Raw genomic sequence first — 117,535 nt, forward strand, 5'->3', positions numbered from 1 at the left:
TGTGGACAGAGCTACTAGATGACACTAAATGACCTGCTGGAGGCACTAGTCGTTGGCAAACAGAGTCATTTCTTCAGTCTTGTGCCAACTGATCTTTCCAATATCTACTTCTGCTTTGCCATATCCTGATTAATCTTTAGTGTGACGAGACTTCAGCTCCTTTTTTATTGCTGCAGGGGCGTACACCACAAGCTCTAGCTGTTACGAGGCTTGAGGAGTAGAAGGGCAGGACGGATGAACGGTGCTGCTGGTCTTTCTCAAACAGGAGACAGGAGATGTAGTGGAGAACCAGGCTGCAGGAGGAGGAGGAGGAGGAGGGGGTGGGGTGGTCCCTGTAAGTGTCTGTGCACTGTTTATGGGTCACATCGGGTACATCTCTTTAAAAACCAAAAACATTATCTTTTTCTTTATCATCAAGGTTTGTTTTTTTTGTTTTTTGTTTTTCGCAAAAACTAGAAACTACAAAAAAAAGGTCTGTTTCAGCTGTGCACTTTGAGGCTGACATGTCTGTGTTCTGTGTCTCTGCGAGCTGCCGCCTTCTCACCCCGTCGGGCCTCGTTCTCTGGGCCCGCACGTGGGGAAGCTGTATCCAGGAGGTCGCTGTTGGACCTCCAACCCGAAGGTTGCGCGAGCCGAAATATATAAAAACAGGTCTTTTTTTTTCTGCACATCTGGCTTTTTTTGGGGAGGGGAGGGGGGTCGGGGTCCAAGCAGGAACCCAACGTATCAGCAGAAAAACAGGGACACACCTCAAGTTCGGTACCAAGTCTTAAAAACGCAGGGGATTCGCCCTCTTCCAGAGTTGCTTAAGACTCATGTCATTCAACAAAACAATCACTATTGCCTGTGTTGTTTGTGTGTTTGTTCGTTTGTTTGTTCGTTCCTGAAAACCTGCATTTACTCCACACTGGACTTGAATCAAGGAACTGCCGTTTGAAGTGGGGAGTCGACTGGGACGGGGGAGGGGGATGGGTGACTGGGATGGAGGTCGAGTCTCAGATGTGCCCTGGATTTCTTGGCGCAGCACCAGCACTGAGAGTCCCGCCCCCTCCCACGCCCACCGCCTGCACCCTCATCTACCTGTCTAGTGTTGGAAATCGGATGCTCTCCCTTTTTACTAAAAGAAAAAAAAGAAAAAACTCAAAGGCAACTGGAGCTCGAGCAAAAGTTTTGCTTCTCAGTCTTGGATCAGACGAAGGGGTTCTGGGGCAGGGGCCTCGAAAAGGTTTGAATTAGAAAATCTCTTTAAAAACAAAACAAAAAAAGACAAAAAAACAAAGGCCTGGGTTGAATATGCACATGCTAGTTCATATACGACATACAACCAAGAGTATATAATGGGTGTATGTGTGGATATGGCTAGATTTCTCTGTTTTCCACTTAGCCCAAGCCCGTCCCCCTCCCCTGCCCTGGCTTCAGCCCTCACCCTGTGTATCCTCCTCAACATTGTATTTTCCCAGAAAACAAGATCATAAACATATCAGAGTAATACAAAATAATGAAAACAAATACTTGAATCAAAAGAAGCGCCAATAATGTAATGTGAACACTTTTTGTAGTGGTTTTTTTTTTTTTTCTTTTTTTGTCTCATTCATACACTTCAGAGATTTTTGATAACATCGGTTCAGAGTGAATTAAATTTGAAATACGAGTGTTGTTGAAAACAAAGATCGATATAAAGGCAAAATTTTACATCTGTTGTATTTGAGTGTTTGCACAAGGCTGCTTGTACTGTATGTTGTATGAATGTTTTAGTGCGTGAGGTGAAAAATATGAATGAGAGCTCGTGATTACAGCGGAGGAATTTCCGCCTCGTGTTTCTTTTCAATTCAGTATACTTATGTTGTTGATTTTATTTTGTTTTGTTTTTTTTTTTCTTTTTGCTTGTCAAAAATATATTCTGATGTTAATTGTTACTAGCCTCTAGCGTTGCACTGAGTGTCGGCCTCACCCCTCATCCAGCTAAATGAACAACATGATACAAGTACTGAGGGGAGACGGGGACAGTTCATGTGTAAATGTTTACTCAAGGACTAAAATAAGTGTGTTTTTAAAATGTAATGTTTATCTACCTTAGTGGCTTTCATTGTGGAATAATCCAAGAAAGTATGGATCATAATTGAGTATTGCACCATTTTTTCGGACTATAAACCTAAAAAAGAAAAAAAAAGAAAAAAGAAAACTGAAAAAAAAATCACATATGTATAAAAAAAATGCAGCAAAAAAAGTATTTTGCAGACCTGTGGCCATAGATTGGGGGTAGACGGACTTCAGCTCTCCTGAATCTGAGCAACGGAGAGAGTGAAGGACAAGACATCAGACTGAGCCTTGGCTTCTAGGGCTCACTTCAGAGGTGCCTACCTTTTTGGTTTGTTAGCTTTCGTTCTGTTTTCACTTATGTTCATTTCACTCATGTTGTCATTTTGTTTTCCTGCAAGGCCACTGACAGTTTACAAACACTTTGTTTCTTTCTGGAGTTCAAAAAAAAAAAAAAGATATCTGCAACAAAAAGGAATTTAATCATGGGAATGTTGGAAAAAACAGAAAAAAGGACACATGCTTCCATTTTTGTAAAAGACAAAAAAAAGTGCAACACAGAATGAAGATTTATTGTGCTACTTTCAGAACTCTGGGATTGAACAGTGTTGTCTTGTTCTGTTTAACCTTCTTTGTTCTGTGTTAATGTTGATTTCATGGACTATCTCAAGCCTGTATGTTAAGTTTTATGTTGATTATATATATTTTTTTCCTTTATAGAAAAGAAAAGAAAAGAAAAAAAGACATAATTGCTCACTATCTTGCACACACGAAAAAGTGGATCTTGTCTCAGGAAGGCCAGGGTTCCAGAGTACCAACTCCACGCCATTTTAATGTACATTTTTATGACGAGTAAAAAGAAAAGGATGATTTAAAAGAAACAATTTTAAGCACTGAGAGTTATGGATTTCAGAAGAAGAGCAAATACCTTTTGTTTCTAAATCCGTAGCAGTTACATAATAACCAAATAATGGACTTTAAATGAAAATGGAGTGCTTTATATATAAATCTATATATAAAAATTGCTTTACATTTAAAAACAAAAAAAAAGGTCAATGATTTTGATTGTTAAAAAAAGAAAGACGGTGAATAACATGCAAAATGCTGTATGTTTGAATCTTTATTGTGTTTTCTTAATGAGGTCCCGTCCTGACTGAATCAGGAACATTGTGCATTAATCTTTCTTTCCTCTTTCTCTCTCTCTCTCTTTCTCTCTATCTTTCTCTCTCTCTCTCTCTCTCTCCCTTTCATTCTCCCACAGCGGGTATTATTATTACTATTATTATTATTGAGAATAGATAAATCAGACTTTTTGTGGAACTTTTCACATTTTGGAGGATGTTTGTAAAACATGAGCTGGTTGTAAAGGATCATGAAACTATGCACAAGTGTTGTGGGTGTGGGGGGGGGGGGGGGGGGGGGTGGAAGATGGGGACTTTTTTATGGCCTACTTCTTCTCAAGCGGCTGATCTATTGCAGGGGTTTTTGGGATCCAATGTGTTTCTTTTTTTGTTTTGTTTTGTTTTTTTGAGGGGGTGGAGGGAGAGGGGGTGGAGAGATGAGAGACGTCGAGCCCTCTGCCTCCAGCTTCCTTCCCCTGATTCAGATTGACCTAGCGCTACATCGCCATGCTGTGTATTCCTAAAACCAATGAGCGTCTCACTCTTTAGCACTGTGGGATTCTAGCCTATCACCCTCAAGGGTTTTTTTTCTCAGTTGTTAATGTTTATCTTTGGAGGGTGGGGTGGGGGAATGGGATTAGGGATTTTTTTTTTTTTTGCCTTTTTTGTTTTTGAAATATTAATTAAAAATGTCTGTACTGAGATTTAATGAGAAGTCAGTGGCTTGTAATGTTTTATTTTTTTCTCTCTGTATATCTCTTTCTCCTCATAGAATGTGATTGTTAAATGACATGCACCGAAACAAATGTTTTCATGAACTATGGAGCTTCTTTCAAATATTAATAAAATAGCATTTTTTTTCTTGGCTGTTAAAAATGTGCCCTTTGATCATTTGCTACTCGTCTCTCTCGCTCCACCGCTCTTCAGATCTGTCTTGTTTCCTGGACAAATGTTCACCGTCAGTGCAGCGTGTGTGCTGCTCTCTGCAGCTCTCTGATCATACAGTATTTTTGCAGCAGAGCCCGTGTCACTTCCTGTGTGTGTTTCCCCGCACCATTAGTTCGATGCCAAAAGTCACGTCAGGCCCTGAGGGCGAGCTGCCTGGGACAGGCGTAGTAGTTGTCCTGTGGTTGTCGGATGTTGGGGTTAGCATACACAGGGAAGTCTTCCTCCAGGTCTGAAGGGGCCTCATGGTTATTTTGGGTTATTCCGACGCTCTGCTGCTTCCTGGTCATTTCCTCGTAGATAGGAGCAGAAGTTTGTGGTCTTTGAAGAGGCCTCACACTCACCTACAACACATTACGTGATCTTTTCAGACATCTTCAGTTATTTCTGTTCTGTGTGAACTATTACCAAACATCAACATCTAATATTTGTCTAAGCTTTAAACTCAATTTGTCAAGTGCTGATTTTGAAATTAATCAGAGCGTCTCTTCTGGTGGGCACGGCTTGTCACCCAGGCAGGAAAAAAATAATTTTAAGAATAGTTTCAAGTATCAGTTAATCTACGCAGCCATTTTTTGGTCTATATAGTGCTGAAAATTGTGAAAAATGGCCATCACATATATCACATATTTTTCTTACTTGATTTCTCTTCAACCACAAGGTATTCAGTTTACAGTTATGGCAAAGTAAGAATATCAGCACCTATTTACAATTTATGTGACTGGAACCAAAGATTTTTCTTTTAAAAATTGTTGAATTGATCATCCAAATTGCTATTATATAATAATAATAAATAATTATTACATTTAATTGATGCTACTTGAGATGTTATTTCTAATGAAGAAGAAACTTTTGCCTTAATATGAAAAAAGAAGTAAATACTTTTTTTATATTAAGGCAGGTCGACCTGACATCAACATTTTGATGTCAGTATGAGTTGCACAATTGCTGGATGTTAAATGTATAACAGAGAAACTGTTTTTATTCTTCAAATGAGCAGCCCTGCTAAACATCATCATGCTAGTGTAAAATCAAAATGAAAAAAATACATTTTCAGCAAGTTGAAACTAAATTGAAACACCTCTGTGAGCATAAACTATGAAATGTGAACATAAACAACACTATAAACTGAACAGATGTCTTATGGCTGAACACAGGAAAAGTGTGCCTCACTAACCTCAGTGAAATGAAGTGTAAATACTCACACATTTCTTCGCAGCCAGCCAGCTGAGCGTGAGCACAGCAAGTCCTGCTGCTGCAAAGACGCTAAAGAGCAGAGGGGGGTAACTGGAGGAGCACTGGCATGGCCTCCCTGCACCACAAACACAAACCAATACAGGTTCAGATCTGCACGGCCGTCATTACATCACATTAACTCTCCTCAGCTACTACTACACACCTGCTCCGTCGACCAGCAGGAAAACCTTTTGAGCACCGAGGACGAGGCCAGAGCTGCGTTCCTCTCTGTAGCTCAGCTCCCACATGTACAGGCCCGTGTCACTGTGCTCCAGCTGGGACAAGGTCACGTTAACCTGCGGCGAGTCCAGTCCTCCACTGAGCTGCAGACGCCCCCTGTGCTCTGGGTCCACCCTGAGCACGCCGCCCTCTGCCATGGACAGCAGCGTGGTCTGGCCGCGGGCGCTGCCGTGGTACAGGTGGAGGCCCGTCAGGCAGCCGAGGCTCTGCTGAAGGGAGCAGGAGAGCTCCAGTGACTGGTCCTTCATCAGATGCCTGAATATCAAGTCTGCCTGGGCTGGAGGAGAGAAAAAAATAGTGTGAAGTAAAAATCCTCCTTTGTTGATCCACTGCCTCCACTTTAAACTCTCTAGTGAGACAGTTTGACAGTGTTGGCCGTCAGACAAGCGTTGTTGTTGATATCGATAGATGGAGGTCAGTAGGTTAAACTTTCCACTCCTCCTCAGCAACTTGATGGATTGACACAAAATTCAGTAAAAACCTTCATGGTCCCAAAAGGATGAATCATAATATTTGTGTTGTTGACCTACTGTAACTGTAGTGCTATCATCAGCTCAGGGTTTTTGTTCAATACTCTGATTTATCTTTGTATCTTAAAGTCAAACCCCAGCATCTGAACTTAGTATCAGTGCAGGAAGGTTTACAACTACGCAGCTTCACGCTGATCACTGGGCTGTAACCAAACCTACACAACCATGGTCTGGTGATCATCTTGCAGTAGATAAACCTATTGTGTTAAGATATGAATATATAAGATGTAAATGTCTCTTACCTCCCAAGATCTGAATGAAAACGAAGATGTTTGCTAAATTCATCTCAGATTTCTTTCTTTTTTTCCCCGTCAGTTACAGTGAGACGCAGCACTGCGAAGTCATAACGTCCTCCTGTTTCCTTCAGCTTCTTGTGAGACTTTGTGGGGGCAGCCTCGCTCAACCTATTGTTCTTCACCTCAAAGCAGGAAGACAACCTCAAAGCTACAGTACAACAATTACTGTGGTCGATCCTGCACACACTCAACTTCTCTTGGAGTCAGGATGTGGAGCTTCAGAATGAAAATCCCTCAGTCGCTGAAAACACAGTGCTACATCTTCATTTACACTGAGGGCTTTGTTGCACAGCCATGACCAAGCCAAGCAGCCAGGTTATGATTTTATTATGACTAAGAATAGAAGCATAATACTTTCATTGTGTATCACCGGATGTCTCACAGACAGTCAGGTGGACACCAGCAGACTGTTGTGTATTGTGTCATTGTCTCTTAGTGAACCTTAGGTACATGCAGCGTTTACAAGCAGAGCACTGAAAATCTGAAATTATATTCACAAATTGATACAGTAGAATAATTCTGAAGAATAAAGAATAGAAGATAAAGAATTATGACTTTTCTAATTAAGATAAATTGAGACACATACTTTTTCAACTGCAAAATATTACATATAGTCATTGTGTTGTAGGTGTATTTTTGATTTAGGTGATAAACTGTGGGTTTTGCTGCTTAATTTGCTATAGTGAAATGGTTTGTTTTGTTTTAATGGTTTTATATTAAGTATGTGGATTATTGTGTATGTTGAACACATGTTGATGCAGCATGACATGTAGGTTTTAAATTATATATATATATGTATCGCCATTAAATAAATCAAATTATAAACCTCACTGATATAGCACCTCTACATAGAAGAGTTTACAAAGTGCTTTACCAAACAGTAGAGACTCACAGGAAGGAGGGAAGAAACATGACACAGGTGAATTATAAAAGTCATAAAAGTCCCAATCAACACAGGGAATGTGACAGCCACTGTAGCTGAACCAGTTGAATAAAGGAATCCATATTAATATTTTAGTGAAATCTCCTACATTCACTTGAGCCTTTTCAGATGACGGAGGCTCTGGGCGCAGGTGTGAGCTGATTGGTTGATTGGCTGGTAAGTGGACACAGGTGTGCTGTGTTGCACTAATGAAGCTGTTTGTTTGCATAAAGTCTCTCACACACACTCTGCTCACAGTGCTTGTTGCTGCCTTGTGGGTCAGAGAAGAGCTTCTGCAGCCTGAGCCTGTTTTGCTGCTTTCAGTGTCAATGATGGCGACCTTTAGTCTCGAGGTCAACCTCCTCGTCGGACTCTTTTTGTCAGGAATCTGCCTCAGATCGTCCTCTGCGTTTCCTCCAGCACATTACACGCAGCATGCTTCGTTTGAAAGGCCTCAGCTCCCGCACACAGAGGCCTCCAAACACGCCGCCCCTGAGCAGCCGAAGACCCCCGCCGAGGAGCCGCAGCGGGTGAACACGGTGGCGGTGACCTGCCACCCAGACTCCATGGAGATCGTGATAAAAGCTGACATGTTTGAAGTTGGAGCTCCTGTCAATAGTGACGAGTTGCGCCTTGGGGTCGACCACGATGATTACTGCAGAGCTACAGCGTCTTCAGGAGACGAGTACAGAATCATTGTTGGACTCGTGGACTGTGGCACCAAACACTGGGTAATGATGATGGCTTTGATACATTTCAGATAATACTGTGACTGTGCATCAGTTTCTCCTTCTAAAAACAAGACCACCTCTCCGCAGATTACTGAAGACTCCCTGGTCTACACAAACCTGCTCATATACTCTCCTGTGGCCTCTCCTGATGGACTGATCCGAATGGACGAAGCTGTGGTTCCCATTGAGTGTTATTATGAAAGGTCAGTAAAAATCTTTACAGATCAGCTGGAAATTACTTTACGTTTAAAACAACAACCCTTTTTTGTTTTTTTTCTTTCAGGAGGTACAGTTTGTCCAGTTCTTCACTCGCACCAACCTGGATCCCCTTCATGTCCACTCAGGCTGCAGTGGAGACCTTGCAGTTTAACCTGAGAATCATGACGAGTGAGTTTCAGTCACTTGGTATGTCATGTATTGCCCCCCCGCCCCCCCCCCCTGCCCCCCCCCCTATTTATCTCTACTCGGTTTTGTGCAGATGACTGGCTGTATGAAAGAAGCTCTAACGTCTATCACCTTGGGGAGCCCATCAGCATCGAGGCCTCTGTCAGGGTTGGACACCACATGCCGCTCCGGGTGTTTGTGAGCAGCTGTGTGGCTACGCTTGAGCCGGACATATACTCTGTGCCCAGATATGTCTTTGTTGAAGATGGGTAAGCACTGCTTAGAGCTGCATCGTCATGTTAAATGAAGGAACACGGTATCTACTGCCCTCCCCTTGAACTAATTTGGTGTCGTCCAAAATTACACTTCAAATGGGTTACTCAGACATTGGCGCATTAAAATGTATATTCATTGCATGGGGGCATTGATGAAATCGGTTTCATATTTGGTTAAAATTGTTGCATAAAGCCAATCTCAATCCTGAGATATTGGCAGTTGTGGGTGATGGGCAGTATTTGGGGGTGAAATGCATTGCACATCTGTCTTCTATTTGAAGTTTTCTTTTTTCATGTGCTGTGGTCTTTCCCTTTTCCTGTGTTTCATAGGTGCTTGGTTGACTCCCAACTTCCTGGTTCAAAATCCCACTTCTTACCCAGGACACAGGATGACAAGCTCCAGTTGGTCATTGATGCCTTTAGGTTTCATAATGAGGACAGAGGAGAGGTGAGATTGATTAAAATTGGCTTAAGTCATAACTGCAGCTTTTGGGCTTTTCGCTTAACTTATTTTATTTTTTCTGTAGCTCTACATCACCTGCCACCTGAATGCCGTACCATTAAATGATGCCGAGGCACCAAATAAGGCCTGCACTCACATAAGTGGAAGGTAATTGCTTTCCACTGATGTGTCTAATAATTATACTAGAGCACAAATGCTGAACGATGACCATGCATTTCAGGTGGCGGTCAGCTGATGGTAACGACTACATGTGTGGATACTGTCAAAGCCAAAATGAAATTGGGTCAACCCACACCAAGCAGCCCAGCAGCCCTGCCAAGTTTGCACCTCGTGGGTTTGGAAAGCCAAGTGAACCTGAGGCCTTATGGAGGAGTGGACTCAGGGATACAGGTGAGACTGGTGATGTCTCAATCCCAGATGTCCTGACTGCATCTTGAAACACACCTGCCAGTTTCAGAAGAGCAGCTCTGTGCAGATTTTCACCACTAGATGTCAGACTTTACTTAAGGCTTGGCCTCCCAGTAACTGTAATGATGTATCTGTCCTCTTGTTAGTGTGGGAACAGGAGGCAAGTGTGGGTCCAATGCTGGTCCTGCCAGGTAAACAGAAGAGTGGGCCTCTGCCTGTGGAAGATCTCCCAGCTGTCCTCAACAAAATCAGCAGACCTTCCCTGTACGGCAGCCAGTGGAGAAGTGGAGTGAATAACCCGAGACTCGGTAAAGAACTTAAAAATTATAAAACCAACCCACTATTTCCGAGCCATTATCCACCCCTACAGTTTTTAACCAAGATGACTTTCTTAAATCCTAGATGAGAAGAGTCTGCTTCGTGAGCCATCTACACCTTACCTGGAGGAGGATGAAGGTAAGATGGATCTAGAAGGTTGTGTATAAAGACTTGAGACATCCTGAGGTAAAAAAGAAAATCTGATGTGTTTTTCTTATTTACAGAGGGAGATACAGACGAAGTGGCTGCACCTCTAGAAAAGGTTTCTCCTGAAGCCACACTGAGATTAAAGTCTGCAGAACTGGACGACAGAAACGCCACAGCTCCCTATGATGTCGGCTACACTGCTCACGTGGAGCTGGACAAGACTTTACAGTCAAATGTAACAGCTGCAGAATATGACTTTTCAGAAGAAAATAGCCCAAAGAGATAATAAAAATGATCTAAAAACTAAACTTGTGTTTTGACTTGACTGAACAGAAGTGTTGCATCAACTTGTTGCTTCTCTGGCAGGTGAAGTTACTAGACCATATGTAGCTACTGTATATTGGTCAGGACAGGGTGCTTGGATAAAGTCTTTACACAACCTGTATGGTGGGTAAAGGTCCAAATAAACTCAAAAGGAGTTTTCCAAACGATAACTTTTATTGCTGATCAAAGTTGCACTTAAACACCTGACATCACCAGTACTTTAACATTTCCTGGTTTATTAACTGCTAAAATGGAACCCAAAAAAACCCTAACTACTCAACTTGTGAGACTTTTTTTTAATCATTTATTTAATGGAAATGGGCAGAAAATCATCAGAGACTTAAAGGTAGTAAAACACTGATGGAGCATCAGCTCTCAGTTGCTTTAGATGTATTATACCAAAATCTACATGCACGTAAAACAATGATTGAATCCATGGCCACGCAGTACTCATTTTTGTGACATTTCTATATGTTCTCTAAAAAACATGAACTGAAGATGCAAAGAATCAAACTTTCTGATATCATGTATCGTATGCAGTCCAGAGTAGTTGGTTTGAATCAGGAACACTGATGTTTTATGGGACAGGGATGATATTAACAAATACACCAAAAGGTGCTGCTACAGAATTATTACATGAATTGAATTAAAAAGGCATCAAAGTTTGGGTAAATATTGGTTCAGAGATCATAGATCCTGCAAGTATGGTACAGTATATTTTTTACTTAGTTAATTTTTAATTCTTGTACCTGTAACAGTAAATAATATAAAGGTTTCCTTGCTGCTGTACACAAACTTTTTTTTTTCTTTTTTAATACTACAATCTTTGAGGTAAAGCTTTTATAACAGACAATGACAGAGCAATCAGTGACAAATGAGCATTAGCTGGTGTGTCGGAGCCTCACCAGCTAATGAGTAACTGCTTCCAGCTGAGCTCTCCAGGTGACCTGATTGGGCTGAACTGGGAGGATCATGTGGAGCTTTTTAATCTTCTGCATCTTTTTTATTATTACTCGACTTCCTGAGAGGTTTGGAGCAGAAACGTGTTTCTACACAATTTCCAAAAAGTCTCCTGCTGTTATGAGAAAAAAAACACAATGGTGATTTTAAGTCACTTGGTGCTGCTGTTGTCATTCGCTGCTGGTCTCACAGATGCCATTCGAGTTTTAAAAGATGGAGCCATGGTTGATGCTGAGGGGAGGGAATATAAAACTGCTGCAGGGAGAACTGATGCAGAAAACATCAGCAGACCACAGTCCAGTGGCGGCTCCACCGTTCACATGCAATGCACAGAGGTGTCCATGATCATTGTGGTAAATGCTGACCTGTATGGAAAGGGACGTCGTGTTTCTGCTGGAGACCTTTTTCTGGGAGGGACCGAGCACTCAGGGAGCAGAGAGTGTCGAGCTGTTGAACTTACTGACGCTGAATACGTCATTGAAGCTAAACTGCAAAACTGTGGCTCCACATTAACTGTAAGTTGTTCATGCTTGTTGGGAACATACTTGTCTGTGGTTGCTTTGGTGGAAATTTTGATTTTATGCTATACACTTTCCTTCTTTAAAAAAAAAAAATTCATCTATAGGTAACTGAAGACTCTGTGATCTACACAAACAAGCTGATTATCTCTCCGGCAGCCAGTTACTATGGCATCACAAGGACGGCCATTGCTGAAATCCCTGTCTCCTGTCATTATAAAAGGTAATATTTAATTGTGGGGGGTGAGGACATATTTTATTGTTTAGAATGTGTGACTTCTTAATCTTTTGGAACAGGGCCCACCTTGTGAGCAGTCGCCAGCAGCAGCAGCAACAGCCACAGCAGCAGCAGCAACAGCCACAGCAGCAGCAACAGCCACAGCAGCAGCAACAGCAGCAGCAACCACAGCAGCAGCAGCAGTCTCCAACCCTCTCCACCTCTGCTCAGTATTCAACCCAACAGTCTGCTTTCTCCTTAAAGCTGATGACTGGTACGTGTAGACCCTTGTGGTTTGTTGTGATAAATCCATATAGTGATGATGTTGTCTCTAAGCAGATGACTGGACAAGTGAGAAGCTCACTCATGTCTTCTACTTTGGCGACCTCCTGCACATTGAGGCTTCTTACACCAGTCCTGATGCAAGACAAAGACGACTCTTCGTCGACAGTTGTGTGGCCACGCTGACCCCTGACCCAACATCTGACCCCACATACTACTTCATTGAAAACCATGGGTAACAGCAGCACAGTGTACCTACTTTTATGGATGTGAAAGTATAAAATATCTATCTATATAATACATGTGTGGCCCTGTATTTCTGGCACATACCTGGAAGTGAACCACAGGCCTTTCTCTTTCTCTGCCAGGTGTGTCACTGACGCCAAAGAGAAAGGATCAAACGCACTGTTCAAACCCAGAAAGACGGCCAATTCACTCCAACTGCAGCTTGATGCCATCCTGTTTCACCATGATCCAAGGAACACAGTGAGGCATTTATTGTTTACCCTTCACAGTTTAGGTTTGATAACGCTTCATCGATTTGACATTTCAATGATGTTTTTATTTTTAGATATTTATCACTTGCCAACTGAAAGCTGCCTCAGTATGGAAGAGCAGCCCCATCAACAAGGCCTGCAATTACAGACATTCAAGGTGATTTCTTTTTTTTCTTTTGTAATGTAATGGAGGAAACAGCTCCTTTACCTTAGCATTTCACAGGTATAGTAAGAATTTTGTCAGAATTTTAGTCCATATAAAGATGCATCATCAAAAATCCAAGGACAGAGATAGATGAATAAGTTCAATCCATTAGATTATATAATATGATATTGATGAATGAGGAAATAATGTAAATTCCTGGTTGCGAACAGTTTACACAAATTCATTCTGCTCATGTTTTATCAGTGAGACCCAATGTTTTTCTCTTCAGATGGGAAAGTGTGGACGGGAGAGTGGGGGTGTGTCAGTGTTGCAACAGCATCTGTCACCAAAGATCAGTCCAAGGTGAGTTGTGCTCTCTGAGAACAAAGCCTTACATTAGAAATATGACAACATACCTTGATGACCTGTTGGGTTTATGTGGTGTTTAAAAAAAAAAACTTTCATCTGTTTCAGACATGACCGTCACTGGCACTGTGACTCTCGGCCCTTTGATGATTTTCCCCAGCAAGTGAACAACAACACATTATTTCACTTAACATGATGATAAATCATTCAGATTTGACTGAAAGATATGACACTGAGTTAAAGAAGCGAATCTGTCACACAAAAAAAAGATTTGACTCAGTTGTCAAAAGGTTAAAGATTTGAGCTGCAGCAAAAATATTTCTACTTGCAAAGTGTACTTAATAAAGGGTTGTTTTGATTTAATTAATCACATTTCTCTATGTCTTGGCTTCTTCCTGCAGGGTGTTGTTTTTATTGTTGTTGTTGTTGTTGTGTTCGTTATTCATTTTGTGCGCACTTCTTGCTAAGTTTTTATTTCCACTGAGAGAGTGTCAGGCGTGTTGGTTTATTCGAGAAAGGACAAACAACAACGTTCCAGTTAACTATTTATTAAATTGGATCATTAAAAAGAATCTTGTACAAGGATCGTCTCTGATTAGGAAATCACAGTCTGCAAGCAGTTATCTGCAACCACCAGCACAGAGAGAATGACGATGCACAAAACCATTACATATATTTTGCACTATGTGTGTGTAATTAATTCTATTGGTCAAAACAGTTGGGGAGGAACTATGGTTTAGCTCTCCCATCGTTGGTGCACAGGCTGGTCCCAGCCTCCTTAAGCACACGATCCATCCAATCCTCTGAGACAGCACCCTGAAAAGAGAAACCTCCCTACTCTGTTTCCGACCCTTCCATATTCGGGTAAGACGTTCAAGGACACTTGCATCGTTCTTCTCCCTATCCTCCCTGGTTTGTATCAACTTTGGGCCTCTTTGGTCATAAAACTGTTAGAAAAGAATGTCTTCTTCTCACAAACAAGGTGTCCGATGTTTCCCTTTAGTCTCCCTTTAACACATAACAGAAGGGACAAATATAAATTTGGATGTTAACCCATATTGTGCTTTACAAGTGTTGTACTGTATAATCGTGTTTGTGATTGAACTTCTTTTCACCTTGTGATATGTGGTACTTGATCCCTTTGACGACAGCACTGTGAGGTACACCAGAGAGTCCAGAGCCAGAGAGGCTCCCATAAAAGAGTAAGATAAGATTACACTTTATAGTGTCCTGTGGAAATTTACACATGTGTGACTCTGTTCATGAATGTTTATTAAAACTCAAGAAAGACAGCCGATGTGTGAAACCTTTCTTTTTAATTCTTCACAAAGAGAACTAATTTTTGCCACCACAAAAGAATGTCTTCTTCTCACAAACAAGGTGTCCAGTGTCTCCCTATAACACATAACAAAGTGCAGCATACATTCCTGTAGATGTAGAACTAAACCAAATCGTACCTAAACTTATCTAGACAAATGATCAAATAGCCTACATAAAAGACTGTTTCGAGTAGAAAGTAATAAATCACAGACAAAAATTATGTAACTGTTTTTCAGTTTAAGCTGAATCTTACAGGGAGATTGTTTGTGTGGAACTGAGCCTGTGGTTCAAAAGTATCAAACCTCTGTCATGCTGGGACTATATGTGGAACCAGATAAACCCTACTCAGGAAGAGACATAACCAGGTGAAATGTATGATTTATAAAAGACGATTGCACAGGTCTTTTTTTCTTTTTAATGTTTTTTTATTCTATTTTAGCAGCAGATATTTATCAAGAACCGCAAATGAGTCCAAAGAAACTGATGATTCAGGAAGAGACACACCCAGTTAAAAAGGTTTGGCTGAAAGGAACGGCTACAGAGTGCAGGGTGTAGTCAAAGTGTTAACAAGAATGGAATCACAGGAAGGTATTTATTCATGGTTCCTGGTTCAAGTTCTGGCAAATCTAAATTACATGTTATTTTTTTGTTATTAATATTTGATTATTACACTTTGCTCAATTTTTTCTATTATATCAATTTACATATAAAAATGAGTCTCTTTTCGTCTGCATGACAAACAAAAGACTTGGTGTATGTAAGACATTCTTTGTCCAGATTATGAAAACACAAGCTTTGAATCCTGTTTCTGCTGTTATCGTTTTACACATTATTGAAATGGAATCATTTTCTGTTTTCAGTGTTTAACTCCTTTGTGAATTAGCTTGTGTTTAATTAAAGTCAGACAAACTCATCAAAAATCATTATTTTAGTGAATGTAAGATTTATACAGTTGTTTTGCAGAACAGCTGTCACATTCTTGATGCAAACAGCATTTTAATACTGCATTTTGTCATGGTCATGGTCGTATCATGTGTGTATAATGAACACTCTCTCCTACACACAGGGATGCATATTGTTACTTCAGTATTTTACAACATTTGACCGACTCATAGTACTTTACAGTTTTTAAATACATAACATAGTGCGGGGAGAATTACCACACATTTGAGACATTTGAGTTTAGGAAATGCTTTATTAAAACAGAGAAAACAAACATTAGATACCAAAATGAAAATGCACAATTAAAACAGTTTTAAGTCAACACTTACACCTTTCCCCAGCCAATTCATAATTATATTTATAGACACATTATAAAAAAAGAAAGAAAGAAAATGTGACTTCTTTTCATAAAACTGTTCTTCAGCAGGTTCAGGCTGATATGCAGGAAACTACAGTATAGACCATACTTACCAATTAATTTGTATGATGTAAACATATGTAAAATATTCACAGTTGCACCAAAGTATGTTGAGATACTGCTGCTCATATTTGATAGAAGCTGAAAAATTGCATTGCACATGAAGGTAGTAACTATGATTTTTTTTCTGTAATTCTAGAGGATCATAATGAAAGATTGGCTGCCATCAATGTACAGTGCTTTTGAAGTGTTAAAGGCTTATTTTGTGTTATTCAATCAAAATCTTGCTTTAATGTATACAAGAAACTGAAACAGGCGGGCGGAAATGAAAAGTATAGCAGTGGTACTTACAGCTTTAACTAACCTGTTAATGCCAGAGATTCTCCTTCATGTAAGTAGTTAAATTCAAATGATCAAGTGAGGAAAGCTGATGAAACAAATGGAATTAGGTGGTGAAGCCATTTTGCAAGCATCTTTTTCATCACAAATCTCCCAACACACATTTGATGTACATATGGCTGAAGGTGACAGACTGCAAACACATGTGGCAGTCTAACAAACACTTTTTTGACCAAGCCATCATTATGAATCGGTTAACTGCAGTGGACTGTAGGACTAGTTAATATCAAAAGCTTTGAGGAATTGAGTTTCATTTAAAAGCTCTATACTTTCAGTGGAGAGCTGATAAATGAAAACAGAGCTTCCTGATGCTCTTACCAGTAAATAATAGAAGATACAGTTTCAATGGCACATAAAAGCTTAACAAGTGAGAATTAAATCCACATGAGCTAACATGCCTGAAGGAAATGTTGCCTAAACGCAAGAGCACAAACAAGGGCCTTCACCAAACTTGCTACAAGTTTGGGGACATAAAGATCCAACAGCATGAAAGCTGTGAGGGCCCCTGGTAATGAATGAGAAGACAGAAAATGGTGAGACTTGCCTCGGGCTGAAACAGGGCTACACTGAGACAGGGCCTCAGCCAGTCCCCCATGGCATTGCTACAGGGAGAAGAGAAATCTGGGTTTTAACACTGCAGCCACCAGCAACCCCGAAGTTATGCAGCTGTACAGTGCACTCAGTGTGTCAAAGGCCAGTCTGCCAGTGCCATGTACAGAGCATCCATGAAAGAAATTCAACATAAGTCATGAAAAACATTTCACATTTTCATTTCAACTAATTTAAAGCATTTCTGTTATTGGTTGTCAGTGTTTACCTTAGAGACAATAAACAGTCAACAGTTTATTACTGTAGTACAAACCTGCTGTGACGTCTCTTTTCCCACTAATGTCCCGCAAAGAAGAGTCCTCAATTTTTGCCACATTTTATTACAGTACAGTTTTACAACAATACATATACCATTTCATCTATTTATGGTTTAAGGGGTTTTTCTTCATTAAATTATTAACACAAAATACAATAAACAATAACTTGAAGCCCTCACCAAACAAAGTTGGGGACATGAAGTCCAACAGCACTATGTGCTGTGAAGGCCTCACTGTTTAGCTTAGAACAGAAATGTATTTACAAAACTTGCCTTTATCAAGGGTGGGTACTGCCCATGTAACTCCAGCGCCTTCACAACACTACGAACCATATCTATTACACTTCTATACACCTAAATGAAACATGAGAAGGAAAAAAAGCCACAGGACAGAAATGGTTTGAGACAACAGTAGATAGTCTTGGTTAGGTACATTGTAAATATTTCCCATGCGTTCTGTGATGCATTTATAGCTCTTTTTTTTCTTTTTCTTTTTTACTGTTTATTCAGTGTCTCTTTCCTCATAGCTCAGTAGTAGAATAAACAGTGCATCCTGGTACTATAATACTGGTTTGTCTACTAGCAGCTGAGGACATTAGAAAAGGGTTGAGTGTCCAAACCTATAGAAGACAGGAAGGCAGGCTTCAGTAGCGGCCTCCAGGAGACATGACAGGGGGGCGCATACCCATGGACGGCCGCGGAGGGGCCCCCTGGTAGCCTGGGGGAACCACATGAGGGGCCTGTCCATACGGAGGCATCCCTCCTGGTATATAGCCTGGCATCCCCTGTGGCGGACTACCATACTGGCCTGCAACAACATGCATTTGTTGGCTTTTTAAGCAGCATTTGCAATATACATATGGCTACTGTTTCATTACAAGGTTAAGGTCGCTTTCACACCAGAGCAAACAAGCCTGAAAACGTGGGTCTCGGTTTGTATGTAGTGTGACCAAATGTAGAAAGTGTTGTAATATACAGTGAATCTATACACAGTGTGTCTGTGTAACGTTAGCAACACAAACACCTCGTAGTCCGTCATTGACCACATTTTCATCCGGTGCCGTTTTTCTTTCATTTTCTCATTGTAAGAGTGAAATGCTCTCCGTCTCGTAAGTAAAAAACAAACAAACGCAATCCTCAAATATAATTACGAAGGTAACTATGAATGACGGTTAACACGCCACATATGGTGGCGTGTTGCGTATATTAAATAAAACAGTTAATTTAACGTGCTGCTTCATGTTTGCTGTTTGTTTCTGCTGGTCAGAATGGAGGGATTTTCCCTGCAAATTTGCCCAACCGACGAGCGCCCTTTTCAACTGTGAGACATTATTTGGAAAGTTTGGTGCGCTTCAGAAATGGCAGTGTGGAAGCAGAACCGAACCAAGTGATAAATGCAACAATGTTACGACTTTCAGCTCCCCAATCGAGTCCTCTTGGTCAGGTGTGAAAACGACCTAAGAGTCTTTAGCCAAACAAGCAGCTCTCTGAGGCTGTACTAGTTCAGTGTTCATGTCAAACAACATAATAAACAGTCATATTCCTGACAAACTAACTTCAAGCCTTAAAATGTAAAGATGTTTTCTGGTGTATATACCTGGTAAAGGATGCCTCATGTTTGGCTGAGGAGCCATCATGCCACCTACAGGGCCCACTGATGGGTCTGCAGCGGTGGCTTGGCCTTGGCGGGACATAGTGCGCTGGTACCTGGGCAACTGCGCCCGCAACTCCTCCTACAGGACACAGAGAGCAGAAACAGAGGGAAAACGATTTGAGAATGAAATTCTATAATTCAACCTGGAGTAAGAGGTTAATTAAAAAAAAGATTAATCCATCAATTTTCATGTCAGAAAACTCTATTTTTGAAGTTGTGACTTCCTATGATTAACACTCAAGCTCTGTAACTACTTACTGTAAAAAAAAAAAAAAAAAAAAGTATATAAAGAGGCAGTTCCAGCAGGGCTACTTACCAGTGAGATATCCTCATCAGGATGGATCAACTTACTGGTTGCACTGGAGGTGGTGAGGGTGGCAGGCTTACTGGTCACAGTAGAGGGAGGTCTGGAGACTGTACTGCTGCCACCATTGGGGCTGGCTACAGCTGCAGTGGCCTGAGTGTAGGCCGGGAATGTGGGCTTGGAGAGGTCAGAGGAGGTAGAGGGGGGAGGGTGGGGGGACCCTGACACCGTCTGCTGACTCTGAGGGGGGGAGAAAAGGAAAACACATCACACTCTGCTGAAAGGCATTTGCATTTTCACCTGGGGATTAATTTAGTCATACTTTGAGGTTACTCTGAATGAAGTTGATATTTGGCTCTATTTAGGATTGAATAATAATAGCATCAAATTTGGCATCTTCAATATTTGAACACAGGGTTAAGATACTCCTTTTTGTTTCTATGTGCTGAGAGTTTACCACAATATTCAGTAAATTTCTACATTCATGGGGCTCAAAGAACTCAAGTACACTTGAGCAATATATCTTTCAAGACCTTTACTGGAGAAACAGAGACATTGGGATCATTGGGTTATTTAACCTGTATCTACATCATTTTCCAATGGCTTTACTTAAATTACTTTTTTTTTTTTCATTTTCCACTGTGCACTCAGTTTTTGTTAGTGAATCAATCAACATGAGAGGAATTTTACAGCTCTCTCATATCTGTTTCTTTACCAGGCTATCATCACTTCACCTTTGCATATGTTGATGCCAAGTTGTTGACGAGCCTGTTGTTGCAGGAGAGTAACCCGGTAATGCATGACCAAAGTAAAACCAATTTCTTCAAACCTGCGAGAAAACAAATCCAAAAGAGCATGCGGTGCTACAAAAAGCCCATTTTACAAATCTGCATAACTTAGTAGGTTTTTTATTCTTTTGCACTGACCAAGCTAAATTTCAAATAGCATTTTATAAATGCAGATTTGTAGCAAAAAAGCAAATAAATGTCACTAAAATTACAAAGCAAGTTGTATTTTCTATCAACACAAATAATCAATCTCTTGCTAAAAATGCTTTGGCAAATAAAAGAGAATGAATCTGCCCAAATACACCACAGATGCAAATTATACACAACTGTGTGCATGTCAATTGTAAAGCTGCAGGGTGTAGAGCAGGCAGACAGCTGCGTACTTGTGATGTGATAGAGAACAGAGCTTTAGGGGAGGCGGACTCTGAGTCTGCACTTGACGACCCTGCACTTGTACTTGAAACCCGACTGCCCATCTGTAGCACAGGAAAAAAAGTAAAGATAGGAAATGTAAATAAAAAAATAAAATAAATAACTTTCTGGATAAAGTCTCCTTTACTTCAACCTATGTGAGGAAAGACAGCTACTCAAACATCCCATACTCATCAGGAGAAGATAATGTTCTGCTCCGTCAAAGTGCTGAGGGAGATGGACATTGTGCAGGGGTAAATGATGTCATTAACACTCTACCTGTCCGGCGCTGGGGAACAGCGGTTTGGTGACATCGGGTTGTGCTGAGGGGACAGTGGCAGCAGGAACAACAGGTCTGGTCAGCATGTTTACAGAAGGGGGGACCTGAGCCAAGTGAGCGATGCCCGGGCGGTGGCCCACTGGAGGGGGCATGCCTAACACCAGCAGAACAAATCCATTATACAAAGTGAAACACAGAGACGAAGTGTCACAGCAGCAATGACACAACATATTTTTAAACTTTAATAGAATAATAATTACACGCACCGACATTGAGGGAATAACCAAAGTCCTTCGTCTCTGGAATAACACAGAGTTGTAAGTGCTACAATGCTATTGATTACCTGGTGGCACGCCTGGCATCATTGGAGGCATCCCTGGGCCTGGAGGCATCATCCCACCCATTGGGATCATCCTAAATATGAGAGAAAAGATGTGCTTTAAAAACACAATTAAAGGAACTTGGGTCAGGATTTGTGGAAAAAATACAAGTGCATTTTAATGTTGCTCCGACATTTTTGGAGAAGTGCAGAGCCATCTGTGGGAGCAGCAGTCTGCTGAGCTCATGGGCTGGTCAACCTGCGTCGTCATCCCGGGGAGGAAACAAGCTGAGTAACTTATCCACATGTCTTTAGAGGTTTACCGACAGCTGGTCAAGTTCTTTTTAGAAGATAAATGTTGGTCTCATTGATGAAATATAACAACTGTGGCAGCCACATTAGTTTGTTTGAATGTAACGTGAAGCTTCAGGTGTATTGGACAGAAGAGCAGAGATCGGGGCTCTGTACACAACGGCCGTCGTGTCACTAATGAGTCTTATTTCTTGATCCTGCCCAAGTTCCTATGAGTGGATATAGGATTGATTTTTAAAAAGATAGTCTTGAACAATGACATTTACCCTGGAGGCATTCCCGGCATTATAGGAGGCATTCCTGGCATCAGTGGTGGCACACCTGGCATCATTGGGGGAATTCCTAAAACGAGAAAATTCATTTTTAAGGCAAACCCGTACAACAGTATTTGTTTCTACCTTCACAGAACTAAAAAAGGCCAGTGCAGTGTTATTTCAGATTAATTCAACAGCTGTTTTTTTTTGTTGTAATGTAAGATGCATCAGTGTTTAGTACCTGAGTAGCTGCCTGGTGGTATCCCAGGAGCACCAGAGCCGGGAGGCATTCCCGGCTGTGTGATAGGGGGGATGTAGCCAGCCTGGGGTTGACCTGCAGCCGGCTGCTGGAAGGAGGGTCCTGGCTCATCATCATCATCATACTCATCGGAGTCATCTTGGTTCTGCTTTTTCTTCTGAGTTTCTGAACATTGAGTATTACAATCAGTCTCTAGAACAAGCAAAATCAAGACGGTACGTACGCTACTGTACTTCATTGCTGATACCTTGATTCTTTTGTTCGAGCACTCTTCTTCTCTCTTCCATGTCTTTCTCTGGAATACCTTCCATGCCATATATCTCTAGTTCAATATCTGTCCTCCCAGGTATTGCATTAGGAACTCCATCAATCGTCTCTTTATGTACCTACAAGAGAAGTGATTCAGAATTAGATGTTATAATGGTTTGTAAAAAATCAGTCCAGTTGATTTAATAAATCTGATTTGCATCATATGTTTCCTCACCTGCATGCAGTGGATTGCGAGCCCGGGTCCAGTGTACAGCTTTTTATGACAGATGTGACACTTGAAATGTTTGGCCTTCTGATGCTGAATGAGAATCTTTTCATCATCAAAGTCTCTGTTACAGTACCTGAGATTATGGTTTAGGAAACTGTTTTAGTCCCATCAGTACCATGCAGACCATGTGTGGATTTGTTTTGCTTTTTTCAGGATGTGCCATTTGTGTACAAGAGACACCTGGCTAAGACAGCAGACATGCAAACCCACATCGTGTCAAAATAAAGCATAAAACACAAAATATCACATACATGACAGCAACTGTTAACACTCACTGTAATGTGTCGTGCAGCTGCTCACACAAAAACAATTTGCTAACACAGGAGCATCACAGCACAGGATTTCAAGGAGCAACGCCACCTGCTCCCCTGTAACTATGACGGTACAGTATTTAAAAGAGACTGGTCGTTCAACTTCGGCTCAACTAAACCCACAGTAAGTTATACATCGGCCATGTTGGCTATATTTCGAGCTTGCATACACACATTATTTTTTAATATTGTTGGAGCCTCAAATTAGCTTACAGCCGATGCTATCTTAGTAAACAACAGATAACGATGTCGAAAGCATAAACATGAAGAACAAGGCAGCGTTATAGTAGCAGGTGTAACACGAGAACACAAGGAAAAGGATACCAACACCATGGTTTCATTTGCTTTTTCTTCTTTCTTCCCATGGTTAGTGATATTTCAGCTCAACGCCTGATGATCCCGACAAACAACAGTTAACGACGGCGGAGGAAATAACAAGGGCTGCCCGGAAGGAAGATGGCGGCGGTCCTGGTTCTCCAAAAGCCAAGAGTAGTCCAGTATCTTTGTAAAAAAAAAAAAACCTGCTAAGCATTAAGCCCCAGTGCGTCCTCTAGTGGTTAGTGTAAATTACTTCTGTAAGCTTTTATTTTTGATTTTAGATGCCAGGCAGGCACATAGACATATATACATAGACGCCGCATTGACTGCTGCCTTCCACTAGAGCGACGTGCCTACAGGGCGGCCATCTTGGAACAGGACTACTCACTCCTACAGTGCATTACTTCCATAGAGGTATGATGTAAAAGTGATCATAATTCGCTCAACTGTCAAGCTATTTTCACGGGATTTGTTTGTAACAAATGTCAGACATGATAAATATGTAGATCCGGTCTTTATTTAAGGAGTTTTTTTTAAGGATATATTATTATATTATAGGCTATTATTATTAGTGTCCTGTGCTGGGCAGCCAGCCAGCCTCCCCTCCAGAGCTCTGACGACACACAAAACACACTTTGCTCGGCACCAGCAACGATGATTGTACCGGTACCGATACTGACGACAGCAACAAATTCACGTGGGCTGCTCTCGGGACACAACACACAACACAGGCAGCAGACAGCTGCCCCTCATCAACCGGAGCACCAGCACCACGTAACCGGGCCGTTGCTAGGGACGCCGCTTGTTAAACCGTGCCGGTAGTTTTCTTTTTCAGAGGTAGGCCTAATTTATAGATTAATAACGTCGCATTTTAACCAACATTTTGTCTCTAATGAGTTATTTCAGCAGTAAGCAGCTGTGTAACAGGCAGGATGATGTAGTGAGCTGGTTATATTATGAATGGAACCTGGACTCAGAGCTGAGGGGTTCTGTCCGTCCTGGATTTATTTCACTATATAACAACCTGCTCACAATATATTATCCTTAACTTACATCTGACCTCTGAAAAGTGATTCTACAAGATCTGTTTTTTATGTTCCCCTTATTAACACATCCATATGCGGCACCGAAGTCTGGTATATTTTCCGAAGCTTGTCTGCTGATAACATAGAATTTGTAAAACAAGCATTTTCAAAATATCCAAGCATCCTGTAACATACCTACATGTCTGACGTTTTTAACAAATCAAACCGTTTGGAAATCGGTCCAAAATTCAGCGAATTTGAGGTTGAGGAGTTCCTCTTTTCCCCATAGCTGCATGCACTGCTGCGTCTGTGAGTCCTGTTCCAATATGGCGGCGCGTAGGCACGTCGCTCCACAGCCAATGCGGCGTCTATGTATATATGTCTATGGGCAGGCACACCACCTGACATTGATATTAGACTGTTGGGTCTTTTATTTTTAAACCTTGTTGTCATGACAGCGAGTTAACGTTAAGTGTCGTCAAGGTGCTCCAGAGAAAGCAGTTTGCTGCTTGATAGAGCTTGTTAAACCACTTTCTTCAAGACTATTCATTGTACAGATCTATATCCACCCAGCCCGTGGTTTATAAATATCTGTCTCTTTCGTGAAATCTCTTTAGTTCAGGTCAGGAGGACACCCGTGGGATGTCACGTTTGTCCCGGAACGGGAGTCAGAAATCCCATGTCACAGTCGGACATATTTCCACAGGCTCACAGCGGACATGCGCAGTCGGCACCTAAACGAGATAACAGCCAGACTCCCAGCAGTTCTCCATATACGAGTTTATCCATTTTAATTATAACAAACGTAGATCCTAACCTCGGTCATCCTCATCTACCAGCATAACAAAGACAGACAGTTAAAACTACAGCTCGTCTTGTGTTAGTGTTTCCGGCTGTGAGCTCTCTCCGTGCAGCAGCGGGACCATGTTTACCTCCCAGACCTCGTCCTTCCAGGATTCAATTGACGTGGAGGAGAAAGATGACTTTGACAGCGAAGAAATTACTGGATACAGCCAGAAAGTCCAGCTCAACTGCTACTACACCATATATCTTTATCAAGGGACAAGGTAATGGGCGATATTACTCACCCTTGTTGTTTCTGTTTTGGTCAGCTGTTCTTGCCCTATGATACAATTTAAAATGATGGGACATTTGTATTGTATTTAACTTGCTAATTATAACCATTTATTGCAGGATTATTTACCTTTATAAGAAGTTTTAACCCTTTTTTTTTTTTTTTTTTTTGCAACTTGGAAAAGTAATCCTTGGGGTGTGAGCATTGATCAGTGTGTGAATTATTATGCAGTTCAAGTCACCTGTTCTTGAGCCTGATGACAGTGACGCTCAAGCAGGTAAAAAACCAGACATGTCCATTAAACTAACCAGGTGATAAGTGAAACTGTTAATTGTCTTAGATCTGAGGCTTCTGGGGAAAATGTGGCATGGAACCAGAGAAGAGCAGACTCCACAACCAGTCACGATGACTTTAGGTAACGAAGGAGCCATCCATCTACCCTCTCCTTGCTTTCAGTGGTCGTCTCTCTCTCTTTGGCTTTCTCCTGTTGTGCATTGGTGTATCCACGCGCCACCACCGGAAATTCAATCAACATGGAATCAATTCTGTTTTCATTTGTGACTGCGTTCTGATCGATCATCGCTGTACTGCTGAGTTACATTGCCTTTAGGTCTCTCCTAGTCTCAATCACATGGTGTTGAGTCGACAAAATGCAAATGAATTCTTCTGCACAGTATTGTAGAGCAATGGATAAACACGTTCTTTGGAAAAGGCACAGTTACAGCCATGTGACTCAGATGTGTGTTGTGTTGGATGTGGCTTATGGTCATCAGCTTTCTCCATCTCTTCACCATTGACTTGAGTGGCTTCCAAATTTCTCATCGCCCACACTGGCAGCTTGTGCCCCATACTGACTTCTCTGCCTTTGCCCACAGCCTGACATTGATTGACAGCAGCCTGCCATCAGAGGCGGAGCCCGAGCTGCGAACCTACATTTCGAGGAGGCTGAGTAAAGGAGCCCTGCTCGGAGGAATGGGCAACATCGCCACTGTGGAACTCAGGTTATCATTTGACATATTCCCCAACAACTTTTTATCCAAATACAAACAGAGTAAGTTGAAAAAACATAAAATGTGTTGCTGATTTATTCTTTGTAGTATTCCAGAGGAGGCGGTTGGCTGCTACTGCTGCCTCCTGGAGCAGGAAAGGTCTCCTGAACAGCCTGATGCTGATGGCAATGGATATGTCATCTGCTTCATGGGTGGCTCTGAAAAAGGACTGAATTTATATCCTTTGCAAAATGTTGTTAGCTGCAGTTATACACACCATCCAAAGCCCTCTGGCATTCATTTTATACGTCTTTCCTGCATTGTCCTAGTGCTTCCACATAATTGAATCTATGCACAGAGAAGCAACTAACAGTTCTAATGCCTTAACGCAACATACATTTAGATTAGAGCTTGATAAATACGTCCAAGGCCTACACAGCAGCCTGCAAACCCCAGAGGTAAGCAAATATAATATATAACAGTGCAATGAAGTTGTAGCTTCGTTTTGACATTACTAATGCAAAATTGCTTTTTCCTTTGTGGGTGTGTCAGCTGCAAAACCTTGAGACAGAGGTGCGTCCCTATCTGAGCCGGTGGTATGAGGAGTCTGTGATGCACATTTACAGAGTGGTGCAGCTGGTCCAGGGCAACATCAGCTTCTTGTTGCACGCTGTGAGTCATGTTTTACCACTAGAGTTTTTCCTAAAAAGAAAAAGCTTTTTGAAGATAATGAAATTTAGATACATTAAATAATGACTGGAAAAGCACCCGCACATCTCAATCTGTGCAATATTCACTTCATAATGTATAAATCAATAAATGGATATTACATAAATTGGAGTGCGCATTCATATCAGGTGACATCAAGAGTCTGCCATTATAACCATAACCACAAACCCTTCCCTTCTGCCAGCTCATGTAGAGAAACAATTGTGTAAATTGTCATTGTTGACTGTGAATGTCAGTTCCTCTGTAATAGGACTATTTAATTATGTAGGAGGATCTTGGTTAGACAAAATCTTATGTATGAAAAAAATAAAGGTGGGACAGAGGGCAATCCATATTTTAATGTAGTCATTACAAAACTGCAGCCCTATTGATATATATTGTTATTACTTTGTCCATGACAATGCATTTAATCTGAACTTTTGCATACAGGCTCTGAGTCACACACACGTGGACGTCACAAATTCAGATGAGAGGACGAAGGCCGATGTGTCCAGGTGAGTCAGGTGCCATTGTCTGTAATTACACAACTGTATGTGTTATTTCCAGCTGTTAAATGTTTCTTGTTTTCTGCACCAGGTTCATTAAAGCAGCCAGTTTGCAAGGTCTGTCTCAGCAGGACACCACAACAGCTTCACTGTGCAAGGCGATCTCAGAGGACACACAGTCTGACCTGATTATAGACTGCTCCACCAGCCCGCCCACACTCTCTAACACTGGTAAGCCGTGCTCCTTGACACGCACTTGCTGAAGAAAAAAAAATGTTTCTCTCTATTGTGCTTGAAGTCTAATAACGATGTTTTCTCACTCCAGTCAGTAATCGTTTCTGTGATGACTGGATACAGGCGTTTCTAAATGGTGCAGAGCGTTGTAATCCCTTCCTGCTCAGGCAGATTCTGGAGAACTTCAAACTTAAGGTAGCAAAACCTACACTCATCGATTAAGCTTATGGTATTGCTATTATTGATTGAATGATTAATCAATAAAAGGCTATAAAACAAAAAAAAGAAAGAAAAGTGCAGAAGATATTTTCTTACAACTTCAGCTTCACTTGTGCCGGGTCATACACCCCTCTCTCTGTCCTTGTTTCCTCTCTCTCTCCCTCTACAGTGTAAAGTCTACACTGTCAACAATCAATTTAATGCAAAAACAGCTCTTATTTCCTCCTGCCAGATAACAACATGTAACATGTCTATTTCATCTCAGTCGCTTCCTTTTTTTTTAACATGATGTTTTCTCCATGTCAACCACAACTCGCCCTCCGTAGGCCATCCAGGACATGAACAGCCTGAAGCGCTTTGTGCGGCAGGCAGAGATGAGTCACTACGCCCTCTTTCGCTGCTGCCAGTTCCTACAGGGCTGCGGAAATGGGGATGTGTTGCTGCAGAACGCCAGGGCGGAGCACAGCGACATGCCCGAAGCCTGCAGCATCATCACTGTCCTGGAGGAGTTCCTCAGGGAACAATCCCAAGCCCAGGCTTGATTCCTGATACTCTTAACACTTAACTCGTATCATTCTAAAACTAAGCACTACATCCCATTTCCAACATCAGACTGCCAGATATAATTTGGCAGAGGGACATAGTTTAATTTGCCAGCTGTAATGGCTTCTGTCACTGCTGCAGCTTCATGACCAGAAGTGGAGTGGTGGTCAGATCTGGAATATGTACTGTAAAACACTGACAACTTACACTCAGCTTTTCTCAGCAAAGGTGTCTTTTTGGGGCTAATCATGGGTAGTGAATCAGTAACACAATTGCATTGGTCTTAATAATTATAGTTAGTTGTTAATAGAACTGTAAGGAAAAGAGTTCAGTTAAGGTGAATTACAGTTTAACGAGTCAGCAGGAAGATCAGTTTAGATCTACTTGTATAGAGGCACTTTCTCAGTCTTTTCCTTTTTTGTGTCACAATACTATGAACCAAATATAATTACAAATGTTTTGCTAACTGACAATGATCACAACACAGAATTGATCCAAACTAAAGCTTCAGCTCATTGGAGTGTATTTATCTTTTGTTAATTCGTGGTTCATATATTCTTGTATAATTGTTTTGCATTTTTTTGTAATTGTACTGATTTTCTTCAGTGAAAAAACATATTGAGAATGCACAAATCACTTTTATGCATTGCTTGTTACAAAGGCCTGGTTTCTGCTTACAATTCGACCCAGTAATTGCACTACTATATATATTTGTCGAATGAATACTGCTACTTTATGTAGCCTACTGTGCGTGCTATATGTATATCAAGTGATATTAGATATCTGTTTAATTCTTCTCTGGGAATGCAGTATTGTAGATGTAGTGTAATGTTTGGATATAATGTGTACATTAGAGCAAATTATTTTTTGTTTACAAACATCTTCACAACCTTCACCAGCTCAAGAGTTCATAAGAAATTAACGGGCACTATGTGACCAGTCACTCACTTCACTGACTTAATATCTGTGTAGTTTAAAAGGTTCTGAAATATTAATACCCGCAGAAAAATCTTCTAAATAGAAGAAATTAAAATAAATAGAACAATAATTTTTTTTAAAAGAAGATGATATATGAGAGTGCCCAGAATGATATTAGCATGCCTAAGTTTTATTTTGGTCTCATCGTGTACCTGCAACAAACAATGATTTTGTATTCCATTAAACCCATCAAGGGTTAAACCAACTCAAACCATTCCCATTAAAACCAGTGCAAAGAGTGGTATATAGCAATATCAGTGTTGATGGTGTATAACTTTAAACTGTGAACTAGGTCGGTGACATGTATATGAGTCATTTTACTTGTGTGAACCATAGTGTAGCTAACCCACGGTGTGTATCGCTAGACCTTTCTCAACCATGTGTTTGCCACAGTTATAAATATAACAGTGTGGTTCTCGGTCTTGTGTAGACAGAGGTGAAATAAATATCACAGTTAAACCCCTGTTGTGGTTGTATGTTTGTCTCGCATTCAAAAGGGTAAAAAGTGACCAACATAATTTATAGCTATATCTGTTGCATAAATACTGTTCATGTCTCTTGAGCTTAAAACACAAAGATGGGCTGTACACTCCTGCCCACCACCAGCTGTCCTCAAACAGGACATTAGATCTTCCAGTAGAGCTCCTCCTCATGCTGCTCCTCTGCAACCAGAGAGGAGACTTTGAGAGACTTTAAGAGAGAAAATGTTTGCAGCTGTTGCACATTAGTGAACATTTCAGCAACACGTGAAGCAGGATTTACCTGTCGTGCCATCAGGCAAGTTCCGCAAAACAGAGCTTGGTACATCATAGATGCTCTCTTCTGGATCTGAAATGGATTACAAACAAAACAAAATATATGTAGATACTTATATACATAAATATGTTTATTAATGTATATGACAATGTTTATATATGATATCTCACCTTGCTCAGCAGACCTATAAGAGAGGGGAACGTCGTATACATCCTCGTCCATCTCTGTTGAAACGCTGATATCACATACTAGGAGGAAACATAACATTATACATCATCAGACCAATTTAACAACCATTATATGACATATAGATAGTAAATTATAAAAAGCATTTTCATACTCTTTCTAGCTGGTAAAACATCATAGTCGCCTTCTGGTTGTGTCTCTGCATTGCTCAACCCACTGGGCCACTGAGGATCGTTTGGACTGTCAACTAAAAACAAGAGTTCAGCACCATATAACTGACCAAACAACAACTCAATTCAAGACTTATGTAGGACTTAACAGGGAGGAAATGACTGAAATTTAAAAATGTGCAGATCAGTTGGAAGTTTACCATTTTGAGGATCAAGGTTGCAGGTTAACAGGCTAATGTTTTGGTAGGTGGAGTCCTCACTGTCCAGCTCCTCAGACAGAGGCATAGGGGAGGCCTCGCTCCTGGTTTCACAGTGGATTCGGGGTAAAGGAACCGGGACCGAGAGGGGCCGCGCAGGCAGGGACTCCATCACACTCTCGCTCTCTGAGCAAATGGGTTCGCTGCTGTTTAATATGTCTTGCTGCGGCTCAAACTCTTCAAGGCTAAAGGAAGAGTAAAGAGTGCAAGGTCAGTGTCTGACAACAAGGCAACCACAGTAAAAAGAAAAATCCTCCAAAGGCACATTAATGTCAAAGGTTCAAGTCTAGCTGAATTAAAATGATATTTTGAACATGAAGTGTTAGTCCTTCCTCTTACTTACTCTGTGTCTTTAGACTCTGAAACTGGAGAGGTAGAGAGATGCATGGCTCGCCACAGGTGCTCTACCCACTCCTGTCTAAGAGCTGCCGTCTGTGCTGCCTGCACACATGTAAATAACACACAATGGTTTGGAAGCAGATTTACCAGTGTAATAACACTTACTGAGAAAACAGTCAGAGCACAGAAGTGACTTACCAACATTTTCCTCTTCCCATTTGTCATGCTAATCTCAAACATAAAGCGTTTGCCACTAGCTCTGTGGACCTCTCGCACTGACTGCACCTAGACCAGCAGATGGGTGCATACAAACTGTATCAGTCAGGTGTCACAACAAGAGGCAGTGGAGTAAATGTAGAGTCTATTACTACATAAATAAAAAGAAGCAAAATATACCAAATGCAATGAGTAATTAATTGTCAGATATGTAATGCATTAATGTGTAAGCAGTACTTAAATAATGCAGCTGATACAGGTATGGCAAAATGTGACAACTTAGTGATGGATACTTGAATCTAGAAAAATACATTATAATGTTTTGTTCTACTAATCTTAAGGATCTGCAAGTAACTTGTCAAAAACAGATATTACAGTTTTTCTTTAACACATTTTGTCACATGTATGAAGTAAAAGTATAAAGTAGCATGAAACAGAATTACAGAAATGTAAAAAAAAAAAAAAAAAAAAAAAAAAAAAAAGCTCTTTCACATGCAAAGCAATTTCTCATATATGTCCTGTAATCAATGAACTTACTGTGTAAATGTAGTAATAGCCTTTCAAGTGCGACTGTAAGGAGAGTAATGTCAACATGATGTTTGAGTCTTAAAAGGACGAACACATGAACACACAGACCGTTCTTTCGTTAAATGGTATATGAGAGGTATTAAACAGGATCTCAATAAGAAATGTGATAAACTGAGCCTAAATCCTGATCACTTATAAGGAATTCAATGCAAATATCTACTCACAGCGCTGCCATTCTCCTTGGTGTAGAAGAACAAGGTTGTATTTTGAAGCCTAAACCAATAGGTCACCCACCTTATTTTCTAAAGACATAAACAGAGTGACTGATTTACTGTAAAATGAACAAAAAGTTGCTAACATACGCTCATACAAAAGTCAAAGATATGTTCTCACTTACCAAAGTATCTTTTCTTTTCTGCAGGAAGCCTTCAAATAAAATCTTGGTCGCATCAACGGACATGTTGATCCTGTGGTAGAGGTGACACTAGTCATTTTATTTCTACCTGTGTGTGGTGTGACTTCCTCCTCTCACTAGCTGAGAACAGTATCGTTCACAGCCCCGTCATGTATCTACTTCTCTATTCTTCTTCTCATAAGTCCCAGTGGTTATTGAAAACAGCTGATCTTGCATCAATTTCACCCACACACATTTGTGAAATGATTGATTCTGATTATATTATTGAACACAAAAGCAAAGACATCAATGGGTGTAAATGTCATTTATTACAGGTATTTAAAACCATTTTATTTTTGCCTCTTTGTGAAATTAGCTTTCGGTTCATTCAGAAACACACATACAGATGCGTCAGATCATAATGTTCTTCATTGTAAATGCTGGAAAAGGAAAGAATGAGAAGAAACACTTTTATCATTTTTAAGGTGGGAGAGGTGCGCTGAATGCCTGTTAATAGCATAATCCCTTACTCTATAGTGCCTCTAGCTTCATAAAAATATAGGATGAGGGGCAAAGCTCTATTTGAAAACCAGAAAAATAAAAACAGAAGCAGATAGTCAGAAAAGATACACCATGAGGACAGCTTCCGTAATACTAAATACAAAAAAATACATGGGAAATGTAAATCCCTCCATCTGTTTCATGCGGTGCACTCAAAACAGACAAGAAAACAAAGAAACAGGTTAATAAATTAACACACAAAATAAACAAGTGCATGACATCCATGACCGCTCTAGTGTTAGATGTAGCGCTGTTTGTCCCAACACCTCAGGCGTTAGGTGTTGCTTCTGGCATGTGATGCTGTCTACAGGTCCGATCCTAAAATTGATGAGGAATACATACATGTTATACTGCATATACACATCTATAAACAGATTCAAGTCCCTTTGTGGTGTTTCTGTGTATGGCTGCCTCTCTCTGGTCTCCAACCATTTAACTAATAATACTGACCCGGGGGGGGGGGGGGGAAAAAAAGAGACTGGATCAGGTGAAACCATCCAGTGACTACCAGGGTCTGGAGTGGACTAGACCAGCAGATCACAGAGTGTCAGCAGTTACAAACCCAGTGACGGACAGGTGATATTTCAAATTGAATCGTCCCCTTATCTCCAACATAATCTAAAAACTAAACCGCACTCTTCATTTTTAAAACGTAACAATGATTTTGCTCATTTGCTTCTTGCATTGTGGAAAGAGGACGAGGTGGTGTCTGGGTCTGAGGCAATGGGCCCGGTTCGTTGATCGGTTGGTTGGCCAGTCTTTGAGTCTCTCGGGTAGGAGGGGAGGGGCAGAGTCAACAGAGGTACCGGGGGGGAGAGGAAGTATCTGTTGTCATGCTGTCTGATCACCGCTGTTTGAGCAGTGCTCTGTACATGGCGAAGCCTAGCACGGCAAACACGGTGGCGCCGACGCTCGCCCTCAGCCAGAAGGTGGAGTTCTTCAGGTCCGCCTGGGCCATGTGTCTGCGAGAGGAAGACCAAGACAGAGAGCCAATGAGCGGGAAAAATGTAGTGAGCAAAACAGGAAGCAGCATGGACATTTACTGTATGGTTGTAAGTGAAATGATTTGCCAGATGACAAAACAAAGTCATGTGCTCGCTCTCTCTGGCGTGGAAACTCCCTGACTCAGAATCAGTGCCCCCTGTGTGATGCCAGCTTGAAACAGGAACACATGCTTTCTTTTGACATTTGGTTTGGTTTTGATTTGGATTTGGGGAAATGCGACCAAAGCAGTTGAGTGAAAAGAAGAGAGGCAGGTTCTAATATTCGCACTGAGAGGTAGACAAAAAACAAAACAAAAACACAAGGAAAAATATAACTAAGGGAGGACTGTAGTTGTACGAGGCCCTGAAGGTGTCACAGGATTTTTTTCTGTTTTGTATCGTATTATTTGTTTTGCCTCCACCCCTCTTGTAGAGGGAAGCAAGCACCACTGACACAGCGATATTCACTAAGCAGGAAGTTTTAAGACCACAATAACACATTAGATTTAAGGAACCTCACAACTAATACAATGTGTTACACATTCAAAATGTGAACTAAACCCAGATTATGTCAAAGTGATCCATGATGAGATAAGAGAGTATGAAAGGACAAGACACTGACGGCATGAACCTGAGAGAACAAATTCATAATTCACAACAGCAAATTGTTTAATTGTGGGCACAAATTTTGACACCTGCAGGGCACCGTAGATAAGAGTTGACCCACCAAACACATCTCCAGCTGACCTGGCAAGAATCGTAAACATAGGGGAACTACTGCACTCAAGGTAAACTGAACAAAGCATCAAAGGAAACAGCAAAGCAGAAAAAGAAAAATGAAAAGTTTTGTATACTGTTGCATGGCTTCAACTGTGACTTTAACCTGCTCAAACACAAAATTGTCATTGGCAATACACAATATGCTCCAACAGGTTGTTTCTTTTTGTGCTCCCTTCTGCAGCCATTCAACTTCAGACCCATAAATCTCGCTAGTCGCTACAACCGTTCAGGACAGAAAAACCAAAATCACTAAACACTGTTAACATTAGGGATGTGGGATTGTAACTTTTTGATGTGAAGCATATCTGCCGTCCATCCACATGTATAACACACAGTATACATCATCCATCTCTGTGGATGTGGTTACCGCCTTTACCTGTCCGAGGGAGCTGGCTGCTCGGCAGAGGCCTCCATAAAGATGGACCCCTCCACGCTGGAGACGGGTGAAACCTGCTGCGTCAGGATGAAATCCTCCTCTGACAGCAGCCAGCCCCCCACAGCCTCCACCCAGCCCAGCAGCCTTTCACACACACACACACACACACACACACACAAACAAACACACAACCAGTCACACAGTGGCCCTGGGTGAACTCGCATGCACACAGACACACAAATATAGTCGGTAGAAGTGGGTGATACCTCAATGCAATACTGACGACTATATAAATATAAACTGACTGATCAATATTGTTCTTATTGGCTACTTACAGGAAATAAAAGAAAAAATGGAAATGTTCACTTTAAGTTTGAGAAGTAGAAACCAGACAACTGCATATGTGTCTGCACATTGAATAAGCAGGTACTTCTAATACTGATATGGTTCAGACACTAGATATCACATGAGATTTAGGTGTCATAACATTTAACAAAGCATAACTGTTGTCTTAGCCTTATCATATCTTTTTTTTTTTTTTTTTACCAAAGTGGCCTCTCATTGATATTACTAACAAATGGTTTAACTTTTCTCTGATGATCTTATTTGATCAGCATCACCCAGCTCTACCCAACCTGAAGAGAAGGAATTACAATCACCACCCGAACCCTCAAAGCTCAAGCTCAACTGGAAGTGCAACCACACACCTGGTCAACGTCACCGCACACTTCAAACAATGAAAAGCTACACACGCACACACAAACACACCACATATCCAATTTGTACAAGACCAAGTGGTAGACGAGGTAGAAATGTTGGAAATCTCTTTGTCGCCAAATAAAATAAAGTCATTCTCCTGAGCGGTGGGAGAATCTATTACTCATTAAATGCAAACAAACACAAGTTACCAGGCTCAGTTAATTTCCAGGATGCCAAGTAGCCTACTAATTTTAATGTAACAATTGCCGATGAGAACCAGTGTCAAAAAAGAAAAAGGAAAAAAAAAAAAAAAAAAAAAAAAACGATCACGGACTTCATGACCGATTACCATGGCAACGAACAAAGCTTCGAATTTTTTGGGTCAGCCCTATCAAATACACAATCCAACAACTGCAAAACGCTCTCATGGACAAGTTGTGACCTGCACATTCACCACGCTATGAGATAATAACAGAACGTTACGAGACAGAGTTGTTTTCGAGGTAAGCTCATGCAAAACTGCTGATACGCATTCCTGTTGGGGGCAGTTTTTCAGCAAGCAGTCTCTGCATTTGCCTCAAAAACAACTCGTAACGTTCCGTTATTATCTCATAGCTTGGAGAATGTGCAGGTCACAACTTGCCCACGACGGTGTTTTGGAGTTGTTAGATTGTGTATTTGATGAGTTTGATGAGGGAAACCAAGAAATCCCATTAGCCTCCGTAGCGTAGCTCTTAGCAGCTTGCGGCTCTGCTCCGCCGTTCTAAAAATAGCTTGCACCGACAATTAAAGGTAACAAACCTACTGCTATGACTATAGGGATTATGGCAATAGGCCAATTCGCCAAAATGTTGAACTATCCCTTTAAGATAAAATAATCTCAGGCAACCAACCCACTTTTCAGCAAACACTTTAAGCATTCAGTGTGGTGTGTTGGCCCCTTGCACTGCCAGGGGTGGCCTGTTTAGTGCCATGCTAATAATAGTGTCGGAGATTAATAGACATCAACAGAGGGGGTTAGTGCTGAATGCAACACTACAGGGCGCAGCTCTGCCTGACGTTCAGGCCATTTTAGGGTTATCTTTTGACAAATTCAAACACATGACACACTACAGCCACTACCAACACCATAACCAGCCACTCAAACACACAATTTAAAAATAAAAAAAAATAAACCCCAATACTTTAACAAAACGAAACACCAAGCTCTCTTTACTGTAGAGATGGACCGATGAAAGAAAACTATTCCCAGCTGCCAGTAGATGGCAATATAATACTGAAGACTGAGGCATGCCATTAGTTATGCAGAGAGAGAAAGTAGAGAACAGGTGAGCCATGCAACATGAGCAGCAGGCAGATTAACAGAGAGATAGCACATGCAGGAGGAAGAGGAAGAGGGGCAGCCAAAAACATGTGTATGAACAACACCTATAAAAGGGGAAGGACAAAACACACAGAGAGAAAATACAAAATAGGAAAAACAGAATGAAATGACAGAGTGATTGGTACAGTGCAATACAAACAATTTAAACATCAAAGAAACACATTTTAATATCAAACATCAGACTATTTGATTAATGAAATCCCAACCTACAGGAGAACAGGCAAAAAGGAGTTTTTAATTATGCACAGGGGGCAGGTACAATTAAAGTAATTGTTGTGCTTTTTAAAATAAAGTGTCTCCTGTAGGTGCAGACTTCAATGTTAAGAATGGAAAAGAAGACAAAGTGAGACTGAAAACGTCATAGATGATCAATCAAGCACTTATTGATAATTGATGGGATCACGTGGAGGAGTCAGAAAAGGGAATATCAATCTTGAATCACATGTCAAACATGCAGACATGCTCAATGAAGTTTTCAGTTTGAATGAAACACAAACCAAACAGAGTGGATGTGTTTCTTTCATTTCTATGCAAATAATATGCTTGTTAGTCAAGATTTAATTTGCATATCCACTGCAGGACAAGTACGAGCAAACATTACTCTAAAACTGATCCTGTCTTTGTTTTTACATGTTATTATGAACTTCTAAATCTGGAAACCATGATTCTTTTTAATCATATGAAACTTAATTTTGTGCCTCATGACTCGCCTTCTGTGGTCAGCAGTAAATAGCCAACAGACATTGATAATAGTGTATTAACTCATTGAGTGCCATTGACGTATATATACGTCAATCAAAATCCAACGCTTGAGTGCCATTGACGTATATATACGTCAAATGCAGTTTTCTGCGGCTGGTAAATGGGGACGCTGTTGCGCACACTGTGAGTAATTTTGGGGCTTCTGGGATGTGTAGAACGAAGAAGACTGTAGATCAGAGCAAGAAGTGAAGAGGAAGGAGAAGACGAGTGCGATCGGTACAGAGATAAAAAAGTTGGGAAAAGTTTCTATTTCTAGAGGAAAACGACGGGCAGAGCCTGGAACAAGTGTAACGTGGAGCTGCAGGAAAGCTTAGCCACGGATGCTATTAGCATAGCTCCAGCATGAAGTGATCGGAGGAGGCAGGAAAGGCAAACTGATCTAGATGATCAGCACCGAAATGCCGAAGCGAAACGGATCGCGGAGTCAGTTTCACCAGTTGCTGTAAACCGACGTCGTGACGACGAACCGAGAGATCAGCGCGGTGCGTCGCTGCCGCGGCCGCTTCCAGCAGAGCGGCTGAAGACGCCATGACGTCTCCCTCCCTCCTTCAGAGACGAGGGGAAGCAGCAGGAGGAGAAGTAGGAGAGGGGAGGGGCAGAGAGGGGGTGAGGGGAGGGGGGAGGAGGGGGTTAGGAGAGGGTGAGGGGGCAGCAACTGCAGGAGGAGTAGGAGAGCAGGCATCACTCTGCATAGTAGGACTCCTACTTGTTGTATTTTAGTTTTTTTTTTTTTTTTGTACAATGAAAAAACATGTGAAATGAAATTTTCAGATGTCTTACATGTTTCTGAAGCCAAAATTAAAACGGATAAATCACTGTTTGTCTTGAGAGACTCTCTTTCACAAAAATGCATTTTTCTCAGCTTTCTAGAAAAAAAGTGTTCTTTTTGGTGCAACCAGGCTCTATTCAACTTAAGATAAATTAAGAATGGAACAAGGTACAAACAAATGGTTTTTCCCTAGTTAAATAGAGAGTCTCCTCTTTCCTTTGAGCTATTTTGTGTTTTCAGAGTCATAATACAAAATATTCTCTTGGTCTTAAAATATTACTCAAAATGCCCCGAAACGCTGGCACATGGCACTGACCATTTTATAAAAGGGCTGGCACTCAATGAGTTAAAAAGGTTAACCTGACCTTTATCTGAATCTAATTGTATAACAGTGTTGTGTTTTAGTGCTTATACATGTTGTATTGTCATTATTAGGCATACTGCACATGCAAATAACTTCATGCATTTCCCACACGGATTCTGACACACTGTTACCTCCCTGGCTAGCAGCCTGCGTGTTAGCTGGCACAGCTTGGTCACACTTGGCTGTGTGAGACTGTACAGAGAGCAGGTGGGCTGCCTGGAGCTGGAGCAGAGACCAAGATACCTCACATGACTAATGGGTTGAGGTATATGACATGGGAAGTGAATATGATTTCTATTCACTTTAGAATTGGATGTGAAGCAACATGTGAATTTGAGGCTGAGTAATCAGCTCGGCCTCAAAAATTATGTCAAAAAATAGTTTGGAAGGAGGTTAGACCTAAAATATTTCATTTCATGTACACTCACTGCATCTTGTTTGAAAGCAATAGAGTGCAAATGATATGTACACATTGCAAACAAAGCTACTTTTTACCCTGAACTAGAAAACCAAATAATAATGCCTGGTTTAATTTAGCATGTGTTTGTTTTCTCACAGAGCTTATAGTATGTTAAGACTGACATGTCCTTTTTTTTCAGGGGATTCATCTAACTCTAAAAATGTTTGACAAGTCTGTCTGAAAAAAGAAAAAAGAAGGAAAAAGTTTTGTGAAGTGACCAGAGAACATCCTTTGTCTGTAGGTGTCCATCTTGCTAAAAGTGTAACTCAACAGATGAATAATAATAGTCCTTGCATCTACGTGAACACAGCAGCACACAAAACAAACATTTTCCCCAAAACAAGCAAAACCAGCATCTCAAATTGGAGACTATATTTTTCAATGTCTATTCTGGCATCTCTACCATCAAATTAAAAAGAAAAAAACTTTTCCCTGCAGTGGATATGCTGTGTAAATCTGACCAGAGGCGAGCACTGAAGGAAATCAGAGGATCTGTCAACATCACCAGTGTTAGAGAGCTTGGGTGAAAAAGGAGCCCCTCTGTGACCCATCCTGGAGGAGGGTGGGGGACACAGAGAGGAGGGATGAGTCTATGTTAAAACACTAGAGTTTATTCTAAGTATGAACCTGTTGAAAACGACCCTGCGGAGTTGGGCCTTAATATTGCGCAGCAGCTCCAACTTGAGGAGGTTCTGACACAGGCAATAGGTGCACCTGTTGCAGGTACACATGCAGCGGAGTCGGACGTGGCTGCGGAAAGACACACAAAAATGCGTGTATTCACCACCATACAAAGACAACACCAACCACACAAGACACTCATAGAAGGAGGAGGAGGCTAAACCCAGCTGGATAAAAGCCTCGACCCCGTTTAACCACTAAACTATATAAAACCCACACTGTTGCCGTTTACCTCCACCTCCACAATTCTTACTTGAATCAAAGTATAGACAAGCACACATCTATGATGAACTTTCAAGTTGAAGCATTAAGGAAAAAAACAAGGAAGCGAAAGGAGAGGGGAAACTACAAAGGAGGAAGGCAACAGTCAAAACAGCAGAGGAAAGTTTGGGAACAATCGACAAAACCTCCCAAGATCTGTTCTCACATCTGGCCAGCGATTCCTCTCTAAACTAAAACCAGTTCAGGGACATATGGCATTAGAGTCTAAAATGAAGCCACCTGATCCATGAGCTAGGAGCCAAACAATTGGTGACACCTGACCGGACCGGCGACACCAAAAGGTCCAAAAACAAAGTCTGTAGTGACCTCTTGGAAATATCAAACTGTGAGGACATTTGTCCAGAAAATATCCTGAGCCTACCTGATGGGTTTCCAGAGCTACTAAGCACTGCCACATTAACGAGCCACACATTTTATTGTTCCACACTCTTCAATTAGTAAAGTTTTCCTAGTAATAGGTCAGGCCAGTTATGTGTTATAATATTTAAATACAATATTTAAAAAGCACCTCAGGGTGGAAGGTGTGTTCTGGGCTTAAACCAATTTACTTCAGAATCATCTGTTCGTTGTTTGAACCACAACTGACCCTCCAGCAGCAGATTACGTTTCTACTTGTAGAGTACTTAAACTCATGCCCTACAGTGCAGCAGATTCAATTGTGTCAAAATGTAAACTGGATTTGCGGCCTGTTGAAATGACGTTCAGCAAACAGGTCCTATTGAGTGCCAATTAATCTACACTGAGATCTAATCTCAGCGTAGATTAGGCGTAGTGATCAGACAGCTTTGAGGGGATAAAACACTCACAGGGTCAATAAAGTCAAAGGATTGACCTCGCTGAATTTCAGGCAGTGACTTGAATGACTGTAACACACATACACACAGGTGCAACTTACAAGAGGAGATAACAGGCCTGCAATAGAGTGTGCATTTAATTGGTTTTAGGTGTTGGGTAGAGCAGTCCTCAACTACCGAGTGCAACGGGTACCTGTTTCCAGAAAACATGTTGAACGGCAACATGTGACTCCCTGTCTTGATACATTTATCCAGGAGGGAGGTGGAAGTGGATAGGCACATGTAGGAAAAGATGGGGATGGTGGAGAAGGATGCAGGAGGACGAGGATAAGAGGCGTAAAGGGTGAAGCCACAGGGATGTTTAATACTCACGGATACATGGCCATGGTGGTGAGTCTGGTGTAGATGTCTTTAGTGGGGGCTTCGGTCGTGTTGCACGTGAACGGCTGCGGCGGGTGGAGCTTGTGCTTGCGGCAGAACTCGTGCGGTGAAAGGCTGTAGTGCTGCCGTATTTCGTGCAGGTCCGACTTGGCAGCGATCACCACGCACGGCGTCTTGCTGTCTATGAAGTATTGCTGCCAGACACAAGTGTGTGATGTTTAGATTACAAACATTTTTACGTGAACATTTCTTGTCTGCTGGATCATCGATCATCTCCGCACCTTGTACACTTTGGCGCAGTATTCAAAAGAGCGTGGATTGTTGATGTCATACACCAGGCAGACCACGTCACAGGCCAAGTCCGCCTCCGACAGGAAGTCGAAATCCGGCATCACCTCATGGAGCTTTTAGTGTGCGGACAATACAGGAGGAGAAAGAGAGGTCAGAGGACAGATGGACGGATTAACATACTGCAGAGTACTAATACACAGTAGAGTGTCTCACAATAAGATTATGCAACAGTAATCCAAAGAGCGGATGATAAGATGATTTCTGAGTGAATACTCACCAGCAGGTACTTCTCCTGACCATAAACATAGGTCGTGCTGATGGAATAGAGCGACTTGTGCTCTTCTCTAATCTGCCTCTGTTTCTGTGGTGGAAAACAAACAAGGTCACTTACTGTATCAGGGCTCCAGACTAACTTGTTTTACTAGGAGCACAGTGGCCCCTGACTTGAAATTTTAGGAGCACAAGCTGAAAATTAAGGGACACATAAATCTACTTGCAAAACACATATTCACATTTCATTTTGATTCATGATCCTCACACACATTGGCCTGCCACCTGTAGTGACAGAATCCAGATAATTTGAGTCGTCCTTTCACCAGTGTTAAAAAACCCCAGCAAATTTACTGGTTGTACATGCACAAGTAGATGAAAAATGTACTTGCACTGTATCAAATTTTAGGGGCAAAATGCCCCCCCCAAAAACTTTACCCAGTTTGAGACGAATGTGGACTGACAACAATATCAGGACCAGTGGTTGTGTTAGGTGTTATGCTGTAATGAGCATTTTCCATTTGTGCACACAAACCCAGATGGAATCGCAAAAACAGTTTTTATGCTTCGGTGTATAGATTTAAAAGTAAAGGTTTGTGTATCAATAAAAGCAAGATGCATGGAATCAGATTTAGCAAATGAAAAATCTAAATGCCCATTGATGAAAAAAAAAATCTGTGGAGTAATAAGGAGACTGTTAACAGCCCAAAAATGAATACATGAAACTTCCTGCACATATTTTCCACATTTAAAGTTTGACTGGTGCATTAGCACCTTAGCCTGTAGACTCACTGTTAACAGCCCCAATGTTTATACGTTTTATACATTTTGACAAACTTGTTCAAATGCTCTCAAAGTAAAATCGCAGTCTAAAATACAACCTTACACAAACATTTTCAGATTCAGGTTTGTGAGATGGCACAAACAGATAATTTGGTTTTACCATTTTCCCAGCAATATTGACCTGAAATGAATTCATTATCTCCTTAATTTGCATATTCTGTATTTGAGCAATTTTGAAAATTCACTTGATACACATGCAAAATGTTTCCCATTAAAGCCATTGCCCTGAAACAGACTAAATCATATGTCAACTTGAATTATCCAAGTATAAAGGGAGTTTATAACAACAATCAGTAATTTCCACTGACCTGCAGATTCCTGCCCAGGAAAGCTTGGAGGAAGCCGCTCTTCCCACTGCCCCGCGATCCCAAGACGTTGCAGCGAAAGACACTGCGCTGGGTCTGCTTCTTCTGCAGATCAATGCGCTTGTTGCGTGTCACTGAAAGGCATGGCAAAAATACATACAGTAAAATTCATGCATTCTCATGTCAGAACAGTTTGATGAAAAACTAAAAACTGGTTTAAAGATTGAAAACATGACTGAAGAAGTGAAACAGTTCCCAAGAAGTGACACTTTAAACCTGTATAGAAATGTATAGAAAGACTTTAATGTATTTAAAATCTCTCACCTGTAATGGCAGCTGCTTGGGACTCCTGTTCATAGATGATGGAGTAGCCCAGGTAACCTAAATACTCTAAACTACGCTGTACATCCAGATATGTTGTCAACCTGTCACAGAAAACACAAGTCACAATGAGACCAGTGGCATTAGTTTAAGAGTTACATAAGTTAGATGTTCACGTACAATGTCTGTCCTACAGTGAAAGTATTTAGATTACATAAATCTAAAATAGGTACGTGTATGTGTGTATTAATAGATATGTTCCACACTCACGTCCACTGTGAGAGGTATCCCTGGTATGTGATCCATCCTTGTTCGTTTGTGCAAACCGTGTTGTTGACATCTGGGCCCCAAGGCATGTAGGGAAACACTTTGAACAAGTCCTTCACCTCGTCTGGCGACAAAGCGCAATCTCTGTCCTGGATAATACAAAGTGCACAGAAACCAACAGACATTAACTGAAGCCAGGATTGTTTGGAATACAATCACATTATGCGTATCAATAACAACCATCATAAAGAGATTCAAATTTCAAAATGTGTATCAACAGGGAAACAATAGAAATCTTATCTGACTACTCACTTTGTCATGCTTATCAAACACACTCTGAAGGAAGAGGTAAGCGTTGTGATTAAGCTCTGTGGTGCAGTCTGCGGGGATCTTTAACCTGGAATAAACAGACGGACACAAACATTAATTTAACATAAAGCTCTGAGAAACTTTGTCACTGAGAGAGACAACGTGCTTGAGTCACTTGAGACTGTGAAGATAACCACGCTATTTCAGTAGAGAACAAGAAATGATATGAGAAATATTAGCTGTGATCAACATGGGGTCATTCGTACATGACAACAAACTGCTGTTTGAATTGAACAGTAGCTCTGAACTAAAAAAAAAAAAATCAATCTAAATACATCTCCTCCTGGGCCTGTGAGAAATAATAGCAGACATCTATGATATTTTCTGTCGTTTCCTAGACTTAACAGTTTCAATATGATAAATCAAGAAAATAATCTCCAACTTACTCGAGTATAAAACCCTTAACATTTCACGATTCTAATGTTAATACTGTATATATGAATATCAAATATGATGTTGCATGGCAGTGGCAGTTTTTGTATGTTGTGCTTTCCTGAACTTAAAAACCATGTACTACAGCAGTTTGGCCATTTTATTGAATCCACTGATGACCAAAGGAAAAAATGACACTAATATCATCAAAGCACCCTGCTAATTTAACAAGCTGAAAGAAAATCCACCTCTTCCCCATCTCAACTCAACTTGAAAAATAAACCAATTCCACAAAAAGATTTGGGGCTTACATGGGGAACAGATATTCCTGTGTGAGTTCAAGGTCGTCATCATAACCAAACCTCCTCAGCACAGTCCAGGTGGTCTCGTGTCGACCTCGCTGTATGAAGAGCGTGTGCAGAAATAGGAAGCCTGCAATTGAGAGAAAATGAGACAGAGGTCAGCATTCAAAAGCGGATGAATATGTGACAATGATGTTCACTGTCAAAAAAGATGAGCAGAATAGAGGGACAGAAGGACAGAAACAACGTCACCTTTGAGTGTGAGTCCGTTGTCTTTGACTCCGTCTGTCATGTTCCTCCTGACCACGTTCTTCACATCCTCTAAGGCCTGGGGCGCTAGTGGTGTATTGAAACACGTTCTCTATAAAGACACACGGGAAGATATACGAAAGGAGATTACCTCATAGTTGTCACTGGAAAACAGGTGGCTTTCTTCAGAAATGCTTCCTGTTTAAACCTGCCTCCCCAAACCAGTCTAACCATTTTCCCATTTGATCATAAGCACACAGCTTGATGAACTCATCTGCAAGTTTGAGCATCACAAAACAACACTGTGAAGTTTAAAACATTACCTGGAAGAAGTTGAGCTCATTGTCGTTGAGGATGCCGTCGTTGTCCAGGTCGGACACTTTAAAGATTCTAGTTAAAGCCTTGATGCAAGAAGTCTTCAGCTGTAATACAGAGGAAATGCAGTCATGTAGGCTGTTAACATGTACTTCATTAACACACACACAGTTAAATTGCGACAGGCAGAGACACATAGATCACATACCAATCAGTTACCATAGCTCTCTTTGTATTAGTACACTAGTAGTAGACTTATATTGTTAATCAATGTTCATGTGATCATTAGAGCTACTGTTGGACATATAGAGATGTTATAGAACTTTAAATGGAGAACTCTGCATTTGTTTCCTATTTGGACCTAACCCAGTGTCATCCAGTCTTTTCTGCTTTAGTCATTACTATTGTCTTTCCCAAACACACTTATAATTGGTACAATCCTGGCTGCCCTGCATTGGGATTTATTCAAAACAAGCCACTTGTGACAAGGAAGTAATGATGGCCGTGTTGCATTTAGCCACTTCAGTATCGGGACGTGGTTTAGTCCTTCCCCCAAAATAAAGCACAGACATTGCTGTGACCTGTAAAAAAAATATCTGCAATGAAAAAGGTCTATTGTACATGGTGGCTCACTGTCACGCTGTCATGACTCACTGGGGAACATGACAAGAATTTTTCTGGAGCTAATGTTACTAGCAGCAACATAGGGGAAAAACATAGATGTTGCTCATAACATGTGTGCTGTATAGAGCTCACCTCCTTCTCCTCCGGGCAATAAAGGGGGCCTGTTGGGTGAAGAACGGCCTTCTGGGCATAGTAAAACAGCTCAGAGATGTTCTTCAGGTTTTTGGCAGAGCACTGTGGAAACAGAGAACATGTGTGTAAAAGATCTTGATGCTAAATAATAAGGAAAAGTCAAATTCATTGATACAGACTGGAACGTTTCACAGGATTTCTGGTGTTTAACTACCATTAGATTTTCTTCACAATTTCCCATATAAATACATTTACTCAAGGACCAACTGTAAGTTATACAGTATGTACTTGAGTACTGAGTGTTCTCATTTTAAGCTATTAATTTCTAGTAATTGCTTACGTTGCAGATGAATATATTAAAAACCTATAATAATCATGTGAAATACACAGTGTTTTTTAAACCATCCAGCAGCGTAAAAGTAGCCCAACTGCAGCCAAGTACAACATTAAAATACCATCGTTGACAGAGCCCACTTTGGCTGCAGAGGTACTTTTAATTTCCACATGTTTACTTATAAAAAGATCCTAATACTTCTTCACCACTGAAAAAGAGACATAGAATAAACTGAAATGTAAGTAGCTCAGAGAAGCGGCAGGACATACATACTCCAGGCCGAGTTTCACACTGAGCCAGCAGTAAAACACTGGCTGACCTACTGATATTGGCTGACAGAGAGTCCGACTCTCACCAGCTGTGTGGCTGTCCCTCTGTGTATGTGCCTTCCCTCACGTCCTCCTCATGTCCCTCTTTTAACCCTGTAACTAATCCAGCCTTGGAGTGCGTGACTGAGCCGCCTCATACGACAGAGGGAAATTTGAATTGAATAGCAACACAGACAGAAGCTACATCTTCAACGACGGCCATGAGTCTTAACATACGCACAGTCTTCATCAGCCTTGGCTTTGGAGCACGGGGTTGATAATATAAATCTATTATGGACTCAGTCAGAGTGTAAGTGGAGTCAGGAGCAGGACCGCGGTCCAAGAGGCGCCTGGGGACCGATCTGTCCTGCACACAGCCAACCTCACACCGACAGTCACAGCTATTGGATCTACAATCTGCCTTTCATATTTCACCTGTCACTTCATTGCTCTCAAGCTCCTTTATCACTGATGTGTGTGTGTGTGTGTGTGTGTGTGTGTGTGTGTGTGTGTGTGTGTGTGTGTGTGTGTGTGTGTGTGTGTGTGTGTGTGTGCGTGCATTGATCTCTTACCTCTACACAGGTTTCAATATCCTGGTATTGATTCATAATTGGCAGGATGGTCTCCATGCTGCTGTGTTCCACCAGGTCTGACTTGTTCCCCACAAGGATCAATGGTACCCTGCCATTTAGTAGAACCATTTAGAACTACGTTAAATAGCTGCAACTATTATACTATCAACAGAAAATTGAATCTATGATTGATTATTATGACAAAATCTCCCAAAATGTCTGATTTCAGTCTCTTCGATGTGTGTGTGCTGGTGTTAATTTATGTCACTGTAAACTAAATGCAAATCTCACAAATTTTGGACTGTTGTCCTGCCAGAATAAGACATTTGATACCAATTTGATCCACTTACTAATTTAAAAAAAAATGTCCTGAAGACAAATCAATAATGCTAATAGTGGTTAGTTGTAGCCCTTCTGTTATTATATTTGTATAAACTGAAGATAGCATGAATCACTTTGATGTTTTGATGGTAATTAAATCTAATCTATGTCAAGTCATGGGTTTAATCCACTACTTCATTCCACAAGCTTTAATTTGCCCAAGTGCAAGTAAAAGTCAGATCAGCTGCTGCACATAATATGACTTCAACATGCAGTGGCAGCAGCATAGCTGAGGCAACTTGCTGGGAAGACAGAGACACACACAAACAAACACACATCTATTAAAGTATCATGAACACACCTGCTATCTTTGTCCGTCCTGTCATTTATGAGGGGAATCCAGTGGCTTGTCACCTGGAGAAGGAAAACACAACATTGTACACTGTAGTTGGGCCAAACATTCATTACAAACACTAAGTAAGATGACAGGCAAATGTGAGTGTCTCGTTTCAAATTCTTGACATACTACAGTTACGCATTTGATTAACACCGACCACGCTCACCTTCTCAATTGACTTCTTGTTGTTGACTGAATAAACTATGCAGATAACATTTGCCTGTAAAGACAAAAGAGCATAATTAGCTTGGGGTGTATAAACAACACAAAAGAGACGTCGATATCATGTGACCAAATGAGAGTAAAAGGTCAAACAAACCTTGGATATTTCTTGATACAGCTGCTCGTCTGACTGTTCTGCTTCTAAAGGCATCAAAAAGGCTCATTACTACGGTGTTTACATGTAACCCAGCCTTAGTCCGTTTATTACTAGTGATGTGGAGAAGGGGCAGCACCAATCAGTTTTAAAAAGCTTCATCTGTCATGATATGCGTGGTGTGTGTAGGGTTTACCTGAGTAGTCCACAATATGTGTGGGCACCCTCTCTGGGGTGACGTCAGCTGGGATGGTGATCTCCTCAGCCCGCAGGGGAACCTGGAAGACAGAGGACAATCAATCAATGACCCTTCTGCTACAACAAGGACTCAACATTGATCTTACATCTCCAACATTTTACCCTCATTACTCTGACGTCTCTGAAGAGCAGCCAAACCTGCAGTATTGACTGTTCATTTTCAGGATGTGTGTTTACACCTACACTGTACACTTTACTGCTACCAGGATGCTTTCTACCATATCGATCAGTCTGATGATCTATTATTGATACATACCTCATCAGGAAACTCTTCACTGACCAGGGACATGATCAGTGATGTCTTCCCCACTTTGGCTGTACAAAGGAAAATGAGAAAAAGGCACAGATAGATATTAGGAAACCAAATTTGTTACAAACCTGATGTGTTGAAGCACATTCAAGCTTGAACGGGCAAACAGTACGACAGAAGCAAACTGCACACTGCAGTGGTGCTCAAGATGTCAACGGGTTTTTGGTGCAGTAAATAAGTGGAAATTGGAGTCTTGCAGTTTGCAAGCTGCTCCCATTTCCGTAATTACCCTTCATTTCACTACCTACTAGTGGTGTGCCATCACAGCAAAACATACCCCAATAACTGAATGAGTTTATTCATTATTAGGGCTGAGGGAATTTGTTTATTAAGAATTAATTAATCGATCACTTAAATAAAGAGAACTTTTGTATTGACTGAAACAAATAGTTTATAATTCATTTAGTACATACATAGATATTCAGCCCAAATCAGCTTCTCTACATGAACGGCAGCCACTCAAGTCCACTTTGAATTCCCATAAAAGCACAACTGGTTCTACTAAATGAGGCACTGATTAGGTGAACACCTGAACCAAATCATATTTAACGAGGAGGAGTATTAAAAACCACTGCTGTGATTAAAAATTGGGGTTACTGTACCAATGTTTATTTCGTGAACTCTTCACAAGTAAAAAAAAATTGTGTTGTACTGTTTAAAAATGAATATGAACTTGTTTTATTTGCGTTATTCAAGGTCTGAAAACACTGCAGCTTTTTGTTATTTTGAACAGGTGTAATTTTCTGCAAAATAAATCCTCTAAATTACAATATTTTATTTGAAATTTGCGAGAAATGTTGTTAGTAGTTTATAGAATAAAACAAAAGTGTTCATTAAACACATAGCCTACCTATAAAAAAGGAAAACTAGAGAGAAACTGATCATTTTGAAGTGGTCTCTTAATTTTTTCCAGAGCTGTATACAAAGAAAAAAAAAATCATAGTCTGATCATCAAATAGTCTTTTTTGAGGCAGATGTGAAGCCACCTACTTTGTGCTCAGTGGGAACAATGTGGCCATTTTTCTAGCAACTTTTAGATCAAACAATCAGCTAACAAAAATAGTCAAATGATTAAATCAATAGTGGAAATACTAATAAATCTGCACAAACACCAGTGTCAGTGCCGTGACAAAGTGGCCAAGTCTCCTGATCGACTGCGACTCTACTGAACTTCACAACACTGAAGTCTGCACGTAGCATTTTGGCGACACCTCTCTCAGGAACAGTCGGTGCCTATCAACTCGCCTAATGTGGCAGTGTAGCCGTCCTGCATAGCCACAACGGAAATATAAATAGTCCTGACTGACAACACATGTTCTTTAAAGAGAACAAACACACCAGGTGAGGCACAGTTAGTCAGGATGAGACCTTTTAGGCCAAATTCTGCTCTGACCCCAGCATCAAAAGAATCAAGATCTTATGATAACTAACCAATAACCAATAATCATTATACAGTTCATTCATAGATCTGAAACAATTAGTTGTTAAACAAGAATTGAATAAACTCTCTAATCAAACTCGATTGTCCCATTTTCTCAGAGGATTCTCAGAATTTCTTTATCTTGCATGAAACCAATCTAAATATATTTGTATTTTGTTTATGGTAATAGTAAAGCAAAACAGTAACTGAATGCATCCCTTTGGGTTTTGTGAGAAATATGGAAGACTTGTGTTATTTCACCTTTGTGTTTTGTGTTTTGACTTTTGATAGACCAGAAACACAGAAAACAATGGGAAAATTAATCAACGATGGACATTATAATTAACAGCCTGGTTCTGATAAAGTATGTTTTTGCTTTATAAAACTAATTAGGCAATTACCTTCTGTCTCTCCTTTGATGCTTTTATTTGTTGATTGTTGGTATATTGGGTACTCATGTACTGTCATGTAGTCAGCCCTGCAGTAAATCTTATCATCAGGCTTTTTATCTGTGTAACCAACAGACTGCAGCAGCCTGACTCCAGTTATTATTATGGGATGCAGTACAGTAGGTTGAGTGTTTGGACATGACAGCACATGACATAACTGTTACTGCTGGTGAGATATCGTTTAGCTATTGAGCCATGTGATTTTATACTTTTATCGCTATTAACACCAAACACTCGTCCTCCTCATACTTCTGATGATGTACGTTACAGTCACTGTGAAGGACTTTGAGACGCTGTCCCATTGAATCTCTCGGCCTCTCTGTTTCAGTTCAGATTCATTCACTTCGCCTGTTAGCAGTAGCATTAGCTCTCTCACTGTCACTAGCATTGAAGCTAATAACGCGTCCATTCCGCCGCCTCGACATAAATTACACACACTTTCTACTTACGTTCCCCGACAAGTAGTATCCTCACGTCCTTCCTCATGTTGTAGCTCGGTGGTCTTTCCTCTATAGAAAAGGGACTTGTCTGTACTCTCTCATGTAGCCCCTCTGCTCCTCCTCCTCCTCCTCCTCCGGCAGCAGCAGCAGTTTACCTAACGGTCGGGCCCGGCGCCTTTGTAGGACAAAACGGACAGACAGGTGTCGGGGCTCCCGCTGCTTCCTCTGCACGTCGCTCTCAGCTGGCGGCCTCTCGGCTCGGCGGATATGCAATTTAGAAAGTCCTCTGCGGCACATGTGTCTGTAATTTTAATGTTAATCACGCTGTTTTTTGGCGCTTTCGTCTCCTTAGCATTTCGCAACGGATGTTTCATGGGGCATGCCCGACCTCCTGTACCCGGCGACTACGGCGAGCGACACGGGATAAACTCCATTTGACATTTCAAAAACGCGTTAGCGTGTTCTTCTTCCTCTTCCGCGGTTACTGACAGTTGGTAAAAACAGCTTAGTTGTGCTTCACCGCCACCATCTGGACTAAAATGTGGAATAGTGATAATGCTAAAAATATATACATGTGTTTTATGAACTTAATCGTGTTTCTACCTCTTTTCTATACAGTCAATGGTTTCCACATAGGCTACTGATTTCCCCAAGACACCTGATTGAAAGTTTCATAATGTTAAGGTCCTATTTTGCTCTCCTCATTTCCAGTCACTCAATATGTCTTACACATAGGTCTATTATAGGTGCACTCTTAGTGTATATTTTTATTGTTTTAGTCAGACATTAGGATTTATCTCCTCTGTATTTTATTTAGGCCTATTTCCTTTGCACATTTAGCCTACTTTAGGAGAAAACTGGCATAAGAATTTTCTTCCAGATGAATGATCTATCTATCTATCTATCTATCTATCTAAGAAATATTTTATCTTGAGTGCAGTTTATATAGGCCTAGCTGTAATGAAACCACACGTTATCCATTAAAAAAAATACTTTATTTTTTCTGGGTATAATATATCACAAAACGCACTCACTCCCAAATGTAAAATGATATGCTTATTCAACAGGATATTCAAAATATTTTTTCAAAAATAGTAAATATCATAAAAACTGCATTTTCTGTTACTATGTGACAGTGTTTATCTAGTGACAACAGTGTCTATTTGGTCATAAAGAGTGGGTTTTACATGATGATCCAGTATTTTCTGATGTGTGTGATTAGGCATTAGATCCTTCAAGTCATCAAAATAAAGTTAATCCACATTGTGGCACAGTCAGAGTCATGGTTCAAGAGGCTTCACAATAACACAGAGTCACTGGGAGCAACATGGTGAACAGGTCACTGTTCATCCATTGTGCTGCATAAGTGGAGTCCCGTGCAGTTCCCTCACCAAGTGCAGACACATCTCTCCACACCTCATCGTTTAGACCTGATGTTGGCTTCAACTGGAAAGAGAGACAAGAGGATTAGAGTGGGGTTGTATGTGCACAGCACATGATACAACGGTTGAGTGGTTCAGTGCGGTGGCTTTCCATGGTCGTGTGCACAGTTTAATGAAAGCATGAGCACACATGTGAAGGCCAAACCTGGTGGATTCTTTATGGATGGCAGTATTAGTCGATCAGCTGGTACCTGGAGTTGATCCGAACTAGAATATCACTCAACAACTACTGAATGGATTGTCCTGAATCGTTTTACAGACATCCATGGGCCCCAGAGAACGAATCCTGGGGATTTTATTGTGTTACCAATTACCATTACAGTTTTTAATAAAATTCCAACTATTAGATTGACTGGTAGAAAATTTGGTCAAGACATCATTGTTCCCCTCAGGATGAATTGTAAACGACATTGATGTTCCCACTCATCATGACTGATGACCCCTGACTTCTCCTTTAGCACCACTATGAGTCCTCCTCTGGATGAACTGTGACAACTTTGCAGAGCTCTTAAACTCCTCCTAAACTCTTAAAAATCAACTTTAATCAAATATAAAACCGTAATTTTGTGAAACCTACAGTACCAGGTTTCCCTTGCACATCTTTGCACTGTACATTTTTCACAATATTTTCTAGCCTTACTTACTGGTATAATCCTGTGGGGCCATTGGTCTGGACATGACTTGTCTGAGGGCATTCAGCCACTCTCTCTGCTCCCTCTCCTGCTCGCACATAAAGACAAACTGCCTCTCAGGAGTCTCCACCATAACGCCACACTTCCAACTGTTTCCCCGAGCGTGCTTCGGGACACACTCCTTCACGGAGTAACCGTTTCTTTCTGTGCCGATGAAAATGGCCCCCAACTCTTCAGCATCCTGCATTTACAATGGTGGAAAGAAACATATTAACAGTTAACAAACAAGACGGGTGGTCAAAGTGCTTCAGAAACATCATTAGAGCAGCGGTTAGGATGAGAAAAGGATTTGTCCTCACCAGCTGGCCCTTGAAGTAGAGCAACTTCCTGTTTTGGGAGTCCAAAATACACCATCTCTTCTTGAATGTCTCCTTTTGCTGTTGAAAACCATAGATAGAACATAAAGTAAGCACTCAAGCTCCATTTCCTCAACTCCTTTTTATCTTTCTTGTAAAGAGTGTCATTAACATATACAGTGTGTACTATGTGAGTGGGGGTGCACTGTGTGTAAGAGGAACAGAAACACATATTCAAATGTCCTGCTCAGACCACTGCCGTCATAAACCAGACGTTTGGTGAGCTCAGCGAGGAGCTCGATGCATTAAGTCAAAGCAAGTGGGATCCAATAAATAAATGTAAACCAGAAACAATTTAATGTGCAAATATGTTTAATGTAACTGTGTGTTTTTGCTAACTCACCAGTGGCCCTGTCTTTTCCATGTAGCCCTCTTTGAGGTAGTTTCTTGTTATCTTTGGTACAAGCTGCCAGGGAGACATTTAAAGGCAAAACTGCATCAGAACATCCAAAGGCCAAACATTAGTCATATTTTCCTCTTTGATTTCTCATCTGTCCTTGCCTCTTCATCGCTTCCAGTCGGGTACGCTGTCTTAAGGTACGCATAGCGAGCTGCACGGATGGCGTTGTACCACGTGACTATTTCCTGCGGCAGAAGAAGAGACCCTGAGCTTCCTCTCACAGCCAAGAAGCTACTGCATGACATTTGCTATAAAAACCAGCTGGGTCACTACTGTGGAGGATCAAGCTGCCCACCTCAGAGCTCTCATGATAAACGTAGAGGTTCCTGGTGTGATTTTGGTCCTGGTAGGTGATCTGCAGCCCATGAGGATGACCGATCTTCTCTGGTTGAAAGGTGGCGTTCAGGTCCTTGATGGAGATTACAGCTTTAGGGCCTTTTGACTCCTGCATTACAAATGTATAAACAAAAAATGTATTAACTCCCAGGGGAAGAGATCAAATCAAATCAAATCAGTGCACACGCCCTTACACCACAATGTGTGTGGTGGTTTGCACCACAACGTGTGTCAGAGCTGCAGGGAACTCACATTTTCCTTGTTGTAGTAAGTCAGGGTAAATTCTCTCTCTGACAGCACAAACTTCCTCTTAAGAAACGTTGTGTTATCCTTTCCTTTCTTCCACAGCATCCCCTCGTGGAAACCTGGTATCAGTCCAACAAAATCTACTGTGTCACGGATGCTTCAGAGATCAAAGATATCACTCAGGAATTCAATTTTGTTAGACAGCCAAACATTGTTTTGCAAAGAGTGACATCTTTGTCATATTTCACTTCCTGGCTCTTTTATTGTTCCTCAGTTCTGCATGTGTTTGAGGAACCACATTGCTCGTATTTGTTTTACATCAACAGACTAATAAAGATGTATGTCCTGCAGTAGACATGTGTGTCACCTGTGGTGTATGCAAGTGGTGGATACTTGGTTTCTCCCGTGAATTCCGTCCTCTCATATTTAGCGCGGATCCACTGCTCTCTCAGGACTCTGTGGATCAAGAGCAAACCAAAAGAGGCAAAACATCAACTGTCACTGCACGAGTCGTTAGGTTTCAATCTGGCAAAAAGAATATCTACTCATATAGTTAAAAAAAAATACTTACGAATGGTCATTTTCTTGTGGTCGATAGTAGTACGGTGGAACAGCTTTCTCATACAAAGCCTGGATCGTGGCGTTGCCATTGGATTTCATGAACTTCATGAGTTCCCAAAAAGATACACACACGCACACACATACACAGAAAAATTACACACGGCCAGGTCGCCCTCTCACCTGATGTGTTGTCATAGCAATAATTAATAACCATACCTCCACCAGGTCATCCTCCCAGAAGTCCAGCTTTATGGATTTGACCCGGCTGGACAAACTGCGATGGACGCCGGAGCAGTTCAGACACACAAACACACCCAGCTTGTAGGACGCCCAGTCTGGATCTGAGGTGTGCAGAGAGAGGAGGGACTCAAACACAACACTTTGCACCAGCCCCAGTGAAACATGGGAAGTAATCCACTACATTTACTCAACTACTCGACTGTAATTTAGCACTTCTGATTATCTGTATTTCCTATTTATTTCCAGTTTATATACAAACATTGCACTTTAAATCCACTTCATATGTCTGAAAGCTGAAAATACTGCTGTGTTACACAGTCCAAATATTTTCCACTCTGTAAAACACATACAGTGCCTGGTGGGTCACTTGTCATGTTTCCATTGTCACAGTTGTTCATTCATTTCTCAGTCTAAACATCTCAATCCAAGTCCTATAAAAGCTGGAGTACTCTTCTTTTTCTTCTCACCATGAATCATTTGAGAGCCAGTCAAGGCTCCTTAACAACCAGCTACTTAAACTCTGATTATATACATACTGTATTTATGATTAATGCTTAAGTTATATGGTACAGTTTTCTTCAGGAGAAGCATTGTTTTGTTGTTGTTATTGTTTTACTTTGGATATGCTATTACTATTACATATTTGTTGATAATTGTTCTGTATTTGCATACATTTTCAGTGTAGGACTTTACAGTAACTAATGCTTCTTACTTCTTACACCACTTCAACTCATAAATGATGAAATATGAATACAGTGTTACATTAGCACTGAACACACTTCATCAGGAAATAGCTGCAACTTTGTAAGACTTGCTATATAGGACCCTCTGTGCTACAGTATGTTGGGTGTTTATAATAATGTAGTGTGTTATGAGTGATGTGTTTCCATTGTGTCTGTATATTGACTGTATTTTGGGGAGAAGCTGATCAAGTTTCCTCTGAGGACTGGACAATAAAATCAATCAATCTTAACTCTAATAAAGTGTAATGAAACATAAAGATGAGTCAGTTAAAAATGAGAAAATACCTGTAACACTTGAACCACAGATAAAAAAAGTATCAAAGTCCTCACACTTGAAGAGTCAATCAAGCCTGTGAATGTTTTTGTCACATCATGAGACAATCAGCCACACACACGTCGCTTACCTGGCGCGCCGCAGTCCGCGCACCGGCTGTTGTCCGGCCGCTTCACCAGCTCCAGTAAAATCTTTTTGTTTCGCTCTCGGTTTGACATGATGATGGCACGAAGTCAGGGTCTCTTCTCACACGACGATAAAGCCCGCTGTCGAAAACAAGCATGGCGTTTACATAGTTTCACACGCGGCGAGAAGTCAACGAAAAATCTCAGCGCAAAAACTGGAACTTGCGACAATGAAGTGTTTTTTTTTTATGTGACAGCAGCAGCAGCAGGGAGAGAGAGAGGAGGCGGAGCTCTCTCTGCACGGTGTGAAACTGGTGATGCTGCTTTGGTCGCCCCAGGGGGAGTTGGAGGGGGTGTCCTTTGTATAGGGTCTGGCCCTGCACACACAGGTTGTTCTTTATACTTTCATTCTCGGATGTGATGACAGACAGTCTGATCCGCCCGGTGTGCAGCCTCTTTTATATACAGTCTGTGTGCAGCCAGAGCCGGAGGGAGCTTTTCGACACTCTCCGGGCCCCAGGGAAGAGGCACCCCACTCAAAGCCAGAAACAGTAACCGTTGATTAAGTTATGTGTCATGTTAACATTTTAGTTTTATACCCCAAAAATCAAAGGAGCTACATTAGTAACAGTTTGGACAGAACAAGCGGATCTACCAACAGCTAAATTGATGTTGGCTGTCGGTATCAATGTTAGCTTTTGACAACAAATGCATTGTTCTCATGTACATGCACAATGTTTTGTGTACACAGCCATTGGCAGCATCTTGTTGTGATTGATATGGACCAATGTCAACTGTCTCTGGGGGCCCCCTTCCAGCTCGGGGTCCTAGGTAACTGCCTAGGTTACCTGCCCTGTGGCAATGCCTCTGGGGAGCTGCACAGGCCCCACAGCTCAGGATACATGCATGGGACTGAAGAACATTAATAATTAAAGTATTTATTTTCTTGTTGTGAGAAACCTTTATTTGGTCACAACTAAAACCCACTGTGGATAATGTGTACAGAGTTAAGGCTGAAAAACAAAACAGTACAAATTTAATAACAAAAAAATATATAACGGTGATAAAAGTGAAGGTGAAATATAAAGTAGAATCTGATGTTTAAAAAAACAACAACTCTGTTTTATGAACATTAAGAGAACCAATCCTGAGTGCATCAACAGTATTTTGTGTGGGAACAGTTCAGCCATTAAAAATTCAGAAGATATGTCTATTTTACACGTTAATCAGTTATGTTAAATGATTCACACAAGGAATTTCTATGTAATAAAACACTTTGCGAAGTGCAAAGCATGCTGGTAAATGAGGCTACAAAACACTACTGTACAAAAAAATATAACACACACATACACTCCAGCACCGCTTAATATTACAAAAAAATTATACAAAGTAGTAATATTTAGTGCATTCTTTGAAAGCACCATAAGATGTGCTGGATTAGACAACACATGAGGTTATTCAGCTGTGCGCCTGTGTCCATTTCCATCTTGGAGGAAACATGTTGACAGTCTCTTGTGTGCACACACTTCTGACCAGCTAACCACTTCATCTCGTGCTGAGGTCAGGATCATAAAACCAAAAGGCAACACTTTTTCATTTTGGCAGTGTCCATCCTTGCTGTAATCATGTTCCCTACTCCACTCTGGGAGGCAAACATGTGGACGTTAATAAAGGCCTTTGTGTGATCACACGTGGTCTTCTCTGAGGTCTAGGGGAAGTCTTCAGCGAGCTGCTGTAGAGTGCTCTTCCCAAGACCGAGGTGGATTGCGTCGAGGTAGTGCAGAAATCTGGAGCAGGAGGAAAAGAAAACAGCTCAGCGCTTTCTGTGGTACCATTTCAAGAGGCTGCATGCATTTGTGCATAACCTGCTGCGTGCAAGTACACTTTAACACATTTAGTCATAGCCTGTTTGCTATAAAAACAAACAACATAATAAACCGAGACTTAAGAGTCAGTATTTAGACGTCTGCTAAGAGATACTTGACCACATCCTGCCCACAGTTTCAACCAAAGACGTGATGCTGCTGGTTGACCGAAAAACTACAGTAACCATGGTTTGTGCAGTACTCACCTCCGTTTAATCTTGCCCTGCTCTTTGAGCTGCTCTGATCTGCAGATGGTGCGTAGAGCTGGCAGGTAGTCCAGAGCAGCTGCTGCTCTGTTTCCAAGAGTACCACCCACTCCTCTCAGCATCAGACTCTCCATCACTTCTCTCCTCCTCTGGACCAACCTGAAACACATCGATACACTTAAGCTTTGAACTAACAATTCATTCCTGTGGTTTGAAGATTAAACAGAAAACGGGGCCTAACATTAGATACTAATACTGAGACTCACTGTGGTTCGCAGGGCCCGTCCTGGGTGAAGCTGTAACCTTCAAGATGAGGGGCCACGGGGAGGGTGAGCTCTGCTGCAGCCTCTTTCCCCAGCTCCCCCTCCAGCTGCTTGGCTTTGTCCCAGGCCTCGGCAGTCGAACTCCGACATTTGCGGAAGCTCAGCGCCTCCACAGCGGCCTGAACCTCCCAGACGTGTTCTTCACCCAGCCACCTCCTTCTGTCAGTCTCAACCCTCGACTCATCCGTCATCCCGTCCTTCACCACTGCACAGAATGACAACGCTCTTCTGTGAATGTCGCCCCCGTCCAGATGAACACGCAAGGAGTCGGTGTAGGACATGTTGTCTAAAAAGTCAGCCATTGATTCAAGGCACTGCGAGACTGGGATGTTTTTCAAGCGCTCCTCAGGAGTCAGTGTCTTCTTTTTCACCATTTCTGGAACTACTGTCTCTTTGGCTTCCTCCTTCGCCTGAGGAACACCCTGCGGCTTGCAGAGGGACACAAAACTTTCTTCTGAATCAGAGTCCGAGTTAAGTCCACCCTGGTCGGGTAGACAGTGTCTTCTCTTGTTTTTCCTCATTCTGTTGGAAACTTTAACCGGGCTGCCGTCGTCTGAGCAATCTGCCGACTCTGCTGCGTGAAGTAACCTGGCGTGAGCTGGCAGCGTGTTGGGCTGCACGCAGGTGGACGACGGCTGCTCCTTGGGATTAACCGGGAGACGCTCTTGTGATTCAGGTTTGCGGATGGAGGTAGTCAACCGTGTGAGGGGTAGAGGTAGGAGGGTCTCCATGTTGGAACGGAGTAGGTCCACTCCTCCTCGTCTACTTTCCGTCAGCAGCCTCCAGCAAACTGCCTCCTCCCCCAGACTCTGCTTCTGTTAACGACACATACCACAAAATAGCTCACAAATACTCTATGAACCAACTAAGAATCATGATCATGGTGCCCCTGCTCTTGTTTCGGGCTCGTCGTGTATGTCGTAGATGAGCAGCTCACCCTGAGCAGATCCCAGATGTCTCTCTCAGGTTCGATATTCAAGAGGCCCAGTTTGTTCTCAGTGCAGCCGGTGTCACAGAGAGGGAGGGTGGACGGGACAGTCACTGCATGCACCGACATTTCTGCTGCCTCTCCATCAGTCTCTGGCTTCAGTTCAGCTTTGAGTGAACAAGAGAGTTAAAAACAGTAAATACATATGAAAGGGTACCTCTGGTCTAGTTTATGCACCTTCACAAAACATTAACATTTTCCACGACAACATGAAAAATGCAGTTATATACAAAGCAGCTTTTGCAAAGCTCCTCTGCTTACCATTTTTGTCGGTGTGCATCAGCGGCCTGTTCGTGCAGCGGCCCCCAGCACTGCGGGTCCAGAACTGCAGCTGCAGTAAACTCTGCCTGATGTCGCAGCCATTAAGTCTGAGCAGAGAGCTGATGTCTGATTGGTCCGTCCTCATGTCCTCAGCCAGACACAGCAGCTGCAGATAGCTGCCCACATTTAACTGTACCAGAGACAGATTAGGACAGATGAATACCTGATCGAAATCATTATGTACAAAACCTTTTATCGTCACAAACTCAAGCAGCAACAAAGAGCTAATAACAGCTCAGAGTAATAACAGTGAAAGTCAGCCATGCAGGTTCAGATGTATGTTATGTAGGTCCTTCACTCACCACTGATGGTGTTTTGAAATGGATCTCTTCAAAGCAGCCATCGAACATGCTGCTGAAGGCAGGATCTGGAAAACACACATTTGATTTGAACTCACAAACCAAAACACAGAATATAGGTATGATCACGAACAGCGGTAAAACCATTGGCCACTCACCACTGGTCGTGAGGATGACAGGCCTTTTGGTAGTGGTCATGAATGTCTTGATGGCAGCGAGGAACCCAGAGTCATCGTCAAAAATAACATCCACTTCCTCAAACAAGATAAGAGAAGTGGCTGTCTTCTTGCTCTGCTCCTCACTGTTGTCTTTAGAGGTGGCAGCTGTGGCTGATTTGACTGCAACATCTTTAGTCTTGTTGGTACCTTCATTATTTGCTCTCACAACTTTCTTGGAAGCAGCTATATATGAAAAAATGAGGGGGAGAGAGAAAAACATGGAAAATTCATTGTTATTAAAGTTCTGATGAAAATGTTTGATGGGTAGTATCATTATGAAATAGGAAATCTGACACTCTGGAAGTGCAGTTACCCGTTTGTTCATTCTTCTTTGTGTGCGGTGGATCCTTGTTGGTGGGTCGACCCATTTTGAAGAAGTTGGCTAAAGAGGTGGGAGCCAGGTTGCCTTTCTTAGCTCCTCTTGGGGACTGTGGATGTTTCCTGGGAGAGGAAACCACCCGGCGAGGAGAGTTAATCTTTCCTGATGGATGAAGAAAAAAGAAAAAAAGAAAATCAGTTCATCTTGTAACACCTCATCCTGTCCGGAGAAAAGAAAGAAACAGAGCACCACGTGTCGGCTGCGTACGTACTGGGAGAGGTTCCCGGCCTGACGGCGCCAGCGCTGCTGCTCGTGCTGTAGCTGTTGAAGTAGGTGGGTTTGTGGGCGTTGACCCCCTGACTGTCCACCTGGTGCGACTGAGTAGCTTCCCTCAGCTGAGACAGAATTAAGCGGCCGCTCCGCTGAGATGAAGCGTTCACCTCAAACACCTTGAGAGACCAGAGGGAATTTAGCGGTAATGTCTATCACCATATTACATTCTGTTTTTATTGTTTCTGTTTCCTGTTTTATGTAAAGCACTTTGTGAGTTTGTGCTGTGAAAAGTGCTGTATAAATAAAGAATTATTATTATTACAAATTTGACATATCAGGTGTTTGTACCTTGAAGCCCAGCTCCTGGGCACAAGCATAGACAGCAGCCGTCTTCCCTACTCCTGTGGGTCCTGTGATCAGCATCGTATTACACAACATGTCCTCTCCATCCTGGGAGTCCTCCTCTCCACAGTCCCAGTCAGAGTCTGAACACAGAGGGCCATCATACAGTTCATCAAAATAAACATGGATGTGACAAATTATGAAGAGAAAGTAAGATTGGTACGTGTCTAATCTCTCACCATTGCTTCCTTCCTCTTGTTTCTTGTCTTTCTGCTTTTTTCTCTCTTCTCGATCTGCACGGAGTTTCCATTCCTTCAGCCAACTGTCCGAGGAAAAACGGGAACATGAAACACTTGTGGTACGCTAAGAATAGCCGACGATTACACCAAACCCAAGTGGTGAACATTTTGGGGAAAACCATATGAAACAAATAGTGCCTATCATTTTTTATAGAGTGCAGGGAAGATAGTTTTGCTGTGATCTCTCACCTGTGCAGCCTCCGAACTGAAGCAGTGTTGCCTATGATGTCACTGGAGTGCTGGGGCTGATATTTGTCCGTCCACAACACGTCCTCCTTCACCACATCTGTGGAGCAAAATGCACCAAATGTTTGTTTTTCAGGGATTAAAGTGAGGATTTAAATGTGAGGGAACAAGTTATCTTCGATTACACCTTAAAGGATTTGAGCATTTCTAAGCATCCTGATAAAAAGTTGTTATGCCAGACAGACAGTATAGGAGCTGTCCGCCGCCCGGTGGTCTACATGAGAACTGCACATTGTTGTGATTGCAAGAAAGCAGGTTTATATTTAGGACTTCAAACCAAACACTTTTTTAAAACTTTTGCCCACACCTCACTCTGAAACCAGTGCATTTGTAACAAAATACTTAAAAGAAAAGAATGAAATGTTGAAGCTAGGAGTAAAAATTCTTCTTTTATTACAAACTTGCTTTGATATGAGCCAATTAATTTCTGTTCCACTGTCACCTAATTTGATCATTTCTATCCTCTGTGATTTTACTGATGTCATTCTGCCAGGCATTGTATTTTTGCTCTCTCACCTTTTTTCACCGTGTCTTCTCCCAGAATTGAGTCATCCAGCACAACCACAGAGTCGTCCTCGGACAGGGTGGGGGCAGTTTTGTTAGAAGGCTTATCTTTCTCTTTCTCCTCCTCCGCCAGCTTGGACCTCTGCGTTCTTCTTGGACGACCTCTTCTTCTCGTTGTCTCTGGCTCAGGTGTGGAAATGTTCTCCTCTGAACGGACGCCCCGCTGCTTCTTAGCAACCTTTGCCGTCTTCCCTCCTTCATCATCCATCCTCTTTCTCTTCCCTCCGATTGGTTCAGCAGGCAGCGATGTGCCTGAGACTCTGGTTTGATCTTGTTCTAATTGGTAACATACAGCGATACAGGATGATTTTAAATTAAAAAACTTTTACGCACTTAGAAATCTGCCCCAATATTCATGGTTTGAGGGCAGCTGAGGTATTTTAACATCCTTGTAAAGTATCTGTATACACACACAAACACACAACTGTTCATATCAGCATCCAAGTGCAATAAGTGCTTGTCCAACCAACCTGAGGCTGTGCAGTGCTGCTGCTGGTGCTCAGTGCGTCTCTTCAGGAAGCGACTGATGAACATCTGGACAGGGAACGGCGGATTGGAGGTTTTGACCTCCTCTGTGAGAAGCTGACGATCACTTTCAGAGATCTCAGGTCTCCAGCCCGAACCCTACAAAGGACAAATACTTTTATTCAATGGTGTGCTGGCTGTTAAACTCTATTGTAGCTCTGCTGAGCATATTTCCTCATAATATCTGTTTTTGAACAGATTTCCAATGAACAATCCATGAAAAATTACAAACACATTGGGCAGAAATAAGTATTCATTTTGCTTATATTGTGAGCCATTTAAAATACTTAACAAGTGGAGACGTGGTAGTTGTTCTTAGGGAGCAACTATGATAGACATGCAACCTGTGTGTTGGTCTGTAGAGGACGATAAACACTGGTCATTTTCACATACCCTTTCACAGGAGGCTCTACGGGCCGGTTCAGTCCTCCAACAGAAGGAGCCACTAGCAGACGGAAAAGAGCTGGATGTTTGGTTCCCAAGCTCTTTCAGACGATGCAGTGATGGAGATTCGGGCCAGGGTAAACTCCACAGAGGGCAATCTGTCAATTCACAACAAACAAGTTTCACCACGACTCTCTTGCAGTAACTTGAGAATTAAGTAGCTAATCCAAATGAAATGAAAGTCACAATATGTGTATTTCTACGAGAGATCAACCCACCGTTTGGTGGTTGCATCGTGTGCGTAACTAGTTGAAAGGAGGAACAGGAGAGGGAGTACGCCTCTTTGGTGGCAGCGGTCTTGGCTATCTGCTTCCTGAAGGATTCGGGCAGACCGCTCTTCAAGAACTCCCTGCGCGCCCTGAACTGCTCATCGTCCTGGGAGTTTTCAGAGCCCTCGCGACTGCTCTCGTCAAAGATGGAAATCACCGCAGACACCTTACGAGCAGTCTTCTCGTGGCCCAGCGAGGCCAATTTAGAGCCTGGAAAAATCAAAATACAGCAGCTTTAGTTGAGGTTTCAGAGGATAACAAGATGATGAACAGTGAATAGAGATTTAGAGCGGGACAGACAACCTGGGACAGCCTTGGTCTCTTTGCCCCCTGGTGCGGCTTTGCCCAGGACGTCATTTAGACTTCGTACTGGCTTCTGGGTTTTACTCTTCTCTGAGGCCGTCTGAGGAGTGGTAGCCTCAACGTCCTCCAGGCAGATGACCGAGTCCTGACAAAACAAACACATTTTTCATTTGAATTCACAAGAAGTTTACTGGCAGAGAGAATTAAATTACTGACTGAATAAACAAATACCGGTACATCTTTTGGTTGTGTAAAACGATTCATAAAATATTCTTCACTTAGTTGTAACAAAATTCTGCCACCAAAAGTACAGCAAGTGTTTTACATTGATGGAAGTTGAAAATATGGAGTAATTCTAATTTGTGTTAAAATCTTTTTTTTTTGTCCTGCATCATGCTTTACTTTTTCGAATAACACTTTGTTTCATAAACAACACACACTGTTATGAGTTTGTTTAATGTATCTGCATCTTTATTTCTGTTTGACGTTGGCCTCATTGGTAGGTTTGCCTTATGGTCTTTATTGTGCCTCACTAAATTGCTGGGAATTCAACTGTGGACTATATTAGCTTGCAAATTTTGATTTATAAGCTGTATTTGTCACAGTAATTCACAAGGCAGCCTATAAAAGCTTGAATGTTTTATGATGTGAACAGGCTCGCTGTGTATTAAAGAACTCAGCTGCAATCACATGTTATGCATAAAATGCCTGTGTGTTATTGTGGGTGAGCAAGGAGTCCATGGGCCTCTCTTTTTTTCAGAGGAGAATGGGATCACAGTCAACTGACAGCTGTCGGCCCACAAGGACCATTAATGAACTTGTTTATCTTACTGTACCTCATTTTCACAGTAGCTCCTCTTGACAGCCGCCTCATTTCGTGACGAACGCCTTATGCTGCCTTTTTCCTCAGCGCTGGTTTTCTTACTCTGCTGTATCACTTTTGCTTTCTCCACCAACTTCTTTGCCTGCTTCCTTTTCTTAGACTCACTGGATGTCTGAAATCAGAAAGTAAGTCACCATCCTCAGTTATGATCATGTTTACACAGTTTTTCTTGGTTGTTCTGGAAAACAAACTGATTAAATTTAGAATTAGTAAAAACATATCATACTCACTTTAACGGCTATAGATGTGTTAATGTCACTTCCACTTCCTGCTTTGGACACGGGGACATTTCTGTGGATTCTTTTAAATTTAATCCTTGTGGAAATGAAAAACATTTAATTACAATAGGAACAAGATAGGCAACAATAAAAAGAAGCTTAACACATACACACTCTGTTGCCAATCTATAAAAAGGTACAATCCAATTCACTCAAATGCAACAATCTGGCAGTAAATACGATCATCTTCAGTTTTTTTGAGGTGTTGAAACAAAATCATGATTTGGAGCATAAGTACAATCTGTAAACTTTAAAATGGATGCATTATGTTTTGTTTTCTGTTTGTTTGTTTTTGTAAACTGTACAAACTGTAGACTTTAAATTGCATGCATTATGTTTTTATCTTGTCTGTATTGCCTTTTACTGTACCTGTGAGTGGGCTGCACTTTGTGCATGAAAGGTGCTATATAAATAAACTATTATCATTATTATTATTATTATTATTAGTAGTATTATTATTATAAGTGCTACTGAACTGTGATTTAATACACCGACTACTATGGTAGTTCTGTTATTTAAATGAGGGTAAGATACTAAATTATCATACAGGTGAATCAACTTTCCATAGTATGGGTAGAGGAACTAAATCATAAATTTACCTGATTGGACTTTCTTCTTCGTCAGGGGGGCAAACCATCTCTGCTATAAAGACTCCATGTTTGGACCTCCGGGTCTTTGGGGTGGACATCGTCACAGGGCTCTCGGGTGAAGCAGCATCTTTTGACTTGTTTTGTTTCCTCGTACTCCTGACAGGACTTTCTTGCGTAATTTCGGTCGTTTGCCTGACTACAGCTTCTCTTCTGGATCTTCTCACAGCTGGGACGGAGGGCTCCTCTTCTTTATCTTCAGCGTTAACACTCGTGGGCCCGGTTTCTTCTGCCGGGGCAGCAGCGGGCGAGGTGGTTACTGCCAAGTTTTCTTTTTTAGCTTTCTTTCTGCTTTTTCTCGCCGGTTTCTTTTTAGTTACATTGTTTTCCTCAGAGGCAGCGGGGAGTTGCTCGACAGGGGGAGGAATTACACCGTCCTCCTCAGTAACCTTGTCCGCAGCATCTAAATTCTTCTCTTCAGGTTGCTTTTGTTTGGGCTGACTCTTCCCAGGTTTGGTTTTGGACCCATCCAGGCTGGCCTGTTTGAAGGCAGCCATGAACTGCTTCTTCTCCGCCACGCTGCACTTTGGCGTGGATTCACTCTCAAGCACAGACAGCTCCAGATCCTCCTCTTGAAGAACCACGTTGGATTTCCTTTTGACTGGCTGCGGTCCAGTTTCTGTCTGAGGAGACACGACTACGTCTGCGGGGCTCATTGCCCCTTTTCTCTTGTTGAAGATGGACGCCACCTTCCCCGCAGCCTTGGCCGGTTCCTGTTTGGGCGACACTACATGCACCTCAGCCTGGATGGTGACCATACGGGGCGAGACTTGGAGCGGCGGCTCTGCAGAACCCACGTTTTCCAGCCGGTCGGTGTCCACCTCCTCTGCTGCCGCTGTGATTTTACTTTCCTCTTCGCTGTGCTGTTCATCATCCATGTCCTCACCATCCTTGTCCTGACTCTGACTTCGCACAAAATCCTCAAAGGAGATTGTCACTGTGCTGTTGTTTAACTGTGAGGCATCACCCACGTTAACCTCCATGCTGACATCACACAAGGAGGTCTCTTTCTCTTTCTCCTTCTCCTCTGGTTCTGACTCTGGTTGCTTCGCCTCCTGTTGACTCCTCTTCCTGGAATTTCGTGAGGCAGTTTTAACCTGTTTTTCTTTATCTTTCACAGGTACAGCTGCAGAGGAGGGAGCGCTCTTCGGCTCTGGTTTAGGTTTGGCATTGCTCTCACATCTGGATCCTTCTTCATGGTGTTCATCTTTGTCGGCCTGCTCAACATCCTCAGGCACAGTGGGACTCTTCTCTGATATTTCGGCCGTCACAGACGCCTCAGAGTCAGCACTAAGCTGGGCCAGCAGAGCTGCTGTATCGCTGCCAAGGACGCCGCAGCTGCTCGTCACCTCTGCTCCTGACTCTTTGCTCTCATGTGGGTCTTCAACAATCAGGCAGCTCTCGTCCCCTGTGGATCTGACAGCTTCAGGTACAAGTTTCCTTGCAGCTTTGACAGCTTTTCTGCCCCGTTTCTGAGGTGGTTGTTTCCCTGCTGCGACGAGTTTTTCTGCAGACTGAGATGTCTGACAGTTTTCTTTAGCCTGTTCTGGTGAGCTGGTCTTTTCTTTTGAGGATGGAGCCATCCGACTAAAGTAGCTCATGATGTTGTTGGAGCGAGGAGGGGAAAAGGGTTTCTCCACAGGCTTGGCCACAGGAGAGAAATAGTTAGTGATTGTCTTAACCACAGGACTTCCACCATCTTTGCGAGATTTCTTGCAAGGCTGTAAAAGAAGTGGCAAAGTTTATAAAACATGAGCTTTTTAAGTATTATTACAGCCTTTATTTAACCACACAAAAGTCTGGTTAAGATTAAAAATATCTTTTTCAGGAGTGGTTTAGCCAAGACAGCAGCATTTGCATTGCAAAAACAATACAAAAAGAGAACTACAACTGTCACACCCAATACACAATGCAGTACTAGGTCATGGACAAGAAGTCTGTTATGATGCAATAACTGGACTTCAATTAAATTTTAGGAGGAATTACATTGACCAATAGTACTACTTAACTCCCCCATTGCCATTAGCTTCAACACGTTCAGGTCATTTACAGATTCATCAGAATACATAAAAACAATAGAAAACATAATAGCCCACATCATCTTTTTATAAATACCTGAGTGTCAAAGTCCTCAATGACAGATGCCATAGCCACAACACCAGCCATAATTTGAACAGACCTATAACAAAAACAACAAAAAGATTGTCATGCACACAGCAAGGCACTGAGATTCAGATAAAGCACATTTCCCTATGGGTCAGTGGTCCAAGTCACCTGCAATGTAATCTCATTGTCCCTCCAGCAGTAAGTCCAACAGGGGACATGTTTCTCTCCCCCTCTGTCTTGTCCCTCACATCCACTTTTTATTAGTAGTAAACACGGGTAAAGAGCCATTAAATGAAGAATGGCATTATAACTCTCACAATGCCCTAACAAGTGCTAGTAGGCAGCAGCTGAATACAGTATCACAGTATAATCCAATACTAATTTTAAGTATTTAGTAGTGATAACTATTCACAAAAGTGCAAACATGTATAAAACGCTATTCCTAATCCATTCATTATCTTTTATGAGCCCAAATCATCAATCACCGTGTTTGACAGTGTTGACAGTGTAAACATTACACAGTCCTGTACAGTACAGAGTAGTGTCAGATATTATTAATACCACATTATGCACAAGAGGACGAGAGAAGCAACGTCAGTATGAAATACTTATACACAGTAAAGTGAATATTATTAGGTTATAATATAAGACAAGGGTCAGACACAGCACCTAAGATGAAACATATTATATCTGATGTTGGCGCTCAGCTGCTCCTCCAGCTCGGAGCAACATGTCAGACAGGCAACAAGAAAAACAAAGGTCGAGGAAAACACTCACCGACAATGTTGAACCGGCGACTTTGCTGAAGGTCCAGAGACGGTCTTCGTGCCTTTTTTTTACTCACTTACTCGAGCGTGTGAATTATAAATAACAGAGGTAAAACTCATTGTGAGAGGCGGACAGCTGTTTCATGGCCACCAGGTTTATAAACTCAACTGTAAAACAACAAGCTAGCAGACTTCGCTCGGCGCTACTTTCACCGCAGCTCCGCTCCTCACTGGTCCCAGAAGTGGCCGAAACATCTCCCACATGTCAGCCACAGTTTACGGACACGGAGCAGAGAGGGTTATACAGATGGTATCCAAGTTACTCCGAGGAGAAATTCAAAATACATGTTTCTTTACGGGAGTCGCTCATTCAAAAACGCGCCAGATTGGTCGTGAATGAAGAGCGCCAAATACACGCGACCTTTGGCATCACTGGCTTCCACCAATCACAGGGAAGAGAAGGGCCTACGTCATCCGCTGACGTATTTCGACCACAACAAAGATGGCGGCCGCGTGGTCGTGGTCAAGGGAGAGGAAAAACTGACAGCGACCTCCACTGGCGGCGCTACTTCAACACGAGACGCTCTCAAGTCACAGGTTTGATAAACTTCGGCACCACAAACAGTGTGTGACACATGCACTTTACATAAGAAGACATTTTTGCCAAGTTAGATGTAAATTAGCTATTTTCAGTAACTGCGACTGTTTTAGCCTAACGTTACCTTACTGTGGCAAACACCAGTTAGGCTATGTCATGATTTTTTATATAGGCTATATTATATTCTCGACATTAGCAGATCTTCACATTAGAGAAAACGGAAACCCTTGATATTTTATCATTATTTCAGAGTAGCCTACAGACCGGCACATTTTTTACAGGTGCAGGCAGACGTTGCTATGTAGATACCTGCCCATGCCTATTCACAAGCTGCATTGTCAGAACAGATACTACTATGTCATCAGAATCTACCAGCCTTAGACGATGGGCTACTTGACAAAATTAATTACCTAACAGTTCGCAACAAGGCCCACTGCTTCAACATAGAGGACAAACAGAAGAAAAAACTTCCATAAGAGGAGTGGAAGAGGAGGAAGTAGGCTAGGAGCTCATATAGACCGAATGTTGCAAGTTGTTCTACAATAACCTGATGAACCAATGCCACCATCTATGAAGGCTGCAGCGAGCATGACTTCACTTTCACCCTACAGTGAGTTTGACATTAGTAGACAAAAAGGTTTTAGTTCATCGAAAATATTACACATGTGCATTGTTATTGTTGTCATCAATTACAGCATTTATGTTTTCAGTGAGTGAAGTTGCCCTCTCAGAGTAGGCTACTGGAGCACAGGTTGGGCTCAGGGAGAACAACCAAGCAGCAGGTTCTGACATCACCTCTGGGGTTGGCAGCATTTGTTCAAGAGTAGAATCCCTCTGAAAGATGTAGGTGGGTTTTTTCCCCACACACAAAGTGAAGATTGAAACCCAACGCAGATACTCTTTATAAACATCACAGGTGTAGTAGCACATTAAAGCAGCATAGAAAAGTATCCAACACTGTTCTCAAATCGTTCATGGATACTGTAAAAATATATCCAGTGGGATAATGAATTTGAACTGTTCATATTTTATGTTCTGGTGATAATATTCAATGTTATGGGCTTAGCTGTACCCAACAATAAATAAGGTTCTTAGTTTTTTCGAAGTCATTAAGCTAAATGGTCAATCAACACATCATCTCAGCTCATATAATAACAAGGCAAAGCCCTCAGCCATAAAACAGGCTTTAATTGTTATTTATTCATTCTGAAATGTAATAGTAGGCATTATTTTCCACGTCTTCACCACTTGACTAAGGCAAAAAACAAATATACACATATCAGTCATAATCAATTATCAAAATAGTTCCTGATGGTTTTTCTGGTGGCCATCTTACAGTAAGACACCGCTGTAGAGGTAAATTTGACTAACCCTCTCCACCAGCCAGTGGTTTTCAGGACTCTGTCTCTCATTATTCTCTGACTTCCTGTTTTATTTTGATGTCAGTATTCAGCTATCACTGTCACACTCCATCGTTCTTTTCCACCAGTAACACCACACCTGTCCCTATAAACCTGTCTTTCTTCTTTGCCAGACTGTCAGTGCACAGTGTGCTTTGTTCTCATGTTTTGTCCTAGTGTTGCCAGAAAGTGTATGACTTGGTTTTGCTTCACCATTTTTGGGGATTTCTGCTTTGCTTCTTTGGATTTGTTTGGCTGATATCGGACTGCTTTCCTGTGTAAGATCCTGTCTGTGTGTGTGTGTGTGTGTGTGTGTGTGTGTGTGTGTGTGTGTGTGTGTGTGTGTGTGTGTGTGTGTGTGTGTGTGTGTGTGTGTGTGTGTGTGTGTGAGTGAGTCCACTCTGCTAGTCTCTGGCCCTGTTTACAGTCTAGCACCACCCTCAAACCTCTTGAATAGTCCCAAAGGTCGTCCTACACCCAACATATTTCTCTTCGGCAACACAGGTGTCTAGTAGGATTAGGTCGCTCTCCAGCTCTCATAAGTTCAGCTCCACTGTTGCTCACTGTTGCTGATTTGGAAATTTAAGTCAGTTTCTTTCATACTGTCACTGTCAGGACAACAGAAACAGACAAATTGTCATTGAAAACAATGGATAATATACCTGCTGTTTCCACCTCTGGTAAGTGAGCTTTTGTTCATTTGTCCAACACTCAGTTAGTAATGCTTTTGTGCAACATCTTTTTTGGGTAGGTTTTTATTTTTATTGGACAGGACAGTGTAGAGAGACAAGAAATCAGAGAGAGATAGGAGAATCACATGCAGTAAAGATTGTCGCGGTCAGGGGTCAAACCGGTGATTGACAGGTTTAGGGGTTAACAATGTTCAAATGGGGTGTGATCTAGCCACTAAACCAAACGAGCACCCCTCCTGTGCAACATCTTAGGGAATTTATATTCATAATTTAATTGTTATTCTATTTGACTATTGTTATACTATGTTATTCTATTCAGTCACGCATGAAGTGATGAAACAGTGTATGTAGGCTAAATCTAATGTCTCTGCTTAAACTTTTAAATTCATGTCAAACATATTTTAAGTTTGATACAAATTCTGAATACAAATTTAAGCTGCTGTTTTTGTCCATGAGCGCACATGGTTGTAGGCCTAAATAATGTGCCAAGTGATTCTTGCCTTGCACATATAGTAATTCAATACAGCAGTTGATTCTACAGAAAGAGCATTTGTACAGTTTTATATTATGCACCTTTGTGAAGAATACTGCATTTCTCTTACAGGGCAACCTCACCACTCTGCAGAGTTGAGGATTGTGCTGATTGGTGGAAAAGAAATACATGGTGACCCCAGTAATAAAAGTGCAACTGGCAACATCATACTGGGTAAAAGTGTTTTTGAGACCGACAGAAGAACTGCCCAGAGTGTTGTGGGGCATCAGGAGGTACATGGTAGAAAAGTCACTGTGGTGGACACTCCAGGCTGGTGGTGGCACTATCCCCTGGAAAATACCCCAAAGTTGGACCAGATAGAAATCACAAACAGCGTCCATCTGTGCGCCCCAGGGCCTCACGCTTTTCTTCTAGTTATTTCTGTTGGTTTATTTTTTCCTGAGATCTTCAGACACTCCCTAGAAGAGCACTTGAAACTTTTTCAAGAAGGAGTGTTTAAGCACACAATTGTGCTCTTTACTGCAGATTCTCCATGTCATGAGGAAAATATAAAACAAATCAGTGATTTGCCAGCACTGCAGTGGGTTCTGGCACAATGTGGAAACCGACAACATGTTCTCAACATCAATGACAAGGATGGCACTCAAGTCATGAAGCTTTTTGAAAAAATTGAGGCAATGGTTGAAGAAAATGCTGGTGGCTGCTTCTCCATTGACAGAGCTGCTGGGAATGCTCTGAGACAGGAAATACAAGGAATGACTGAGAGAGCGTCAAAGAGATCTGATGAAGTACAGGCACAAAGGAGGGACCTCAGAGCTCTGATTGAAGGTAAAGAGTTGTTTATTTAATGTGGAAAAATACTATTATAATGTATATAATTATACAAGTCTGATTTAATTTTTTACTCCATTTCCACAGGTGGTAAAACTCCCCCGACACAGATTGGTGATGGTTGGTGCACAGGGCTCTGCCAAGAGCTCAGCAGGAAACTGCATTCTGGGAAAAAAGGCATTTACTGTTCAAGTCAGATTAAGAACAACAAGGTGTTGTGAAATAAGCCACAGCATGGTGGCAGGGAGGAAGCTCACAGTGGTAGATTCTCCTGGTTGGTTTTACAACCACACGCTTCAGGACACCTGTAAGAGAGACAAACTTGAAATAGAGAACAGCACGAACCTGTGTCCTCCAGGACCCCATGCTGTGCTCCTCATGGTCGGCCTGGCATCTGCTTTCAACAAATCATACCAGAGGTCTGTCCAGGAGCACATGAGTCTGTTCATAGACGACATCTGGAAACACACAGTCGTTGTGTTCACTAGAGGTGAATGGCTGGGAGGGAAGACTGTGGAGGAACGTATAGAGAGTGAGGAAGGTCTGCAGTGGCTCGTGGAGAAGTGTGGCAACAGGTATCATGTCCTGAGCGACATGAAACACAGTGATGAGACGCAGGTAAAAGAGCTCCTCGAGAAGATTGAAGAGATGTGGGCAGGAAATAAAGATCCTCACTATGAAGTCAATGTGCAGCGTGCAGAGGCAATAGAGGCAGGGAAAGAGGCTGAAGACAAGATGGCTCAGAGGATGAGACAGATAACTCAAAGACAATCAAGAATACTAAAAGAGTTGTTTAAAGGTAATAACAAAAATCACATTATTTAAAATAGATTTATTTGTTTGTCTGTTTTTATTATGATGAAAATATAAGAATTATCTCCAGGAGAGACGTGGCCGATGACTGACCTGAGAGTCGTGCTTGTTGGCAGAAAAGAGTCTGGGAAGAGTATGGCAGGAAACACAATCCTTTTTAAGGATGTATTTGACACATGTTGGATGAAAAAGGTAATACTACACTACCACAGCTGAAACAACAGAGGGTGCAACAACCTTTGCTTTGTCAGGTCTGTTTTAAACGTTGTACTTTCTCATTTTGTTTCCTTTTGGTAGGAGTTCCAACATAAGAGAGAAACCAGGACATGTGTAAAACACCAGACAAATGTTGCTGGAGTAAACATCACAGTTGTCGAGACACCAGGCTGGCTTACTGATGCCACGATGCCACCTGACTGGCTGAAAGATGAAGTTGTGCGTGGTGTCTCCTTGTGTGCTCCTGGCCCTCACGTTTTTCTCCTGGTTGTTCCCATTTCCAAACCCTTCATGGAAGAAGATCGTAAAGCAGTGGTTGAGCTCCTGAAGCCATTTGGTGAGACAGTCTGGAGATACTGCACGGTCCTGTTCACCTGGGGTGACTGGCTCAACAAAACACCCATTGAGCATCACATTGCTGGAGAAGGAAAGCCCCTCCAGTGGCTCGTGGAAAAGTGTCAGAACAGATACCATGTTGTCAACATCTATAGACGTTTTCCGGGAGAGCTGTTCGACAAAATGAACGCATTAAAAATGCGTAACAAGGGCCACTGCTTCAGTGCAGGACAGACAGACAAGGACAAACAGAAGAAAAAACGGAAACTTCCCTGGCAAGTTAAACAGTCTGAGCTGACTGAGGAGGAGTGGAACAGGAGGGAGCAGGAGCTCATAGACCGGGTGTTGAAAGCTGTTCAACAAGAACCCAATGAACCGATGCCACCGCCTGTGAAGACGGCAGCGAGCATGGATGGATTCTGCGTTCCAAGCAGTACGTGCATTTGAAATATGACATATGCGCATTGTTGTTGTTAGGAATTGCAGCATTCATCTCCTGTTTTGTTGTTGTTTGTTTTTCAGTGAGTGCAGGTGCTCCCTCAGAGTATGGGGGCACATTTTGGACACTGAGAGGCCGAACCATGGTGTCTGAATGGCTGAACAACCGGGTGACTGATTCTGACATCACCTCTGGGTTCGGTAGCATCAGTGCAGCAGCCAGTTACATGGAGAACCTGGATGAGATCCCTCTGATGGATGAAAATCACCAACCGAGTTGTTTTTTTCCCACACACAAAATTAAGATTACAACCCGACGCAGATACTCTTTTTAAACACAACACATATAGCACAAAGGAATGAAGTATCCAACATAAAAGGACTGTTTTTAGAACATTCATTAATATTGTAAAAAAAAAAATATATATATATATCCAATGGGATCATAAGTTTGAACTGTGTAGGCTATAATTCATATTCTGGTGATTTTATAAAGCATTATAGGGATACATGAAATAACTGAATGATGTAATCGTGTTGATACAGTGACAATAATGCAATAATACAACTATTGTTTACTGTATGTATGTAAAAATGTGCTCTTTCAAATTAGGCTTGAAAAGCCAACTGAAAATACCAGAAAATTATGAATAAAAAACGATGACGTAATCTAAAATTGATTTTTACTTGCAAATAGATTGCAATCATTGATCTGTTTTTAAATATTTTATAATTATTTTGATCATTTTAAGAATATTTGCCACTTCATTTTTTTTTGTTAATCATTAATTGATTAATTAACACATTGTCTCAGCTCATAGCATATAGAATAAGAATGCATCAGCCAAAAACAGACTAACTGCTTTAATTGTTGTTCATTCTGAAACTTAATATTCTCCATGTCTTCACAACTTGACTAAGCCAAAAAAACAAAACAAAAAATCATAATCAGTCATACTCAGTTATAAAAAATAGTTCCCAATGGGTTTTCTGTTGGTCATCTTGAGACATTGCTGTGTAGGTAATCTTGACTAACTCTCTCAACCAGTCTTATAGTTTTCAGGACTCTGTCTCTCGTGATTCTTTGACTTCCTGTTTTATTTCGACATCAGTATTTACTCATGTAGTTTCATCACTTCCTGTCACGTCCCATCGTTCTTCTCCCACTAGTAACACTACACCTGTTTCCTGTAAATCTGCCTGTATTTAAGCCCTTGTGACACACCCATTCTTTGTCAGATTGTCAGTGTTACCAGTGTGCTTTGTTCTCATGTTTTATCCTAATGTTGCCAGAACTAGGTCGAACTCCAGCTCTCATAACTTCAGCTCCACTGCTGCTACCAACTGTTACTGATTTGGAAATTTTAGTCAGTTTATAGTGTCATGACAGTTTTTCAACAGAAACAGACAAGTCAGCATTGTCATTGAAAACAATGGATAATATACCTGCTGTTTACACCTCTGGTAAGGGAACTTTTGTTCATAACACTCTGCTTTTGTGCAACATCTTCTTTGGGGGGTATTTTTTCTATTGGACAGTGTAGAGAGACAAGAAATCAGAGAGAGATAGAAGAACCACATGCAGTAAAGATTGTTGTGGTCGGGGGTCAAACTGGTGCAGGTTTAGGGGATAAAAATGTTAAAATGGGGCTTGCTCTAGCCACTCAACCACCGAGTACCCCTCCTGTGCAACATCTTGTGGAATTTATATTCATAATTTCATTGCTTCTTTAATCGATTTTATTGATTAGTTATTCTATTTGACAGAGATAGTCCAGTCACGTATATCATGAGCAGAAGTGATGAAACGGTGTATGTAGGCCAAATCTAATGTCTCTGCTAAAGCTTTTAAATTCATGTCAAACATATTTTAAGTTCAATATTAATTCTGAATACAAATTTAAGCTGCTGTAATGAGTTAATTTATAAGGAATTCCACGCAAGCACACATGGTTGTAGGCCTAAATAATGTGCCGAGTGATTCTTGCCTTGCACATATCATACAATACAGCAGTTGATTCTACAGAAAGAGCATTTGTACAGTTTTATATTATGCACCTTTGTGACGAATACTGCATTTCTCTTACAGGGCAACCTCACCACTCTGCAGAGTTGAGGATTGTGCTGATTGGTGGAAAAGAAATACGTAGTGGCCAGAGTCATAAAAGTGCAACTGGCAACATCATACTGGGTAAAAGTGTTTTTGAGACCGACAGAAGAACTGCCCAGAGTGTTGTGGGGCATCAGGAGGTACATGGTAGAAAAGTCACTGTGGTGGACACTCCAGGCTGGTGGTGGCACTATGCCCTGGAAAATACCCCAAAGTTGGACCAGATAGAAATCACAAACAGCGTCCATCTGTGCGCCCCAGGGCCTCACGCTTTTCTTCTAGTTATTCCTGTTGGTTTATTTTTTCCTGAGATCTTCAAACACTCCCTAGAAGAGCACTTGAAACTTTTTCAAGAAGGAGTGTTTAAGCACACAATTGTGCTTTTTACTGCTCCATGTTTTGAGGAAAATATTAAACAAATCAGTTATTGGCCAGCACTGCAATGGGTTCTCACACAATGTGGAAACCGACAACATGTTCTCAACATCAATGACAAGGATGGCACTCAAGTCATGAAGCTTTTTGAAAAAATTGAGGCAATGGTTGAAGGAAATGCTGGTGGCTGCTTCTCCATTGACAGAGCTGCTGGGAATGCTCTAAGACAGGAAATACAAGGAATGACTGAGAGAGCGTCAAAGAGATCTGATGAAGTACAGGCACAAAGGAGGGACCTCAGAGCTCTGATTGAAGGTAAAGAGTTGTTTATTTAATGTTTACCATTATGGCAGCACAGTGGTAGCACTGTTGCCTCACAGCAAGAGGGTTCTGGGTCGGACCCACCGGCTGGCTGGGGCCCTTGTTACAATTGGCTATCTGTCACCTGAGTAAATTCTACTACTTAGGAATAGGAATAACACCCTTATGTGTGGAGTTTGCATGTTTTTCCTGTGCATGTGTGGGTTCTCTCTTGGTATTTTGGCTTCCTCCCACGGACCAAAGACATGCAGGTTAGGTTGATTGGCGACTCTAAATTGCAGGCCTAGTGAGGATAAGCAGTATTGAAGATGAATGAATGAAACATATCATTATACAAGCATGAATATTTCTTGACTCTATTTCCACAGGTGGTAAAACTGCCCCGGCACATCTAAGATTGGTGATGGTTGGTGCACAGGGCTCTGCCAAGAGCTCAGCAGGAAACTGCATTCTGGGAAAAAAGGCATTTACTGTTCAAGTCAGATTAAGAACAACAAAGTGTTGTGAAATAAGCCACAGCATGGTGGCAGGGAGGAAGCTCACAGTGGTAGATTCTCCTGGTTGTTTTACAACCACACGCTTCAGGACACCTGTAAGAGAGACAAACTTGAAATAGAGAACAGCACCAACCTGTGTCCTCCAGGACCCCATGCTGTGCTCCTCATGGTCGGCCTGGCATCTGCTTTCAACAAATCATACCAGAGGTCCGTCCAGGAGCACATGAGTCTGTTCACAGACGACATCTGGAAACACACAGTCGTTGTGTTCACTAGAGGTGAATGGCTGGGAGGGAAGACTGTGGAGGAACGTATAGAGAGTGAGGAAGGTCTGCAGTGGCTCGTGGAGAAGTGTGGCAACAGGTATCATGTCCTGAGCGACATGAAACACAGTGATGAGACGCAGGTAAAAGAGCTCCTCGAGAAGATTGAAGAGATGTGGGCAGGAAATAAAGATCCTCACTATGAAGTCAATGTGCAGCGTGCAGAGGCAATAGAGGCAGGGAAAGAGGCTGAAGACAAGATGGCTCAGAGGATGAGACAGATAACTCAAAGACAATCAAGAATACTAAAAGAGTTGTTTAAAGGTAATAACAAAAATCACATTATTTAAAATAGATTTATTTGTTTGTCTGTTTTTATAATGAAAAATATAACAATTTCTCCAGGAGAGACGTGGCCGATGACTGACCTGAGAGTCGTGCTTGTTGGCAGAAAAGAGTCTGGGAAGAGTATGGCAGGAAACACAATCCTTCTTAAGGAGGTATTTGACACAAGTTGGATGAAGAAGGTAATACTACACTACCACAGCTGAAACACTTCAGGAAGAGGGAATAACAACAACCTTTGCTTTGTCAAGTCTGTTTTAAACGTTGTACTTTCTCATTTTGTTTCCTTTTGGTAGGAGTTCCAACATAAGAGAGAAACCAGGACATGTGTAAAACACCAGACAAATGTTGCTGGAGTAAACATCACAGTTGTCGAGACACCAGGCTGGCTTACTGATGCCACGATGCCACCTGACTGGCTGAAAGATGAAGTTGTGCGTGGTGTCTCCTTGTGTGCTCCTGGCCCTCACGTTTTTCTCCTGGTTGTTCCCATTTCCAAATCCTTTATGGAAGAAGATCGTAAAGCAGTGGTTGAGCTCCTGAAGTCATTTGGTGAGACAGTCTGGAGATACTGCACGGTCCTGTTCACCTGGGGTGACTGGCTCAACAAAACATCCATTGAGCATCACATTGCTGGAGAAGGAAAGCCCCTCCAGTGGCTCGTGGAAAAGTGTCAGAACAGATACCATGTTGTCAACATCTATAGACGTTTTCTGGGAGAGCTGTTCGACAAAATGAACGCATTAAAAATGCGTAACAAGGGCCACTGCTTCAGTGCAGGACAGACAGACAAGGACAAACAGAAGAAAAAACTGAAACTTCCCTGGCAAGTTAAACAGTCTGAGCTGACTGAGGAGGAGTGGAACAGGAGGGAGCAGGAGCTCATAGACCGGGTGTTGAAAGCTGTTCAACAAGAACCCAATGAACCGATGCCACCGCCTGTGAAGACGGCAGCGAGCATGGATGGATTCTGCGTTCCAAGCAGTACGTGCATTTGAAATATGACATATGCGCATTGTTGTTGTTAGGAATTACAGCATTCATCTCCTGTTTTGTTGTTGTTTGTTTTTCAGTGAGTGCAGGTGCTCCCTCAGAGTATGGGGGCACATTTTGGACACTGAGAGGCCGAACCATGGTGTCTGAATGGCTGAACAACCGGGTGACTGATTCTGACATCACATCTGGACGTGGCAGCATCCGTGCAGCAGCCAGTTACATGGAGAACCTGGATGAGATCCCTCTGATGGATGAAAATCACCAACCAACACATTGTTTCCTTCTAGAAAAAGACAAAGTGAAGTTGGATCATCCTCTCCAGATGAGGGTTTCCATGGACACTGTTGCAACCCGACGCAGATACTCCTTTTAAACACAACAGAATATCCAACACTGTTTTCAAAACCAATATTGGAGAAATATATGCTATGTAAATCTATAGGAAGGAAGGGAAATGTATTTATATAGCACCTTTCACAGACAGCAGTCACAAGGTGCTGTACACGATCAGTCAACATTTGACCGACAGGGAGACAATCAGCAAGAACAACAACAACAATGCAGAGTAACTATCAGCAATACATTGGTTACAGTGCAAAGGAGTTAATAAAAGGCAAGAGTTAGTGGGTTTTTAGCTGCTTTTTAAATGATATGACTGAGGAAGCAGCTCTCAATTCTGGAGGCAGGGCATCCCAAAGCCTTGGTGCCCTGTCACCTTTCGTAATGAGTCTAGTGCGGGGGACATGGAGCAGGCCTTGGTATGAGGAACGTAACGGTCTGGAAGTGGTGTAGGGTTTTAGGAGTTCAGAGATGTAGGTGGGAGCTTGTCCATGAATGGCCTGATAGGACCATAAGTGTGAACATAGGCTATTATGCACTGGTCATTGGGCTACATAAAATGTTCTAGGTTTGGCTGTAGGCCTACATTAAATCATTAAATAAGCGAATGTTATGTAATTGTATTGTAATTGTATTTTGATTGATTACTTTATCAAAATGTGTTTTTCTGATCAGGCTTGAAATGCAAATAAAAACACCATAAAAAAATCATCAAAAAATTAAATAAATAAATAAAAATGACACATCAACACAGTTTGTTTCAGCCATAACACTCTACCATTTCAACCATAACACTAAAACAGGCTAACTGCGTGATTGTTGTTCATTCTCAAACTTAATGCGTAGTTTGCATTATTTTCCATGTCTTCATAACTTGACAAAGCCCAAAAATTAAAAAAAAAATACAAATATTAGTCACCTGTTATAATATGTGGTCATCCCAAGAGTCGAAACCGCGACTGAGCCTTCCCGGCCGCCGTCGTGTCTCCGGCGCTTTCCTTCCTTCCTCCCTCCGTCAGTTTCTTGACTTTCCTTCCTACTCCTGCGCAGCTCTGCTCCCGGTTTTTCTACTCTGCTCTGGCTCTGCTTGTCTATTTCTAGTAGTCACCTCACCGCCATGTCGGAGTACAGCGCGGTGCCGCCGCCCGGCCCCGCGGCCCCTCTCGGCGGACAGGCGGCTCTGGGAAACGGAGCGGCAGCGATCAAGAAAGATGCTTTCGCGGACGCGGTGCAGCGGGCCCGGCAGGTGAGAGGGATGTGGGTCCGGAGGGAGGGCTAGCTCAGGTTAGCTTCAGGGCTAACAACGCATAAACAACACAACAAGGGGCTTGGTGTTTTTAAATGCACTAATGCAATAGTCGAGGTACCAGTGTGATAGCAGGCTACAGTACAGCTCGTCAGGTCGCGTCCTGTTTGTGCTTGTTGTTAACGTTACACCTTCAATGTATGTTGCCTGTATCCTTAAATAACATGTTATAGGTAAAATATAAAAATAGCCACAGCGGAATATTGTTATTATTTATTTCAGTTCACCGGCTCCATCTCTAAATCAGTGAATATATGATTTAGATTAACTGCAAAGGTGGTTATTTTATATAATCTATTTGTATAAATGCATAGAAAGCACAATAATAACCCCCCCTGCTCCCACTGTTATGCTTTTCCTTTCATTTTCAATTCTCCATCTTGCTTTTATTGCCTAGATATTATTTGCTTCTTTTTTTCTTAACGTTGGCACATGCATTTAGTTGCTAATTTATTAGCTGCACTTAGCTAAAACAGTCTTGCACTAAATCCTCTCCTCATCAATGTTATATAATGATCAGATATTGAGGATTTTTTTTATATAGATGTGCTGATTCAAATACAATTTGTGGTGCTGCAGATCCAGATACTGAATTTTACAGAGGTGTTCTGTCATTGAAATAAATGGGGTGGATGAAATAGTAGAAACTACTCAATCCATATAATACAGTTTAATTCATCACATACTGCAGCCTCCAAATCCTCAAGCTGAATCAACACCTCTGTAACACAATTTCAACACAAACTGATCATAAAAAAAGAAACAATTTACCCTCAAATAAAAACAAACAAAAAACGATAGATTGATACAAATGAGTGATGTAACCAAAATACTACAAAATATTCACTGTCCTCTTATCATTGTGAATATTGTTGTAAAAATCAATTTACACACAATAACCAAGAAAGTTATTTAAAACAGTGGCTAATTAAAATATAAAATGATGATAACATTATAATAATATTAACATCTGAAATGGTTCACAGTACATGCAGCAGTGGTGTACATTAATATAATAGAGGTGGTGCACAGTTATAAAATGCTGCTCAGCTTTCTGAGTACCATATGGTGTACAATTAGTATTAGGATGTAAACATTTGATATATAAATTGTCATGGTGACGACGTCTATGTGTTTCAGATTGCAGCTAAGATCGGGGGTGACGCTGGTCCTCCCATGAACAACAACACAGCTTCAGACGGTTTTCCATTCGCGGCACAGAAACGACAGCTGGAGGACGCAGGTAGCACCGACGGCACTGCCTCACCACTTCTAGGTTACACAGTTGATAATGGCTTTAGATTCAAAAGATATTTTTTAAGGTTTCGTTCACACACACAGCTATAGTGGACATCTGTTGTTTCCTCATTTGACAGATGAACCAGAGAGCAAGAAACTGGCCGCACAAAGTGACTTGGATTCAGCTAAAGCACTGTGTGAGTCCACCCTGTTAAGTTATTACTCACAGCTTGCTGTCGCACAGTAATCGTGTTTCAGTATTTTGTAACTTTCGACCTTGTGTATCCACATTTCTCCTCCTGTGACTGTTTTTACATGAGTCCATCGGTAAACTAAAACCTCTCATTCGCTTTGCTTTCTCGCCCTGTTTTTCTCTCTGTTGCTGTCACATCTCAGCTATTGGTGCACAGCTCGCTGCTCTTGCACAACAAAGGTGAGATCTCATCATAGTTTTCAGACAATTTGTGTTATAATTAGCCCGTATTCGGCCTTTGTATCATGGCAGATTGGAGCAGAAGTACATTAAGAGAATCTGCTACTACCTGATTTGTCACCTCTTGTTCCCTCTTTGTTGTTGTCCTTGCTGCTGCTGCCAGGCCTGCCTCCACCACAGAGGAGTACAGTGTTCCCGACAGCATGGTGGGACTCAGTGAGTGCAGCCCGACTCTGTTTTAAAACCACACCGATGCCGCTCTCTGTCTGTGGTGTGAGACACAAATAGATGCCATTTGAAAGCCGGTGAGCCACCAAACAACACAACTCTTTCACATCTCTCTGTCCCTAGTTATCGGCCGTGGAGGTGAACAGATCAATAAAATCCAACAGGAGTCGGGTTGCAAGGTTCAGATTGCTCCAGGTAACTGTCTGTGCTTCTGTTATCCACAGTTGTGTCTTTGATATTTTATTTTTTTCTACCTGTGTAACTCTATCTGTGTGTGTGTGTGTGTGTCTAGACAGCGGAGGACTTCCAGAGAGGAGCGTCTCTCTCACGGGTTCGCTCGACTCCATACAGTAAGTTTTGCGTTTCAAAGACGCTCTTATCATTTTATGTGAAAGTCTGTTACAGTTTTTCAAAACTAAGTGTGGTTAGTTATTGTTTTTGTTAATACTGATGCCGTAGCTTTGAAGCCCCATTTTTTCATGTCACTCAGTTATATCATTATATACATCACATTAATACTATGTGATGTAACATTAGTCCCTTGGCATAATATGAGCTAGAGACGACATGATGGTGTAAAGTGGATGTGAAGTAACAGGTCAGCTCTTCCCCGGCCAGGAAAGCCAAGGGGCTGTTGGATGAGATAGTGTCACGAGGGCGGGGTACGCCCCCCTCCTCTTATCACGAGTCCACCAATGGGCAGAATGGCACAGTTCATGAGATGATGATCCCAGCTGGCAAGGCTGGTCTCGTCATTGGCAAAGGAGGAGAGACCATCAAACAGCTCCAGGTAGACTGCATGGCTGTTGTTTTTATATTTCGGGAAACTATAACTAACTGAACAGTGTACCCACTTTTACAGTGCAGTGTATTGTATTATGTAAAGATGTGTATAACCACAGTATTTGATTGGTTTGATCACTAGGAGCGTGCAGGGGTGAAGATGATCCTGATCCAGGATGCCTCTCAGGGACCCAACGTTGACAAACCCCTGCGCATTATTGGAGATCCATACAAAGTCCAGGTACGGCCATAAAATCTTCTCATAATGTTCAGAATTTATGTCCCTTGGATTTCCCGTGACCGATATTCAACATGTTTTGTGTCCTTTTCAGCAAGCCCAGGAAATGGTGCAGGAGATTCTGAGGGAGAGAGACCACGGCGGCTACAGTGAAAGAAATGACTTCGGCTCCCGAATGGGAGGAGGCATGGATGTGAGTTTGTGTGTGAGGTTAGAATTTGGATCATTTGATCGAACCAAATCTGAACGGATAATTACTTTTCAGATCCCAGTACCACGACACTCAGTCGGTGTTGTCATTGGACGCAACGGAGAGATGATCAAGAAAATACAGAATGATGCTGGAGTCAGGATACAGTTCAAACAAGGTAGGACACAGTGATGATAGCGGTTGCAATTATAAGATTGATTATTTTGTTGATGTAAGAATGGTACATTCAGGATCTCATAAGTGTTAAAAACAACATGGAACATGAAAGTTTGATGTCTGATGACATGAACTACACAAAGAGACAGTTTATAAAATGTGAATCACTGAAGTTTGAACTTTTATGCAGTGATAACACAAGTGATAGTTTAAAACTCTCACCAGAACAATGAAGCAGTTGTTGATTCTCAAGTTATTTGACAAAAGACATCTAAAGTATTGATAAATGCAGACTTCAATCTTTCTGTCAGATGATGGGACCGGTCCAGATAAGATCGCCCACATCAGTGGTCCTCCTGACCGCTGCGAACACGCTGCCCAGATCATCAACGACCTGCTGCAGAGCATCAGGGTCAGGGAGGAGGGACAGGGGGTGAGTTAACAAAACTGTAGAAGATTACCACACTTCTGGACAACAGTCGATTTTAACTTTCAAGCCTCATAACATCTGCATTAGTAGCACGTAACTTAAAACAAGAAAAGAAAAGAAACATACTCAACTAAAACCTTAGAGCATCAACAGTAACTAGAAAACAGAGAGCTCTACCGTCGCCATGAGGTTTTCACTCTCCTCCATCTCCAGGGTCCTCCAGGTCCTCCAGGCATGCCTGCAGGCAACAGGGGTCGAGGTGGGGGACAAGGCGGTTGGGGGCCCCCTGGAGGGGAAATGACCTTCTCCATTCCTGCCCACAAGTGCGGGCTTGTGATTGGCCGGGGAGGAGAGAACGTCAAGTCCATCAACCAGCAGACGGGGGCGTTTGTGGAAATCTCCCGACAGCCGCCCCCCAACGGAGACCCCAACTTCAAGCTGTTCATCATCCGGGGCTCGCCGCAGCAGATCGACCACGCCAAGCAGCTCATCGAAGAGAAGATCGAGGTACGCACCGTTCTGGTTTTTAGTCCGTCTACCAGCTGGAATTCTGTGCGAGTGAGAATCCATGTTGGTTCGTAAACATGATAAATTCACATGTGATTACATCATGTCCTGCAGGGTCCTCTGTGTCCTGTGGGCCCAGGGCCAGGCGGGCCAGGTCCTGCTGGTCCCATGGGTCCCTACAACCCCAACCCATACAACCCTGGACCGCCTGGGGCCCCTGGACCACCACAGTGAGTGCCTTTTGTCTGTTTCGGATTCAGCTAAATTTGGGGCTTTTTGATGGGGTTCGGTTTCTTCCGAACCTTAGAGCATCAATCGAACTGATCCCCACGCACGTCAACATAATGACGCCGCCACGATTACGGGAAGGTTTTACGAACGATATTCTACCCTCCCTGAACTGCAAGGTTCAAAGCACTCCCAGCACAGCCAGCATCGCTGTCGTTATCACAAACTGAAAATAAATTCCGCTAGCTTGATGCTAACATACAATGGAAAACATCATAGACGGGCTAACAGGAATTGGCAGCGTTATCGCCATAATTTTAAACCAACCAACAAGTATATTTTTGGGCTTTTCACACCTTTTATTAGATAGAACAGTTGAGAGAGCCAGGAAATGGGGAGGCAGAGAGAGGGGGAATGACATGCAGGAAAGGGCTGCCCGATGCGGGATTCAAACCGGGGCCGCCTGCAGCGAGGACTGTAGCCTCTATACATGGGGCGCCCGCTTAACCTCCTGCGCCACTCGACGCCCCAAACAGCTGTTATTTTAACATAAACATGGCACACAACACAAAGATGTTGCTTTATTATAAGACAAAAGTTATTGCCCATTGTTTTTTATGATGTTGTAATGTTTACTGTATGGGCCGATGATGGGAGTAGGGTTTGGTTTTCGGTTCTGATTTGCCCGAATCTTTTTTTTTTTTTTTTTTTTTTAAGTATATTTTTTGGCTTTTTGCCTTTATTTGATAGTGATGACAGTAGAGATAGACAGGAAATGGGGAGGCAGAGAGAGGGGGAATGACACGCAGGAAAGGTCTGCCCGACGCGGGATTCGAACCGGGGACGCCTGCGGCGAGGACTGTAGCCTCTACATGGGGCGGCCGCTCTACCCACTGCGCCACGCACCGCCCCTTGCCCGATTCTTAAACAGTGGATACGTTATTCAGCAGAACCCCAAAAATCAGGATTGGGCCTAATGATAAACTGGTCCCTCTCTCCTCAGCGGTGGTCCTCCAGGTCCTCACCAGTACAATCCTCAGGGCTGGAGCAACACCTACCAGCAGTGGCAGCCCCAGGCACCGCACGACCCCAGTGAGTTCACTGCCTCTCCCGGTCCTCAGGGATTAATGATTATTTCTGCCTGTTAAACACATCAACCCCACTGTAGCACTTTCATCCCAGGTCACATGTTACCGTTTATCCCTCGCAGTCTTTTCTGATGAGTAATGACTTTTATTTTTTTCTAAATATGGGAAGGTACACAGGAGTACTGATGGAAATGTTGTGATGAGATGCACCATCTGTACTGTAAGCAGGTCTGGCTAACCCTGTCTCTGTTTCCCCCCTGGTCTCCAAGCCCGGTCTCCAGGCCAGTAGCAGGGGCTCACCCTCACCCTATGAGGACCTCACCCCCTCCACCCTGCATCTTTTCTAGGCAAGGCAGCAGCCAATGACCCTAACGCAGCGTGGGCAGCCTACTACGCTCAGTACTACCAGCAGCCGTCGGGGGCTGTGCCAGCCCAGTACCCTGCTAACCCAACGGGAGGCGCCCAAACATCAGGGGATCACACGCAGCCCGCACAGACGCCGGGGGGCCAGCCAGACTACACCAAGGCCTGGGAGGAGTACTACAAGAAGATGGGTGAGACGGATGAACAACATCCTCCGTAACTTTCCCTGCTATAAGCAAATGAATACTTTTTCTTTTCTAGGTTGAAGCTATCATTTACTTTCTTTGTTGCCCAAAGGGCAGTTGGGATGTGCAGCAGTGACTCAAACACAGTGATAGGAAGTTCATGAACATGTCATAAATATAAACTGACAGTTTAATAATGGGTTATTTAATATTATTCACAAAGTAAAAACTGCCAAACATGTTCTTATTCAAGGCTTTTTCAGTTTGAGGCTTTGCTGCTGTTCAGGACTGTTGAGGCAGTAAATGAGTTCTTGTGAAGAACTTTTTTTATTGAACCACTGCAAGTAAGACATACAGTAGCATCCATATTCTCTTCAAACTTAACTTTTTTTTTTTTTTTTATTGTTTTCTAAAGAACTACAGATTTTTTTGAGCTGCATTTTGGGTGTGTACAGTGTGTATCACTCACAAATTCACCAAACCTAAAGGTTTACTTTGTATAGTATACTTAGTGCCACTTCATACTACAGACTGAAAACTTATTGCAATCTATATAAAATTATAGATTTAATTCCTCTGGTGAACTGTGAAGTTTTGCATCATGAACTCACCATGAGTCTTGCTGTGAGCCTGGTCATGTTCCTCTTCTCTGTCGCCTCCAGCCCAGGCCGGCGGCTCTGTCCCCGGGACAGCAGCTGCCGTCCCAGGAGCAGCGGGGGGAGCGGCGTCCACAACAGGAGGCCAGCCAGACTACAGCGCAGCCTGGGCCGAGTACTACCGGCAGCAGGCGGCGTACTACGGACAGACGGGACAGGCTCCCGGCCAGCCAGCCACTCCCCAGCAAGGACAGGTCGGTAAAGAGCAGCTGCAGCGAGGTCATCGCCATGTCTCTTTGATGTTGTTCTGTTTGCTGCTCAGAGTTTGAGATTTTCATTTATATGTGGATGTCACACATTTTGTAATTTATAGTAAGAAGCAGATTTTTCAGTGGTTTCAACTGTTTGCATTTTAGACGCAGTGAGGGTTGAAAGCAGAAGGTCTGGTCCTGGAGAGAATCCAGAAGACAGGATCAAGAGGACAACCCTGGACTTCAGGATCTGCGCTGTTAAGTTTGATCTTTTTTTTTTTTTTTTTTTAATTTTAATTTGTTCCGAGTGGAGGCCAGACCCTTCCTCACCACCAAACATCACCTGGATACTTTTTAATAAAAATGTGAACTGATTCAACCGAACAGACGTTCTAGTGCTTTTGCTCCTGAGGGGAGGGATAAGACTGATGATCCAATCATGGCAGGTACACAAAGCTTCTCAATGCCTCTGCATTCATTTATATACGCCATTATAAACAATGGAAGCCTTGAAACGCCAGTCATGTTTCTTTTATTATCTTTGACAACATCTCTAAACCATTTTAAAAACCCTAACCTTCATATGTCAGTGTTATATTTACTGAATTGCACAGAGCTATTAGAACTATAACCATATTGTGTATCTGGTACAGGTAATAAATCAGAGAAATACTTTTTAAAGCTCAGTATTTTGATGTTTGTTTTCTTTTCTTTTTTTTAAATCACATTTCCCTCTTGCATGATGTAACTTGATTTATGTTTCTTTTGCTTATGAATGTGTTCACCTTCAACATTTTGTATGAGTGAAATGGCTTTACAAGTTGATTCTGTCCTGTCTGTGTTGGTTCATGCATGTGGGATGACGAATAGATGGAGAAACAGCTGATAAAGAGCAGGGTCACCCTTCACTGACAGAGCAGCTTCAGTCGGCCTTGTACTGGTGAATGAAAGTACTTAACTGTGTGTGATGATGTGAACAAATTCATGTTCATGTTTGTTTGTTTTTTATGAATATGTTTTACTTGGGGACTCAGTGGAGTGACTGGACTTAGTCCTGTTGTCCTCAAAGATGGAGGGACACTTAAAAAAAAAAAATGAATTACGGTACTCATAGATTGCAGGAATTATGCAAGTGGCAAATGTAGTATACTTTGTTTATGTTGCCATGATTTGAAACTTCTCAGTTTGTTTTTGCGTTTTTATTGAATGTCCATCTGCCGCGTTAGGCACCTCCTCTGCTTCTTCAAATGTCCCTCTGGGTTTAAACAAATACACCGGCTTACTGTGGATGGAAGGCCAAGATGCAAAGGAAAAGACGCATTTTAAATTTGGCCAGCTCGATGTTCCACATTGCTTGGAAAACTCAAAAACAGTGATTGTCAGACTTTCTAGTGGGCATTCACCCTCAAGCAACTGCATATCTTGTCTTTTTCATGTAGTGACTTGTGTAGCGTGTAAGTGTAACGTTTGACATGTCGAGGTCCTGTCGCCCTCTGTTGTTCACACATCTGCAGGTTCTTCGGGACAAAACATCACAAAATACTACACTCAAACCATCCAAACCATGCTGTGACTTTGTTTCATCTAAAGGACGCATGTCATTGCTTTTTCCTTGTTTTGTTCTTTCTTTTAATCGTGTGTTTGTTTTTATGGATGTCAACATGAGTCTGATGATCTTTTGCCTTTTCACAGTCTTTACGTGCAAAAGAAAGAAACTTTAGTCTTCCAACGTGTCCCACTTTAAGATATATTGTATATGTACATATATTCAGCAATATAACAGGCTGTTGGTTTTGACTTTCAGAGATGTATCAGGTATGATTCTTGTATTCGGAACGGCAGCTGTGAGCCTGCCCTTGGCAGCAGTGTTGATATTGTTAATAAATGACCACCAGCAGCAATACTCTGAATTAAAAGGGGGCATACGTCAATTCCTTTAAAATGTGTGTTGAGCATTGTCTTGTCTCGCATATCCCTTTACACACAGTAAATACAGCCAGACCTGAGCAGAAGCACAGTTGAGATAAGTCGCCACTAGATGTCATTGTAAGTCGTCAGATGAAACCAGACAATGCAAAAATGATGAAAGCCCTTTTATCTGTAAAAATATCTCTTTAGAGATTATCTATTTGGGAAAGAAGATAACTGAACGTCAAGATTAATCAAAAATCTGAGACTGTTTCCTTGTACAAGTTTGTACATTTCATTCTATTGTATTGCCTTCTACCTGTTTTTCTTGTATGATTTATTTTCCAGTTTCCCAGTTAGACTATTAAAACTGAAAATACAATTGGTCATATAGCTTATTCTAAGTTTAATGAAACAGACTGCAGGTATTTGTTATTTCTATTTTAGTCATTTTTGGTAAATTACTGCAGAAGTGGGCAGAGAGAAGTGTGCATGTGCGCAACCCAGGAAGTTGCAGTCGATGAAGTGCTAAGCCACAAAGGCTGCTTGTCTGACAGTAATCCTGCCTATCGATCAGCCACAAAGATCATATCCGCTGTGTGACTGTACTTCTCAAAACACACGCTTCTTGGCAGAGAAAATAAACGACAGATAATACAAGTGCAATTTTAAAAATTCTTTAATTTATATCTTTAAAATTAAAAACATCTGAATTGCATTCTACCACCTCCAAAGGCACAGTCATACTTATAGCAGACCAAATTCATAAAACACTGCCACTGAACATTGGAACTTTTTTTTTTTTCTCAATTTGTTTTGTACATAAGAAACAATGCACTATAAAAAATGACTAAACATTTTTCTTACTGGGTAAACAATGGCCATTCTATATGCTGTAGATCATTAAAAGACTGGAGTGATATGTACTCAGCTGTGGTAGCATTAGACTCCATATAAAGGATGATGTGCTGGTTTGAGGCTCGCTGTGCACGCTGAACACGTGCACTGCAGCTATTTAAAGACACTGTATTTGAAAATCCAAAAATGACATGTTTACAACAACCAATCTTGATGAACAGTGTTTAAGAATATGGATGTTTGAAGCAAAACAAAGCCATTGGCAGGAGGGTGGAAACGCAGTGAGATGGGGGAGATGAGCATCAGTGGAGGACTGCGCAGAAAAGGGAATCAGATCTCTCTCACTTCTCACCATATTGAAATTTCTGACACCTGCACCCCCACCATTAAAAAAAACACCTAAGACTTCAAAGAAAATGAAAATGAAAAAAAACAACAACAAAAAAAGACTAACTTTCTTGGGAGTCTTAAAGACAACAGTCAACATGTGCAAAGAGGCAGGGCCTTAGCCTGTTTGTGGAAAAAAAGTCATCAGGTATGAAATAGGATTGCTAACTGAACTGAACGTACAATCACAAATCAATAATGCACGCAAAGGTTGCTTACAATGTGTGACAACACAGCACCATACACGGCACAAGAGGTTCACTTAGTGACAACAAAATTCAAAATAGTGGATAAATATACAGTAGAATATAAGTATATCACCGTTCTTACTCAGGCACAGTCCTCCTTAAAAACATAGAGAGAAATCTTTTAAAACAACAGGACCTGGAGTGGAATCAAACCAAAAACAGGTTTGGCAAACAAATGGAAAACCATTGAAATAAGGCAAAAGAATGATATGTCGAGGGAAAATGAGGCAACAAAGGAACTTGGATTAGATGAACAGGAATGAAGCACTTTAAATATATGACACATACAGTACCTCTCTTGTGGAACCGGGTGTTCAATAAAAGAGAAAGGATTTTTTTTGCAGCAACTACCGGGAGCCCCTATTCCACAGCTGTAGCTTTATCTGTACAAGTGTGTGTAGCAGCTGCGACAGGCACTCCAAGAACACAACAACATTTTCTTTACAGGCCAATGAAATCAGAGAATCTACACATCTCCCAAACAAACAGACAAATAAAACAAACGAAACAAAACTTAAAGTCTTAGAAAATATCTACAGAATAAAACAGTCAACACTTGGCATGACTCACAATCACACAACCAGACACACAAATAAACATACACCGTTATGGAGAAGCGATGTTCAGTTAAGCTTCCAGTGGTAAGAGCAGAGAGATGAGACCCCAGTGCTCCTACAAGCAGACAGAAAACACACACCACGCACGCACGCGCACACACACACACACACACACACAAATCCATCCAAAAACATATTTGTCTGCTGTCATTCACAAACGTCTCTTTACTTCTGAATGAATTAGCTTCAACTGAATTCAGAAACCACTTATTGTAAAAGGCCCACCCTCCCTACACCCTCCTGTAGAAGTTACCTTTACACACACACATCACAGTATTGTCAAGATCACTTTGATACGGCAGTGACAGTTTCAGGAGGATCTAGAGTCAGCGACGCTACAGGCTGCAGTATGATGAGAGAATAAATCAAACAAAACAAACAAACAAAACAAAACAAAAACATGCACGCCTGGTTCCATTTAACTTTTTTTTTTTCAAACTGAAGGTTAAAATGCTCTGTTTCTATTTGCATTGAGACTCTGGTCTGGGGTTTTGAAGCCACATCCTATCGCAATGCCAATGATTGAGTGATGAATCAATGGAGCCAACAGGTGGTTGTGCCATCCAGGCAGCAGCAGTTACTGAATGAGTATGTGTGTGTGTGTGTGTGTGTGTGTGTGTGTGTGTGTAAGAGTGTGTAAGAGTGTGTGCATGTGTGTGCGTAAACAAGTGGGACAGTTACAGTATGCAGCGAGAGTGTGCACACACATTTACAAGATCTATATACAAGGGTATAAATTAGTGTTGTTGTTTTTTCTTTTACATCACATGTGACCAGTATAATCAGCCCGTGTCTGTCAGTGTCGCTCAGTTGTCGGCTGATCCGGTGGTGAAGAGGACTCTCTGGTCGGTTCTGGCCAGCTTGGCGGGCGGCTCCAGAGACTCGTCTCCTAGCACGACCCCGTCTGAGGGGAGGGACAGCTCCTGACCGTCGTCATCACTCTCATCGTCCTCTTCCTCGTCCTCTTCTAGGATATGAAGTAGGAAGTGAGGTGGTTATAAACAATGTTTGGAATATGACCATACTTAGCTTAAGATATAGTAAAGAGCGAAAATACCTTTGTCGGGGTCCAGCTGGTTTAAACCCCGGCCTAAACTGGCAAACTAATGGAAGGAAGTAAACGTGTCAGTATTGTGAATATAATGAGCATTATTTATTATATTTAGCTGTGTGTGTAATGGTTACCTCTCCCATAACAGCGATTGGGGTTTCTCCTTTAGCCTGGGCCACTCTGTGCTCTATCAGGTAGTACATGTACTCGTCGTACAGCAGGCGGATCAGGTGAAAGGAACCAAAACTGGCCGCACTTCGCAGGGTCAAGTCTCTGATCACCATGGAACTGGAGAGCAGAGGTGGTTGAGGAATGAGGAAACTGTTACACATAGTTCCTGTATCTAAATCACGCCTTGTGTAACCACATACAGGAAGTGTTTCTCAGAGCTTTAGTGCACTTGAAGAATAAGTGAGTGTGTTCTTTCTCATTCACTGGTTTCTTTGAGTCTCTTCTTCTAAATGAAAATCTACAAAGAAACCGATGTTGATGTAGGCTTTTTGTATGTGTAATTGAAGATTACTCTCACAGCTCATTAATAAATGGATTAATTAATTGTTCAGTTTATAGTGAAAAAATACTGTAGTTGGAAATAGCAACAGAAAGAATGAGTTAATTTTCCTTTTAATCAGCTAATTAATTGCTGCAGCTTTTTATATCACAGAAAGATACTGAACTCCAGTCAGGATGTCAATGGAACAAATTAATACAATTCTGTTGTGTGATTTTAGTGACTTTAAGGTGGCGAAAAGCTGGTAGCTGATATTCCAGTCACACCTGTAAAAGGACCACTTGAGCAAGAACAGCTTAGCAGCCTTGGGGAAGGCAGGACTCTGCTGGTACGGCTTCAGGACCTGGGAGACCACGCCGTCCAACCACGCAGCCCACTGCTCCAGGGAGTTCTGCTGCTGAAGGGTCAGCTTGAAGTCCTGCTCCAGCCGCTGGACGACCCGGTCTTCACACCGGCACACCCACGAAGCCTGCTCCTGCAAGAGGCGGACAGGGTTAGGGGGTTAGAAGGTAATGCGTCAGTCACAGCCATGCAGCCGCATCTGGCGTTAGCTGTATGAGTAAAGGGCAGCAGAGTGATGCAAGACTCAACCACAAACACGGAAATTCACGTGAGGGGCCATGAACTCTGACGGCACACGTAAGCATCCAGAGACTAAACTAACCTGGACGTTAGCAAAGTCGACACGGTTGAGGTCGGAGAGCATCTGGTTGATCTGGGCTGTGTTCTGGAGGACAGCTCTGGCCGCCTGGGCGAGGTGGTTGAGACTAGTGTAGCGACGGAGTGTCTGGGCAAATGCATTGGCTGAAGTTACCTGGGAGAGCACAAGGAAGAGAGTGATGGGTCAAATATGAAAAAGACACGTGCACTAACATAATGGGATACACATTTCTACATGTAAGCCAAGATAAAACTTTTCTTGGGTTGATTTTTTTTTAATGTCCTGGTGAAAGAGTCAATTTTACTGGATCTACACTGTTAGAAATGTCATGACAAAACTGTTTCCATAAAGATATCTGTTAAAAATGCAGCTATGCAGCCGTTAGTTTACCATTATGCTTTTGTAGCTGCTGAACAACAGGCCTGAACACAGCAGAGCTCCAGGCTCTGAATACACGCTGTTCCACCAACTGCAAGCAAATACAAGGGGAGTGTACCTTGATGCGAACCATTTCTTCTGGGATGTTCATCATGGCGTTGGTTAGCCAGCTCTCCAGGCTCTTGGCAAAGTTGCGGATGGCTTGAGTTAAGGCACCTGGAGGACAAGAACATTTCAAACGGGTCATTGCAGAGAAAAGTTTTTCCGTTTTCTTATTCCCCAAGAATGTAGCGGGGTAAACGGTTATGAAACACCTGACTCACAAAGTCATGTGTCTGCTGGATAAAAACATTTCTCGGCCATGTACTGTGTTTACATAACTAGACTTCCATTGTGATTTCAGTTTGAAGACAAAGACCCAGGATATTAAGAATAGTTCTGTAGCACTATTGTCGGAGGATTAAAAGAAAGGTTCTTCCTCAGGGCAGTAAGCAAAGCAGTTCACTTTAAAGCCTGACTAAACTTGAAACTGAAAGACAAACAAAAGTGTGTAAATACCAGTAAAACAACAGGGGGTGCACAGTAATAAGAAGCTTTCAGATCTCATATTACAGGATAGAATAGAATAGAATATATTTATTGTCATTGTGACATTCAGTGTACATACTGTACACATGTATGCATTAGTGACACCTGAAAGCTTCAGTTGTTTTTCTTTGGGGTCATTATGAAGTTTGGGCAGTCAGTGTGTTTTACTGCATATTCATGCTTATTGTAGGGCCTTACTGGGGATGGGCCTGAGGACATCAGGGATGAGGATCTCTACCAGGCCCTGGTACAGGCTGTTGTCACAATCACGGCTCCAGCGCAGCACTGGGTCATACTTGCACAGCAGCACCAGGCAGGACTTAGGGAGACGCTTCTCTGACTCATCGTGACTGTCAAGACACACAATTTGTCTGAGAAACAATACGGCGAGTGCAAGAAAGAATTTTTGATTTGTTAAGGGCAGGGAAATTATTTCTGAAAGTTTGCCAAGACTTGGTCACTCACACAGCCAACGTGGCATCTCCAGCCTGACTCTGGCTGAACCTCCAGAATGTCTTCCACAGTGTCTCGACCAGAGTAAACTGTAGGTTGACCATAACATCCAGTATGGCCTGAAAGAACACACACAGAAAACATCTCACACATCACTAACTGATAATGAAACCACCAGAAGATAAGGCTTCTCACAACTTGACTTTGATGTAAGCTGAGTGCTTTGAAAACCACATCAACAAATTATTATATTATAATCTCTCTGTAGGCCTGCAATCCAAACAAAGTGCATCCGTCTTATGTAAATTACACCTGGTTTCATTCACAGTAGAACTTCACTGACCCAATGACAACTGGGTGGAAAAAGTACAGCTCATAAATATTGAATGGTCAGTGACCAGCTAACCAGTGTCCTTTCAGTCACTTACCTCACAGTGTTCTCTGTACAGCAGCTGAAAGCTCTTTATGTGCTCCAGCTCAATGCCCTCAGGCAGAGACTTCCCCTGGAGGTCAATGTCTGGGAACTCTGGCAGAGCTCTGGATGCATCTGCAACACAGGATATAAAAAAACTAGATACTCAGAGAGAAATCAACTAGGCATTTAACTATATTATGTGTATATGATATGATATAATATGTCAATAAATATGTACTATGTTTATAAAATGTATTTTCTGTGCCGTCATACCGTGAGACCTACAAATCTTCTTCTGAACCAGCACGTTCATACCTGTACATATGTGTTCACTGTGCACTGAACTCACCAAGGAACTGCTGGTACTGCTGAACCTGGGTGCTGATGTCGACGTGCCCTGACCCCTGCTGCTGTTGCTGCTGCTGGCCTGCTCCCACCGCCGTGCCATTGGTCATTCCCTCCACTTTATGCACAGGCTTCAACCTAGTTGAAACAAGGACAAAGACCACAAGACAGCCAAGATAAAACACTAATGTATTGACAAAAACAATGAATATTGAGTGAAGCAGATAATGAATAGAATAGTGAAATGAAATGGCAACTGCATGCCACAATGACTAATAATACAACCGATACCTGGAACTGTAAGAGGATTTGAAATTAGACATATTGTGTTAGAGTAAATGGGAGTCAGTGACAAAGTTATAGCAAGGAATTAGATTAATAGAAATCCAAGAAATAGTTAGAGTGGCGTGATGACAGCCGGTGTTGAGTGTGTGCAGGGACATTTATGTGTGTACCTCTGTTTCTGTGAGAAGGGCTGCTGCCTCATAGCCAGATGTTGCTGGTCTTCCATGAGGCGGAGAAGAGACGAGCCTGCCTTGATCCTCAGCCCGTAGTAGTGGTATTTAGAATTACCCCTGTCGGGAGCAGATGACACATACTTTTCTTATTTTGTAAGCCCACACTCTGAGAGTTCAGGTCATAGAGACCCAGCAGCGTTATACAATGGTTCACTCGTTAGCCACAATTATGACTGATAGTGTCCAGTTGGAGCCACCTTTATCCTCTGTTGCTATGGTAACCAAGGTCTTACAGATAAAGATGTGAGGGAAAACATAAAACTTAAAAAGAAAGCTGTCCAAATACAAACAAGGATGAATTGGAAGTGGGGAAAGACTGGTAGTGTGACAAAGACCAGGATTAGGTGGTCTACCAAATCTTCAAATATTTAGGTTTAATCTACATTTTAGCCTCATTTGGATAAGGCATGGAGACGAACAATGTGATGCACAGGATATGTAAGTCCATCTTTGAACATTTGTGTGAAAATGAATCTGGAAGTTCAACTCATAAGAATTTCAACCACACCCCCTAAGCCACATACACAGACCGAGTAGAGTCAACCAGATTAAATAAGTAGACTTATTTGAGAATATATGTATTCAATTTAATAAAGTAAAATAACCAAATAAATCATATTATTTAATTAAACCCGTATAACTAAATATTTTTAAAAACTCAATCTTGCTTCCTCACTCTCCCCTCCTCAGTCAAACTCACTCACCCACACACATGCTGTCTATCTTCATCTCTACCCACATCTCTTCCTACACTAGTTGAACATCTTGCAACCCTCTGAAGAGCTCTGTAGATTCTTCTTGAAAAATTACCATTGTTCTCCTGTAGGGAAACTTTGCACATGTCCACTAATTGAGAACTAGATTCACATATTCTATGCATAGAGGTTGAGTCCTACACCATATCATTCTGTGCTGCTGACATGCATTTCTGTGGCAGGAAGACTGTGGGAAAAAGTGTTGTCTCTGCAGCTGCAGCGCACTCGCTCTGTGATGTCATGTTGTTATTAAAGACTGTGGTCACGGAGCATGTAAGCACAGACAAAGTAGACAAATAAATATGTTTAAAAATAAGCACACTTATAAGGGTGTAAATAAAAATCCTTGCATGTCATGCAGTGTGTATAAAAGGGGGTATAAAGGGGTTATGAGTGTCTTTCTAGTCTTCTATACCTGAGATTTAGATGTCTAATGACCTGTCTTACCTTGTGCCCAAGCGTCGTGTGCGTAGCCCCATGAACACAGATCTAATAAGTTTCCCAAAAGAAGCAGCATTAACAGGTTCTAGTTTCTGCTCCTGGCAGTGCAGCAGATAGTGGCAGTACAAGGTGGAACGTGGCAGACTCACTCCTTCAGCTGTCTCATAGTTGTCCAGCAACCACTGTACCTGACACGCAGGCAATGAAAAAGAGAAAACAGCTGGTGCAGTTAGCAAAGCCAATAGAAACAAAAAGAAAAACACGCATTTCCAACACAACGCACACATGAAAATGCACATATCACACATGTTTTACAGTTTAATATTCAGAACATGCAGAGATGTTTTTCTAATCGTTATATTACACAGACACAACTTGTTTACAGTTTGTCGATCATTCGGGAATGAAAACACAAATACATTTGTTTGCGTGCCGTGGCATACAACTTTGGTATGCAATGAATCAATGACCTGGAATATTGATGGGATGTTTGCCAAACATAGGCTGTTTACCAATATCATATGAGGTTCACTATGATGAATTTGGGATGAGCAATATAATGCTGGGGCATTTCAGGCAAATTAAAAATGCCCCTTTAACATGCACGGTAATGACATGAAAATGATGAGGTCATGGTTTTGTTTTCTTTGAGGAGGAAGTCACAGTTAAAAAATCATCTACTGTTGTGATTACTACTACCTGTATAGTATTAAATAACCCACAGCTCACATTTTCTGTTTCTTATACAAACCCCCACATTTTTAATTGTGCATTCCACTTCACAAAACTCAACCATGACGTCATCAGTGTGCGCCACCAAAGGGTTGTGTGGATGAGAATAAAATGAGAAGAAATTCCTGCGCTTGGCGCCTCTGCATACCTTCTTGTCTGCCGACGGCACGCTACCCTCCTCGCCCTCTGTAATACTCACAGTGGCTGGGGAGGCGCGGGCGGTGTGTGAGTAGTTCTGACTGTTGCCAGTTGCCCCTGCGCTGCTGCTGCTGCCCAGCATGTAACCCCCTTGGATCACATAGCTGCCTGCTGCGCCACTGTTGGCGCCTGCCCCATCCCCTGCCCCATTGGTGGTGCCACCTGTGGTCACCACTGTGGTACCTCCCCCCGCTGCACTGGTGGGCTGGGCCACAAACATGGAGACAGCCCCAGTTGTGCCAGCAGTCACAGAGACGGTTAGAGGTGTGCCAGGGGTAGATGCCTGTGAGCCAGACGTTGGCTGCCCTTCGTAATACTGGGCAGCTGTCGTCTGGGTGTACAAGGGTGTGTCAGTGTAGGGAAATGCGCTGGAACGACTAGATAAGAGAAATGGAGAAAAATGTTAGAAAATGTTCCTACGAAAAAGATAAAATTTCTGGCTGGATGTGTTATAAAATTACGATGAAATTTTATTCTAACATGGTGCTGGTGGTGTAGTTCGTGTCTCCGCCTTCCACATACTGAACTTGATTGGTGTACACATGTTGAACTGGCACTGATGTGAGTTGCTGCTGGACCTAAGGAGTGAGCAAACACACAAACACACACACAGATATCCAGTAAATCCTTGCTCGCCTGTTTAGCTGACATCAACTTACCTGACAATTCCAACAGCTTTCACATAAAATCACTTCACAGTTCTTACTTAGTAAAAATCTTTGTCAGGCAGATTCTGTGTTCCCTTAACTTAATAGCAGCAGTCTCCCTTGTGTCCCTGACCTACTTGAAAAGTAGTAGGTGTAGTCTGCAGTGGCTGATCGGGACTTGAGCTGGTGACTCCTGTCTCTGTCTCCGCACACAGAGAATGCAGGAACAGTGACTGGTAATACTGAAGGACATCCAAGGGGAGATTGAGGAGCCTGCCGCAGCTGTCTTTTATGGAGTGTGCCGATGCCCAGACCTGGCCCTCTGGCTGTCCTATCTCATCAGGCACCTGCCATTCTTCTAGATTCCTATTACTGACTAACGCTATCACCTCTGTGGGAGGGAAGAACTGGAAGCCAGCAGAGGCAGATTTGACCACGCTGTGATTAGTTGAGCAGCACATAACCAAAATGTGCAGAAGGTGAAAAGTTTTCAAGTTGTCAGAGGTCATAGGTTATCTGCTTTTTTGTGCTGGAAGCTGTGGTGACCTGGTAATGTATGTAAGTCTTTGATTCATTCAGTCATTTGTATCAATCGAATCATATATGACCACCAACGATGAGTGTGTTTTACTTACTTCCGGGCTGATATGAACAGGCTGTAGACTGGTGACACTGAGCTGCGTTCCTGGCTCAGTCTTGGCTATCTGAGCGGTGGCCTGCACCACAGACCTCTGCTGGCATAAAGACATTAATTAGTTAAGGAGGAAAGGAAACATAAGCTTCGTGTTGTGCTTGTGTGTGTTTGTGAGAATACGTGTTGTTGTTTTTTTTTACCTGCTGTGCTGTCTGTACCTGCTGAACAACCTGTGTGGGAACTCCTGTCTGCACCACAGCTGGAGGGGGGCTTGAGTCAGATACGCTGTCGCTCGAGTGAAGAGAGCCCTCTGAAGGACAAAGAGTGAAAGTAAGTATCTTCTCAACCTGACAATGTGATTATTTTTGCTTTCATGGGGTGGATGATATACTGCCAGTTTGTAGTTGCTGTGCTTGTCATTTCCACCAGTTGGGAAAACTTTTTGAGGCATGATAGTTAAAAATGCTAATAATGAGCACAGCACGAGAAATTGTATGTAAAATATATGAAAATATACCTAGAAAAATTATGTAAGACATTTAAAAACAGTCATCGATACAAGATTATTACTGACTAAAATTCAGCTTCATACATAAAGTTCTGTTTCAGTGCATCTATTGTTGAAAACCTCTAAACAAAACTGTTCTATGCTGGTGTGAAAAGCATGTATTATACAATGATATGTGATGTTGAGCCTTTACCTGTGACTGTAACAACGATGTACTGGGGGGTGCTTTGAGCATTTCCGGACTGTGTTGGGGAGCCCTGGATCTCCGCGGTTACATACTGAGTCTGAGCTGGCTGGACCTGTGCTGTGGACTGGGCTTGGCTACCAGCTGCAGGCTTCTGAGTGGTGATGGTAGTGGCTTGTTCAGTGGGAGTAGTTTGGCCTGTGGGTGTGACAACGGTAGGAGTAGCCACAGCAGTCTGAATCTCAGCCAAAAACTGAGGGGCAGTTGCAGGAGTGGAGCTGGCGTCAGGTTGCCCCGGTGTGACAGAAACACCAGCCCCCTGGGGTTGGGCTGCTGGCTGGATCTCACCTACATAGCCTGAGGAGGCCATTACAAGAGCCGGGAATCACTCTAGGAAGAAGAAAAAAGTGACCAAATAAACAAGTGTAGTAAATAGGGATGTTTTGATTTGCATCTATCTATCTATCTATCTATCTATCTATCTATCTATCTATCTATCTATCTATCTATCTATCTATCTATCTAGTTTGGATAAATATATGGTTACTGTTGAAAGATTGGTCAGACTAACCTAATGTAATACTGATCTTTCAAGGTGTGCTATCATTGAGAAACAGTATTTTTTCTATTATTTCTAAATTTTCATTTGAAGCCTGGATGCAAATTAATAAAGAGCCACAATGGTATTTCCTAAAGAGTGAATGTGTGGGGGAGGACCACTGACGGGAACTAGCCTTGCGGTATCTCATTACCTGTAATATGATCACACAGCCTATGGTCTTCTATAGACTTATACAATTATGCCTGGGCCACGACTGGGGAAAGCCCCTAACCACGTTGCATTAATATTGCAATATATTCTGTTGCTATGCTTTATGTCACGCACAGCTATGAAAAAAAATACGGAGGCTACACCTTGGCACTGACTTAAAAACTTCCTCTATCTTTGCATATCTTTTTTTTTTTTTTGGGGCAGTAGAACAGATAGGTCAGCGTAATAATGGTTTATTATAATCCGAGCTTTCACGATCAAATGGGTTTTTATTATTATTATTCGTTACGGTTTTTTCACTTGTCAACATCAGATCTAATTATAAAGGTGTAAAGCATGGTGTAAAGTTGGCAGAGAAGCGAAACAGCAAAAGACAAATTCGGCTAGACTGACCTCGGACCTGCTTAGCACCTGCAAAACGCCCTTCTTCGCCACACCCCTTGGATGTTAAATGTCTGCCACCTGCCCCCAGCTTTCTTAACTTTCCATTGTGGAGAAGAAGGCATTTCACTTGCCATTGATTGCCTCATGACTAATCTCGACAACTGTCTGAGTAGTTACACTTTTAACCTGACTATCCCAATCTGGCCTCCCTTTTGGTAACGTAATGCACCCGGAGACTTTGGTTTTCATGTTGACTCGGCTGTTAGAAGCGTAATGTGATGAACCGCCGTTGACTGCACGTAAAACACCGTTTACAAGACGAGTGTCCTATTCTGGCAGCTGCTGCGAGCTGTTGCGAGCACAAGCCTGTCGTGACAGCACAGATGCTACCAGCTACCGAGCAAGGCAACACGGACAGCAAGCTAACTGGTCTCTACAACAACCGCCATTTTGTACCTTTTGCATTTGACATCGCCATAACAACGGCCTGCTTGAGTATGCATCTGTGGCTGCGTCGTCATGGCAGGCACAATTCACTGTCACTCTGAGCATGAGAAGCGGACACGAACTACCCCATTCAAGAAACGGACCCGATTGATTATCAGTACGGCTGCTAGCTTGCAGGCTAACCTCAGCTAACACTGGAAGGCAGTTGCCTGTTATGGCTACTGAAACAACAAGGGGGAAAGAGCAATAGCACATTTCAGCTGAATCATTAGTGGACATAAATTATTTCCTCAACGTTAAGAGCTTCACCTCTAGTTCCACGTGTGTATTTCCCCCCGGTAAAATATCTTCTTTAATTTTTACGGCGGATTCAGTTGTTGTTGTTGTTGATTCTCGTTGCTGGGTTCTTGTCGCCAGGGCTACCGTGGCTATGGCGCTTCGTCCTCACCAGGGCAACTGTTGCTACCCACCCGCTCCCTTCCCTCCCCCTTCGCTGCTCTGATTGGCTGAGCGCTGCCAAATTGTCTTAAAGTCACAGAGACAGCAATTTTTTTACTACAAAGCCTTCCACGCCCATTTGTGGAAAACCCCAATTATCAAGACATAACATTTTCACAACTGCGAGGCTATTCCAGTCAACGTATAGAGTGGTTATGATCAATACAGTTAGTGTATTGACTAACATTTGTCTTTGATGATGACACTTGGGTGTGATACAAATCAATACACTGATACCTTTTCCAGGGGGCAGAGCAGTGTGACTTATCCAAAATTACAAGCAACAATTTCATTATGGTGATGGTTTGTGTTTAACTAGGTCTATTCTTCCTTGTTAGATTTATTTTACTGATATGATGGACACAATTATTTCTTTTTCAGAAAGGCGCGTCCTTCAGTTCCAGCACTGCAAACAAAACAGTGCTTTCAAGTCATGATTTTTGTTTAACATTATGAGAAAAAAGTTTAGGCTACAACCTCTATAACTGCTGTAAACTGTGAACAACCCAGTTACTTCTATGTAGTTGGTTAATCCAAAGTCATTTTAGCTATGCAACCAGTGTGAATTAGGCGTAACAATAAACAAAAACAAATTATACAATATGCAGGAGCAAAATATAGCTAAAATTTAATCTGCAGTGTCCACGCTCCATAAAACACACATTTAGTATGTTTGTATTATGTTAGTATGGTTCATAACATTTTGATATTGCTCCCCAAACCCCCACAGGTCACGTCTATGACGCTGTGTTAATAAGTGTCAGGGTGGACACCCTCCTAAAATGCCATTTTGTTTGCTTGTTATCGTCACTCACATTAATTACAAATTCATCATCCCCATTGTAATTTCCTAAACGAGCGACCTTTGGCTGTGTGGATACACAGATAAAAATGTGTTTTATTTTAGTCTGACTCATAATAAGACTTTTACGTTATCTGACTGTTAAAATGTCACTGGTTTTGTCTCAGTCCTCCCAGTTCACCTTTTGTCAAAGAGATGACAGAATAAATGATTTCAAAGAGAAAAGGAAAATGATATATGTATGATATATATGGAAGTTGTACAGGGTCACGTCATGTGTGTAATAAAAATGGCAAAGCTTATGTAAATAATTCTGATATCAGTCACAATGGCTTCAATATATTCCTCTAGGGGGGTCAGCAAGTCTTATCGGGAACATGCACATATTTTTTCATCACATTTTATAATTCTTCTCTTCTTAAACATGTCATAACTCTTTGTGGTCAGTATCCTTAAGCTACTTGTCCCAGCATAGAGGCTCACCTGGACTATACATTTATAATAATTTGAATTTTTATATTATCTTTATTTGTTTGAGTGCTTTATTTAGCGTCTTAATTATCCACACAAGTGATCTTAAAGACCAGTTCATAATTTTGCTTATTATATTCCCACATCATATCAATGCAATGCTTACCTATCTTGTTCTGGTGTGTATATCTTTTTCTCAAATGAAGAGAACTGTAGTTGATAAGTAGCCTATGCTGAAAGTTTTTTTTTTTTTTTCAAACTGTCTTGTCATTTGCCTTTGTTTGACATTTATAATCATACCTTCCATATTCGCAATCAATTTATGACCCACGGTTATACAATGTTTTACATATTTAGTGTAAGTGGGATCTAATGAAGTCGTTATAGCCTACTGTGGGACACTGAAGGTGTCAAAAGTGCCTCACATGCTGAAACACTATTAGTTGATAGAGACCTCTGAAATATTCATTAATTATGCCACCTTTGGTCCGCTTTTTGTCTCCATAAAGGTCTCTGACTGTAATCTCTCTTTCGAATCTGTTCTTCTCCTCTCCCAGAGAAGGCCTGCATGCGCAATATGTATGTCTCACTTGCGGGGGTCCAAACCCCTTTATAAACCTCGCCTGGGTCACCCAGAAAGGCATAGCTGTTGCAAACACAGAGACAGAAAGCTAACTGTCATTCATAGCAAAGAATCTCCTGTAATTTTAACCACTTTTTCATTGCTTTATTTTCTTATCTCCTTGGGGTACTATGTGGAAAGCTGTGGTACTGGCTGTGTGTCTGCTGGTGGCTAGGGTGCAGCCTTTGGAAGACCCCACATATGGGGTGAAGCTCTGTGGCCGAGAGTTCATACGGGCAGTCATCTTCACTTGCGGGGGATCACGATGGAAACGGTCACTCAAGAGCACAGGTGAGATTTAAAATGCAATTTCTTCACCACTACTAATTGTGTGGACTACTTTGTATCTGCATCTGTTATGATTTTATATCATTACTTTAGTCGTAACATATAGACCAAAACTTACTGCACGCACTGACCTTTTTCCACAATTTTTATAGTGATTTATCTGGATCTTTGTGGATCCCACTGATGTTTCTATTGTTACTTTTTTTTACTCATTTGGGATTGTGTGCAATTACGATAACTGCAATGGATGGAGAAGGAAATTGTAGAGGCAAAACCTTGCTGTCTGGTGATTAAAAACAAAAACAAATGATGAGGTTCTTAGGAATGATGTCTTATGATCCCATCCTCGTTGCCAAGTTTGTAGAGGCAAAACTTTGCACTCTGATGAGGAACAGGAAAAACAACAATGAGTCCTTGAGTCAATGAGTCCTTGAGTGATGAGTCAAACAATGTATTACAGTATAATATGTCCAACTAAAGTGAACAACCAGCAATAATCAGCAGTGATCATCAAACAGAGACTAAGTCTCGCTATTTGGCTGAATAGGGTGCAGTCCTTCTTAACCGCAAAGCTCTCAAGAGTCTGGACACCCACTATTGGTGAGACTGGTCCTTATATACAATGATGGTCACGTATTTGTGTCTAGACAAACAGTTCAAATTTAATCTAAGGTACAACAAATCTTTAGAGAGACCAGTCATTTGAGGCAAGAACTATTTGCACAAATGTTTATTCAATCAACCAGATTACAAGAAATGTTTCAACATATCGAAAAAAAAAAAAAAAAAAAAAAAAAAAACCAACAAGTTTTACATCACAGAAATCATTATGCAGTTTTAACCTCAGAATGACAATGGTAGAAATCATATCTTTATCTATCTATCTTCATTTTGTTTGGCTCAGTTAATGTTAATGCTCATTTCCAATTGAGACACATTCTTTTAATGACAAGACAATTCAGATAATGATCCGGTTATTTACTCACTTGTTATGGGCAAAAGTCATGGTTATTCTCTAATGCTTTTTTTTAAAATTTATTTTAATCCATTCTGGCAGCAGATGTTTCAGAGGACCCATTTAGCTCCCGTCAGGATGAGTCCTCAGAGAGCTTGAGTCTGGTGGAGAGTGTTCTCCAAAGAAACAGAGATCTAGGCTTCACATCCAGAGATGACCAGGAAGGAGTGTTTAGGAGGCCGACCCGTTCGTTCATCACTGAAGAGATCCTGGAAGCCTTGCGCAAGGCTGACCGCAAAGGCCGGGATGTGGTGGTGGGTCTGTCCAATGCCTGTTGCAAGTGGGGCTGCAGCAAGAGTGAGATCAGCTCCCTTTGCTGAGAGTCGACCTTCGTCATCCGGAGCAGGCATATTCATGAATACACATCAACACGCACCCCATTACTTTAATTTCAGATGGTTTTGTATGATTTTATATCCAGTGTCTTTCAGTTAATGTATAACATGGGCTGTTTGATTGTTGTTTTATGTTTGAGTATTTGGTGAAGTGTATGATAAGGGCTGCCGTTTGCTCAAAATGTTAATTTTGATTTCTGCATGCATTCAAGACTCAAGTATTCAGTCTTGAGCCAAGCTGCTTTGTCCTTCCCAGCCACTATCAAAAGTCAATATTTCATTTTTATCTACTTTGCATTAACATCTGAACTGCGCACTTGAGAGCTCAAGGGAATACAATGCTTTCTTAACAATGTTTCAACTTCAACTTTATTATTTATGTCCCAAAGGGCAATTAATTAAGGACGATGAATGACAATAAATGCATTAAATGTTAATGTTTGACAATAGCAGCAGAAAAAGTAATTAATGTCTAATGATGTTTCATCTTGATTGTAATACATTGTTGGAATTTTGAATTTGTTTTATAGCACACAGAGCAGTATGGGTTAAAGATTTAGACCTATAATAAAAAAAAGTGTTTATGACATGTCTTCTTTCCTTCATTACCAAAGTTTATGGTTTACTTGAGAATGTTCTGCATGCTTGGATGTATTTTGCATTTGATCATACATTTTCAGGGGTGGAGGTAGTATTTAAATCATTTACTTAAGTAAAAATAACATTACAGTGATGCAAAATTAATCAAATTATATGTTTTGCAATCAAAATCCTACTTGAATAAAAGTACCATATTATAATGCTTTCATTGTTTTAATCATGATACCTGTCACAGTGCGATAGATAACATTAATTGATTATAGTTATTGATGCCTAAAAACACAAGAAACATTGTTGTAGCCACTCAGGTTGGAGCTAATTTTTTTTATATAGGCCTATACAATTGGTATTTTAGTTCAAAGACTCCCAGTCTTGGGGACCCATCCTGGGGGTAAAAAAATATATACCTGGGGAGTTATGATGGGGAGAAACACTTGACAATTTTGACAAATATGTTAAAATCATCATAACTGGTTGGCTTTTTGGTGTTGTTCTTGTATTTATGACAAAATGGTGACAGGGTGTTGGGGACTGTGCTGTAATAAGTCTCAAGAAATCACAATTTACTGGACTTCAAGGATGCTTCCACCATGATACAAGGTGCTGGGATTGAATGATGCTTATTTTTATCAGATAATCATTTTAATCCCTGCAGCTGGTTGGCTACTGGCTGTCTGGAGACATAACAAAACACCTATGCACAGGAGGGATTCATATAGGCACATACCTCAACTTGGTATATTTATAGCCTACTTAAATGTAGCCTACTGAGTAAATTGTCCACTATGTGGTAAAATAAAATAAAAATAAAACTTTGATAAAAATGTTTTTTCTCCGTAAAGATACCTGGGCTAAATGTCACAAACACGGTTTTTTAAGACCTGCAGCAAACAGTGTGCAGGAAGTGAGTCAGACAGTGTTGGTTAAAATAGTGTACATGTGAATGTAACGTGTGTGAATCTGAAGGCATGTGCGCGCGTGTCTACTACTACGTCACCGGCAATTCCAGAAATGGGAGGGGTCACCCGGTAAGCAGAAAGGACCAACTCCAGTCCACAACAAGTTTATCTGAAGCCTGAAGTCTTTATTACGCAATAAAATGAACGGCTGGCATCTCAGCGTGTCTCAGAATGAGGTAAACCGTTTTCTAATTAACATCTACTGCGAGTTTGCTAATTTTGAGGAACAAAAGAGGTCGTTGTAAAAAATAAATTACAATAGGCTATTCAGACACGAACTTTGTGCAACTTTTCACTTGGCACAGAGTATTTGGACCGTTCACATCACATCACTGTGTTCACCTATTTGCTTGATGTATCATTGTTTTGTTTTTTAACATTAGTTTAATTCACTGGCAAATCTACCGGTTTGAATGACTGGGCGGCAGATGTCGGTCCGTCAAACAGCAGACCTCTCTGTGTATCAATGCGCCGACTCCACATGTTCTCAAACTTCACTGTAGGCTACTTAGTGTTAAAACATCAGCAACTTGTCTACAGTAGTTGGAAAAATGTGTTTGGTAGATAATGAATGGGTACCTGGGTGGTGTAGTAGCCTATAGGCTACATCTTGTGTGTACATGTTTATTTGTGTTTTCTACAGGCACTAGTGGCCTGGGTCCAGATGTAATGGCCACACCAGAGAGAAGGTGGCTCCTGTCCATCCTGCTGGCCAGCCTACCAATCTGTTGTGTTTCAGCAGGTAGGCATACCTCAGGGTGTTGTATAAGTACCGTTATGTTTAATCTTCTGTATTTTGCACTTTGTGTGTGTTTCAGTTTTACTCTACTTCATGCTTCACTGCATTCAGAGAAAAATATTGCCCTCTTACGCCACCACACTAACTTGACTTGACTAACTACAACAACACATTTTCCTGTAATACAATGTACAGTAGATGCTATGTGCACTGCGCTGTGGGTTATAAAAAAGACTGCATGGGCTTTGAGTGAGTGAGTGTTTTATGTGTGGCCCATGTTTTGCTTTCACTGAAGGGATTACACAAGAATGTTAAACTATTTTGATAAAGGATGCTTTGGGCCCCCAGGTCACCTGCCTGCACTTTTTTCTCATGTATAGCACAACATTAAGTGATGTGAACATCAGTGTCTTCAGTGATGAGGAAGTGGTGACAAAGGAAGGGTGCAGTTTGGACCCAGACAGATTAAAACGCTCATTTCCTGTTACCGTCACCAACAATGTGCTTCTCTGCAATGTGTTGCATGCATCAATTGATCACCGCTAAAGTTTCACAGTCTTACAAGAAATGGGTAAAGGTGAACACTTGTGTGATGAATAAGAAAAAAAGGTGTTCATCTGCTGAGGTTGGCAGATACACGTATGAGTTTGACTGTTTTTCATGTGGTAACTTATGTGGTTGATTTCTATCTGTTGCTTTCTGTCTGATATCGTCATCCTCTTTAGTCACTATCTCTCACTTTTTTGTCTATTTTCTATTTAGACAATTAAATGGAACAATAATGAATATTCAAAAATAATTTTACATTCAATTTGCACAACTAAGACTGCTAGAAACTACTGACTGTAGACCAGCAAAGGAGTTTTTCTTGTTTATGTGGCTTTAGGAGCAAAGTGAAGCATTTACTTTGATTTTTTGAGGCCATTTACATGCATCTGTTTTGATTTTACCTCTATTTACCTTTTTAGTTAGATTTTTGTGACTCAAAAGGTCCTGGGAGTTTCTTGTAGTGTTTGCTTGCTCTGAGACATGGAGATGTCCCACTGCCAGTGGCTTCCCAGATTTTTCCTACTGTGTGAGCCAGTATTGTTTTTGGATGGTAGAAGAGACTTTTATGAACTCCTCATACAAGTTTCCAAAAAATGTTTTAATTCAAACCACTTTATGGCCTTGTGTCACAGTTATGTGGTAGAACACTATGTGGCCAGTTTATTATGTACAATTATCTAACATAGTCTAACAAATCCCACCCACAGAATCATACAGTAATGCTCAGTTTTTGTTGAAACTACTTTTGTCACAACATATTGCTTCAATTTATTTATTTGATTGAGTTTTGAAATACTTTGAACAGAAAAAAACACTTAAACCCTTACTCTTTCTTTTTCCAGGTCCTCCTGCTCCTCCATCGCATATTGAGTGCAATTTCCCATGCACCGAGGAAAGCTGCAATGTAGATATCTATTGTGCTTGGGATCGAGGGCCAGACCCTCAGATCCCCACTAACTACAGTCTGCACTGGGAGCCAACAGCCAGCGAGTAACCACAACTAGAAATAATCTTGATAACAATAATCTGATCATTTGGAAAGTAGCTTTCTGGTTTAGATTTCACCCCTCTTATACTGTTGCCTGGTTTTGTCTTGTTGTACAGGATCACGTTTGTTACCAGTTCGAAAGGTTCAAGTGGAATTATAGATCGTGAACATTTTTCCTATGGAGGACTTAGTGTTTGGGTCGAGGCTAAGAACGATCATGGTTCTATCAAGTCTGAGGTGGTTGTCCTCAACGTGACAGATATTAGTGAGTCAGTCCTGCAAATCCTCATTCATGAATACAGACACCTTCACCAAAGCCAGTGATGATAATAGCAGCACTTGATGCCTTTTTGACAATTGTTTTGTGTATGTGTTTTTGTCTCTAGTCAAACCACCACCTCCTAAAGTCACACTGAGGCTGCAGAAGTCAATAGACGTCGAGTGGAACTCCTTCTGTAATGACCTGCTGCTTTCTGTGGGAACCTGTGTCGTCCGGCATCGGAATGAAGTGGACCAAAAGTGGCATGAGGTTTACTTTTCTTTTAGTTTAGTTCTTTTCATACTAATGGATTCGTCCCTGTTCAAAACCTGCGTATGTCATTAGTAGTTCAAAAATTAATTCCATCATGTAATCATTGAAATCTAATTTCCACGTCACTTTTATCAATAACACAACATCAATAATGAAAACAAAAGACCAGATTTTGTCCAGTAAGCAGGGTAGTTTCATTTTGACAATGTCTGCAATTTAAGCAACTTCCTCACTCATAGATCGTTGTCAACAATATTACATGACACATGGCGTAACATTACAAAACCGTAACAGCAGTAGGGCATAGTGCTTTGGTAGAGACAGACAGACAAACATGTTTGATGGATGCAGACAGTGAGGGGATGGAGACTGAATCAGAGCTTAATAGTGTTCAAACATAATCTTGTGAAGAAAAACTCTATACTGTTCATTGACTAAAGCAATGGTCATCTGCTTTTTTCCCCTCTTCTGAACAGCAAGAGGGTGGATTTTCCACCATGTATAGGATTGAAAATCCCCAGCGTTGCACCGTCTATGAATTTCAAGTTCGCTGTGCCTGTGAGACAGGCTTAACAAGTGACTGGAGTGCAAGCCAGAGCATAAGGAGCGTGGAAAAAAGTGAGTCTCCATCTCTGTGGTCTTTAAGTTTACATTGACCCATATTTATCATTTCTATCTTGTTTGTTGTCATTTTTAAGTGTTGAATGGGTCAGCATTTTATGCTAGTTGTATAGATCACTTTTATATTCAGCTTAAAGACGGGAAATTGGAGTGTTACAATCTTGCGCAGATCCATCGGTTAGGGAAACAGTGTGAGCCACCTGATCTAAAGCCAAACGAAGATAACGATAACGATAACGAATACAAACTCTCTCTAAAAGGGAAGGACAGCAAGTGGCTTTATATCATTGAACAAATACAATCACATCCGCCTCTGGCGACTTCACAATAGCTGGGAATTTGTGGTTAGAGGACAGAAACATTCATGGACTAGCAGAAAACAGAGGCCGACCAGCTCTAGAATAAGGTGGTGCTGGGTCTCACGCTGTGCAGAGAAGACAGAATCTGGATTCCCCTTTGATGAGCGGATGTCACCAAACAGACCAAAACAGACTTAAAACAGAAATTACAGCAGCACAAGCAAGCAGAAAAAACAGGAAAAGGAAAACAGCTAGTGTGGCTTCACTTCTAAAATCCACGCATAACCCCTTCTCTGGCTCACTATGTAACACATCTTGGTGACAAAATCAAAATAACCAGTTTCTCTATTAAAACAAAATGTCTTTTACCTCTCTTGTTCAGACCCTGAAGGAAAGCCTGATATATGGTGGGACTGCCTTGAAGGCTTTAACTGTGCTTTGACCTGGAAGGTAGGGAAACAAACGATCCACTATAGTTATTCACTTACTAGAACAACCAGATTCTGACTTAATGCACATTCACCCATGGCTGTCATCTCTCTGTCTTTATTTCATCCAGAACCTTGCTGTATCTCAGACGTGCAGTGTTCAGGGATACAATGTCAGCCTGTTGTACAAAAACGGCTCAGCTGTGTTCACAACTGAGGACCAGTTGTGTGATAAGATGCGATGCCACCTCAACACCTCTCTGAAGGATGTGTCATCATTCAACGTGTCAGCCTTTAATGCTCATGGTGCTACACAGCCTTCTCATCTAGTTCTGCCAAAACAAGGTATTACCTGCCAAGAGTACGGATAATCTACACTGATTTAATCAAATGTAGTTCCTCTTTGTGAGCTTTTGTGTTGATGATAAATATGTTGCTACACATTCATTCATGCAGGCTGGTCACCTGCCAGTCAGTCAGTGCAGACAGACTCTGGGTATGAGTATGACTGAATATGGCAGTGGTGTTTAATATGCATTTAATTGAGTATTCAATACATTTGCTAAATTTGAATTAAGTTTAATCATTATAGCTCAAAGACGTTTTTTTTTTTATTATAGCTCAAAGTTGTAGCTACTGTTTCAAAGTTTCTGTTATCTCTGGAAAATGATGCTGAAACAGTTTTACAATTATACGTTTCCAGTGTCTCAGCCGAACTAACAAAGCACATTTTGTCTTATGTCTAGGTGAAGAGGACAATAAAAAAGCCATAAACCTCAAGATGAATGAAGTGAACCTCACTGTGTCCTGGAATCTGTCCTCTTGGCCCTCCGACAACCTGAAGGAATATGTGGTGCAATACAAACAAGTGGGACGTCCTCGGGGCAAAGGATTTGATTGGATCAGAGTGAAGGGAAACCAAACGACAGTGTTTTTTAAAGGTCTGTTTGATTTGAATAATTTCTTTTTTAGCAACAACATAACGTAACATCACCAAGCGTGTATTCCACTATGGTGTGTGTCTCCATCTACAGGTGACTTTAAACGTGGCACACCCTTCAATGTGTCACTGTTCTCAGTATCACACAGTATGGAAGTCCACCAGCTTTCATCAGTTATTGGATATTCTCTTGAAGAAAGTAAGTTTTATGTGTGGTTTTGGCCAGCCATTTCTGCCTGCTAAGTCTGACCTGTCATCTTTCCTCATGTTAAAAGGAAGATTAAAAGGAAGTTTAATTCTTATTTTTTTCTCTCAATCACATTTCAGTTCCCGACAAAGTGTCATTGTTCAAGGCGTCTTCCATTAGTGCCACTGAGGTGACCCTGGTGTGGGAACCTCCCTCTGAGCAGAATGGGTTGATCCAGTATTACCAAATAGGAATAGGCAGACACCTAGGTACATACTGTTAATATATATCACAGTTATGATAATTAAGAAAGGAAATGTATGGGTGTCTGTGGTTGCTAATATTGGTTTGTCATTTGTCAATCATTGGTTTTGGTTCAGGCTGCCCTTCATAGTTCCTCAAATATATATCCTGCTGACTTTAGTGACCCCATTAGCACTAAGTCACAGTTTTCTTTTTTCTTTTTATATCTTGGGAAATAATCTCAGCATCTAGTTGATGATTCCCATCAACGCCAGCTGTACTTTGTCTTTTGTGCTAATCATCAAAGTGGTATCTGCTAAACGGCATCATGGTAGAGTTGCTACTGTGAGATTCATTTGGCATTTACCTCAAAATGCAACTGACTGACAGCATGGCTGTAGACTCTAGACACTTTGAGCTCAGCTACTTTTCATGAATTTTATACAAAATCAATACCAGTATTCATGTGAGAAATTATGATGAATATACAAAGAAAAAGAATTTGTATTCAGAAAATTATGGTAAAATTATATTTGCATTCCAACACTCAGCCTTGCTGTACACAATTTGTATCTCCTAGTTTACAACGTGACAGAGCAAACCCATAAATTCAGTAATCTGAATCCAGGCCAGACATACGAGGCGTGGATAAGAGCTGTGTCTGCAGCTGGACCAGGACCAAATAAAACGATCACGTTCATTCCACGGGATGAAAGAAATGGTATTGCATCACATCTCAACTCTTTACTTTTTGACTAAGTTTGTTTTTAATGTGAACTGTATGAAAATGGTTTCCAAGAGGTTTGATAAATGGGTGAATTATACTTACCTCATTAACACACTCAGTGGTTTAACTCTATTTTCTCTTTCATTTCTCAGTGTATTTGATACCAGCTGTGCTGATACCACTTTCTGTGATTCTGATGGCTCTGATATGCCTTTTTGTTTTCTTCTGGTGAGATGATCATTTTATCTACAAGTTGTCTTTGAACTGAATTGTTTTTCTGAATCTCTATTCTCATGCCTTAGTCTCATTCAAGAGTGTGATGACTCACATTTGTTTTTAAATACTTTGACTACTGTCCAAAGATTTGTTGTTATCCACTCATAACAAATCTTTAAAATATTTTAGCATACATGCTAAAATAAAGCAAGTACAGTAGGATAATAATGACTAAATCTAATCAATCTTGTCCAGTGATAATGTTGATACATAACATGCATGTTTATTCAAACAAATCTTCAAAAAATGTGTAGTTTGGGAGATTGTAAAAAATTATTATTATTTTTTTTTTTACTTATGTCTTAGTATTTGTAACGGAGAAAAGAAAGTGTGCCCACGGATGACCCCATGTTTATATGAGAAAGTGCCAGATCCCAGCAATAGCCACATCTTCAGACAGATGAAGCACCAGGTAAGAGACCTATTGAAATAACAGGATTTCTTTGTCTTCTGTGAGCCATGGTCTGAATGCAGTTTACACTAAATGAATAATTGTAAGTGTAATTGCCATTGTTTTGCTATTCCACTGGTTATTATATGTCTCGTTTACAACTACACACTCTCTTCAACTCTTTGATTTCTGAATTGTTTCTGTTTGTGATTTCCAGTTAAACGACTCCTTGGCTTGGATCTGCATTCCCGTCAATGAGTCACATCCCAAAATCTCAATGTTGGAAGTTGTTGAAAAACAGCCCGAGATTTTAATGTCCTCTTCAGAGAAAACCTCAGACACTGACAAATTTACTACGTCAATGCTGGGAGATGGCTGCTCAAACATGGACTGCCAAGAAGATCAGAGTGAGGAAGCTATCGCAAAGCCGGGAGGCAGGGCAAACCACAGATATGGAAGAAAGGAGTACAGCAAAATGGTAGACTCGGATGAGGAGAGAGACAAAGAGGAGGTCGGGGATGATTGCTCATCAGAGGAAGAACAGTTTACATCAGGTTATGAAAAGCACTTCATGCCCACTGCTTTGGAAATACTGTAAGTTTGATGCTGTCTCCTCATTGGCTCGTGGACACATAAATCGTAAGATTTTTTTAAAATGTGAAATGTTGAATGTAGAAATGTGATTGTAAACTATGAGCCTCTGGACAGGCTTCTAGCTTTTGTTTCTCTGTTCTGTGCTCACTTTTACTTTACTTTTCTTTTTTTTTACTTCTTTGTATTTCAATTCGTGAGTTGTCAGCCATGTTGAACCTGGTTGTGGAAATATAAAGCAAGAAAGGCATTGTAAGAGGTTTGCTGTTAATGATGAAGTTTAATGTCCACATTAAAGTGGAGCCTCAGCAGGGATATTGATTGACTGCTAAGTATATGACACCTGCTCATACTGTATACTTGGCCCTATGTCTAAGCATCTCAGGAAAAACTAAATCAAATTACTGTATGTGTGAAACACAAGTACATAGTATTGACATTTAAAGGCAAAATCAATCAAAATATAACAATTACATGTTATAGTAATTTAATTTTTATTTAATTGCATTCAGGTATCATCATTCATTGTGGATGTAAAAAAAAAAAAAAACTATTAAGGAGCATAAAAAACAGCTAAAACACATAGTGTTAAAATAAACAAGACAAAAACCAAACAAACAACCATACAGTCTTTCATCTTGAAAACGTAACAATGCCAGTGGGATGTCTTTCAGCGCTTACCGGTACAGTAATGCCAGTTCCAACACAATAATCAAACAGCCATGATACTGAGAATTACACCTGATGACAAAACACATAAAATGACAATACAAAGCACGTATCACCTTATCCAACAGCATATATACAACTGCTTTGTTGAACATTAAAACATTGAATGCTTTACTAGAAAAACAGTGTACAATGCATGTAAGATTATCTTACAAGATACCCTGCAGCAGTGAAAGTGAAATGATTATTTGAACACTGTAAGCTACAGTATGACATCTATGTAATGTAAAAATAAAAATGATTTTTTTTAAAGAGATGTACACAAAATGGATCTTGTGTCTTGTGAATTTATAGGCAACACGTTTCACCTGATATTTGATGTGAACAAAATTAATAAGCAAGACCAATTCATTTATCAATGATCTCTTTGATCTATAAAGTGCCTTCCAAACGCTAAGACACTGACATGACTGACTTTATTTTGTGTTTCGTGTATACAGGATATTACAGTAAGGATGCCTAAGAACTGACTTCAAAGTAATTAAGCAATCTTCCAGCAAATGTAACGTCCAAAGAATCAGTCTGTCATCAGTGAATAAATTAATAAATTGAAGACAGTGATTAGTTTCACTTTACACGACTTTAAGGTAATCGGTATTGTTAGTTGACAACTATATCATGA

General features: G+C 41.6%; 14 protein-coding genes across 25 annotated transcripts; 7 read left to right on the forward strand and 7 right to left on the reverse strand.

Annotated features, from left to right (window-relative positions):
- Window positions 1-3,581: 3,581 nt before the first annotated feature.
- Window positions 3,582-6,448, reverse strand: LOC310990221 (uncharacterized protein). Its single transcript, XM_083977509.1, has 4 exons — window positions 6,352-6,448; window positions 5,503-5,856; window positions 5,309-5,415; window positions 3,582-4,447 (listed from the first exon to the last, which is right to left on the reverse strand). The coding sequence occupies exons 1-4, from the start codon at window positions 6,392-6,394 to the stop codon at window positions 4,238-4,240; spliced, it is 714 nt and encodes a 237-aa protein (XP_083833635.1). The 5' UTR covers window positions 6,395-6,448; the 3' UTR covers window positions 3,582-4,237.
- Window positions 6,449-7,659: 1,211 nt separating this feature from the next.
- On the forward strand, window positions 7,660-10,339 carry LOC310990343 (zona pellucida sperm-binding protein 3-like; the record flags this gene model as incomplete). Its single annotated transcript, XM_083977689.1, has 10 exons — window positions 7,660-8,058; window positions 8,146-8,261; window positions 8,342-8,445; window positions 8,537-8,711; window positions 9,048-9,165; window positions 9,245-9,327; window positions 9,401-9,570; window positions 9,735-9,896; window positions 9,991-10,044; window positions 10,143-10,339. The coding sequence occupies 10 exons, from the start codon at window positions 7,660-7,662 to the stop codon at window positions 10,337-10,339; spliced, it is 1,578 nt and encodes a 525-aa protein (XP_083833815.1).
- A 990-nt stretch (window positions 10,340-11,329) lies between these two features.
- LOC310989409 (zona pellucida sperm-binding protein 3-like) lies at window positions 11,330-13,605 on the forward strand. The gene is made up of 8 exons (XM_083976448.1): window positions 11,330-11,852; window positions 11,963-12,078; window positions 12,153-12,346; window positions 12,412-12,589; window positions 12,723-12,840; window positions 12,926-13,008; window positions 13,286-13,359; window positions 13,471-13,605. Exons 1-8 carry the CDS (start codon window positions 11,475-11,477, stop codon window positions 13,527-13,529), a joined length of 1,200 nt encoding a protein of 399 aa, XP_083832574.1. The 5' UTR covers window positions 11,330-11,474; the 3' UTR covers window positions 13,530-13,605.
- A 2,364-nt stretch (window positions 13,606-15,969) lies between these two features.
- znf207a (zinc finger protein 207, a) lies at window positions 15,970-23,223 on the reverse strand. Of its 3 annotated transcripts, XM_083977878.1 has the most exons (12): window positions 23,061-23,223; window positions 22,372-22,498; window positions 22,135-22,273; window positions 21,870-22,052; window positions 21,641-21,716; window positions 21,087-21,157; window positions 20,743-20,897; window positions 20,436-20,528; window positions 19,277-19,504; window positions 18,904-19,039; window positions 17,927-18,114; window positions 15,970-17,660 (listed from the first exon to the last, which is right to left on the reverse strand). In XM_083977878.1, the coding sequence occupies exons 1-11, from the start codon at window positions 23,099-23,101 to the stop codon at window positions 17,951-17,953; spliced, it is 1,413 nt and encodes a 470-aa protein (XP_083834004.1). In that variant the 5' UTR covers window positions 23,102-23,223; the 3' UTR covers window positions 15,970-17,660; window positions 17,927-17,950. The 3 variants fall into 3 exon arrangements, with proteins under 3 accessions (XP_083834004.1, XP_083834003.1, XP_083834005.1); XM_083977877.1 differs by having other exon boundaries at window positions 15,970-18,114; XM_083977879.1 differs by lacking the exon at window positions 20,436-20,528 and having other exon boundaries at window positions 15,970-18,114.
- Window positions 23,224-24,625: 1,402 nt separating this feature from the next.
- On the forward strand, window positions 24,626-29,402 carry cUnh17orf75 (chromosome Un C17orf75 homolog). Of its 2 annotated transcripts, XM_083976699.1 has the most exons (10): window positions 24,626-25,146; window positions 25,495-25,569; window positions 26,030-26,155; window positions 26,252-26,380; window positions 26,541-26,601; window positions 26,696-26,815; window positions 27,302-27,366; window positions 27,449-27,588; window positions 27,683-27,786; window positions 28,137-29,402. In XM_083976699.1, the coding sequence occupies exons 1-10, from the start codon at window positions 25,004-25,006 to the stop codon at window positions 28,350-28,352; spliced, it is 1,179 nt and encodes a 392-aa protein (XP_083832825.1). In that variant the 5' UTR covers window positions 24,626-25,003; the 3' UTR covers window positions 28,353-29,402. The 2 variants fall into 2 exon arrangements, with proteins under 2 accessions (XP_083832825.1, XP_083832826.1); XM_083976700.1 differs by lacking the exon at window positions 25,495-25,569.
- A 384-nt stretch (window positions 29,403-29,786) lies between these two features.
- On the reverse strand, window positions 29,787-31,264 carry LOC310990344 (uncharacterized protein; the record flags this gene model as incomplete). The annotated part of the gene is made up of 7 exons (XM_083977690.1): window positions 29,787-29,993; window positions 30,094-30,159; window positions 30,258-30,335; window positions 30,428-30,520; window positions 30,644-30,885; window positions 31,044-31,141; window positions 31,238-31,264. 7 exons carry the CDS (start codon window positions 31,262-31,264, stop codon window positions 29,956-29,958), a joined length of 642 nt encoding a protein of 213 aa, XP_083833816.1. The 3' UTR covers window positions 29,787-29,955.
- A 1,232-nt stretch (window positions 31,265-32,496) lies between these two features.
- rhot1a (ras homolog family member T1a) lies at window positions 32,497-51,648 on the reverse strand. Of its 7 annotated transcripts, XM_083977965.1 has the most exons (21): window positions 51,248-51,648; window positions 48,876-48,934; window positions 48,558-48,639; window positions 48,365-48,408; window positions 48,212-48,265; window positions 48,010-48,062; window positions 47,328-47,436; window positions 46,114-46,215; window positions 45,366-45,464; window positions 45,046-45,154; window positions 44,803-44,923; window positions 44,063-44,147; window positions 43,754-43,899; window positions 43,487-43,587; window positions 43,166-43,296; window positions 42,022-42,105; window positions 41,735-41,857; window positions 41,445-41,647; window positions 39,943-40,065; window positions 34,878-35,021; window positions 32,497-33,700 (listed from the first exon to the last, which is right to left on the reverse strand). In XM_083977965.1, the coding sequence occupies exons 1-21, from the start codon at window positions 51,282-51,284 to the stop codon at window positions 33,583-33,585; spliced, it is 2,127 nt and encodes a 708-aa protein (XP_083834091.1). In that variant the 5' UTR covers window positions 51,285-51,648; the 3' UTR covers window positions 32,497-33,582. The 7 variants fall into 7 exon arrangements, with proteins under 7 accessions (XP_083834091.1, XP_083834093.1, XP_083834096.1 ...); XM_083977967.1 differs by lacking the exon at window positions 34,878-35,021; XM_083977968.1 differs by lacking the exons at window positions 32,497-33,700; window positions 34,878-35,021 and adding an exon at window positions 36,354-37,004.
- A 762-nt stretch (window positions 51,649-52,410) lies between these two features.
- On the reverse strand, window positions 52,411-56,889 carry adap2 (ArfGAP with dual PH domains 2). Its single transcript, XM_083976704.1, has 11 exons — window positions 56,659-56,889; window positions 55,488-55,612; window positions 55,282-55,373; window positions 55,078-55,166; window positions 54,717-54,829; window positions 54,424-54,573; window positions 54,230-54,313; window positions 54,072-54,134; window positions 53,672-53,749; window positions 53,325-53,553; window positions 52,411-52,684 (listed from the first exon to the last, which is right to left on the reverse strand). Exons 1-11 carry the CDS (start codon window positions 56,744-56,746, stop codon window positions 52,656-52,658), a joined length of 1,140 nt encoding a protein of 379 aa, XP_083832830.1. The 5' UTR covers window positions 56,747-56,889; the 3' UTR covers window positions 52,411-52,655.
- Window positions 56,890-58,361: 1,472 nt separating this feature from the next.
- atad5a (ATPase family AAA domain containing 5a) lies at window positions 58,362-69,238 on the reverse strand (the record flags this gene model as incomplete). Its single annotated transcript, XM_083976811.1, has 22 exons — window positions 69,149-69,238; window positions 68,381-68,444; window positions 66,218-67,986; window positions 65,571-65,655; window positions 65,294-65,452; window positions 64,458-64,602; window positions 64,104-64,364; window positions 63,835-63,983; window positions 63,387-63,540; window positions 62,869-63,168; window positions 62,296-62,392; window positions 62,047-62,129; window positions 61,814-61,950; window positions 61,464-61,641; window positions 61,187-61,354; window positions 60,814-61,056; window positions 60,659-60,723; window positions 60,297-60,486; window positions 59,985-60,142; window positions 58,991-59,862; window positions 58,725-58,883; window positions 58,362-58,440 (listed from the first exon to the last, which is right to left on the reverse strand). The coding sequence occupies exons 2-22, from the start codon at window positions 68,429-68,431 to the stop codon at window positions 58,362-58,364; spliced, it is 5,502 nt and encodes a 1,833-aa protein (XP_083832937.1). The 5' UTR covers window positions 68,432-68,444; window positions 69,149-69,238.
- LOC310990345 (uncharacterized protein) lies at window positions 68,518-80,235 on the forward strand (the record flags this gene model as incomplete). Its single annotated transcript, XM_083977691.1, is given in 14 exon segments — window positions 68,518-68,521; window positions 69,667-69,735; window positions 72,433-73,149; window positions 73,240-73,255; window positions 73,257-73,951; window positions 74,036-74,157; window positions 74,263-74,950; window positions 75,040-75,156; window positions 77,045-77,755; window positions 78,130-78,321; window positions 78,324-78,845; window positions 78,927-79,048; window positions 79,163-79,850; window positions 79,940-80,235. Coding segments are annotated over 14 exon segments (4,959 nt in total).
- A 1,083-nt stretch (window positions 80,236-81,318) lies between these two features.
- Window positions 81,319-88,675, forward strand: LOC310989963 (far upstream element-binding protein 2-like; the record flags this gene model as incomplete). The annotated part of the gene is made up of 18 exons (XM_083977165.1): window positions 81,319-81,447; window positions 82,648-82,750; window positions 82,884-82,943; window positions 83,143-83,179; window positions 83,343-83,395; window positions 83,531-83,602; window positions 83,700-83,757; window positions 84,026-84,197; window positions 84,333-84,431; window positions 84,523-84,621; window positions 84,694-84,796; window positions 85,107-85,228; window positions 85,439-85,732; window positions 85,847-85,962; window positions 86,964-87,052; window positions 87,396-87,602; window positions 88,259-88,446; window positions 88,609-88,675. 18 exons carry the CDS (start codon window positions 81,319-81,321, stop codon window positions 88,615-88,617), a joined length of 2,010 nt encoding a protein of 669 aa, XP_083833291.1. The 3' UTR covers window positions 88,618-88,675.
- A 4,050-nt stretch (window positions 88,676-92,725) lies between these two features.
- rfx1a (regulatory factor X, 1a (influences HLA class II expression)) lies at window positions 92,726-103,527 on the reverse strand. 3 transcript variants are annotated; one of them, XM_083977956.1, is made up of 18 exons: window positions 103,393-103,527; window positions 101,490-101,870; window positions 100,989-101,098; window positions 100,790-100,885; window positions 99,988-100,085; window positions 99,509-99,884; window positions 98,584-98,765; window positions 97,319-97,438; window positions 96,868-97,001; window positions 96,532-96,650; window positions 96,116-96,222; window positions 95,849-96,000; window positions 95,181-95,278; window positions 94,688-94,837; window positions 94,290-94,498; window positions 93,647-93,800; window positions 93,519-93,564; window positions 92,726-93,428 (listed from the first exon to the last, which is right to left on the reverse strand). In XM_083977956.1, the coding sequence occupies exons 2-18, from the start codon at window positions 101,848-101,850 to the stop codon at window positions 93,268-93,270; spliced, it is 2,673 nt and encodes an 890-aa protein (XP_083834082.1). In that variant the 5' UTR covers window positions 101,851-101,870; window positions 103,393-103,527; the 3' UTR covers window positions 92,726-93,267. The 3 variants fall into 3 exon arrangements, with proteins under 3 accessions (XP_083834082.1, XP_083834081.1, XP_083834083.1); XM_083977955.1 differs by having other exon boundaries at window positions 99,458-99,884; XM_083977957.1 differs by lacking the exons at window positions 100,790-100,885; window positions 100,989-101,098; window positions 101,490-101,870; window positions 103,393-103,527 and adding an exon at window positions 100,292-100,451 and having other exon boundaries at window positions 99,458-99,884; window positions 100,035-100,085.
- A 2,080-nt stretch (window positions 103,528-105,607) lies between these two features.
- rln3a (relaxin 3a) lies at window positions 105,608-107,099 on the forward strand (the record flags this gene model as incomplete). Its single annotated transcript, XM_083977079.1, has 2 exons — window positions 105,608-105,767; window positions 106,822-107,099. The coding sequence occupies 2 exons, from the start codon at window positions 105,608-105,610 to the stop codon at window positions 107,097-107,099; spliced, it is 438 nt and encodes a 145-aa protein (XP_083833205.1).
- A 1,641-nt stretch (window positions 107,100-108,740) lies between these two features.
- On the forward strand, window positions 108,741-117,153 carry il12rb2l (interleukin 12 receptor, beta 2a, like). Its single transcript, XM_083977073.1, has 15 exons — window positions 108,741-108,849; window positions 109,317-109,415; window positions 110,804-110,951; window positions 111,066-111,214; window positions 111,336-111,478; window positions 111,958-112,099; window positions 112,784-112,851; window positions 112,961-113,174; window positions 113,576-113,770; window positions 113,864-113,968; window positions 114,097-114,225; window positions 114,780-114,920; window positions 115,079-115,154; window positions 115,509-115,614; window positions 115,811-117,153. Exons 2-15 carry the CDS (start codon window positions 109,343-109,345, stop codon window positions 116,189-116,191), a joined length of 2,070 nt encoding a protein of 689 aa, XP_083833199.1. The 5' UTR covers window positions 108,741-108,849; window positions 109,317-109,342; the 3' UTR covers window positions 116,192-117,153.
- The last annotated feature ends 382 nt before the right edge of the window (window positions 117,154-117,535 follow it).

This window comes from Trachurus trachurus (assembly GCF_905171665.1).
Source record: "Trachurus trachurus genome assembly, chromosome: 8".
In the NCBI taxonomy this organism is placed as follows: Eukaryota; Metazoa; Chordata; class Actinopteri; order Carangiformes; family Carangidae; genus Trachurus; species Trachurus trachurus.

Coding starts and splice junctions, on each gene's coding strand:
- LOC310990221 (XM_083977509.1), bottom strand. CDS start 6,394: ATGAATTTAGCAAACATCTTCGTTTTCATTCAGATCTTGGGAG. Junction 5,416..5,502: donor CCTGCTGGTCGACGGAGCAG/GTGTGTAGTAGT, acceptor TTTGTGGTGCAG/GGAGGCCATGCCAGTGCTCC. Junction 4,448..5,308: donor GGCTGGCTGCGAAGAAATGT/GTGAGTATTTAC, acceptor AATGTGTTGTAG/GTGAGTGTGAGGCCTCTTCA.
- LOC310989409 (XM_083976448.1), top strand. CDS start 11,475: ATGGTGATTTTAAGTCACTTGGTGCTGCTGTTGTCATTCGCTGCTGGT. Junction 12,347..12,411: donor CTCCTTAAAGCTGATGACTG/GTACGTGTAGAC, acceptor GTCTCTAAGCAG/ATGACTGGACAAGTGAGAAG. Junction 12,590..12,722: donor TACTTCATTGAAAACCATGG/GTAACAGCAGCA, acceptor TTTCTCTGCCAG/GTGTGTCACTGACGCCAAAG.
- znf207a (XM_083977878.1), bottom strand. CDS start 23,101: ATGGGAAGAAAGAAGAAAAAGCAAATGAAACCATGGTGTTG. Junction 21,717..21,869: donor ACCACCAGGCAGCTACTCAG/GTACTAAACACT, acceptor TTCTCGTTTTAG/GAATTCCCCCAATGATGCCA. Junction 18,115..18,903: donor CATGAGGCATCCTTTACCAG/GTATATACACCA, acceptor ATGTTGTTGCAG/GCCAGTATGGTAGTCCGCCA.
- cUnh17orf75 (XM_083976699.1), top strand. CDS start 25,004: ATGTTTACCTCCCAGACCTCGTCCTTCCAGGATTCAATTGACGTGGAG. Junction 25,570..26,029: donor ACCAGTCACGATGACTTTAG/GTAACGAAGGAG, acceptor CTTTGCCCACAG/CCTGACATTGATTGACAGCA. Junction 26,381..26,540: donor TCTGAAAAAGGACTGAATTT/ATATCCTTTGCA, acceptor AACGCAACATAC/ATTTAGATTAGAGCTTGATA.
- rhot1a (XM_083977965.1), bottom strand. CDS start 51,284: ATGAGGAAGGACGTGAGGATACTACTTGTCGGGGAAC. Junction 48,409..48,557: donor ACATATTGTGGACTACTCAG/GTAAACCCTACA, acceptor TGATGCCTTTAG/AAGCAGAACAGTCAGACGAG. Junction 45,155..45,365: donor ATGAGCTCAACTTCTTCCAG/GTAATGTTTTAA, acceptor GTGTCTTTATAG/AGAACGTGTTTCAATACACC.
- adap2 (XM_083976704.1), bottom strand. CDS start 56,746: ATGTCAAACCGAGAGCGAAACAAAAAGATTTTACTGGAGCTGGTGAAG. Junction 55,613..56,658: donor CGCGGACTGCGGCGCGCCAG/GTAAGCGACGTG, acceptor TGCACACCTCAG/ATCCAGACTGGGCGTCCTAC. Junction 54,830..55,077: donor ACCACTTGCATACACCACAG/GTGACACACATG, acceptor GACTGATACCAG/GTTTCCACGAGGGGATGCTG.
- rfx1a (XM_083977955.1), bottom strand. CDS start 101,850: ATGGCCTCCTCAGGCTATGTAGGTGAGATCCAGCCAGCAGCCCAACCC. Junction 96,651..96,867: donor GCAGTACCAGCAGTTCCTTG/GTGAGTTCAGTG, acceptor CCTGTGTTGCAG/ATGCATCCAGAGCTCTGCCA. Junction 93,429..93,518: donor CCAGCTGGACCCCGACAAAG/GTATTTTCGCTC, acceptor TTCATATCCTAG/AAGAGGACGAGGAAGAGGAC.
- il12rb2l (XM_083977073.1), top strand. CDS start 109,343: ATGGCCACACCAGAGAGAAGGTGGCTCCTGTCCATCCTGCTGGCCAGC. Junction 112,100..112,783: donor CATAAGGAGCGTGGAAAAAA/GTGAGTCTCCAT, acceptor TCTCTTGTTCAG/ACCCTGAAGGAAAGCCTGAT. Junction 113,771..113,863: donor AACGACAGTGTTTTTTAAAG/GTCTGTTTGATT, acceptor CTCCATCTACAG/GTGACTTTAAACGTGGCACA.